Source organism: Manduca sexta, chromosome 10 (genome assembly GCF_014839805.1).
Source record: "Manduca sexta isolate Smith_Timp_Sample1 chromosome 10, JHU_Msex_v1.0, whole genome shotgun sequence".
NCBI lineage: Eukaryota > Metazoa > Arthropoda > Insecta > Lepidoptera > Sphingidae > Manduca > Manduca sexta.
Genome location: NC_051124.1, coordinates 9,458,069 through 9,602,247, shown reverse-complemented (window position 1 = coordinate 9,602,247; position 144,179 = coordinate 9,458,069). Strand labels below are relative to the sequence as shown.

Sequence of the window (144,179 nt, the reverse complement as noted above, 5' to 3'; positions counted from 1 at the left end):
GCTTTTAATAGCTGTCAATATTGACACCATACTAAAGTCAGTTTGAATGGATTGCAGTTCAATCACTTGAACATAGTGAGTGTTCGGAACGTCAGATCTAATGCGCAGTACACATTATATATCGATGCTTAGTTGTATTTATGCGAAGGTCCGCTATTTGATCTGTAATTCTCCCCCTCCCCCCGTGTTATCCGGAATAAAAGTCCCGCTATATATTTTCCCGGGATAGAAAGTAGCCTATGAACTTCCCAAGGTTTCAAACTTTTTCCATACCAAATTTCATCCAAATCCGTTGGGTAGTTTTTGAGTTTATCGCGTTCAGACAGGCAGACAGATGCGACGGGCAACTTTGTTTTGAAATATTTTTTAGAACATTTTAAGAGGAAAAAATTCGGCAAACACGTTTGTTGCGTAAATTTAGCCATTTACGCAGCGCATGCGATAGAAGCTCTCAAACGGAATAAATTTGCAACATTTTTCCATTGATGGTCCGCTCTTTTGTTGATATTTATTATATAGTACAGACGAGTCGTAAGTGATTTTTTTTAAGGTAGAAATTATTATAATTAAAATCGAACCAGAGGCGATGCGGCATCGATTAGGACGAATAAAAGAATCATCAATATTTGGAAATCTAAATTCTTTGCTCATTTTACTTACTATTAAGTCTACATATAAGGTAACGTAACCTTTGAATTCGCCCCAAATTTCAAAATCGTTGCATGATAAAATATAAAATAAAACCTTTGATTAAGTTGCAACATATCACTACATACTATAAAATGAAATAAAAAAGAACTTAGATGGTGTGGGCAATTGGAGAGGATGGATGATAGGAGACTGACAAAGAGGATATATAGACGAATGAGGATGGAAGAGACGGTAGGACTATCTCACCGGACCTACGAATGTCAGATATCTGACATTCTTAGTAAAGGCCAGGTTAAAAGTTCCCTGAACCGGCGAGAATGCCTTAAAAGATTGATGAAGGTGGAGGAATCGAGAGAAGTATGCCAAAATCGTGAAAAATGGCTATGTATAGTCACTGCCTACCCCAATGGGATAGAGGCGTGATAGTATATATGTATATAAAAAAGAACTAACAAAATCGTAATATGTATTTACATCACGATACCAAAAACATAGATGGTGGGTCTTGTTAGGAACCGGGCTTTGTTTAGTCACACTACCTTAGTCCAGACAAAATTAGAATTGAAATGCTTTAAGCATTCACACACCTCACTCTGTTGCATTCTGATCCTACAGACTCGGTAAATAACGGTCTATGAGTGTCAAAGACGAGAAATCTGACGCAGCACGCCCACTCGAATGTTTCTTTTAATCAACTAGCCAATGCCTATTTACCTCGTCACAACAAACCACGATCCTAACACACTGTTCTGCGTCTTCCATATTCCTTTTTCAAACATTTCATTTTATTTACGACTAGCTTCCGCCCGCAGCTTCGCCGGCGTGGATTTCGGACTTCAAAAATGGAGGTGGTGCTCAATTTGTCGGGATGTTTTTTTAATGTATGGTGGTATGCAGGTGGTCCGATTGTCCGGTCAGGGTCTGATGATGGGATCCTGGTGAAATCGAAGGAAGCATATAGCATGATTCAGTATTCACGCGTGATGGCTTATTATTAGCGTATTTCATGTATAACTTTGGTGTTTCTATACCGATTTCTATGATTATTTTTAGGGAATATTTAATAATGTTAACTTTTTAATTAGGGATGACTGAGAGCAGCCCGGATCTTGAATTTTTGAAGGCGGGGCAAAATCTGGATAATGCCGCCCTAACCACCTATATTTTTACTTTTGTCATCATCATCATCATTTCGCGCTCCGCGAAAATAATTTATGTGTGTTATATACTGGTCTAGCTTTTGCCCGCGGCTCCTGCCCGCGTTATAAAGTTTTTCAGGCTAAAGTTTTCCGTTATAAAAGTCACGCTATATATTTTCCCGGAAGCCTGTGTTCTTCCCAGGGTCTCAAACTGTCTCCATACCAAATTTTATCCTAATACGTTGGGTAGTTTTTGAGTTTAACACGTTCAGGCAGACAGATGCAGCGGGGGACTTCGTTTTATAATAAATTTTTGTATAACTTTTTAAGAGGAACAATCCTGTCATACATCGTTGTTGCATAACTTTAACCGTTTACGCAGCGCACGGAACAGAAGCTCTCAAAAATAATATATTTTCCCCGTTTTTGCAACATGTTGAAACTGTTACTGCTCTGCTCCTATTGGTCATAGCGTGATGATATATAGCCTATAAGACTCCAGGAACAAAGGGCTATCCAAAATAAAAATATTTTTTCAGTTCGAACCGATAGTTCCTGAGATTAGCCATTACTGAACCGCTCCTATTGGGCATAGCGTGATGATATATAGCATTCCACAAACAAAGGACTATCCAACACAAAAAGATTTTTTCAGTTCGAACCGGCAGTTCCTGAGATTAGCCATTTCTGCTCCGCTCCTATTGGGTGTAGCGTGATGATATATAGCCTATAGCACTCCACAAACAAAGGGCTATCCAACACAAAAATATTTTTTCAGTTTGAACCAGTAGTTCCTGAGATTAGAGCGTTCAAACAAACAAACAAACAAACTCTTCAGCTTTATATAATAGTATAGAGTATAGATGTCGCAGTAGTCAAAGTTGCGTTAATGATGAGGTGTGTATTCGTCTGCCAAGTTTGAATTTCCCGCCCTCTAAATTCGCCGCCCGGGGCACGGGCCCTGGCTTGCCCCCCCTAGATCCGGGGCTGACAGAGAGTGTTATAAACGTAAGAGTAGACAAATATAATGAGAAAGCTTCGAACTGCTATGCTATCGGGAGCTACACGTGTTATTGTGAGTCAACCATAAAAGATAGACATATGCTGTCGTGGAATATTTTTTATATAATTTTAAGGCGAACATTTCCGTCATACATGATTTCTGTGTAGCTTTAACCATTAAGGTTGCACACGCGGCGGAAGCTTAAAAAATGGAGTAACTTCTCTCGTTTTCCCAACATTTCTCTTCACTGCTCTGCTCCTATTAATTGTAGCGTGATAAACAGTATACTATAACCAGCACAGGAGTATGACAAAGAATTGTACCAAGTTTCGTTAAAATCCGTCGAGTAGTTTTTGTTTCTATAACGGTTATACAGACAGACAGACAGACAAAAATTTTACTAATTGCATTTTTGGCATCAGTATCGATCCCTAATCACCCCCTGATAGTTATTTTGGAAATATATTTCATGTACAGAATTGACCTCTCTACAGATTTATTATAAGTATAGATAGATATAGATGAAAAATGTTAACATCTTATTTTTAGGATAGAATGGTTTATTTGATATACCTAAAGCATATAAGTATAATAAGTATAAAGTATATCTATACATATATAGCGGCGATAGCCTAGCTGGGTGTGGAACGGACTGCTAAGACGAATGTCCGCAGGTTCAAATCCCAAGGGCACACACCTCTGACTTTTCTAAAAAATCATGCGTATATTCTTTGTGAATTTATCGTTCGCTTTAACGGTGAAGGAAAACATCGTGAGGAAACCTGCGCATCTGAGAAGTTTTCTAAAGGAATTACGAAGGTGTGTGAAGTCTACCAATCCGCACTAGGCCAGCGTGGTGGACTAAGGCCTAATCCCTCTCAGTAGTAGAGGAGGCCCGTACTCAGCAGTGGGCAAGTATATAATACAGGGCTGATAATAATTATTATTAATTAATCATGCAGACGTAGATAGGCAAGACATCAGTTCCGTCCTCACCGCCGAGTCTTCTAAAAGTTCCCACGATTCTTCTGATAGTTCCTGCCCGCGTGCCGACGAATACGGTAGTACTGTAGTGAAGTGGTCTATATCATGTCCTGGAGTAATAAATTGGCCAGTTTTGACCCCGGTAATTTAGTTCCGCAGGATATATTTAAATTATAAGTAGATAGCGTCACACACATGGAGCTTTGAATCACTTCAGTGATTTAGCTATATATACAGCAGGACAGGATTTTTATGAGGGCGAAGTCCCAAGAAACTGCTAGTATATATAAAAATTCACATATTTAGACACTATTTTCTGAGAAAAACTTCAAACTGCATTGACCGCCTCGGTTGCGTATTACAGTATGACTGCGGTGCTGGGGCCTCAGCTTCAAAACTCGAGTCGGGCAAAGTGGTATTGGGTGTTTTTACTCAGTATCAGCCCGGAGTCTAAAATTTGTGCCCGATAGGCTCGCCCCCTATCATATCGTGAGATGGCGTCCATATGGCTGAAAGTGTGTGCACTAGTTGCACCTCTGTTTACTCTTTGGTGATAAAAGCCGTGAGTGGCGATTTAAAAAGTCCTGGTACTTTTTCCGTTGGATTTAACAGTATTTATGGGATGTCACACGTGCTCCGTCACTGCCGGGTTGTCTAGCTTTTCCTTTTTCGCTCATTGATATAAAAGTTTTACGCAATGTTAGGCATAAATCTAATCGAGAATTAGTTTTGCTGGTGGTAGGATATATTTTACATCCGCCCAGATAGCGAACAACGTACACAAGGTGTTAAAACCCGTTATAGTTGCCCACGTAAGTGTGTCGCTTTCCGGGATCAGCCTGTGTATATCCAGTTCCAACATGCCGGCATAATTGTATCAACTGTCGACGGGTAATCATCTCATATCTGTCGACACTATATTGGGCCCCACTCCACTTACCATCAGGCGCAGTGTCATCACTATGTCTTGCCCGTATGTATAAAAATAATTAAATTAGTTTAATAGTCTATTCAAAATAACACGAAGACAAAACATTATGTACTCTATGTACGTACTATAAACGCACACATGAAAACGTATAGAATAATGATTTTTTATGTTTACGCGAATGTTAGACATTGAAATAAAACGATTTTACGGATTTTATCGCGGTTTCTATCTAAATATTATAGTTTACTCCCGACGTTTCGAAGACTTTGCAGCCTTCGTGGTCACGGGGCGGACTGAGGTGTTGGTCATCCGAAAAGTCAAAGTTACAATACACACGCACACGCACTAATAAAAGTTGCTATGTCTGATTTTAAAATTGTATTATTGTATGGTATTTTCAATTACCGTATGTGGAAGAGATCCAATAAAATATCTGTCTACTCTCAAGTCTGTTCTCTATGAGAACTGTGTCATATTATAACCAGGATTATGGCTGCCGAAGAAACATAAATAAAAAAATAAGTTTATAAAGTGCATAATACATTCGATACCTTCAGTGGCGGGGCAAGACCTAATTTGATGTGGGCAAAATACATTTTATGAGGGCATCCTATGGAATTCGTTTAGAATTTTTTTTGATACTCAAATTTCTATTCATTACAATTCAAACTCCGTCATTGTAATTCTTTTACATTATTAAGTATACATTAACAAACATTAAACAATTCAAGAAGCATACATTTTCTGTTTTTACCCTTTTTGAACTCGTCAATAACTGTCGTTATCCTGATTAGTTGCTACATTTGCTTCGATAGATAAAACTGCTAAAAATAAAAGTTTTTCCAGACTCATTGTACTCCATATTTTTTTTATTAGTTTTAATTTTGATCCTTTCAGCCGAGGCTGCACTTACTGGTACTGTGAACAAAAATGACAATATAAATATTCCGGAAAAATTCAATAAAATTATTTTCGGCTATGTATTGAAACAGCTGTTTCACATCTTTAATGAAAACGAGTAAATTTGAAACCATTGTTTGTAGCTCTTCATATAATTCATATGGTCGGAAATTATTGCTCTTTGCGTTCATGGGCCGTCGTGGGGGCACTTGAACTGCGAGGCCGTAGGCGCTGGCCTACGCCACCCACGCCTTACGCTTTTTCTATGCCATCCTCGATTATGTCTTGAGTGGAACTTGCCACAGCTAATATTAGAAACACGAAAAGTCCCAGACTTCATGATACCTGACCAAGATTGAAAGTGGTTCGGTTAAATGAGATCGCTTATATAAAATTCTCTGACATATTGTAGATAAATTATTATAGCAAAACGGCCTGCATTGATTGACTGTAGGGATTTAGAATAAATAAGATTTGGTGGCAGTTAGGCTTGCGTTACTCAGTAATACATTGGGTTTGAGGTTCTTTCCAGGGATACAAAGTATATTATAGTAGAAAAGTAATTTAGTTGAGGCGACAACGTCTCACATTATCACGTAGATGCTTGGATGGGAGATGCATGTACGTCAAGTGACTCACGTACCAGATTAGTATATAAGCATGTAAGGATCAACCCAGTAATTAAACACTATTTTACCACTCAAAATAAACAGTATAATACAATATCTTAGATCTTGCCTCGGCGACTGTTTGCCATCGAATGTGTGCGACAGTGTACTCAACTTAAAAAGTAAATTCGTCAGCCACAGTGTTGCCAATATAATAAAATGTTATATCGATATTTAAATCAATGTGATATTAAATATCGATACACATTATAGAAGCATAGAAATCATCAATATTAAACTACAATTAATGTATATATATGAAATACTATAATAAACATATCTTTTATTAGAATTATGCTTCCATAATGCTTATCTACAACCATTTGTGCATGAAATAAATCAGACCAAAAATCATCTCGGGTCTCATTTCATCTTGTCATAAACTTATAGTAAATAGTTTAAATGAATAAGTCTTATATGTTACATAGCTATGTAAGGAGCATTGCTGTGATAATAAGTCTGTTTCTCAGAGCTGACGGTAAGACGGCCTTTGCAGTGCGGAGACAAAAGGGCGCTGTAATTGGCTAATATTGAGATAGAACTCGTTCACATAAACAAAATAAAAAAGAAACTATGAAATTACGGACACTGTGTGTTGGGGCGCAGTGTGCGACTTCACAGTATTGTTTGTGAGTACAAGCATAAGTACTTCCGAAGTTTTCAATAGGTGCCACACGTCCCGTGGACATCTCACGTCCCAGGATGGTGAGCGCAGTGGAATACCAAACAATACTTTCTAATTCAAGGTGTTGGATGGTGTTTCTACTATGTATGGGCAGTCGTATCGCTTACCATCAGGCGAACGGCAAGCTCGTTTCGTCATTCAAAGCAATAAAAAAAATATTCAAAAAATCGTGTTTATAATATTAGTAAGATTTTTAACAATCTGTGCATTGTCTTCCAAGGAATTTGATAACAACGTCTACTGCAGTTGCGTTTGCAGGATTACGACGTGTGTTGCCGGCGCCGCCATTTTGTATTTGAGAGCAATTTGCTGTTGGACCACTGCAGACCACACACATCATCTGGAAAGATATTTTTATGTCACAAATATTGTTTATGTGTTTGCCTGTAAGAGGTACGCAAGCTAGTTGCCAAAAAATACCGCATAATTATTAGTGGAATGACTAACGGGATGTGTGTTTTACAATACTAGTCGAGTCGTGAGTGGTTTTTCGTATACAAAAATTATTTCTCATTGTTGAAATCGAACCAGACAACGAGGAATGGACTATTAGGACTAAAGTCCTAATATCATATATACCTAGTCTTGCCATAAATATTGTAATAAAGAAAAAAGAAAATTGTTAACTGCAAATAACATTTATTACTTTTACAGTGTGTCAGTTTAATACATAAATATAAAACAATTAAAAATATAAAAAGCTTATTCGAAGTGGTCTCCATTGGCTGCAATACAGTCCTTTAAACGATGAGGCCAGTTATCAATAGAAGCACGCACTCTTTCCATGGGAAAATTCTTCACTGCCAATCGTATAGATTGTTTTAGGGACTCAAATTATCATGGCGTTTAGAGCAAGCTGTACTCTCTAAAACTGACCACAAATCATAATCCAGCGGATTAAGATCGGGACTAGACGACGGCCAGTCTTCAGCTCTGATGAAGTCCGAAACGTTCGATTCCAACCAAGACTGCGTGGACCGAGCTTTATGACCCGGCGCCGAGTCTTGCTGGAAGGACCATACTTGGTTATTGAACATGGTGATGTTAAGGGGCTTAACTACCTTCTCAAGAATGGTATCTTGATACACTTGTGCCGATGTTTTGATACCTTTTCACAAAAATATGGCTCAGTCACTCCTTCATAGCTAACACCCCACCAAACCATCACTGAAGTCGGATAATGTCCACGTTGCACTCTGTCGACTAATTGGGAAGCTTCCTTAGAGCTTTGAGCATAAATACGGTCATTTTGTTTGTTAAAATGTTGCTCAATTGTAAAAATTTTCTCATCCGTAAACAAAATTTTTCTGTGACCTCCCTTTGCGTACCGCTTCAGTAGTTGTTTCGATTTTACCACCCTATTCTTCTTTAAATTATCAGTTAAGAAATGGCCAGTGCGTCTCTTATAGGCTGCAAGTCCTAAGTCATCTTTTAAAATACGCGACATGGTTCTAGGTGCTATCTTCATTTCCCGAGATAAAATCTTTTGCTTTCGGACAGGATTTCTTCGAATTCTTTCCCTTACTGCTTTGACCACCTTTTTCGTACGAACACTACGTGGACGGCCAGATCTTTTCTGTCACAAACAGAGGAGGTCTCATTGTACCTATTAATAGCCCGGTACACAAACATTTTACTAATACCAAGTGTATGGAGAGTTTTAAAAATTGCATTTGGCTCCATACCTACTTTGTGTAATGCTATCACAGCGATTCGGTTCTCTTTATCACCCCACACCATTTTAATATCGCAAAATATTTTACAATGTATTGGCGCCAAAATGAGAAAACACAATGAACAATCGTATAAAAATGACAGATTCGAAATTCAAATGTAATATTTTTTTATAATTAAGTGTAACAGTATTTATGGCCAGACTAAGTATATGTGATTAGTCTAAATTATTTGCACATTTTAACTGGTGGTAGGTCTCTCAGATGTAAGAGTCCGCCTGGGTAGGTCCCACCGCAATATTTATTTCTACCGCCAAACAGCAGTGTGTAATCACTGTTGTGTTCTGGTTTAAAGGAAATTGTATCCAGTGTAACTACTGGACATCTCATGTCTTAGGATGGCGAGCGCAGTGAAATACCCAACAATACTTTGTAATTCAAGGTGATGGATGGTGTTTCTACTATTTATGGGGGTTCGTATCGCTTATCATCAGGCAAACGGCAAGTTCGTCTGGTTATTCAAAGCAATAAAAAAAAACGAATCATTCAGTTTATACTAAGGTAATGGAACCCTTGACGGTCCTACTATTTTTAAAATCTTTTCATGAAAAAATATAGAAAGAACCTTTTGAAAATTGCAGGATATCGTTATATATAGAATGTAATAAAAAACAACTAACAAAATCATAGGACGTGTTTGCATTACAATAAAAAAAAATACAATAAACATAGATGGGCCTTGTTAGGGACCGGGTTTTCTTCGGCCACACTACCTTAGTCAAGGCAAAAAAAGAATAGAAGTGTTTAAACGTACCTCACTCATTTGCATTCTTATTCTACATAGATTTGGAAAATAACGGCCAATAAGCGTCAAGGGCATGGAATCCGACGCAGCACGCCCACTCGAATCTATATTAATTTAATCAAATAATTGATATAATGAACCTGAAATGAATGTGTTCGCGGCTAAAAAGTATTAATTAATTACAAAATAATCAATATAGAACGTCTAACGGCTAACTGTACTGTTTTTCAAAATCCCATCTCATAAAGGTCTATATGGGTAGCCCTACAGGTGTATTCCCCCTACCTTATTCCATACCGATGTGATTAACGCATCAAATTTTATACATATGGTGGAGAAACATTTTGCTTAAACAACTTTTCTAAGGTATTCACAAGATATACTTGGGAGTTATTTATTTATTTAATACACTTTGTACAAAAGGTATACAGGCGGACTTAATGCCAAGGGTATACTCCCAGTCAGCCTTAGGGTGATGTAGAGATAGACGGAGGTATAATAAAAAAATGTTATTAACAGTATAAAACAAAAGTACCTAAATGTTAGACATTGAAATAAAACTATATACGGATTTATCGCAGTTTTCATATTATAATTTCCTCTCGACGTGTCGAAGACTACATGCTTTATGGTCAAGGGGCGGACTGAGGTACTGGCATCCGCAAGTCAAGTTACAATATTTACCTCTCTTATACAAAATTTAACAAAATATATATAATATTAAAATGTAAATAGCCGTGATAAATCGCTAAATACTTTTATTTAAATGTGCATAATATTTATAAAATCAAATGGATATATACCTACGTATTTATATAGATATACATAAACAAATACATAATAACAGTAATGAACTAGTTGGAATATGAGTATATATAAAATTTAAGCTATAGTATAGAGTAATTTGACATTGCGTTAATAATAAAACCACATATTTTATAATCTTATTGAAAATAATTCTTTGCAATAAGTAATTCGAACTGTGGATGTAAAAGAAAAAAGTATGAATTTCAAATAAAATAAATATCATAAAAAATAATTTTAATTTTGCACTCACTTAAGCCACTACTACTACTCTAAGAGAATTCGTTGTAGTGATATCATGCTTACAATCAGCAATACTGCCACGCACACGCCATATTCGCACTAAACTACAAAATTATAAAAGAATCCAAAAATAAAAACTAAGATTTTTGTTGAAAATATTCGTTATTCATGCTAACATTTAGACACAATGTTAGCGGAGGTATGAACGAGTATGTGGTTTAATTTCTTTAAGCAATTACAAAATTATCTTGTATAATGAAGAAATACAGACCCGAGCCATCCTTTACTGTCCCCCCAGACGGGTAAAAAGCGAGTATTAAAATTATGAAGGCTCCAAATAACTTCATGATACACGATCGTCTAATGAGATTACCACACCGAAAGTGAACCGAACAACGTTTTAATTGAAAATATGTAAATTAAAACAATTGCTAAGACAACTTACTACATTCGTTTTATGGATCACTATAAAACTAATGTGACAAGTTGTCATTTAATATAAATAATTCGTCAATTTACACAATGCCTTAAGGCTAGAAAGGTCCAGGAAGCTACTAGCGTTTTAGTATTAGCGGTAAAATATGCTAATATAAAAAAAATATAAACACTCATCTTTATGCTCAAGGAGATAGGCAGACGTGAAGGACAATCAATTTTTCTTGTGTTTATCCGACCCATGATGTGATCGGGCCATATTGAACACAAATTTCCTACTCCAGGCTGATAGTGAACAAAAAAACCCAGTATTATTTTTATCGAACCGGGATTCGAATTCGGTACCTCAGAGCGGTGTCGTATCACGAACCCAATACAAAAACGCTACCGGGAGAGTCCACGTAGGACGATTTATCATGTAATGATTGCTTATGTTTACACAAATGTTAGACATTAAAATTAAACTATTTTTCGGATTTTATCATGGTTTTTATATTTTAATTTTCTCCCTACGTTTCGAAGACTTTGCAGCCTTCGTGCAACCAGTCAGTCCCCCCCGTGACCACGAATACTTTGAATACTTTTATTGGCCTACCACTCAAATATTGGTGATATTTTATGCATTATTCTTATTATTATTTATTATTTTATTATTATTAAGGCTGCAAAGTCTTCGAAATGTCGGGAGAAAACTAAAATAATTAAAACCGCGATAAAATCCGAAAAATAGTTTAATTTTAATGATTTATTATGTCTTTTTAAGATAGCTTAATACAGACAGAAACCCGTCCCCGTCATTTATACGCTTAAGAGCGTAACCGTAAGGTTTGGTTAATTAAACAGAGATTGAAATTAAAATAGGCCACCACCGGTCAGTCCAATGTCTGGCAAGAGTGTACCACTAAGTACATCCGTCTTTTTTTTGTCGTCTTAATAGACAAATGGATCCGCCGACCATTGACTGCGATGCCAGAAACACAGCAAAGTTGTTGTCTACTTGGAGGTGAGTACTCTTTTTAGGCCTCGTATAAGGAAAGACAAGTCATAAGATTCGGGGAACACCGATCGATTTAGTATCAAAATTTTATAATAATATAATGTATATGATTATTCAATTTTACGATAAAAGCTAGTCGTCGATTCGTTATTTGATGGATATTTATTTTATGTTCTACACTTAGGAACTATCACGCCCTCACATTTAAAAATGGGATTCCTATGAGCCCTGACTTCGTGATTCGTGATTGGCGGTGGCATGTATTTTATGACACCGAGTGGTGGAGCTCAGCGAGTTTCTGGGAGCACTAAACTGTTATAATTCGCAACGAAATAAATCAAATAGAAAGGTTGGAAATATTAGTTTTCCACCTTCCTCCTTTACAAAGTGGGAGACAAAATATAAAAAAAAATAATAATCACACTTGATACTCCGCTTGCCCTGCTAATATATCCCATTAAAATATTTGGACTTTTTGAGCAGAGCAACATAGAATTTGTGTTCTTTATGTACAAAGTTGATGTTACATTGTCGAAATAACGCAAAAAACCGTCAAGGACTATATAGCTAATATCGTTAGAGAGATGGCGTGTGTGGTACTAACATAAGTGATGTGTATTTGAAGGATTCACTGAACAGACAGCATGGCTGGGTGTGTTATTGGCATGGCGTGTTGAAAATTTGGCGAGAGCGCGGCACTACGCTCACACACATCACGCGGCGTGTCGCGAGGCTGGGTTAAACACACCAAGATATAGATAGTCTATAAATAAATAGGCTCCCAACATACTCATAATATATCCCAAGCATATGTATCCGAAGTAAGATCAAAAAGGCAGGCTGTGTCCGCCAGATGGAAGAGTCTACCTGGCACAGAATGAATGAGTAAATATAAAAAATCAAGGCCGCTAAAAATACCCACAAAAATATTACACACTAAAAATCCCTTCACGCTAATCTTCCTATATATTTGAAAGAAAACTTCTAAGTTGGGGACCCTGCCAAGAAATAAGAACATTGCAATCTAAACGATCCCAATCTCAATTTTAAATCTGATTCCGAGAATTAACCAATAGAAAATACTATGGCATGTGAAAAAGATTTGTTCTGATTCATCTCAATTTTTGAGATTGCTAAAAGCTATTGGGGATCGTTTATTGAAAATGATGACTGGTGGGAACCATTACGACTATCTAAACGTGTCAGTTTTATGTGCCGTTTCGTTTGTTATCATAGTAATTTGAACTCCAAACACACGGTGTGAATCCCCTGCCCAGACTCGCTCACTGTGTGGTCAAGCTTTTCAACCAGCAACCATCAATTTTAATCGTATTTTTATTAGGTATTAAAATAATACGAAGCGGCGATGGCTTAGTTGGGCGTGGAACGGACTGCCGAGACGAATGTCCGCAGGCTCAAATCCTAAGGGCATTACACATTATTAAACATCTCTGCCTTGAAATATCTGCCTTTTTAAAAAATCATGTGTGTATTGTTTGTGAATTATCGCGTGCTTTAACGGTGAAGGAAAACATCGTGAGGAAACCTGCATGCCTGAGAAATTCTCTATAGGAATTCTGAGGGTGTGTGGAGTCCACTAATCAGCATTAGGCCAGCGTGGTGTACTAAGGCCTAATCCCTCTGAGTAATAGAGGAGGCCCGTGCTCAGCACTGGGACAGTATATAATACAGGGCTGATATTATATATATTAAAATAATAAAAGGCGAGATATTATTCATTGACCATAAATTTATTTTTTCTCATTTTGAGGATTACGAGGTAGCAGAAGCAGCAGAAGCAGCAGAAGCCGCACTGCTAGCACTACCAGATCCGCCAGATCCTCCTGACCCACCAGAACTACCACCGCCGCCAGATTTGAAGCAATTACCTGAAGGTCCCTTGCATATCATGCATAAAAACTGAAAAAAAAACACTTATTCGCTTTATAAATTATTACAGGTAAAAAGCGGCGATAGCCTAGTTGGTTGTAGAACGGACTGCCGAGACGAATGTCCGCAGGTTCGAAGCCCAAGGGCACACACCTCTGACTTTTCTAAATATTATATATGTATTCTTTATGAATTATCGCTTGCTTTAACGGTGAAGGAAAACTTAGTGAGGAAACCTGCACACCTGAGAAGTTCTCTATAGGAATTTCGAAGATGTGTGAAGTCTACCAATCCGCACTAGGCCGGCGTGTTGGACTAAGGCCTAATCCCTCTCAGTAGTAGAGGCTTGTGCCCAACAGTGGGATAGTATATAATACAGGGCTAATACTATTGTTATTATTTATATATGTAAAAAAATAGTTTACGCGTTATCATTGCATTTGCCCCCGTAAAACTCATAGACGTTGGATTGTCTTGATTTTTTATAAAACGTTGCATTTTAATAGAAGACTGTTGTTATATACTTTATATTCTGAGGATTCCACGGAAACGGACAATTACGAGCGTTTTATGAGTTTTTGATAAAGGTTGAGCTACAGCGAAACGTGGCCGGGTTGAGCTGTTTAATACTATATAAATGACAAAGTGAATTGTATTTGACCGTAGGATTTACTAAGAAATTGTATAAAATACGCTAAGAGAAGATGTGTAAGAAGAAATCATACCGGGTTGCTGTTGACTGATGATTCATTTTTGCAAATATTTAGTAATGACGCAAATCCTCCTCCACCAGAGTTCCCTCCTTCGCTGCCGCCACTGTTAGCTAGCTCTTTGCCGCCACCACCAATACCTAACCCTCTGGGCTGCACCTTGCTGGGCTTAATCTCTGAAAAGAATCACTATTGTAGTTCCACTAACACTACATTGCGATCGTAGTTTCATATTTTTCTGTGTATCACAGTACAAAAGAAAGGTTGCAAAGTTTGCACTGTCTTGTAACTCTCTTAACTCTGTCAATTATTTTACCATCATCTTTAATTACGCCCTATTTTCCCATATCTTTAAAATATATTTGTCTTTTCTTTTGGAACTATTGACACACATCGAGTTATTGTCGCTATTTGGAACTATTCACTCACATTTAGATTCTATTTATTGTCTTTATATTTGCTATGTTAATATTATTTGCCACTTTAATCTCTTTAATTAATTATTAAATTTTCAAGTCTAGAATTATATGCAAGTAGTACTTACTTCCTTCAGCCTCGCTTCCAGAGGTCGCGTAAAATAACGCTGCCAGTATTAACAAAACGAAAGGTCTAGAGCACTTCATGTTGATACAACCGTGATGATAGCAGTGAATGTTGATTAATGACTCCTGACAGTATTTAAAGGGTAAACTAACGTATAAAATGGAAGTTACAATAAAATGAAATTCGACTTGTTAAGAATATTGTGGATATGCTTTCCAATACTTCTACATTATCATTTATCGTTTTCAATATAGGACATGTGCGGTTCAGTTCTTTATAAAGCTTCATATTTTATATTTGTGGAACCTGTTGTGCCCGTAAGATTGTAGGACAACCGCAGTAGACAACACCATGTAGTAATCAGTATGCACCGTTTTTATTGCTAGTTTTCATGATGAAGGAAAATATCTTGATGAAACCTACATACCTGATAAGTTATTTATAAGAATATTGAGGGTATGTGGAGTCTTCCAATCTGAGGAGGCCCGTGCCCAGCATACAAGGGTGGCATTATTATCTACAATCTGTATGCATTCAGGTTATCTTTTAGATACGTAACGTGCAGAAGAGGGGCACCGCGGGGTTTTAGTTAGTATTGCCGTGCATTGGATTTATTGTTTTCGTGACTCGGCCCGGCGGTCACCTGATATTTTCCAGGCGACTCAGCGCCAACTCACCGGGTCGTAAGGCCGGCCATTCCTACATAACCGTCCAGTCGCTCACCATGAAGACTAGGCGGTAGTAGTAGGTTATTTGCTAAAGCGAGACACTCCATTATATTCTTTCCTAATAATATAAAGGAAATATAAATAAAATGGCGTTCATGAACCCCTTAATTTCTTTTTATTTGTGTTAATATAGGCTGTACAGCTTATCTAAATATATCATAGTTTTAACGACTAGTTGTAAACTTTATAGCTCATATAACCTAGTTGTTACTGGTTAAAAATAGATAATAATTTTTATTAGTAAAACCGTTAAGGTTTTGAGTCAATTCTTCAGATAATAGAAGCAAAAGTGACGCAAAATAATAAAATATATTTACCATTAACTTACTTCGTATAATTTAAGCGCCAATTCTATTTTTTTTTTAGAAAACTTTCAGTTCTTTGGCAAGACATGTATGCTTCATAATTATGCTGACTGCGGTACTTGTATTGCGGTTCAAATGCTGTGCTGTGGTCTCAACTTCAATTCCCAGGTCGGGTGATATTGAGTTTTTCTAATCAGTCTTACCTTGAAGTCTAGAATTTGTGTCCGAAGTAGTAATAGGTGTCTTATAACATCATGGGATACATGTCCTAAAGTGGATGCACTATTCGTGCCTCTGCTTACCTCTTAAGTGATAAAGGCGTGAGTGTGTGTAATTATGTTGATAGGTCTACCGACAACGCCAAAAGATACAGCTTGGTATTCTATAATGAACGAATATGAGCCACTATACATCCTCCCAAGAGTTGCTGTAACGGATTAAAGATAGTCTTAAGAAGAGGCGATAGCCTATTTGGGTGTGGAACGGACTGCCGAGACGAATGTCCGCAGGCTCAAATCCCAAGGGCACATACCTCTGATTTTGCTAAAAATAATTGTGTGTATACTTTGTAAATTATCGATTGTTTTAACGGCGAAGGAAAACATCGTGAGGGAACCTACATACCTGAGAAAATCTCTATAGTAATTAGAGGGTGTGTGAAGTCTATCAATACGCACTACGTTAGCGTGGTGGACAAGGCCTTAATTATTCTCAGTGGGAGAGGAGGTCTGTGCCCACTGCCCAGCAGTAGGATAGTATATAATACAGGGTAGATATTATTATTTATTATAGTCTTGAATCATGCCATGCCATAATAATAACTATGATTTTACGATTATCAACTTATTCAGGAGTAATTATCCTGAACGAGGAACATACATATTATACAACATACATACTTCTGGTTAGTTAGCAAGTCATATTGTTATATGTCATAATAATATCAGCCCTGTATTATATACTTGCCCAATGCTGAGCACGAGCCTCCTCTACTACTGAGAGGGATTAGGCCTTATTCCACCACGCTGGCCTAGTGCGGATTGGTAGACTTCACATACCTTCGAAATTCCTACAGAGAACTTCTCAGATGTGCAGGTTTCCTCACGATGTTTTCCTTCACCGTTAAAGCGAACGATAAATTCACAAAGAATACACACATGATTTTAGAAAAGTCAGAGGTGTGTGCCCTTGGGATTTGAACCTGCGGATATACGTCTCGGCAGTCCGTTCCACACCCAACTAGGTTATCGCCGCTTTTTATATGTCATACCAAACGAATATTTATAAATCGTTAAAAAATTTAGGAACAAGTCTGGTATTACGTTCACCTTGAATTAGGTGAATTTATTTCATCATCTTTCTTTGAAAAAATAGATTATATTACGTAGAAAATAATTTGTTCACTTCAAATAAAAAAAAACACGGAACGTGATTATTATTTATTTAGCTGATGATACAATTGTTTAATATAATGTTAAATGCTATCCTCAAATAAATTACAATTCTATTACATTACCCATAAGTTTCATTTAAATATTCCAATTTCATTTCTTACCATACTAGGAACAGCATTATGATTAGACGCGGCTTCACTGTCTTAAGGATCGCTATCTTAAGCTGCACTGGCCTCGGTTCCACTATTGCCATCTGGACTAACAGTAGTAGTAACTTCACCTTGATTGTCATTAGTTCCAGTTGCATTTCCAGTTGTGCTTGTATCATTATTTGTGGTACTACCGCTAGTTTCTGAATTGCTTTCGGTGGTACTATTGCTTTCATTACTCTCAGTGCTACTATCACTTTCATCAGAATCACTATCATCATCGGAAGTGAATACATCACGAAGCGTGCATAATAACCAGCGGACCTGAAGAAAAAAGCTGGTTATTATTAGATATCGGATTATGTGCATTAACTGGTGGTAGGATATATTTTATATCAGCCCGGATAGCGACCAAGGTGCACGAGGTGTTAAAACCCACCATATTGGCCCGTAAGTATGTCGCGTTCCGGGATCGGCCTGTATTTATCCGGTTTCAACAGGCATAATTGTGTCAAATTGCCCGTCGACACCCAATAAAATGGATGATGTAAATTAAAGCCGAGATGAATGGATGTGTATCGGAATATAGAAGTGATGACTTATTTTATTCACATAGGTCATTTCATTTAAGAAGACGCACTCCACCATTTCTGAGCGTGCGTGTTGCAGGGTATCCCTGGGTAAGGGGACTGATCCAAGTCTCAGCGTCGACGCTATTCATCATAGTGTGCGTGTGCACAGATGCTGCTCACGAACACTGTAAGCGATTAGGGAAAATAGTGGAGCGTGTCTTCGTGGATGAAATTTTCTACACCCTTATTTTTATATCCTTAACAGTAGCGTAGCTTACCATGGAGGGGCCCTATATCTAAATTTAGTTGCGATCTTTTGTACGCCTGCTTAGTTTAATATAAGTATGAGTCAAGAGGGTCCCCAAACCTCGGGGGCCCCGTATCGCTGATACGGCTGATATGGCGGTAGCTACACCCTTGATTCTTAACGGGTTAGATTTTGTCAAGTACATGAACTCACCGGGTCTCCTACTGGCTCGTAAGGATTTTCACACCATTGCTCCAATAAGTCAGTATCGTCGTCGGTGGGGACAGCACGACCAGCGGTACCCTCCCCACTTTTAGCTAAAGCTTTATTAGCTATTAGTTGATTCAATCCAGCTCTGGGCATTATCGTGTCAAAGTCATCTGTAAACAAAACATAACTGTATAGCAATAAGTAATTAATATATATAATATAGCAATATAGCAGTAGGAACAGAGTACCGATTTCCTAAAGCTACTTGGTAACAGAAATGGACATTGCGGAGGTACCTTTAACTTTATATTTTTAAACCCCATAGCTTTAAAAGAAAATACCCTAAGTGTCATAACAATAAAGTCTTTATTTCTACTAGATATATTAAGAGGACTTACTTTCGCCTGTTTCAAGTACTAGACCCTCTACGTTATAGAATAACGTTGCAAATGTAAGAACTACGACGGCTTCCAAGAACTTCATGACGACAAGACGACAGCGAATGTGGATTATTCGAATCTAACAGCTTTTAAATATTAAATCTGATTCAGTGACATGTTGAAGAGAAAGAACATTATGGATATGCCTTGATAAATATATTATTATATCGAAATACTTATCAGGACTTACTATTTTATCATGATTAAAAAAGTTATTTTTAGTGATAGGTTGGCTAAAGAGTATTATTAAGCGGACAAGAACAAAAAATAACAAGCGTTTCTTTTTGTCTTTGAACATTTATTACTCATAATAAATATCGCTTATTGACAAAGTTAATATTGTTATAACATTAGGAATAAATACAAAGAAACATAAAAACGCAAAAAAAAATACAAAAAGAAGTGGGTGTATCTACTATCTATACTTACTATTATATAAAGCTGAAGAGTTTGTTTGTTTGTTTGAACGCGCTAATCTCAGGAACTACCAGTCCGAACTGAAAAATTCTTTTTGCGTTGGATAGCCCTTTGTTTGTGGAGTGCTATAGGCTATATATCATCACGCTATACCCAATAGGAGCGGAGCAGTAATGGCTAATCTCAGAAACTACCGCTCCAAACTAAAAAAATATTTTTGCGTTGGATAGCCCTTTGTTCGTGAAGTGCTATATGCTATATATCATCACGCTATACCCAATAGGAGCGGAGCAGTAATGGCTAATCTCAGGAACTACCGGTTTTAACTGAAAAATTCGTTTTGTGTTGGATAGCCCTTTATTTGTAGAGCGCTATAGACTATATATCATCACGCTATGACCAATAAGAGCGGAGCAGTAATGAAATATGTTGCAAAAACGGGGAAAAATTATTAGTTTTGAGAGCTTCCGTTGCCTGCGCTGCGTAAACGGTTAAAGTTATGCAACAATGATGTATGACGGGATTGTTCCTCTTAAAAGTTCTAAAAAATATATTATAAAACAAAGTCTCCCGCTGCATCTGTCTGCCTGAACGTGTTAAACTCAAAAACTACCCAACGTATTATGATGAAATTTGGTATGGAGACAGTTTGAGACCCTGGGAAGAACATAGGCTCCCGGGAAACTACTACTTTTATAACAGAAAACTTTAGCCTGAAAAACTTTATAACGCGGGCGGAGCCGCGGGCAAAGGCTAGTCTTAAATAAAACTCAGCCAGCGTTGATTTCAGCTGCTCCTGGTCTCTTAGGTGCTGGGCGCGGAACTAAGAAGTTAGTACTAACTGATCCAACATTAATTTAAAGTTCCATAGTTCTAATAACAACGATAAACATTTTTTTTATCATAGAGCTGAACGACGATAGACCAAACGATCGTAATGCCACGAAAACTTTCTTAGAGACCACTGTCGGTACGATCACGAAGAAAGACTTAAGTAATTAACATAATTGGCTTCCGATATTTGTTATAATTGTTATAAAATATGACTAAATCACTCAATTTGGGAAATAATTTTAATTATTATACGTCATGTAAAACCTAAGTTAAAGCAAAACAGGAAAATCTATATAATATTTTAAATTTTAAGTTCGTACAGTTGTAAAATGTAATGTTGTAATACTGTAACACTAGTTTTTAAATGTAATATAAATGTAATGATGTAATACTATAGTATTATTTCAATTCATAGTCATTCCACTATATTTTTTCTCATTAAAATAAACGAAATATAATGAAAACAGTTGTTCGGTCACCTTCAAAATCTCATTTTTTAAATGTACACACCGAATCTATTATGTATTCCATTGAACATATTATGAAAATAATGCCTACTTCTTATTTCCCAAATAGTTTTATAAGATACTTCTCAAGTCTTTTTAAAAACAAAACAGTATTTCTTTAAAAAATCAGGTTTAAAATTATATTGGTCGTTGTTATTTTCAAATGAGCAGTAATTATGGACATTCGTCACACACTTAGTTTATTCATTTAAATTATTATACTATGAACAATTTATTAATAATTATTTTAAAAGAAATTGCTGTTTCAGATTTGTAAACTAAATTATAATTAGTAAGGGGTTCTTGGTACACATTTCTTTTTATTAAAGCTAGGAATGTTTTAGCAGCTGTTTGGAAATTAGATACTCATATTAAAATCAGTATCTTTTTTTAAATACTATTAAATATTTAGTTTTGCTTAAAACAGCAAGTCATATCGCATGCGCTGTGATATTTACGTAATACCATATAACTATGAACTAATTACAATTAGTTCTTGAAAATACATTTGTTCAAATAAAATTGTGTTATATTTACATTTAGAATTGATGAACAAAAATGTTAGTCAGTGTAGAAATATGTTATTTCTACTATCTTAGTGGCGTAGTTGTAATGCGCTCGCTGTTTAAAAATAGCTGTTTTTGTATTATAATTTTCTACCGACGTATCACAGGTTTAGCGGCCTTCGTGGTGGCGTGGGGGACTGAACTGAACCGAACTGAACTTCAAAACGTAGGAAGAAAATTATAATACAAAAACCACGATAAATCGACAATATAATTTTATTTCAATGTTTGACATTCGCGTAAACGTAAGAAATCGATGCGATTATGTTTAGGGTACGAATATTACGTATTTTAATACTAAGTTTATTTTGAGCTTCAATTTGGTTTTAAAACAATCGGAACAACACATAACACATCGGAAATAAAACTTGTTCCATCCCATCGTCAAGAGATGGCGCTACAACGGAACGAGTGATTTATACATTGCGATGTCAAGATTCTCCGGCGAAACATGACGTCTGGAAACATTATTTGTTAGTTGAGGAAGAGAGAAGGGAATTACACCGCAAAGTCTGGTTCTAATATACGCTCTCACTTCGTTTTGGAATTAGCTTCCACTGCGTGGGACTCTTTCCAATGATAACGTCAACAGGGGTTGCGCTTCCACCTGGTGGGACTCAACATTCTGTGTTATCTTCAGTAATATAGTGTTCATCGAAACATTCTGGCGTTTGTTCATGAGGCCCTGCCAACATCACCTCATTCACCAATCCCTTCATCATCTTTTCACCGTTACACTTTTAGTTTCTTTATGACCCGACATATACGAATAACTACATATTATACTAAAATTTTGTGTTCTTCATATAGGACATACACATCACGCCTTTATCCCAGAAGGGATAGGTAGAGGTGTAAATAGGGTATCTGCTTCTGCTCTGTACACAAACAGTTTCTGAGGAGAAAATATCACTGTGTCCGACGCGGGTTTTGAACCATACTTCTCTGAGCAAAAGCTGTACACGTGAAATACATATCTATTTACGCTACTGAAAGGCAGGCAAACAAAAAGAAGACTATCGATATATATTTATTTATTTAAGGACCTCCAACAAAGGATACACGGTATATAATAAAAACAATGTCGTAGCATTTTTACAATTAGCAATGTGACGTGCCGAATCTAGATACTAACTACGTACTAGATTTGGCGTTCCGAACATTCACTGGGTTCAACTGAATTGAACTGCAATCCATTCAAACTGACTTTTAATATGGTCAATATTGATAGCTTGTGGTTGTGACCGGAGTGGCGCTCATGATATAAAAATTAGAGTCTAATTGAAAAACTGGATTTGCATAAAATTTATAGTCAAATAAGTAAAATTATTTGTTGTTCAAGTGAACAAATAGGTTATATAACACTGAAATAATGGTTGCCAATTTAGTTCGGATTTTGAACAAATAGTTTATATGGACGTTGATGTCTATAGAATATACGTCAATGTAGAAGTATATTTGTATCAATAATAATCACAAGGCAAGTAGCCTATTGAAAATCAACATCATCAATACTACGGAAAGACTTCTTAAGTTCGTTCAAACATAGTCTTTAACCCTAAGAATTAGAATTAAATTCAATTTGCATTAAGTATATCCAATAGTTCATTTGACTGCCTCCCCTTTGGAACATCAAAGTGCCAGTTCGTAGCCTAAACAAATTTGATTTTGATCACAGATTAGGGACTTGTGAAGTACAAATTACTTTTCAGATTATAAAAGAGAAGGCAATTTAATATTAAAGAGTTCGCACCTTTGCGACGTTGCGAATTTGTTAAATATAACACGACTAAATATAAAAGTCATACTAAGTATCAATTATAATTTCAAATAAGAGGTAAACAAGTAATAGAAAGAAAGATTTATTTTGGGTCGATTAAAAGTATTTAAATGACATTGAAAAAAATATATCATTAACATACAATAATGAGTTGAATATACTTACTATGCAAATAATAGGAAGGATTCAGCTTCTTATTGTAGTAGCCAGACCAGATGCGCCTCTGCCTACTATTTCGGGGATAAAAGTCGTGACTGTGTATTCAGTTTCACAGTTTAACATTATCACAGATTCACAAGAAAATGATTAATTTCTTTGATTCAATTAGGTCCTAAGTGAGTAATTTTTATTAAAATGATGGTTGGATGTTAGCACTTCTTGCAAGTGGCTGAGTAACAAAAAATCGGTGGTGAAAATTTGAACGCTGGACATAAATCTAATTCACCCGCAATTCTAAAGAAACTTCTGTGAGAAATGGTCTATTATCTCAACTTTTCCTGGTCCATTTTAAATAGGACTTGTCGCGCAAATGTTTTTGATTGAAACTCTGTGTTCTCGCCTCGGTTTTATACCCCTGTCTATATCTTTACACTGAATTTAATTAAGAAGTTGAAGTATAAGACTTGGGCACTCAGGGTGTATAATTATTAGCAATAAAAATTGTTCCAGTGTTGACTCATATATTAAGTTAGATACTAAAATAGTTTAAAAACATAATGATCTCTTATATTTATGCGAATGCTAGACATCGATATAAAACTAGATGTCAGATTTTTTATATTTTAATTTTCTCCCGATGTTAAAATATTTAAATATAAAAAATTGCGATAAAATCCGCAAATTAGTTTCAATGCGATTTAAAAAACGTATTTAATCATATTTACATCGCCCTTTCCAAATAGCCTATAAGTCATAGGATAAAACTTAAACAAATCTTAAAAATAACACAAATTTATTTAGATTTTAAATTAGATTGAAATATTTTAACAGAATCACATTAAGTATTATGACGAGCGCATTTTATATTCACAAACAATAATCTTATTCTATTTGTATTCTAAAACATAACGCAATGCATTTATAATATAAAATAAGATCATCGAAGTTTGTAACATCGGAAACATTAGTGAAGCAAAGTGACTAGGCGCTAGGAACGTCTTGCAGGCTTAGCGCACGAAATTACTTAATGGACCTCTGCTTCCACAATCTACGAGATTTATTACCCAAGTGAGTTTCGGATACAGTGTTCTTTATAGTCATATTATGCATTGCTTGCGGCTCTGTCCGCTTGAAACATTTTTGTCTGGGTTAAAAAGTAGCCCATGTGCTATTCTAGACTGTAATCTGTTAAAATTCATTTTTCAACTAGATGCCATAAAAAAATCTATGATATAGGCTTATAGAGATTTCCAAACAGATCTGATGAAAATAACCAAGAGACAAATTCTTCAATATACTCTTTTTTTAATTTGTTTTTCTTTTCTTGTTATTTATGGTAAAGTATGAACATTGTGTGTAATTTGTTAGTGTTGTGTACTCCTTTAATTATAATGTATATTCTCTTTTAATTAGAATGTGATTTTAGTACTTACTTTATTTTAGAAACTTGCTTTTGCTCGTAGCTTCGTAAGCGTGAAGGAGTTTTCCGGGATCAAAAGTCTCGCTATATGTTTTCCCGGGACAGAAAGCCTATAACCTTTCCAGGGTCTCAAACTATCTCCGTACCAGCTTTCATAAGAATCCGTTCAGTAGATTATGAGAAAATTGATAACATACAGACAGACAGAAAAGAGGACTTTGTTTTATAATATGTATAGATAGATAAGAGATGTGTGTACTGTAGAACCTTATTTAAATAAAATAAAATAAAATTGATTCAGTAGGAGCGACGTTGGAGTGAAATATAAAATGGATAGATGGCACCTTTTTTCGCACTTAGCCCATAATAGGGCCGTTGTGCGTGGTATGCCGGCTATGGGTCTAGCCAGCCCAACTCCTTCCAGAAGCGCCGGATCTTCCTGGTTCCTCCACAGGCTTCTCGGAGTGACCCCGTTGTACCAAGGATTTCAGCCGGTTGTGCAGCTACACCTTCGCATTCCTGGATAACGTGGGAGGCTGTTTCCTTATCCAACAGACATGCCCTGCAAAACGGGGACAAGGTAATATTGTGGAATAAACTTTCCCCAATATAAATGCACGCTGTTAAAATGTTTCTTAATAATGTTTTCGCATAAATATAATACTAAGATTTTGACTTTAAATATCAGAAGTTTACAACATAATTTTAATGCGTTTCTAACCACACTTGTGAGACTCCGCATGTCATTTGATATTATTATTTTGACGGAGTGTTGGTTAAATGATAGTTCCATTATTCCACAGCTAAAAGGATACAATAACTATAGGACAACAAAATACATAAATAGAGCTGGTGGGGTTGTCGCATATGTTAACAACCAGTGGTCGGCACAGGTCACTGAACCTTTGATCGAAGAAGCAAATTGCCTTCAAATTTCTATACGAAACGATATAACCGTACTAGGAATATATCGCTCTCCATCCTTCGTTGACACCTCGCCCTTTCTAAATTCCCTGTCTTGCACTGTTCAAATGATTAAAGACACTAAATGTGTAATTGTGGCTGGTGATATGAATATAAACACCTATTTAGAAAATGACTCGGATATAAATACAAGTGCAAACTATCTGTGTCTACTGGCTGAACTGAACCTTAAACCAATAGTTAATATGCCCACACGTGGTAACGCATGTTTAGATCATATTCATGTTACGTCAAAGTTCGAAACGCAATCAGTTGTGTGTAATACAGATATAACAGATCATGACATTGTTATAGCAGGGGTAGTTACTAAAATAAATAAATATTCCAGTAAACGAAGATTGATATCCAAAATTGATTACGATTCGGTTAATGCTGAATTAAGCCAGGTTAACTGGAACGTGGTCATCAATAAAAGTACAATCGACGAAGCTGTTGCTGAGTTTGAATTTATTATCGCTGATATACTGAGTAAAAACACAGTAAAAACTAGTAAGTCGCTCAAAATTTACCATCGAACCTTGGATGACTCCTGGTCTAATTAGGTGTTCTAAACACAAAGACCTCCTACATTCTAGGGTTCGCAAGAACCCAAAGGATGAGACCATTAAGCTCATTTACACCCGCTACAGAAATTTCTACGGTAACATTATTCGTAAATTAAAACAAAATTATGATACAAATAAACTAGAGGAGAGTAAACATTGTCCAAAACAGCTCTGGGATACCATTAAAAATATTACACATACAAAGATCACTAAACAAGTACCATTGGAGCTCACACAAACAAAAGATTCTGTAATAAAATCTTTAGATTACTGTAACAATTATTTTTCTAGTGTTGGAAAACAATTAGCAAATAATATACTGTCAACTTCTAACGAAACCCAGGACTCACTTGCCCGCAAAGTAGCAATAGACAATACACCCTTACAATCTTTATTTCTTGATCCCACTGACGAAGAAGAGATTAAATCCTTGATAGTAAGTTTGAAACCATCCAGTGCCCCAGGCCTGGATGGTATCTCAAACCGTTTGTTATACTCCATTCAAAACCACATAATTATGCCCTTAACATTTATTTGTAACCTTAGTTTATCACAGGGTATTTTTCCATCTGCCTGGAAAATGGCAGCAGTTACTCCTATCCATAAATCAGGGGACAAGTCTGAACCTAGTAATTATCGTCCAATATCACTTTTAGGGTCTTTTTCTAAAATTTTAGAGAAATTAATGCATAAACGCCTGATTAAATTTCTTGACGAACACAATATACTATCAGAAAGGCAATTTGGTTTTCGAGTAAACAAATCAACGGAAAACGCAGTTGACTTAACGACTAAAATTATTGTAGAACAGTTAGACAAAAAACAAGCTTGTATAGGCGTTTTCCTTGACTTAAGCAAGCTTTTGATACGGTTTGTATTCCTATTTTGTTACGAAAGTTGGAACTCCTAGGTATTAGAGGTATTTGCCTGAATTGGTTTCGTAGCTATTTAATTAATCGGAAACAATGTATTAAAATTAATCAAGATAAAAGCAATCCATGTAGCTTAGAATTCGGCGTTCCACAGGGAAGCATATTAGGTCCTATATTATTTATTTTATACATAAATGACATTAAAACCAATATAAGTAATTCTGATATCATATGTTACGCAGACGATACGGCAGTTATTTTTCATGCAAATACTTGGTCGGAAGTTTTTGATGTAGCCGAAAGAGGAATGAAAAACATTGCCATTTGGCTACAAAACAATTTATTGACACTCAATTTATCAAAAACAACCTATATATGTTTTCACAAAACTAAAGTTTCGGCCCCACCGTCCAACATGAATATTCAAATTCATACCTGTCCTAATTCATTACACTGCACCTGTAAAACTATCAGCAAATCTCACAGTATTAAGTACCTTGGTGTACTTATTGACGAAAAACTGAATTTTAAAGAGCACCTGATCACGTCAGCAAATAGAGTTCGAAAACTCATATACATTTTAAAAACTTACGCACTTCAGCTTCCACTGAACTACTTAAAACTGTTTATTATGCAATCTGTCAATCTGTAATATCGTATTGTATTATAGTTTGGGGTGGTACAGCGGCGTCATATATGATGTTACTAGAGAGAGCACAAAGATCGGTGCTCAAAGTGATCTTTGAAAAGCCTATATTGTATCCAACTACTAGTCTTTATAAAGAAACTCAAGTTCTTTCAGTCCGTAGTCTATTTATCCTGAGAGTTATGCTAAATACGCATCGTACCATCTTAGATTCGCCTAAACATAAAAACATGTTACTCGATCGTATATATAAACTACCCACATCAAAAGTAAACACATCTTTTGCAAGAAGATTCAGTGTCTTTCTTCATCCCCATATTTATAATAAAGTAAACGGTAACGCAAATTGTATAATTAAACATTGTTCAGTCAGAGAAATGAAATTTAAGGTTCAGAAGTGGTTATGTTCCCTCGAATATAACGACATTGAAGCACTACTTAAAGTAGCCCAGTAGCATACTATAACTCATACGCACAACACACATACAATTATACTCATACTAAACAATCATAATACACACACACACACACACACACACACACACGCACACACACATGACACACAGACACTTCAATACGTGTACCCTCATTCAACTACACGTATTATACACCCACACACTCAGACCCAAATTTATAAAACCTTGCATTGATGTTTCGCAATTTACTTTATTTTATTATAATGTGTAACACGGTATGTAAATCGGTCGCCTACGATACAGGCTGTGCCTAGTGTAGGGACCGAGGTATTGTTTTTGTCCTATGATCTCAATTTAATATTATTAGAATGTTACCACCTAAGAGTTATTTGTCTTAGTTCATAAGGAAAATTGTATTTTTGGTAAATTTGATAAATAAATAAATAAATAAAATAAAATTCGCAGTTCAGGTTCATGCAAGTTATTTCGGCGGTTAGTTTGTACCTTGAAGATATTCGCAAGATCTTAGCTTTAGGAGCGAAGTTACTTGTAAAATTGATGTTAAGTATTTAGAATTGTGAAAGGAATATCTAAGCATAAAATATAGTATTATAAAAGACTAGCTTTTGCTCGTGGCTTCGTCCGCGTGAAGGAGTTTTCCGATTTTTTTTTCTGACTTACTTGATGTGTATCGTTATATTATGACCAATTTACCCAAAATCATTATAAATTCTAGCCTATGTGTTATTCTGATGTATAACCAATATTATGTTAATGTTTTTCGTGAAAGAACAAAACATACATACACACATCCATAGATCCATCCACAGAAACTTTCGCATTTATAATATTAGTAGCATCGACTGTTAAACTTATTTAGTGTGTTTTGACTGCAATTATCTCTTGGCTAAATTAATCAGAGCTGTGAACTAGAAAGTTTTTGAATTTTATTCTCAGCTCGGGCCCACTGTGAGATTTTGAAAAATAATTTCCTGGAGGTTAGGGCTCCTAGCGATCTTGACTTTAGACACTCGTAAAATGATCTATGGATATGATGATGCTGATTATGTACAAGCTAAAGGAGAAACATCATGTAAATCTTTGTATACCAGATATAAGTCCGCTGAGTCCTATCACGCTATCACTCAAAGAAAACCAACATAAATTGGTGTGATGACCGATTATGTTTCTTGTGATGAGTGTGATTTTCGGAGAACGAAAAGTCGACTCTAATCCATTAACTTATTCGTTTCTTTAGAAGATAATTGTCTACGTTTCTGAAATTGGCTGGTTAGTCCGAACCTCGCTAGACAGAGAGCATGCCTGGACATGATAATCACATCGCGTGCTTTCCAAAACAGAGAGACAACGCCTCAAACTATCTCCATACCGTTGTCGATCCAACCAACCCTCTTGACACACGATAGTGATGTTGTCTCTCCACAATTTGATAAATAAATATAAACCCCAGTCGAAACATTTGAATAAAAAAAAAAACTATCTCCATACCAAATGTCATCGAAGTCTTTTTAGTTATTATTTAATTTATCGCGTCAGACAGACTGACGTGATGCGGGACATTGTTTCGTTTGATAAGTTTCATAAGACTTAAAATCGAATCTTGTATCAGAGTAACAAGCATAGTAACATCAAGTTATTTGTAATTCGAAGCTTTGGGTGGTGTTGCTATTTACAGCAGTCAGGAGTCCACAGACAACCAATTTTCAAATTACACCATTCACTAAAAAATTACCTTCATACAAAACCTTATATTATATACATGTAGGCTTTGTAATAGATTATGTTGTCAGAGTTGACGACTTCCGCTTTCCGGTTAACAAAACGGCGTCCTTTGTTGAGAGGGTGAAAGGCAAAAAGGGTTGCAAACCTTCGAAGGTTGGGTTTATTATTAGCTGTTCCAAATATTTACTTCTTTTAACGAATACAAAATACGTGGCTAAATATTGATCCTTAAAGGTTTCTTAGCTTGGAACTTACTGGAGCATTGCTGTGATAACAAGTCTGTTTCTCAGTGCTGACGGCATGGCAGTCTTCGCAGTACGTAGACATAGGGCCGTTGTGATTGGCTAATATTGAGACACAACTTTAATCTAGTTGGCTGTGAGATAAACAAAGCTGAGAAATAGACTTCTTATTACAGCAATCACCCGTTATAAGATAAAAAACGTCTATGAATAAGGAGGATCGTTTTTATATCTTAGTACAAGGAAGTGAATAAAGTACATATGTAAATAAATGCATTAAAATAGTAATGTTAATATTATAGCTCTTAGCTGTTTAGAAGCAATCGCTCTTAGCGATAAGACCGGCTATTGTTGCACTAAGTAATAGTTAATTAGTTTATGTTACTGGTGGTTACGTCTCTCATATGTAAGAGTCCGCCTGTGTAGGTACCATCGCAATGTTTATTTTTGCCGCCAAGGAACAGTGTGTAGTCACTGTTGTGTTCATGTTTAAAGAACATTATGGCCAGTGTAACTACTGGACATGATAAGACTCAACATCTCATGTCTCAGGATGGCGAGCGCAGTGACATACCAAACAATACTTTGTAATTAAAGGTATTGGGTGGTGTTTCTACTGTTTATAGGCTGTCGTATCGCTTACCGTCAGTCGAACGGCAAGCTCGTCTCGTCATTAAAAACGATTATAAAAAAATAATGCTTTAAATTATTTTCTTTTAGTTATGTAGTGTTCAATAAAGAATTACCCATCTACATTTTTACATTTCCTTAGAACATTGATTTGAATTGTAGTTGCTAAGACGTCTTTTAGTAAAATAAAAAACAAATGCTAAAATACTTAAAAATATTATGTTCATGTTTATCTTAAAACAAATTTCTCAGCACTGCATTCTAAGCACCAACGATGTAATGCCGGTAACTACACGCATAAGATTTTTCAAAATAATTCCTTATATAACGTAGGTGAGCATTAGCAAGAGGTTTTATGAAAATTCTCGACTCTCAGTGAAATCATAGCACTAACGGCCTAACACTAAGTGGCATAGCACTAAGTGTCTAATTAAATCTGTTGAAAGAAGATTAAACATAAAATAATGTTTGTGGCATAATGTTTTCTGTTTTATTGCCTAAGCCATGTCTACGGCCGTGGTCTTTGTATACTCTATGGTTATGTAATCTGTACCAATTAAAAAATGATTGTATGTTAGGAAATGGTTTCTAAGATCTGTCCGAGTAAAATTTCAAAAATAACCCTTTTAAGGCCTTTGCAGACGGTGTGACTCTTTGCACGTATATTTGAATGTAAAATGACCTGACCAGAAAAATAAAAAACCTGCTTTGATAACACCGCTTTTGCTTTTCATTTTAAAGTTTACGCCAGTACAAGAAATTTATTCCATATTTTATTACAAGATTAGTTAGTTAGGTCAGGTTGGTTTTGACTTCATTGACTTCATTATGAGTTTAATTGCCTTTGATTCGTCAAATTGTAAGTACCAATACCCAACGTCCATACCTGCCCCAATTCCGTCTCATATTGCAAATTTTGCTGAGTGTAAAAGGACAATGAACAAATAGTGGAAATAATTAGAATGCTCCGAAGCCCGCCTTAATTGGGCACCAGTGGTTTAGATTTCACAAGCGACTATGTAAACAGTAGACAATCAGATAGATGAATCAGTTGTATCACCTTGTACACACTTACTTACGCAGACACAGACACTCATTCGGGCTGATACTCAGCAGAGATACTCAATATCACTTTGCCCGACTCGGGGATCGAACCTGAGATCTTAGCACCGCAGTCGTATCGTAATACAACTATGCCATCGAGGCGGTAAATTTGTTGTTACAACTCGTGTTTAGTAAATAATAAGATTTCTCACGGCGCGGCGTTGCGTGGAAAACCTAGAATAAAAATCCGACTTCTCTTTGTAAAAGTAGCCCAAGTTTTAATCGAGGAATCGGTCTATCTTTTCAGGGGCTTCTATGTTTATTTATGACTAGCTTTTGCTCGTGGCACTGCCTATGTGGAGGAGTTTTCCGGGATAAAAGTCCCGCTATATATTTTACTGAGATACAAAGTTATCCATGTCCTTTTAAGGATTAAAAACTATCTTCATACCAAATTTCATCGAAATCTAGGTAGTTTGAGTTTATCGTGTTCAGATAGGTAGCCAGATGCGGCGGGAGACTTTGTTTTACATTATATTTTTTAGAACTTTTTAAGAGGAACAATTCCGTCACGTTTACGCAGCGCACGCAACAGAAACTCTCAAAAGGAATAAATTTTCCCCGTTCTTGCAACATTCTTCATTGATGCTCCGCTCCTATTGGTCATAGCGTCATGTCATATAGCCTATAATCTGCCTCGATAAATGGGCTATCCAACAGTAATAATTTTTCAATTCGAACCAGTATTTGCTGAGATTAATGAGTTTAAACAAACACACTGTTTATCTTTATATAACAGTGGAGTGTCTGGAGCATTCAAAACCGTAGAACCTCGGATTAGAGTTATAGTGAATGAATTAATACGATCGATGTGGGATATTGTTTTTTAAACTATAAATTGCAATGTTTACCCAAAATTTTTTTGTGCACTCCATTTTTTCATTGTTAAAAAAAATATTATAAAAAATTTATGTTTGACCAAATATTTTCACTTTAAACAGTATTTTTTTAATTATATGTTAAATCTTACCTGAGTAGACATATAGGCACATTTTTCAAAGATACCTGTGTATAAAAATAGCAGTAGGGTCTCGAACAGTAGAAAAACGTGGAAGGGAGAGCGGAGCGAAAGCTGCTATGTACAATGGAATTTCTCGGCCAGTTTAATTATAAATGAAACGTACTCTGTTGTGTACATTTAAAAAAATAAGGTAATTAATTACGACTAATGAAAAGAAAAAAAAAATTGTACAAAATCTGTTTATTTAAATATATTACACTGTTGTCTACATCAAATATTTTCTTCTACTTCATCTATCTGTATAATAGGTGAAGTATTGGAACAACTATTTCCGTTGCACTGTAAACATGCTACACTGCAGTATAAACAACTTTTTCTGCATCCACACGGAGCTCCACATCCCTTTTTGCAATTACAAAATAACATTTGCAATAAATTATCCAGAGCAGGTAATTGATTCATTGTTATTGGGATATACATGTTATTGGAATACTTCCATCCCCAATTTTCAATAACTACGTCATTTCCTTGCCATATCTGAATTTGTAGGTACACTCTTTTAAGGTGCTCAAACGCTGCATCAGTTGTTGTGATGACAAAAGAACACTCGTATTTTTGGATGTTGCTTTTATGAAAGAATTAAACCTTAATGTATTTAAATCATGAGTTTTAGACGGAGCGCCATATAAACTCAAAATACATGCTACACCTGCTTGCAATATATTATTGGGGTCTTCATTGATATTTTTAAATACTTTTACTGAGTAGTGAAGTGTAAATTTAATATGACGAAATTTTAAAGGCAGAAATATCCATGATTATTAATTATTTTTACATTTTTCTTTCAACTGCGAGAACTAATCACTAACTAGACGTGAATTTAAATTCTTTACTTGCCAATACTTGTTTAGTTACCCAGATTAAAGCCGAAACAAAATGTATCGCCTTAAATGTTGAACATCAAAGAGTTCTTAGATTATTTTGAGCGGACATTAGGGATATTGTCATATAAAAATATTGCGGTCTTGATATGGTTACTCAATGTACCGTAACTGCAACACAAGTGTAAAATAGTTCATATTTTTTCTACATCATGATTTGCACGTTTTTTAATAACATATTTTCTACAAATATCATATTTTGTATTAATAACTAAGCCCACTTTGATATCTTGTTAGAGATATTTCAAATAAGACAATGACTTATTACTAATTGGTGATAATTTTTGACGCACAAATTTGCACCTTATGTCCGGTCTATAACTACACTGTTCATTGTCTTTGCTGAATACACAGATTATATTTTATTATTTATTCAAGTTAGTTATTAAGATATGGAGACAATAAACTATGCAAAATACAGATTAAGAAAAGTAAGTTAATTTTTTATATTGAAGCGATTCCTTTCTAAGCACTTGTAAGCACTGACAGAAGTCCTTTGACTGCAAACACAAACACACATCACGCATTTATCCTTGAAGGGGCATGCAGAGGCACAACCTGGGTACCCAATTTTCGCCAAGTGTTTTCTGTCCTATTCTATGACAGGGGGCGAGCCTATCGTTATATCGGGCACAAATTCCAGACTCTGGATTGATACTGAGCAGAAAAACACAAATATCACTTTGCCCGACCCGGGATTCGAACCCAGAGCGCTGCCGTACTGCGCATGCAGTACAACTACGCCGAAGCAGTCTACTTCCCTTGACTGCACATTTTTTTCTAATTAATATTTAAAGGGGTTTTTAAATGGATGTCTAACATCTACTTACTGCTCTCTTACGTTAGTCAAGGAACCTTTGAGCAAAACTTCTTTCTAGACTTCAGGTTCAAATATTACGCCTGTTCACATATTAAATCCCTCACGTTAAACAGCTTAGAATAATACGAATTGTATGGACAAATCCCCGTCCCACGTTGATGTATAGCGTCCTAGCGATAAGCGTATTAACTAAGTCCGATATGTTCAATAATTAGCCGTATTAAATATCGTTACAGCGATAGCAATCGATATTAATTGAAATTATTTTGTCGATAATTTATATTTTAAATAATGATGTTTATGAATAATTTCCGTACAATACTGGAATAATAATATGCCCAAAAATATTCATAATGCCAGAGAGACGTAATCTTTAGAAAGGAATCAGTCAATCAAATAATTTGAGACATGAGAAGAAAACCTTCTTGATGACAGCCTACATGAAATGTTACCTGTCGTGTATCGAAGCCAGGATTTTATCTTATACAACACAGCAAAGTGATACTAGCACAACTGATGGTAACCGGATTCATATAGAGTCGACTGACGAGAGATGATTGTCTCTCCTCATGCAGTTATGCCGGCCTGTTTAACACGGATATCCACAGAATGATACTGTACATTTACATGGGCCACTATAGATATATACAGGCTCATCCTGGAACGCGGTACACTTCGTGAACCACGGTGGCGGGTTTTCAAGATCTCGAACTAAATTATTTGCCACTAAGCTACAAGGTTATTTTTATTTTATTTATTAGACATATAACAGGTTATAATCTAGTACACATTGTATACAAAACTGCCTAAAGTTTTTTAATGTAATTACAAGCCAAAAACTTGAATTAATATTAAGTGTTAACGAATAATAAAGGTGACATTATTTTGATTGCAAGCTTCAATGTTACAATAGTTGTAAATATAAATTACATGCGAATAAAATGACGCGATAGAAAATAAATTTAATTCAATGATACTTAATTTTGTCACGTAATAACATCCGTCATATCTCAAGATGAGCGACACCTATATTCCATCTACAAATGACATTTATGTGTAATATTCTTAAATTATGTCACTGTACCATCAAATGATGTAAATAACAGTTAAAGTTAATGCATCTCCTTTTAGCTTTTTTTTAAGGAAATTGACCATAATGGTAAGTTATTGATGTCACCTATAAGTGCTAGAAGAGAAATAATAATTGAAGAAGGAAAGAAATGTAGGGGCTTTTAGGATTTCTTGGTATAGTAAGTGCTATAAAACGTAGATGTAAATAGATAATTTTGTACTCAACAGTACTCTAAACCCTGATATACACAACTTGTAGCTTAAACAGGTGTTCCTAAAAGTTTTTTTCAGACTATAATAGAATGTAGGTAAAAAGTAAAAAGGTTTATGTACATACCTATTCTTGGGAAATCTAGACTCATTAACACAATGCTCATTTAAAAATCTACAAATAAATTTAGTATTCGACTATTCCACCCAAATTCGTATTAAATCCGCAACAAGTTTTGATGCTGGTAGGAAATATTTTATATCCGCCCAGATAGCGACTCGTACACAAGGTGTTAAAATCCGTCATAGTGGCCCATGTAAATGTCGCGTTTAGGGATCAGCCTGTGTATATCCGGTTCCAACTGGCCGGCATAATTGTATCGACTGCCGAGGGGTAATCATCTCTCGTCAGTCGACATTCTATCGGATTCCACTCCACATACCATCAGTGAGGTCACTTTGCTGTGCCTGGACAAAAAAAATTGAAAAGGTAAGGATCACACAGAATTAGATGAAATCAAATATAACTGAAAAAATAATTTCGCTCCAACAATAAATATAGGTACTGTTGAGAATCATATAGTTAGCTACAAAAACAAAACCTTTCAAACTAGTTTGAAATACTATCCCGTGAAAGCATTTTAATCTGTCACAAATGCCTATTCGTATGGGGAGTGGAATAGACAAACTATGTTTGCTCTATTTTATCGGCAAAGACAAAAATAGGTCTTTAACGTTTCATAGCAATGTTTATATTCAATCGCTGTAAATATGTTCTAAGTTATAGGATATTCATTTGATTTCTATGGCAATTTCTAGTTTAGTTTTCGAAACTCTCTTGACAGTTATATTTCGGCTTTTAATCTCTCGACAGTTATATTTCGACTTCTAGCCTATTCACAGTTATATTTCGGCTTCTAATCTCTCGACAGTTATATTTCGACTTCTCATCTCTTCGCGGTTATATTTTGATTTCTCATCTCTTCACACTTATATTTTGGCTTCTAATCTCTTGACAGTTATATTTCGACTTCTAGCCTCTTCACTGTTATATTTCGGCTTCTAATCTCTTGACAGTTATATTTTGATTTCTCATGTCTTCACGGTTATATTTTGGCTTCTAATCTCTTGACAGTTATATTTTGACTTCTCATCTCTTCACGGTTATATTTTGGCTTCTAATCTCTTGACAGTTATATTTCAGCTTTTTATCTCTTGAGAGTTATATTTCGGCTTTTAATCTCTTGACAGTTATATTTCGACTTCTAATCTCTTTGCAGTTATATTACGGTTCGTAATCTATTGACAGTTAACTGGTGTAAATGCTTTCAAAAACATCTAAAGGTCTCATCCCAAGAATGGCTTTTTGCGTGAAAAGAAACGCGGCCAGAATATAGTTATAGATAACGCACTAAAATCCGTCGGTATTTCGCTGGATTAACAAGCACATCCCATTATGTCATTTTGAGTAACTTCATTTTGTATTTTTACATCAATCGTCAATATATCGTTAATTCTTTTCAGCTTAGAATTCCTATATCACCAACGTACCTGGCTGATCTCCGTTTACATTGACCGCCCTGTCCAAAATTCAGCTATGAGAGATTCATTAAAAAAAGAAGAACATTTTAAGTGCGAACATTTTCCTTAATTAAAGATAAACACAGGACACTACGCTCTACGTTTAGTTACAGGTAAGTGGCCCAATTCGTTGTTTGCGATCCGTTGTTTGTATCCCTCGGCCAATCACGGTGAGAGATTTTATTAGTACAGAGCATTAATTATTTACTAGCTTGTACTATGAAAGTTTATTAACTTTGCTAAGGACTGTGTTTACCCGTGTTTTGAAAGTATCAAGATTTCAAGTAATCATGAACGGATATTTTCATTATCACTTACTCCATACTTACCTAGTTATTAATATATACAAATATATCTTCCTTGTGTTATATACAGTCTTGCTAAAGACGGGCCATCTTTACTAAGAGGGTTTCAGAAAGTCCACGACCCTGGTCTAGTGTGAATTGGCAGACTTCACATACCTTGAAATTCTTATTGAGAGCTTTTCAGGTACGCAGGTTTCCACACAATGTGTTCTCCGCCGTAAGTGATAATTCACAAATAATACGCAAATTAAAAAAAAAACCCTTTCAACTAGGTTACACATATTAAAAAAAACACTTCTTACTAGGCTGTGGCCACTATGTGACATACATAGTTTCTGTGGTGGGACGTAAATGACATAAAAAAGAAAATGTTCTTATAACTGTTATATTACTATAAATATAAATTTAATGATCATATTCTTGGTGCGTACTGAAGAAATATTTGTGAAAGCTTGTAATTAACTGCAAATTTTGTTCAAAAATAAAATTATCAATTGGAAAACACATTTTTCTATAAATATGCACGCAGTGAAAAATATTAGTTATTGAGAGCGAACGTCAATTAACACTAGTGTGCCGAACTATGTTAAAGAATACAAATAGAGTAAATATTAACTTTCTGAAAGACCTGAATTTATAATCAAACACAACAAAGAAGACCCTCTAAAAATACGTAAAATGTGTAGTCCTTTAAGCGTATTACTAGGTAAGTAGCATTTTGACCCAAACGTCGTAGCGTCAGGGGACTGCTAGAGAAATATTTTCATCCCCGGTCTCAGTTTGGTTTACCTGCATACCGAAACCATTGTTATAAAATACACTATATGTGCTGTAAATTGCTAAGGAGTTGGATGTCCCGCAGACTACAGGATGCTGCAGCATCAGTTCGAGGATGCCATGTCTTAAAATTACCACTGAAGTAGTATACCCAATTTCAAATCAATTGATCCTATGAAAATGTAATCTGATGATCTTCAAACCCCTAAATAGATGTTAAATTATAGCCAAGAACCATCTTGATCGCATCATCTTTTGCAACAAAAAGAAAAGCTTGTAAATCGATCCATGCGTTTGGGAGCTATAAAACCACAGAAATATACACTCTAAATATAGAACTTCTTTTTTCGTCGTTTAAAAAAGTTTTATTGGGACATAATAATTTAAAAGTAATTATTAAATAAAAAATTTCCAACTTAACTAAAATATGAAAAAAACTGTAATCCATCATAGCTAATTACACAAAACTGAAGGCGCGACGAAGAACCTTGCATCGTTCTCACCCCGTACTATCTTCTCGTACCATGCGCGTCCCCATTCTTTCCCGAGTCCCGAGTCGACTCCAGTCTAAACCGTGAGATTCGCCCGCGTGGCCGCCTGACGCTCTGCAACGCGTAACTTTCGACGATGCGAAATATTCTTTCGGTTTCGCGTTTCGTCAGTTACTAAATGCGTATGCGAATTTAACTTTTGTGTTTGCCAGTGGCAGTGAGACTTTATTGTAAAAATATTTATATTGTTTTTATGAAGTGCTGAAAGTTTGTTAGTTTTGTTTGATGTACGATGCGGATGTCGCGACGGATGCGGCGTGACGGAATATTTTAATTATTCACTGATACAGGTGAGTTTATTTTTTAAATGCGAATTTATTTAGTTCTATATATTAGGGTATTTATTTGTGGAATAATAGTTTCTAGTTTTTATTTAATAATATTAAGTTTAAATTATTTTTTAAGGTAATGTATATTAATATAGGATTTCAATTATTTTATATACAAAAAAATTATATGTTTTTAAGGTTTTATTTGATATTATAAGATAAAGATTTTTATCTTTTAAGTTATTGTCAGTGCAATTGGCAATTATGTTAGGTGGTAAATAAATACAATTGACTTTCAATTTCACCGAATGTCAAAAATAATATAAAAAAGTATCATAATAATTTTTGTTCTACTGACTATTCTACTTCTTTTGTCCCTTTAATTTATAAGTGCCTGGAAATATGGCCTCAACTTGTAAATTAACCTAAATAAAAAAAGAAAATCTGCATTCATCGTACATACACAAATATCTGCGCGATTTTCTCAAAAACGACCTAAAAAATTCGAAAGCATTTTCACTTATATAATTACATACTTTCAATAAGTTTCGTGCTATGCACTTGGCCTATATTTGAATCCGTTGGCATCTGGAACGGGCGAGGTGTAATGCAACAGCATATTTGCAGTACGTTTGATGATTCGCGTTATTATGGTAGATGATTAATGTATAATTCATATTATATAAGGCAGAGGCATCGTCCATAAAAATCCAATCAATCAAATTTGAATATGGAATGAAATATAAATTTGGATATGGTCGGTAAATCGTAAATGTATGGCCACTTATGTTTTTATTATTTTTATACATACTTTGGTGGACAAATAAGGATACTTCAAAAAGATTTATTGACTAATTGAAATAACCGGATTGACCTTGACAACATGAACCGAAAAAATAAAATATATTTATAAAATCTTTTAAGCTTGAAAATAGAAAGTTACGAATCATTAACTCCTTCTAAATGAGATGTTCGCTTTTTGTATGGGCGCCGGTTCTTTATTTCTAACAAATTCCAACCATTCTTAAAAGTTATTGGATATTAAAGTGGCGAAAATGTGGAGTTTAAAATAAAAAAATAATTTTAGACCCCTTTCTATTTATAAGAAAATTAAGAAAAAAATGTCGTGGCGGAATATCTCATAAAAATAACTTAATTGATTCGTCAAAAGGGGTGTAAAAGTTACTACGAAAAATTTTGTTCTATTTTCGACATAAAAAGGGAAAATGAAAATCCAATTTCTTGTGATTAGCTGGATCTTTTTTACGAAAATTCTGCCAATGTCAAGTTTGTGGTTATTTTCACACATTTTTTATTTTAATTTTACCTTCTTAAAGAACATAAACTAGATTTTTAACAAATTTAGTTTTTTGGGGTTACGTTCCAATGCAGCCACATTTAAATTTCGAAAGCGATTATTTTAAACGTAATATTGTTTAATAAAATTTTAAAAATCTTATAATTGGAGGTCTTTAAAATTAAATGGTTAATTTCAATAGGCTCATTTTTAGTTCTATCCAAAACAAAATTTATCTTGGTTAGATTAGCTGTCGAAAAAATGTTTTTGTACATGTCCTTTAAATGTAAAAAGAATATATTTTAATCCAATTACGATTTGAAACCGAGGAGGTTTTACTTTTTCAGCCAGTTAATCAACCGCCATGCCACGAAGGTAAAAGCCATAGATTCTCGTCTGATTGCTGCGATAATGTAGGCGGAATAGGCTGATAAAATATATTAACTTTTAATTACCAACAAAAATTATAGTTTGAATTTTAATTTGTTTAGTCATGAATGTATTAATTATGAATGTTATTTATGAATCTTAAAGTTATTTTTTAGGTTTTTTTATAAATGTCTTAAATAATTAATAATTTAAAATGTTCTAGATAAATACGAACATTTGGTCATGAATTGTGTGTGAAATTTTGTATTAACTGCGCAGTGATATCGTGGGAGATAATGCAATACTTCGCAACTAGCACTGGCAAATAAGTGGTATATAGTGTGTAAGTGACTAAAGAAGCCAAATTAAGATGGATACGTAAGATGGAAAATAATTAGACGCTTAGGTTTTGCTCTTCCCTGAAAAAGTTTTTTTTAGTCACTTACGTAGTATTTGCTATTTCCAGTTACGCGGTAGTTATTCCTGATGATATGCAACTATGGAATTAGTATGTACCAGTAGCTAATTGTTCATACAATCCGATTCCTACCGGCTTCCCTTAAGGTTTATTTTCGTTTGTGTTAGTTGTTACCTTCTGTTAAATTGTATGGCCGACTATTCATGACGTCATTTATGATTTAAGTAATGTTGTCATTTTGAGCACCATATACACCAAAATAAGTTTCTAGGTGATAAGGTCATTTATGATTTAACCAATATTGTAGTCATTTTGTGCAACTACAAAATACGTTGCTAGGTACAGTGACGCTTTTTAATATACCTAATATGTAAAATCACTCACAAAATATATTTGATATAGTAAGAGTAACCACTGGAAAATTTATCTTATTTAATGTCGAACGAAGTTCAAAGGAGACTTTTAAGATGACATAGGTCCACAAAATTTCATTAAGGTCCAAAGCTGTTTGAAGTGTTAGTAGCCTGACGCCTCTGCGACCTTTGTTACGAAAGTAACACGTGTACATTATTTAATCTGACGTCTATAATAACTAGTCTGTACCATATAGTTATACTGTGTAGTGTATATTAATGTTGTTAAAATCTGGGTTCGATACCGATAAATAAAAAAAAATGCACCATTTACGAATGCGAAAACACTTCTAATATCTACGTTAGATACAGGCCTCGCCTAGTTTGGGAAACCATGGTTATTGTATGTACCTATATTTAAGGCGATACCTCAAGGTCCATTTTCATACATTTTGTTTCGGCTTTAATCTGGGTAACTAAACAAGTATTGGCAAGTAAAGAATTTAAATTCACGTCTAGTTAGTGATTAGTTCTCGCAGTTGAAGAAAAATGTAAAAATAATTAATAATCATGGATATTTCTGCCTTTAAAATTTCGTCATATTAAATTTTAAAGGCCGAAATATCCATGATTATTAATTATTTTACGTTTTTCTTCAACTGCGAGAACTAATCACTAACTAGACGTGAATTTAAATTCTTTACTTGCCAATACTTGTTTAGTTACCCAGATTAAAGCCGAAACAAAATGTATGAAAATGGACCTTGAGGTATCGCCTTAATAAAGACTCTAGTGAAAATTAAATTGTGATATGTATGCTAGTAAATCAAATAAAAATATTCTAGAAACCTCTACGCCCGGAATACACTACCATACCATAGGATGAATTTAACATTAGTTATTTAACTATCCCTACCCAACCCTTTGTGGTAAAGGCATTAGATTGTTTTACTTCATAGCTTAATGGCAATAGCTAAGACCGCCTGTAAACAATAACACTTAGAACTTTTAATTACAAGCCCTGTAGCATTAGAGTGCTCTTCATCTGAGACATTAGAGGTTAAGTTATGATGCTTGGTAATTAGTCGGCAGCTCGGCAGAGATATACAATTCTGTACCCTATTCAGACGGATTCTCATTTACAAGAGCTTGAACATTTTCTATTATTTTCATAGTGTGTTCAGAATATGACAAAAACGATACGACTCTGTGTCGTTTTATTGTGATTGGTTGAGAGACTATCACGTGACTGACGCATTGGTCTATTGACCAATCACAAACATCAAAATTAAACGACAACGACTTACGTGTCGCGTTTTTTGGGACATTTTATAGCTGCATTGTCTGCTGCCAGGTTAACTTGTCATCATGTACAGGATATCTAAAGTTAAATTTAGCAGTCCTCAAAGATTTTTACACCAACCTATTGGCGGCCTACATCCAGATATTTCCTGCGATCTTGACCCGAATACGAGTTGAATATTGTCATTTAAAAAAGTAATGTCAACTAAAAACAGATAGCCTTTTCATTCATAATTCAGTAATCTTGCTACTGCGATTCATGTCGTCCATTAGGCAAGCAACTAGCTCGTCTCGTCATACAAAATAAATGTCTATTTTACATACATTTCCTACGATATTTGATGATAAAACAAACCATTTACAAACACAAGGAAATTTTAATGCCAATAAAAAACGCGATGTTGTTCGAAAACTCGTTACTTAAGTTTTATTATGCGTCGGATGTTATAAAGGCCGTTTATATTTAGATAAATAATTTGGAAGATCTGAACGATGTTGATAAAGCGGGGGAACTAACAAAAATAAATAGTTAATAAATATTGTACAAAGAACTGACGATTTACGGATGTTGCAAGAGTATAAGAAAAATAAATAAATAAAGATCAGTTTATTATTTAATTGTCTATACTTACTGAATATATGCTATTCAAAACAGTGCAATGGCGGCACAGTTTCTGACCGGGATTTTGAACTCTAAAAGGAACAACTTTGATAAAACTGATTACGTTGAAGATCAGAGTTGCCAAACGATTTTAATCCGTATACACAGCTTATAAAATATATATAATATGAGCAGTGTATTGCATACTGTCTCTCTTGTGGACACGGACCTCCTCTGCTACTGAAAGGGATTAGACCTAGTCCACCACACTGGCCTAGTTCGGATTGGCAGATTTTACATACCCTCAAAATTCTTTTAGAGAACTTCTCGGGTATGCACATTTCCTCACGATGTTTTCCTTCACCGTTAAAGCAAGCTATAATTCAAATAGTATTAACGTTAATACATCAGTGAGTCAGACGCATTTTTCATTAACAAGATTACTTTCCAGTATTATAATATGTATTAGAATACGATGGGACTGAGATACCACGTTTGGATAAAAGTCCTTAAGTAAAAATAAAACAAAAAAAAAAACGAAAACAAACATAACTTTAGAAAAGTTAGAAGTGTTTGCCTTTAGGTTTTTAACCTGCAGACATTCGTCTCGACAGTCCGAATCTATTCCCAACAAGGCTATCGCTTACGTTATAATCTTAATACATCGACACTCTTCTGCATTAGAGTATTATGTTAAGTAAATTGGTGGGTCTGGGATATAATACTATTGTGAGAGGATTATTGAATACTTGTACAAGTCTGTTTTCATGTTAATCACTTTTTTGTATTCAATTTTTTATAATTTTTTTATGTTTACGCGAATGCTTGAAAATATTTTATAAAATACATTATAATATATTATTAAAATAAAATATTTTTTGCAGATCATATTGCGATTTTTTTAAATTGTAATCTTCTTCCAACGTTACGAAGACTTTGCAGCCTTCATGGTCATGGGGAGAGAGGGACTGAGGTGTCGGTCGTCCGAAAAGTGAAAATAACATTCGCAAAAAATTACACAGTGATCAAAAACGTCGAAAAAGTAAAACCAGGATATTTGGCGAAAATATTATTTATTCATGTACGATTTAAAATTATCAGAGGTCAAAATGAGTAAGTTTTATATATTAACGCAAAGTCAAAATTACCCTTTATATTTCCAAAAAAACCTTTTAAGAACACCAGAACATAATAATCACCAGAATCATAATTAGCGCCCATGACATGCGGAAGCTATTAATAACTGATAACGATTTCCCTAGAAATGAGCTTAGCGTTGTCAAAGAAGCTTATTCAATTAATGAACACGGTTTTGGTAGAGCTTTTCCTGAATTACTTATCGCGTATGACGCAGTTTCAATCCTCTTAATGAAAGATACGCTAAACTGATGTGACGATGGATAAATGAGATAAAAATATTTATTCAATAACTTGTCCAGTTGACCTAGCTAGGAAAAGTAGTTTGTACTAATATAGAGCTGAAGATTTTATTTGAACGCGTGAATCTTAGAACTGGTAAATTGATTTTGAAAATGTTTACACCTATAGAATGATACGTTATTGCTGCGTGCTATAGGCTACATTTTAGACACACACATAAACACACATCACGCATTTATACTCGAAGGGGTATGCAGAATGCTTTTCGCCAAGTGTGTTCCGTCCCATGATGTGATAGGCGAGCCTATCGCTGTATCGGGCACAAATTCCAAACACTGGGATGGTATTAAATAGAAAAACCGGAATATCACTTTGCCTGACCCGGACTTCGAACCCAGGATCTCAGAGCGCTGCCGTATCGCGCATGCAGTACAACTACGCCATCGAGGCAGTCTAATATTTATCCCGGAAAAACTATCACGCACGGTGACGAGCGTAGTCTAATGCCAAGCAGTGGTTTATAATTCAGTCTTTTATGTCCCTTCTATTTACAGGCAGTTGTGACCCTTACTACTAGTTGTATTAAGCAAAATTACTCAAAAAATATACAAAATTTGAATTCCAAGTCTCTAATTTGTTAAAAGCGTCCACCCTAGCAAATTGGTCCTGTTTAAATCTATTTATTGACCCGTATGACATAGGCAGGGATAATTTTCTCTGACGGAATAATCCGCGAGTGCCAAATGTTTTAGACTTACATTTTATCAACGAGATTACCCGATAACTCTTGTTAGCCTTGTGCCTTAGTAAAATTAAAGAATTCAGAATTCGACACGTGTTTTATATATGAAAATATGTTAAAATAATGTTTTGATAATTATTACAAATATTTACCTTTATCCTACATGGTGGTATAAAATTGTCAAAGAGTTTCTTTTGATAATTATTACAAATAGCTATTTCCTTTATCTGTAATGTTATGAAATTGTCAAAGAGTTTCTGATGTATTCTGATACCAAGTTATCTCGTTCAGTCTAGACATTGTGGGTAAATCTAGAAATAAAATAGGATAAATCTAGACTGATGTAACACATACGTATGAGTGAAGGTCGTAGTATTGGTCACTTTTGTTGGAATTTCAATATTAAAGTACAAATAATTAATCTATATTATTCTATATTTATCATATTAGAAACCTTCGTGTTTAATATTTATCTATGTCATTTATGCAGTTTATGGTTGTAGGTTATTGTCACGTAAGCCTTTCAAGTGATTAACGAAAATATAAAATTTAAATATAATTTATTTAGTTTTTGTCTGTAACCTTATTTCCCATAACTTTTTGTGCCAGATTGTCACGACAAATACAAATAGAGACAAAAGTACTAGTCGGCAATAAAGTTGCGTTGATTGGCAAGTGATGGACATTCGTGACATCGGCAAAGGCAACACGCTCGACGAAGCCGAAGCTATACCGCTAGCAGGAATTTACTCTGTATCGAATACGTACATTAAACTATATAGTTAGTTATAGATCACATGGCAGGACCAAATTTTTGCACCAAGTTATTACCAATCACTACATAGTAAAAAACAAAGTCGCTTTCTCTGTCCCTACCTTTGTATGCTTAAATCTTTAAAACTACGCAACGGATTTTAATGCGGTTTTTTTTTAGATAGAGTGATTCAAGAGGAAGGTTTATATGTATAATAACATCCATTAAATAGTGGAGAAATATTGCACCCGTGCGAAGCCGGGGCGGGTCGCTATTGGTAATAAGTCGCTGTCTTATTTGAAATGTCCGTATGACAAGATGTCACAGCGTCCTTAGATTAATACAAAAATAATATATTTACACAAAATATGCTATTATTCGCATTAAAAACGTGCATATCATGATATGGATACATATGATGTGTTTTTCAATAGTTGTTTGACAATATACGCCATAAAACAAAATTTGCCTTGCCGATTATGATTTCCATATATTATATTATAATTATCTTTGATTATCATACATTTTAAGTTTATGGTTTCCATGGTTACGTGATTTATTATTCGAAGTTTAAACGCTCGCGATGTCCAAACAATGTGTTCAAACTGCCGTTAGTACCAAAAACGCTCACGAAGCGTTGTTCCAATTTCCATACAAAAAAATATTTAAATGTCATGACCATATTGCAAAAACCATAATAAATCTGATCTACAACTCTCAGAAGAAAGCCACTCTACTCGAATTACACAAATCCGATTTCTTAACACTTCTAAAAAAGTGGCTATTGACGGCTTCAAAAGATTTAATTTTCACTTTCAGTTCTCAAAGTAGCCTATCCTGTACATTCTAGACATTGCTTTAAATTTTCCACCACTTACGTTTAGACCTAGTTATTACCGGATTTACTGGACAATACGATCCATTAAGAAAGGGTTAAGCTATAATAGATTTGTTGATTCAACTAAGGATGAATTTTAAAACTAATTGCAATGTATTAAATTTTACACAAGTGTATTTATAAACCTCAATTGGTTTAGGTATTGGCTTTACATTAGGACTTACGTGTATTTTTTTATTTACAATTCAGTGTTTGTTGTCTTTAAGAACCAAAATAGTATACTAGACCGATGAGACGTGTGTTGTTCAAGCTGTGTGTAATATTATGACCCGTAATCTGTTTGCAAATATTCTCGTATTTATGAAAACACTTGGCGAAAAGTTGTTGTCCTGATTACACTTCTATGCCTTTGGTATAAAGGCGTCAAGTGTGATGTTAAATATTATAATTTTTGGCCAAATCTATTATTTCTTTATAATACTCTCTTACATACTGCTGTTTGGCGGCATAAAAATACAAAGCATTATAACTAATATCTTCTGCATAAGAAACTTTAAAATACTTATCATCGTCTTAAATGTCTGTACATATTTGAAAATAGAGCCAAAAACATACCAAGCGAAACTATTCAAACACAAAACCTGTTTTAACTTTCATACGAAGCTGAAATAGTACTTATCTTCATTATATATGGAACATTTTGTACTGCCTCCACACTATATTTATAAAAAGATCTACACAAGACACAACAAAGAAATACACAAGTATTTAACTACTATAATACTTTTTCTACCAACTCCAAGTCGTCATAGGTCCGTGCGAGGATTAATTATGAATCAAGTCCTTATATTTCATTTATCTAGTACATTATTCTATATATTTTCTAGCAAACAGCATGAAAAACAAGCCTTTTTGTAGAAACTACATTCAAATTAATTAAGAAATGAGACCGTTATTTATATTTCAAATATTGAAATGTGCAGAAGTAGGCGTGTACTGGAGTTATCGCTTCATTTCTTTTTCGTATGCGTCGTGCGTACTGATGACGTCACTTGCGTGTCTTACGCATAATTTCTCGTTTCATCAAAGGCTTATAAGTCATAAGTTGTTAATTTTTGACCGGATTTTATTCTTTGTGTTAGAATTTATATGACGTAAATCTATACTATTATACATATAAAGCTTATTAGTTTGTTTGTTTGATTGTTTGAACTCGCTAATCTCAGGAATATATGGTAAAAGTAAAGAACAGACATGAGTCAAATACCCTATCTATTTCTACCAAACTCTAGTTCGGAACGTCTATTGTACCTATTGATTTTGTACTTAGTGTAATTATAATATGACTAAGTAATAAGTATTATAAAACCTAAAGCGTTCACGGGCATTCTCCTACAAACATTTATTTAAACGACATCATTACGTTAACGAAACTATAACGCGTAAATTCGTGTTAGGTTTAGAGGAATACAGGGGAGGGGTGTTTACATATAATCTTACTTACATTTAATCGTGTGGCTTACTCGTCTCGTCAGTCGGAAGTTTATAATTGTCTTAACAAAATATTAAAGAGAGCGCTGGTAATATAAGTTTAACCAAGAAACCTGAATCGAAAAGTTTCTATATAACCTATTCCTGAACTTGGGAAACAGACCTTATATATATAAATATAAAGTTGGATATATTGGAAATGAAGCACCTAGTTTTTGCGTTTCCATTTACGCCAAAGAAACTTCGTGTTGGAACGTGAACTTGTGTCGGATGAACCAACTGATATTGCCAGCGAGAATATCCCGAGTTTCTACGTTTGATGTTTTGTTTGGAAGTGTTTTGGGCAATCTAATGTAGACTTGTCTATTTAAGTTTTGGTTTGGAATAATTATAATAATATCAGCTCTTATTATACACTGTCCCATTTGTTGTACACGGGCCTCATCTACCACTGAGAGGGATTGCTTTAGTTTACTACACTAGCCTAGTGCGGATTGGCAGACTTCTAATACCTACAGGCTACAATTATACCTTCTCAGATATGTAAGTTACCTCACGATATTTCCCTCACTGTTAAAGCAAGTGATTATAATTCAAATAATACACACAGAACTACAAAATTCAGAGATGCGTGTACTTGGGTTTTGAACCTGCTAAGCTAACCCAACTAAGCTATCGCCCTTTTTTGTTGTTTTTTGAATACCTTTAGCAATTCAGAATTTAGTAATCATTGTTTATTAGTAAACATGGTCTGATGGGAACCTAAAATAAAAGAAACAAAACAAACACACATAACGCATTTATCCTTGAAGGGGTATGCAGAGGTGCAACCAGGGCACCCACTTTCCGCCAAGTGTGTCCGTTGCCTGACTCGGGATTCGAACCCAGGACCTCAGAGCGCTGCCGCACCGCGCATACAGTACAACTATGCCACCAAGACAGTCGACATAATATAGTTAAGTTTATTGTAAGATTAGTCATTTTAGATTACCAGGTCACTACTATTTTAGAGAGATGTTATATTTTAAAGTTATTTTTAACAAAATACTATTCGTTGGTTGAAAGGTGCGTGAAAATACTTTCCCGCTACAAAGGTCGTTACGGTTTAATTCTATAAATATTTTATGGATATAAATAGTAGTTTTTCGGTTCCTGCGTGGAAAGAGACTAGGGTTTTATTAAAAAATATATTAAAATCGTGAAAGAGAGTAAACACCGGTGAAAGCGTACATATGGAGCGACATGGTTTTACAACCAAGCTTCTTATATAAAGATTAAAAAAATATATATTTATTTATTTATTTAATTAGATCCGCCAGCGATAGTTCACAATAATATTAATATAAACCAAATATGAAACTTAGAACTGTGTGTACCATCATTGTAGGTGGATACAACGTTATTATAATTTGAAAAAAATATAATAATACATAGTAAGTATGTCAAATATTATAGAAATGTAATATCTGACATACTATTGTACCACCACGTTTCCTTTAACAATTGTATCAACCAAACAATAAACGATAGAACTTGCTAGAAACGTTTCCATTGTAGGACTCATTTAACAAAGTTAACACTCCTTGGTAATATGGGGTACAATTTAACTATTGAATAGAAAGTGTCACTCAAATACAATTGAGGACGTTATGAAAGGAGCTTTCCGGCAGGTAGTTCGTTCCCTTCATTAGTAATATGATCGGACCAATGTTCAAATCTAGTCTATCAAATTATTTTAATTGATTCCAAAATAATAGCCACTTTAATTAAAAGTACGCAGAGGTGCTACCAGGGCACCTAGTTTGCGCGATGTATGTTCCGTCCCATGATGTGATAGGGGGTGAGTCTGTGGCGTTATCATCATGAATTCAAGACTCTGTGCTGATGTTGGATAAAAAAACCTAATATCTGTCCAACCCGAAATTCGAACCCGGGATTTTAGAGCGTCAATTAATACAACTACGCCACTGAGGCAGTCATATTTTTTATTGATAATGAAATTGTATTATTTTTATGTAATCTAAAATGAAACTTATTTTATCAATATTTTATTTATTCTTGTTTACGTCATTTATTGTGAACCAAATAGACAAAGTGCTTAGAAACTGCGGGTAGTAGAATATAGTTTATATCCGCCCGGATAGCGACCACCGTACACAAGGCGTTAAAACCCGCCACAGTGACTCACGTAAGTGTGTCGCGTTCCGGAATCAGCCTGAGTATATCCGGTTCCAACAGGCCGGCATAATTGTGTCGACTGCCGAGAGGTAATCATCTCTCGACAGTCGACATTCTGTTGGAGCCCACTTCACTTACCAATAGTGCAGGGTCACTTTAACCTTACACAATAACTAGTTATCTCTTATACCTAAATCATATTACGTATGGAAGAAAATAACAAGAGATCTAATAAATAACACATAATGGCAAGGAGCTAATTTAATGTATTACAAAAGTTATAAGTAATGAAGGTAATTAGTGCCAAAAATTCTTTTTTTTATAATTTTGCGAGAAACTAAGTCTGTTTAATCAAAACTTATTTCTTTAGGTTGGTATTAAGTTTTTGCGGAGATAAAACCCGCTTACGAAGTCTTGCTAAATAGGTCAAGCAGTTACCTTGTTACAATAGGAACGGATAAAAGCTCTTATACCGATTTGTATTGTTCAGATATAACTGGTGGTACAATATATTTTATATCCGTTCCAAAAACGACCACTGTACACAAGGTGTTAAAACCCGCCATAGTTGCCTACGTCAGTGTGTCGCGTTCCGGGATCGGCCTGTGCATATTCGGTGACAACGGGCCGGTATAATTTTGTCGACTGCCAAGAGGTAATCATTTTTCGTCCGTAGACATTCTATTGGTAACCACTCCAGTTACCATCAGGTAGTGGGATCACATTAACATGAACGTAAAAAAAAATATGTAGCTTGCATCAAGCGCTTAACATGTTTATGATACTTGTCATATAATACTAATAACAAGAAACAAACTCACCAGTATAATAAATGTTATAGAATTAAGTCCCACACCGTCTTTGTCTGTCTGAATTAATAAACTACCGAATGGATTTTATTGAAATTTGTTAGTTTATAGATAAAGCTGAAATTTTCTGTGGCTAACCGCTTTGTTACAGATTGAAATTGAATAATTACTTATAAATACATAAAGCTAAGAAAATAGTTTTGGAATCACCAGTTTTCGCTATTTATAATATTTTTTACTATTATTAGTACTAGGTATTGGTCGCGGCTTTGCCCGCGTGAATAGTCTTTCACGCTGCAGGTGTTCCTTAACACTGTAGCGATTCATAGTACAATCTATAATACGATGCCAGCGCCATCTATTTTGAAAATCTGATTAAATTTTTGTTTTTTTTTTCCGATGAGAGCAAATTACGGGAAAAAGTAGCCTATGTGTTAATCCAGGACATAGCCTTACCGCGTGCCAAGTTTCATCGAAATTTTGTTCGCACTCATTCAAACGTACAAATACCCAAACATTTACATAAACAGACGCATTTATAATATTAATAAGATAAAATAATAAGTGAGATTTGATTTATTTTTCCTCTTAAATAGTAGCTTTCTGCAGAGGTTACCACTCAAGGTAAACACTTCAATTTCAGTTAGCCAGGATTAATAATACCATGCATTTATAAGATGACACCGAGCACCGACAGCTTGGTAAGGCCCAGGGGAACCATGCTGTCTTTAACTCAGCAAAATTACAGAGTGGTCTAGTCGCTTTGTATTCCCTCTATTCCTCTGGCGCTGTAGTTGGACAATATTAATCACTTAACATCAAAGTCACCTTGCTAGTTTCTCCCTTGATTCAATGACTATACAATTTTACGCTGTGTTCATTAAGTCAATGTACTCAACCTCAGGTGATATAGATTGTTCGCTGGTCTTCAATTTCGATCAAAAAGGGAAACAGAAGTTAAAGTCTTGGTTATTTCTGATGTCATGATGCAGGGTGATGTTGCCAGTGTGACTGAGCAGAGGTAGTGATTGGTGCAATTATTAAGCATTATAAGACTTAACATCCCATCTCAATATTTCCAGAGCAAAGCAGTGGTCATTTTAAAATCTGGATAGCTGCTGTTTATGACCAGTCGCAGCAGCTATCACCAGCACAGAGCAGTTTATTATTACCATAGTTTAGTTTAGAGAAACAAATATAATTTGTTTCTCGTCATCTGCCCTCCACATCCTTCCGTCAAAATTCGGCGAAACTAAAGAAACAGCAATAACATCGAAGGCATAAAAATTTTTATTGCTTCATTTCTATTTATCAACAGCCGGATGTATGTCTCCGCTTTCATTCGGTTTGATTTTCTCTTCCAACCAAGTTTGATTTATTACTTTTTCGTGTTTCAATAGGTTTCAATTCTGTCGTTCGAATATTGCAGTTACATTTTTGTGTGACATAGTTTTTAAGGCTTGACTATTAGTAATTACTGCATTAAATTGCAATGTAACTTTAACTCGTATAGTTTTAGTATTATCAATATTTATATTTTATTCTAGTTCACAGGCTCTGTAACCTAAAGACCGTTGCCTCAGACACAAAAATGCGCCATTTTGTTTTGGATACCGATTGTTGTTTAGTAGGTCTCTTGTAAATAAATTGTAAATGCTATTGTATTTATCATTAACTTTAAATACTATATAACATAGATTCTAAAATTTTACGTATTTCTGTCTATTTCCATAGCCACTGTGATTACTAGGTATTATGAGACTGAATACCGGATATCTCGCGGTAACGAGCGGCGCGTAGTGCTAGATACTCGGTCAGAATACGAAGTCCTCATTACCTAAGATATTAAAAATGGTAATATCGTTATTATATTTGAAAAGTCTGGAAATATTATGGCCTACCATGACTATTGATAAGTGTAAAAAATATGGATCTACGAATGCAATATTACATGCAAAATTCGTACACTTAATCTCTTCTTTAGGATCCAATTTGGATTATGGACTATGGATGCGACTGAGAGCGAACAACCCGACTTTACACATTGGTTTCAAAGGATTCGTACAAACCATGCTAAAATTGCAACTGTAAAATACAAAAAAGTATTTTTTTATGCTTGTTATTTTTTTGATAATGTAATTAACAACATACACACATATCACGATTTTATCACCGAAGGGGTATGCAGGGGCGCAACCAGTGCACCCACTTTTCGCCAAGTGTGTGTTCCCATTACGTAATAGGGAACGAGAATATCACTATGTCGGGTACAAATACCAGATTCCGAGCTGATACTGAGCAGAAAAACCCAAATATCACTTTTCCCCACTCGAACCCGGGACCTCAGAGCGCTGCCGTACCGCATGAAGTAAAACTACGCCACCGAAGCAGTTAACAAGGACTATGGATAAACTACGCAATAATAATTGATTCATAAGAGAAAATTCAAATTGAGCCGAACGACAAAGGTTTGATTCGGAATAAAAGAAAAATTAAAGATAAAAAAGCGGCGGCCAATATCCTCTAGCTAAATATGAGTGTATTTTTCCTCCGACCTCATTTGTAGGACGGGTTGAATGAGCTGTAAAAGACAAAGTAACCATACAGTGGACCGTAAGTGGTTAACCATAAATCAAATATATTGTTACAGATTTTATGAGCAATGTAAGATAAAATCTATGTATTGGCTGTTATTTTTAACAACTTGAATCTTTTAGGTCAATATTTTATGTTAGAGCAAAATTGTTTTTTCAAGAAATGGCTACGACAAATATTTTATGTAAACAATTTTGACTAAAATCTATTTAATATTTAAACGGCAATATTTTTTTTAAATTTTCAGAGAGTAAATCTCTACAAATGCGATATTAACGATTCGATCTTTAACTTCCTCAATGCGTTTTTGTTTTTTGGGAAAGCAGGCATGATATTTTGCGAATTTATTAAGGTCGAAATACAACTTAAATTTTTTTTACCAATTTTGAACGCTATGCCGCGCTGCACTCTATCAAAATCGCGTATTTAGCACTATTGTATTACATTTTGTAGGTAATTTTAATAAGGTACTGATCAATATGACTCAATAATTAACGTCGCTGGGTATGAAGCATAGTGGAGTATTATGCAGTGCTCTTTAATATTCCAATAATACCTACTCATAGAACCACAGAACTTATAAATTATTTTGTAATATCGATTCAGACCGTTTCATATTGAAAAATGAGGTAACTAACATTTTTGCCTCAAATTTAACGAACATAGACTATAAATTACCATAAATCATAGATAACCATACACGTCATGACGTATATTATCATCATTTTACCGAAAATATTGGTTTCCAAAGCACGTAACGTAATCATGTTACGATATTGCCAATATCCGTAACACATGTTTCATGATTGTTACGTCTGGTAATGAGTCATAATATTGGTGTGTTTTTGTATTAAAAATTGCGTTTTACGTTCGATGATAATAGGTTTTAAATTATAAACCACATAGATAATTTCAGTCTTGAGATATAGAAATAGTGTTTATTCAATCATTTTCAAAACATATACATACGTCAAATCAAAGAAAAAGAGTGTTCTGCATGGACACAATCAGTCATACTCATAAAATTTTCGCAAAGCTATGCTTATTTAAAACAAATTTACTCGATCAGCTGTAAGTCAAAACCCGCCATCTTGGTTTTAAGGTTTAAACTAGGAACCGGTAATGTTTTTGACAGTTATTTAAGTAATTTTTAACCACTTTTTAACGCTAAAACAAGTTTGTAAGTAAGACTGAATATGTAAAAGAATCAGTTCAGTTAGAAACTTTACTAGACAACATTTTAATGCTTCAATTCTTTGTCGTAATTCTATATTAAGGCTGGCAACAAAAAATATTCGCAATTGTTGCAATTCGCATTCATTTTTCAAAACTTTCTTTGATCATTAGATCATTCTTTACAATACCTATTGTGTCTGTCAGTCGGAGTAAATGGTCGCTTGAAATCTATCATCTCTTTGAATCCCATTTGGTAATTACAGAGGGATATACATATATATAATATTCTAAATCTAACAACCCACAGAGGAGATTAAAGTGATTCATATCTTTATGTTTAACTGTTCTTAGAGAGTTATTCGAAATTGTATTCTAAAGTAAAAATAGTAAGGTATTTATATAATTATCTCAATGTTTTGCTCTTAGACTGAATTTGTAAGCGCGCAGCGTAGCCCAGACTTTTTAACTGTCAAACTATTATCGACATTGTCTTCATTTAAATAATATTCAAAATCCTAAAATATATTTTCAAAAAGAGTCAATCGGTAATCCTTCTGAACACGCAATATGAGACAAAAAATGTATGTTGAAATCAACATATTTTTGTTATTTTATCGCGGTTTTTGACCGACTTAAAAAAGAGGAGGTTATCAATTTGTCGTGTATTTTTGTAAGTTTATTACTTGAGAACTCGGACCTTCATGAAACGATTTGGAAAATATTTTTTATTCAAAAGATTGCTCCCATAGAACTTTTTTCAAGATCGCTTCAGTAGTTTGGTTTTAAAACTAAAAATACTAGAATAATTATGTCGTTCAAGAAAACGAAATCGTCAATTTTGCTTTCTTGTGACGTTTTTAGTTGTGTTTTAGCGTTGAGTTTCGATGAGTCTACATCTATATATAGCATCACACCTTTTCCCCCTTTTAGGGGTAGGTTACTCCTCAGCGCGATAGTCGTATCGTGAGCATAACACAACTACGATAGTAATTTTTTACTAACATAAAAAAGAAAAAAATAAACCACGTGCAAAAACCGCTAAAAAACAAAAAATAATTTCACATAACCAATATATACGGGATATCAATTATTTACCCTAAATTCATCCTAAAAGAATATAGCCCCGAAATAAACAAATGATAATATTAATTTTCGCTTACAATGTTAACAGAGCATCGATGTTATATATTATCTCATATAATATTTATCGAAGGTAAAATATACAGAGCTGTTAGCAAACATCTTAAGAGGAGAGTCTGGTGTTTCAAAGAGTGTTTGTATCTAGTCTTAATTATGTTTGAAGGGCGTCTAATAAATGCTCTTTTGATAAATATTCGTGGTGTTTTTGTAATATTAGCTCTGTATTAAATAGTGTCCCGCAGGGTGCTCACTTTTGTAACGGGCAAGGTTAAGATTTTTGACGTCATAAACATTGGAAATTATTTTCAAACAATTCTCAGGTATACTTAACGTGACCAGACGTCCCGTTTTGGACGGGACCGTCCCGTTTTGGACGGGACCGTCCCGTTTTTCCGTAATCCGTCCCGGTGTCCCCGCAAAAAGCTCAGGGACACAAAATTGTCCCGTTTTTCGAAACCGTGCAAAAATTTAAGAGCCAACCGGGCTGCTACTTCACTACAACGCCTACGAATCTTTTCTCTAATGAATAAAATGTGGACATCTCAAAAAACTCAGGTACAGATTCCAGTTCTGAAAACGATGTTGATAACTAAAGTCAATATATTAAAAAAAACAGCTGTAATAAAACAAATTTGTTCTTCAGACAAATATAAATAAAACTTAACATTAGTATATTACATAATATTTTAAATTTATAATTATCTAATAATATAATATTATAAATTCAAAAGTTTGTAAAAAGGTTTGGATGTTATTTATGTTTGTCAGACGTTTGTATGTTTGTCAGAAGTAAACGCAGAAACAGCTGAACGGATTTGTATAAAATTTTGTATTTAGATCAGGTTTTGTTCTTAATTTTATCTTTATAGTTCGGGAAAACGCGATTTTCTCGAATAATTTTTATCATTGTTTTTTTTTATACTTGACGTAAATAAACCGATGTCTCGTTTTGAGACGAAAAATAAATGGTCACGTTAGGTATACTTTACTTTATTCTCCACCTTTAAATCCAGTGATTAATAATGAATATAATTTATTATAACTTTTAACAGAAAAGATTAGAGGAGTGTCCTAGAGGCTTCTGGTTCATGTGGGCTAATTAAATAAATATACATAATAATTATAACAAGGGGTTGTTAAATGGTCGAAAATCGACGTTGAATTCAATATATTTATAGTCATCGCTAAAATGTGTGTACTACGGACTAGATTAGGCGTTCCGAACATTCACTGTATTCAACTAAATTGAACTGCAATCCATTCAAACTGACTTTAGTGTGGTCCATATTGACAGCTTGTGGTTATGTACGGAGTGGCGCTCATGATATAAGAACTCGAGTCTAAGTGTTAACCGGGATTTGAATAAAAAGTATCAGTCAAATAAGTAAAATTATTTGTTGTTCAAGTGTATATAAACGTTATAGTCTTATATTTAGAATATACTGCACTTATGGTGCAGCCAATTGTTTATTGTTATGTATTTAAAATGTTCGTGCTGTGACAGCCTGTAATTGAAACAGCGCTGCAGAAATTACTTACCGAATTGTTAAAAAAAACTATGTAAGGTGTATGTTTTGTTGGCTGTTCAAATAAATAAATAAATAACAGTGAAGTTTTGGTTGCCATTTTAGTTCAGATTTTGAACAAATAGTTTATATGGACGTTCGCGTTTATATAATATACGTCAATTTTTTTTTTTAATCTTTATTTGAAGAGCTTGGCCGTTCTTTCGCGACTGTGTCGCTCCGTACGTCTACTTTTACCCGTGCCTACTAAATTTTGATGAAATCAAAATATTTTTTTAATAAAGCCTTAGCCTCTTCTGATACAGGAACCGACAAAAAGCTATTTATGCTGCCCACATTAAAGCTCAAAGTATGGGGCCCACTCCGCACACACTCCGACCAAACATGAAGTACGTCATCTCTTACTTGACAGTCAGAGCAGTTTGGGGAGTTTGACACCTGCATAAGATGCTTAAACATATTTGTCGGAATATGCCCAAAGCGGAGCCTCATTACTGCCACTAGCTCTTGTCTGCTCAAAGCACAATCAGTAATCCTTGGAGATTGTAACGGCTCAGGTTGAATCGTGCGGTACCATATGCCTTTTTCTTGGGAGCGTTTATCAAAAAACTCATTCCACATTTGAATACAGTGACGCTTTACTTGTGTTAACAATTCCGTGTAATGTGGTGCAGGATTTAAAAATATACCCTCCGTCGTCGCTTCTTTAGCTAATATATCTGCGGTGTCATTACCACAGAGACGTATATGAGCAGGAACCCATTGTAGCTTAATCGTCTTAGGGCTCAACGAAATAATTTGGTTTAAAATCTTATAGGCTAAAGAAGTGCCACGAATGGTAGTCGTACACAGAGTCAAATGTTGTAAAGACCTTTTTGAGTCGGTGATGATTACAATATTATTATATAAGATTGACTCTGCGTAAGAACAAGCGTCAAAAATAGCTACGAGCTCGGCTGACGTAACAGAAATATCCGAATGAATTTTAAAACGTACCCTAGAATTTGTTTGTGGGTCAAAGAAAGACGCACCAATATTCGCCTGAAATTTAAACCCATCTGTAAAAATCTTATAATAATTGGGATATCTCTCGTCAATATACTGAAGGCAAGTTTGTTTTAAATATTCTGTGTTGTACTGACTATATTTGTACGTCCATGTTTATAGGTAACACATATTATGCATACACTTTATTTTTCTTTACTCCTCTGAATGAACTTTATTTATGCTATAACAATCCACGGAGTGCGCAATGTGTTTTAAAAAGTGTACATCATTTTTCTTTACATATTAAAACATAGAAATTTTTGCCTTTTCGTTGGTTCCGCTTTTAATGTACTCAGTGCGTTCGCGTTAGCTGAGATTCATCTATATGAAAATGAATTATGTCACTGTATCAAAGGATTTAATTCCTCAAAATATATTCTTAACGCATACAAACAAAATTAAAAAAAAAAATGAACAAATGACAACATATGACAAGACACAAAACATATGACATAAATATGATTGAGAATGAACAAAAAGGCATAAATCATAGTATAATTGAACAATTGTGTTGGAAACTAAACAATAATCTAAATCGAATACATGCTCGAGAAATGCCAGACACCAACGAATTTCAAACACCTTTATATAATGTTTGATCCAAAGTTGGACATTGTTGGGCCACCTGTTTTCTAACAATGTTACTACAGTTGGCTCCATAATTATGCAGTAACACAAATATTTACTATCGAATGTAAAAAGAGACAATGTGGGCGTAATTGATTCATCGTGTTATCTAAAACAATTGATGGGATATTAATAACCTCAAGTGCGCTTATATTGTTACCACGAGTCGGCGAGGAATTCTGGTGCCATTCTAATTCATCAAACATTCAACCGCATCAATTATGTTAACTATAGCTAGATTCGTTTGTGTTCTATTTGCAAATTTAACACTATTTTTTTAAGTAAAACTTAGAATAAATTAATTAATAGAATCTTTGATTTGAAACTCGATGTAACGAAAATACACACACAAACACACATCACGCATTTATTTCCGAAGAGGTATGCAGAGGCTCAACCATGGCATCCGAAACGAAACGAAAATGCGTCACGATATTTGAAAAAGGAACGGCGTTCAAACAAGCCTGCATTCTACGTTTTGCATCCTTTTATTCTTTTGTTATTATGTGTTTGAGCCTGCGTATTACAAAGCTCTAATATAAAACCATCGTATTGAATTATTAGTGCATTTATATTTATGTGAATATTTTAATCTCACTAATCAGTAAATTTTGTAAGTATGTTTTAGTATCCTGCAAAAATAATAAACATTACATTTATCTTAATATTTCTGATACTCTATATCCATTTCAATCTCTCGTTGGCTATTTTTTAGCAGTTTCACTTCTGCCGTTTGCGAAATGCATACACTTTTTTATGTCAAAGTGATTACTTACTAAAGTATACTAAATATACTGGCTAAGACTCGATGCATTTCTCAACAATCATCAGTATTTTGTCGGCCTCTCTTGCTCGTACAACCTTTGATTTAAAAAAGAAACATAATGTCGGATTTCATTATTCTACTAACAGGTCTCTAGTGGTGTACGGAATATCGTATTCCTGCGCACATATAAGCTCATTGGAACATTTTTGACTTAGTTCTGTATTATACTTCATGATTTATAAGTCGCCAGTGATACTTGTATAAAATTGGACTTCGGCGAAATGTTCTATGTACATTTGAATAATTTCCTATATTCTAGCGATGTGAATTGTTCTCTAAGGAAGACAAAGTGTAGTTGGAATATATACTTATTTTATAAGAAAGTTTCAGTTTTATCAGAGATTCTTTACTATAACTTTCTTTGGTTGATTTTGTAGGATTTTTACTACTATTTTTGTCTTTGCTTCACAATTATACGTGAGTAATAATGATAGGTAATGTAGTATTAATACCACAGGAAAAAATAAATCGCTTGTTAATAATATTAAATTCAATTATGCAATCGTAAGTGTTACGGCGGTATTAATCACAAATGTTAAATTCAAATACAATGTTCAGTTACAATATATAATCCGGTATTTAAAGTATTAATGAGCGAACATAATCATAATATTCTCACGCCTGTAACTTTGTTGGTGTAGGCAGAGGTGCAATCTAGGGCACCCGCTTTTCGCCTTTGTGTACCATCGGCTATATAAGATACAAAGTAGTTTTATGTGAAAGTTATTTAAGTGCATTGGGCAAAATATCACTTTGAAATGTCTTGCACAAAGAAAAATATTTGTGGTAAATTTTATTCCAGGGAGCAATTTTATTAGAGCCCACTCCATTTACCATCAGGTGCAGTAGCCACTTTGTCTTGCCCTTGTATAAAAAAAATCACGCACGTCCGACCTCAACCGTAGCAAACACTCTACTTCCCGTATTTTTCTTAAAATAATACAAACGTCAAATTATATTACTTATCTCTTTTATTCCTTTCGTTCTTCGACTTATTCAATATCGTTTCCTTAACTCGTGAATTTTAGTTATATAATATTAAAACATATTCATGTTATAATTAAGAACGTAAATTAATTTGATCGGAAATGTATTGGCTGGTATATGATAACTATTGAATGTTATAAAATAATTGTATTGTTCCTAATGTAGCGGCACAATTAATATATACCGCCATCTCGTCAAAATCACCGGAACTGCAAGATGATCGATGCATTGACACTGTGGTGATAACGTACCGCAATCATCGCTAGATGGCGATAGACGATACTGCATTGCGATACCAGAATTTGCGCGACGCGCAGCATATATATCACCTCCGAACAGAAACTGGAGGTGCCGCGGTCGGTCAGGCGCAACATCTGCCTGACTGGAAATCTTTCCTTTCCATAGAGGAACGCAAACATCTGTTCCTCTGCAGCGGTGTCTACCTTTATGCCGCTAAACTAATATCCTCAATTATGTACTAATAATTATTATTATACCAACTACAAATATATTTCCATTTTGATTTCCTTTACTTACGTGTTTTGTGTCACGTACACTTACTTGTGTTTTGGAAATTATAACGATATTAAAGTAGCGTGTTTACTTCCCATAAGTAATATTGTATAGAAAATTTTAATTAAAAACTTAACTCTATAATAAAAACATACCAAAATTATAAAACTAACAAATAGTTGGCCCGTTACAACAAGGTCGTATGTTAAATTTATTTAAGTTGGAAAATGGTATTAAAAAATTTCATGTTAAAAATTAGAAAAGACGATAATCCATGGTTTCTTCTTTCCTCATCTTACGTGATTGTTGAAATTTGAATTGAAAAAATCATAGTATCTTGTTATATCACTGACTACAAATATACTTTCACAAATACATCAAACAACCCACCGATACGACCTGAGGATACGACTGTCAATAACCAACTGCTTCGGTTTGTCAAACGCTGAATGTTTTTATAGCAGAAGGTGTCACAAATACCCACACAAGCATATTTTTATCCTTTTTTTTGTTTTCGCGGAGAAAGTGCCATATCAGTGCGACTGAGCGGATATGTTGGTGTCACCGTGCCTTACGACCTGGCGTTGAGCCGCCCGGATTTGATCTTGACCTTCGGGTGACCACCGGACCGAGTCCCTAACCTATATACAACGCGCGGCATACCAACTAAAACTCCGTGGTGACCCTCTTCGGCGCATTAGGGACGACTGTGGGCTTCTTCTGACGGAAATATCTAAGTTTTTGTTCGCAGTCGTCCCTGCGCGGTGCCGCCTGTTGCGGCCCGTCTCCTATGGGGGAGGGGGGGGGGGTTCAGAAGCCCCCGCGTAACCGAAGGACGCTCTCGGCATCAACGGCAGCATGAGGCCTACCTTCCAAACAATATTTTTATTCTAACAATATAATATAATTCAATTTGTGCAGACAATACTAAATAGAATCTTATAATAGTGAACCAGCAAAAATATTTTGATAGTCTGAAACATCGTGTTAAAATCGTCGCGGTTGGTGATGTATTGTCAGTGATGTTTAAACTCGTGCGCATGCTACTAGAGTATATCTTGTAAATCACGAAGTTCTTGTGATATTCGTAAGCCTCGATCTAGATTTAGCGAAAACTTAATCATGACTACATATATTTCTTCGATAAAAAATCATATAGTGCTACAGAAGTTTTGTTTAATGGATATCGATATTTAATTTAACTAATATAAAAGCGAAAGTTTGTGAAAATGTTTGGTTGTTTGATAAACGTAAAGTCAGAAACAGCTGAAGGGATTTGGATGAAATTTGGCACACAGATAGACTGTTTCCCGGATTAACACATAAGCTACTTTTATTCCGGTAATCTGCTAATTGCTCCTTTAGGAAATTGTGGAATTTTGTAATCAGATTCTTGAAATAGGTGCCGCTGGTGTCGCGAGATGACGCTTTGGATTGCTAGAATGTGTTAGTAGTTTTTGTAGCCAATGGCTTTTCGCGGACGAAGCCGCGAGCAGCACCTAGTTCTACATAATTATTATACGGTCACTATGTGTTTTAAAAGTTATTTTTTAACTTACTGAAACTAGATAAGGTTGAAATCTCAATATACGGTTTTATAGATATTTTTGATACATATATATTTTTAGTCCTAGCATGACTTCATGCTATAAAGTTGCTGTATAAAATGGTACACGCAGGAGTCAAAGTTGCAAATTGTAGTTAAAAGCAGTTGAAAATTAACTTTACCATCTAATTTAGCCGGGGCTTTTACCAACTTTGCGAGTATATCTAGAACATTTCGAATTTGACGAAACGTTACATCGTTTTCTTTTTAAATCATGAGACAATAACATTACTCTGCAAAATTTATTTCATACTAGGTTGTGCTCACGGTTCTTCCCGTGTTAAACCTTTCTCATCATAAATGTACTATTTACCTTTTCAGGATAAAGAGTATAATATGTTAATCTAAGATATAGTCATTCTGTGTGTCAAAATTCATCTGGATCTATTCAACAGTATCGATGCCAAACTTTATCCGAATCTGTTCAGAAATGTCGTTAACCTACTTCTAAAACGCATCATTGTAAAATATTCTCCAACTTCCCCACTTAGGTATAAACGTACTGAGACTAAAGACGGTATTATCTCCTAAGCTGGCGAATTAGCTTGACTTTAGTAACCTAATTTATAAACAACTGCAACACATCGGGCACAAGCAAAAAATTTACGAACAGAATCCGAGTGAAAAATAAACTGTGTTAAATAAAGCAGGGCTTTGTTGATTCGATGAATTTGTAGATTTATGAGGTAATCTTGTTTGCGGACGCGATATCTTGATATATAACAGTATTTTTCAGACTTACAATTGGTATGGATGAATTCGATTTTATATAAATCCGAGATGGTTCGGTAGGTTTCAAGGATAAAGTAATCAATTTAAAATAAAATATAGGGATAGACTTGGCTATTGTGGAAAGATTTATTAGAATCGGTTCAGTAGTTACAGAAATGATCTCTGCAAAGTAAATCGGAAACTTTGTCTGTTTATACTCAATAATAGATATAGATGAGGAATGAAGTCATCCAATATGTGGACAGATCTTATGTTAAAAATAAAGCACGAAATAGATCAACACTATTCTCTTTGTTGAGTTGAATAGTATATTTGGAAAAATTGATGATTCGTCTAAGAGTATTTTTTTAAAGCATTATGATTTTTGTTCCTACATTAGCAGAGTCGTACATTGCATATTTCTTTGCATCTCGACTGCCTCGGTGGCGTAGTTGTAATTTTACATGGTAGGTACAAGTACGACTCCCGCTCTGAGGTCCTGAGATCGAATCCTGGGTCGGGCCAAAATAATTGTGACTGGGTTTTTCCATCTTAAAAAATTACTCAGTCGCAGCTCGGAGTCAGGAAGTTGGCGGTGTTATACCCCCGTGCCTCGGAAAGCACATGAAGCCGTTGGTCCTGCGCCTGATCTCTCACCGGTAATGTCGGATTGCCGTCTCACCGAACTATGAAAGTGAAGAAACAGAGATTGGCCGCCGCGGCCGAAATTCGGCTAGGAGGGGATTATTTCTCTGCATGTATATTACCTAAATGTTACTCGTGGAAATGGTATAAAAGCCTTTTAGCTACGAAGGTCATTAAATTATTTTAACAGTCCATATATCCATCTGTACGAAGCTGTATCTAAAAATCAGATTTAAAATTCAAATATTTTCCACGGGTCATTTGCTCCGGGCTATAAATTGCCGGGCTAAAAGCAGCCTACAATATGTTAATCTCGAACGTGGTCTATCAAAGTTTTACCCTAACTCTTCGGCGAATAATATGTTTACTTTTGACAAACATCTAAACACGTTTTCAACCATTTAGTTTAATAACAGTAAGATAACATTATGACGTATGAGAGTAGAATAAATTGAATTAAAAACTTATTTTAAAACAGTCGGTCTATTATTTAAAATGTTCAAGAATCTACAGCAAATAACGAAAAAGATCTTAAGAAGCTATAAAGAACTCTAGCATCTGAAAGCGACATCGATCATAAAAGCGAATGAAGACAAGAAAACGGACTAGTGAAATTAACAGCTGGAAAAATGAGACGGTAGCTAGTTCACTGTACTTGAAGAACAATAAACCGTAGACAACAATCTGACAAACACTCAGCAGTGAAATACTGCCTGCTTCAGAAATAATAACCCGAGCGAGATGCGGAAAGGCGGCAGACTTTTAAAACATTTTTTCATTCGTTACTCCCGACTTGCAGAGATTAATGTATAATAAAAAAATAGAATGACGATGTTTTTGGATTTCTTAGTGAACGATCATTTACAATTTCATCAATTTGGATCAAGAAGAGTAGAGTTCAATTTAATGGTAAATATACCTTGGTTCATTATGCTACTGCAAATGATTGGTATTCAGGTTGAAGGAAATCTTGCGGGTGTCATTTTCATTAATCAATTGTCCATCTAATGACCTAAAGTAAGTACTACAAAGACAATAAAAGAGTCGAGTCTGATAATTTTTCTAACATGCAAAAACAGCTAAACTTATTTAGATACAGAATTCACTACTATCATCAGCGAGTTTTCAAGTATAAATGTTACAAAACCATAAAATAACCTCTTTAAGGTCCAAATACCGCATATAAAACTACACGTGGACGAAGTCGCTGACCTAGCACACGAAAAAATATTTACAAGACAGGCGACATGATCACAAGGAATTTCATTAACTATTTAATCAGACTACGTTTCTAGACAATGCTCTAATGGTCTATTTTTTTTTGTTTCTGACGCAATCTTTGCCTCAAGTTCATTGGCGTTCAATAGCGTCCCTGAACTTCTAGTTTTATTTCGGTATCCATTAGAACATTTATTCCGAATTGTATTAAAACAAATGTGTTTGCCAATTCATAATAGCTCGCTTATTTCGAATAAATTATTTTTGGAATACTAAAATAAATTTTAAACGTAGGCGGACCAATTAATCTTTGCAACTTTGTGGTCGTAAATAGCTGTCAAAGTATAATTTTCCATCGGTTTTATTGTTACAGTTCTTCGAAAATCAACCTTATTATTTATTAATAGAATCTTAGTTCAAATAATAATTAAAATGTAAGTCGCTTAATTGGCAATTTACTTCGTCGGCTTTGATTCAGCGCGTTCTTTCATGATTTGGTTACGCAAATCGTCGCTGGCTATGACACTTCAAAACTAAATTACAGAATGGTTACCAAATAAGTATTAACTAATTAATTCGCAACAGTATTATAACATCCTAAAGATGTCTATGATAATTTTGCAAATGTTCTAAATACTAAATTAGTTACAATTAGGACAGCGTATAAAGATTCATATTTATTTGTGTAAATTTAGATTCCCGTCACGTTCGACTTGATCAGCGATGCAATGCGTAGTTATTGTGATAATGTCAACAACACTCATAGATGATGTTTTTAATAACTTAACCAATTAACTACAACTTCTTTTGTAACTTATTCTTGTCAGACAGCCTCGGTGGCGTAGTTGTACTGCATGCGCGGTAAAACAGTGCTGTGAGGTCGTGGGTTCGAATCCTGGGTCGGGAAAAGTCATATTTGGGTTTTTCTGCTCAGTATCATCCCGGAGTCTGGAATGTGTCTCCTAAATGGCGGTAGATTCGTCCCCTATCACATCATGGGACGGAACACACTTGGCGAAAAGTGGGTGCCTTGGTTGCGCCTCTGCATACCCCTTCGGGGATAAATGCGTGATGTTGTGTGGGTGTGTTGTCATACTGTCTTCACTTGTATTATTTTTTAGGAAGTATATTATAATATATAATCTGTGGACAACGTTGTGTTGCGTATTTGTATCTTTAGAAATAACTTATACTCAATTATTTTGAATTTTCAATGTATAACTGTTTGTTCTTTAAACATAAAAAAATAGTCTTACAAATATTATAAATGTGGAAAGTTTGTTTGGATGTTTGTTAGAAGTAATCCCGGAAACTTCTGAACGGATATTGAAATTCTGCATACAAACAAACCATGTTCAGTATTGACATATTATTATTAAGTATGCCGTGGGAGAATACATTAGGTCTTTCGACTGGACAAAGGCGCGATCGATATGAACGTACAATGCATAACAATGATATATTATAAAATATCTTTTTACAAATCTTTATGGACATTATAAACGAAAACACAGGATGCTTAAATAACAAAGCTATTTTGTAGACTATTTTTGATTTTTATACAATTTATGGCCCAATTTGTTTTATTTCTTAATGTTGCTTTGAGGAATTTATTGTGAGAAAATATCCAAACCGTTTTTTCAGCGCGGAAAATCATTCCTCAGATATCTATTAGAAATATAACTCTATAAATCAAAGATTTATAGGCCCCGATTACAATAATCAATTTTGGGTTGATACTAACAGAAATAATAAGTATTTTTTTTTTTATTAAATCCGGAAGAAATGGTCAATAGACTGTCCTTCATTCACTTCTCTAATTATATTGTTCTAGTTTTCGAAAACAGATCAAAATATAAAATTATTTATTATACTAGCTTATGCCACCGGCTCAGTCTTCGTATAAATCAGTTTCCCGGATAAAAAGAACAGTAGATCTTAGGATAACGCGTTCAAATAAAAATAACTCTTCAGCTCTTTATAAGATCTTAAGAAGCTATAAAGAACTCTAGCAGTTACATATTGCACGGGCATTAGTGTAGCAAGATAAATACAGAGAAACCGTTTATTACGTATTTAGCTCAATTACAATATTTTTAAGCGGGATAACGCGGCAGCCGTATGTGACACTCGCATTGATCGTGGCAGACAACTAACATCGGTAGATTTAAAAAAAATATATAAAAACTAATTGACCCGACAGAGGTTGTCGTGTCTTAACAATGAATTTGCAGCGCGCATTCTGTCAATCGCTGACAGATATTACAACAAATTGACAGTTATATAAAATTTATATTTTTGTTAAGTTTTCTTAAATTTTCTAACGTTCCGCTCAACTATGAAAAATCGCAGAATATACATAGGGGTGATTGGAATACCCCAAAGGTGCTCTATCTGTGGACCTCCGCTTGACACTACTTTCTGGGACACCCTGTATAACGAAACAGTTTTATTGGATGAAGTTAATGTGTAATGAAGTTTGTTATCATTAAGAACTCTTGTTAGGTGGTTTCTCGAGTTACCACACGATACTGATTGCCGTATTGACTAAACATTTGAAAGTTTAACTTCGATATTGATTAGGAATTGAGATTCCCTAATACATTTTGCTATCATAACATATAAACTAGAATATAGTTATATGTATATATATAATTGGTATTTATACAATTAATTTAAAAGCCATAAGTAGTTCGTATAATTATGTCGACTGCAGAGGGTATTCATCGCTCGTTGGTTGACATTTTATTGGATCCCAGCACAGTGGCAGAGGGTGACATTTTTGCGAAAGGAAACCCGACACAACATATACTGATATGCATTAATGCTTTTTGCAAATCGTTCCAATGATAATATTTTATTACATAAGTTACGAAAGGGAATCTGGCAGGAATCGGGTTATACGGACCCTTCACCACCACACTTACCATCAGATGCAGTGGAGTAAATAAGTCCCTTTACATTGCCCCATTGCAAAGACCCCATTAGATATCATTCATAGAATAACAGTAATGGATATCTAGTTAGCCATTAGCCTGCTAGTGAAGGAGTCACGTGCCCAGCAACGTGAGAGTTTAAACATTGCTCATAAATTAACCATACTACTAATATTTGTATATTCGTGCATGGCGGATAAGTATATACGAATGTAAAATCTGTTGCGGAAATTACATAAAATTAATCATAAATCGCGCAAATATGGAATATTGGAATCGAAGGTCGCGTCATTAAAAACGCCATCAAAGCGAGCCGGGATTTTATTTTTACGGCATGAAAGTACTTTAGTGTTACGATTTCAATATTTCGTTTCGAGTGTGAGTGACGCTGACTTCGATACCAATGCTTTTATGCTAATGGTGTTATTATAGTGCGCAATATAATTCAGATGTTTATGTGTCTGTTTGTTTCAAATAGAACTAAGGTAGGATGGTCTACTTCATTTTGAAGTCGTGATTGAAATAATATAAAAAAAAATACCTTTGACTTATATGTACCTAATAGCACTAAATATTATAAAATTTAATAGTAAAAGGAAGTAACAAAAATCTATGTTTTTATTACAACAAAAAGCGGGTGGGCCATGTTAGGGACCGGGCTATCTTCGAACACACTACCTTCTTTTATGCAGTGGAAATATAGATGGTGGGCCATGTTAGAAACTGGGCTATGTTCGAACACACTACCTTATTATATGCAGTGGTAACATAAATGGTGGGCCATGTTACGAACCGGGCTATGTTTGAACACACTACTTTATTATTTGTTGACGCAGTGGCTGCTTTTTCGATTAACATACAACACCATAGAGATAAGGTTTCAATGTTTGAAACTGGAGAAATAAATTGTTGAACAGTCAGAATTACTATGGAAACATCTAAATTTATTTAACAGGCAGTCGATTCCGATACAGGAGTACCTACTGTGAGAATATAATGGATATTATGTTGGAAAATTTTAACATTATAAAATAACATCGTTCCCTGATATGTAATAGACTTATGCCTCATTCCAAGACTAAAGCTGAAGCCAATAACAAATAACAGTGAAGATAACACGACAACCACAATCCTAAAGGAACAAAGTACTCACGTCAAAAATCGTTGAATATTTATTAGTAAATTGATTAAATGAAAATGAATATTGTCATATCTCTACACTATGAAATTTATCGTAAATATTTTGCCATTATAAAATGTTCACCTCACAACAATTTAGGCATCATATTATATGTGAAATTGAATGCACATCACCTACATATAAAAAAGTATTGCGTACGCGGTAAGACACCGCTCTGAGGTCCCAGGCTCTAAGCCTGGGTCGGGCAAAGTAATATTGGGTTATTCACCTCTAAAGCCCGGAGTCTGGGCCTTATGCTTCATATGGCAATAGGCTCGCCCCTATCATATAATAGGACGGCGTATACAGGCGAAAAATGTGTACCCTGACGTCTACCCTTTGGGAGATAAAAGCGTAATGTGCGTATAGTGACCAGTTGATTGGTGTAGAAATTAATTAAAAGAACTATCAATTAATAAATTATTCATTAATTTAGTAGTTGCATTAAACTGTTGATTAAAAAAATTACCATGAAAAAAAATTATTGACCACTCTGTGTTTCCATTTTGTGTTCTGTCTGACGCAAACAGCATCTGCGCGACGCCTAAGATCGACAGTCGTTTATAAAGATTTATTGAGTTATGTAAAGTGAAGCGAATTACTCGCAAAGATTTCATGTTTATGGGCTAAGAAGTATGTTGATAGATGTTTCATACTATAAGAATAAATCTCACTTACTTTTCGATCATTAAATCTTTACGAGCGAGTGACGAATGGCAGAGAAAACACTAGGACGATGTTTACTGAGTTCTTTACAATTCGTGAGATTGGTACTTGGATTACAAAGAATTTTTGGTAATAATAAATTGATCAGTCATTCTCTATTTTGTATTGGAAGATGTTACCAGAGCTGCAAAGTAAAATAGCATCACATGAAATTCATAATATATGCAGTTTATTAATAAAAGTGACAAATAATGAATCGTGACAACAATTATAAAAAGAACATTTTAAAAGAAAACTAAAAATAAACCTACTTGCTAAATAAGTAATAAAATATATTATACAAAGAATACTACAAACAGAAGAATGATAAGCGAGAAAAAAAAATTAAAACTTGCAAACTTTCGTGGATGGAAGATGTCATTGACATTCAATTTTTGTATACTTAGTTTACTATTACGCAAATAAAACTTTGTCGTATTCAAATTGACATTAGATTTTTTTTTATTGCTTTGAATGACGAGATGAGCTTGTCGTTCACCCGATGGTAAGTGATACGGCCGCCCATAAACAGTAGAAACACTATCCAATACCTTGAATGACAAATTACTATTTGGTATTCCACTGCGCTCGCCATCCAGAGACATGAGATGTTAAGTTCCAGTAGTGACACTAGCTACAATGTTCTTCAAACTGGAACACTACAGTGAGTACACACCGCTGCTTGGCGGCAGAAACAGACATTGCGGTGGCACCTACCCAGGCGGTCTCTCGTATATAAGAGATTTACCATCAATAATAAGAATAGGAATATAGCATCAAATGTTTGAAATTAATCATGACTATGCTAATATTTGTATTACTACAATCTCAGTCTTACGCAAACACGAGACTAAGTCAACATTCATATAATAAACCGTTTAAGATTTTCCAAATACATAAAAACGACGCAAGCATTAGATTATATAAACAAGTAAACCTCGAAATGTTTTATTTTCAACTAAGGTCAGGGGGCCCTAAAAAAAAATAAAATACTTTATGTATCACGCAGGCGAACAAAGTTGCACTTACGATACGTCAAAACAAAGCATAAGAATAATTATTATTATTTCTAAACAACTATTATTATTCCCTATTCCGTCTATATGGGAGAATCCGTCTTCTTTCAATTAAGGGCCATCTATTTGCAGAACAGGTTCGATAGCTGTATCGGTAGAATTAAAAATCCCCTATTTAAGGGCCGTTATAGTATTACATAACGCAATTTATAAAGACTTTTGACCTCCCCCCCCCCCTCCATGTGACGCGCCGTAACGTTTTCCAGTACGCCCCCGCACCCCTCCAAAAGTTACGTAACTCCAAATTTACATATTTTAAACTTTACTTTTCTAATAGTCAGCCTTATTTTATACAAAATACCGGAAAGTCGATAAAATACCTTTGTTATTTTTTTAAATTAAAAAAAGAAAGTTACTTAACGCTTTGTACGAAAGCCCTCTCCCGTCCCTGTTACACATCGTAACGTTTTACAAGAACCCCACTCCCACCCAAATTGCGTTACGTAATACTTGAACGGCTCCTTACTTATATGGTTATCAAAGTTGACTTTCGATCAGAATGTCCGTAACAGCAAAAAGACGGATATGTCCAGGTAGACGGAATAAGGCCCTCTGACCTTATTCACAAAGATTTCCTTCTTATTATATGTAAGACTTGACTTAAATTTTAATTGTAATGTAACAGCTGCTCTGAAATTTACGTGTTCATGGCAAGATTGGAAATTCCTTTAAACCACGTACAGCGAGTTTCTCACGTATTTAGCGCTTTGTTGGGGATGCTGCGAAGTTCAGAATCCAATGTCATATTAAATCGAGAACATTCTCCAGATGTCTTAATAGCGGAGTACGTCACGATAGAATTTAATAGATAATGACGTCATCAAATATGTCAAATATTATATTTATTTTGCAAGACCATTTGAAATATTCTATTTTTAAATTATGCATGTAGGACAACTATCTGATGCGCAATGGACAATTTTGCGAAAATTTAGAACTTATTTCTGAGTATTTGGGTTCTAAAGCCTATAAATTCTTGACCTTTACGAATCGTCTGCTGTACTGTATCTAATAAATAATTCCTACATGTCTATCTACGTATTCTTGTATTGAGTTATTCGTCTATATAGTCACAAATGATTGCAGATATTTTTTGAGCACCCATGTAAATTCTAAAAAGTCGCCACATTTATCATTCAGATGACACAAATTAGGTAAACTGGTGCTAAAATAACGAGGAGAAACTGCAATAGGACATGTATCCGGTACGAAGGGAGCTCTAATACGCTAGGGGCAAGCTTCAATTGTTAGGTTCAACGAGGCGAGCACGAATCTCTTCGGTGGCTCATCTCGTTATTTAGAATTCGTATTCATATTGTGAATTACATTTTCAACGTTTCCAGTTTGGAATAATCTTCGAAATGTTCCAGGAATTGGAATTCTCATAATTGATCAAAATAGTTAAATGTAGTGATAATTATTATAACCGTTAATTTTTTTTGACTGCCTCGGTGGCGTAGTTGTATTGCATGTCCGGTACAATAGCGCTCTGAGGTCCTGGGTTCGAATCCCGGGTCGGGCAAAGTGATATTTGGGTTTTTCTGCTCAGTATCAGCCCGGGGTCTGGAATTTGTACCCGATGTGGCGTTAGGCTCGCCCCCTATCACATCATGGGACGGAACATACTTGGCGAAAAGTGGGTGCCCTAGTTGCGCCTCTGCATACCCCTTCGGGGATAAAATGCGTGATGTTATGTATGTTAATTTTTTTTTAAAGAGTAAATAGAGTGAGGTCCGATATATCCATTATCGGTTGCTTTACGGTGAAGCAAAACATCGTGAGGAAACCTGCATACCTAAGAAGTTCTCTATAGGAATTACGAGGGTGAAGTCTACCAATTCACACTAGGCCAGCGTGGTGGACTAAGGCCTAATCCATCTCAGTAGTAGAGGAGGCCCGTGCCCAACAGTAAGACAGTAAATAATACAGAGTTGATATTATTATTAATACATAATACATAACATCACGCATTTATCCCCGAAGGGGTATGCAGAGGCGCAACTAGGGCACCCACTTTTCGCCAAGTATGTTCCGTCCTATGATGTGATAGGGGGCGAGCCTATCGCCATATCGGGCACAAATTCCAGACTCCGGGCTGATACTGAGCGGAAAAACCCAAATATCACTTTGCCCGACCCGGGATTCGAACCCAGGACCTCAGTGCGCTATTGTACCGGGCATGCAATACAACTACGCCACCGAGGCAATTATTATTAATAAGGTTTATAAAATGTTATCTCTCTAGCTTCGTAGTGCGACAAGTACCTAATGCAGCGAGAAATTGACTCACTTATCTAAAGGCCTTAGGATTCAATAAGGAAGCTGTATATAAAGTGTATTGATTGTAAATGCACGACAAACTTTACAGCTTGATTGAACAGAAGCCTCTGAACGGTAAATACTTTTTTACATCAATGGATGTGTTATACAAAACTTTGTTTACGAGTTTCGTTCCAAATGTTTTGTAGATCTTTCTGAAAATTTCGTCTTGCGTAATGAACGAACGTTCAATATTTTTTATGTTACAAAGTTTTACTCTTGATTTGATTGTATAGGTTATGTAAATTGTTACGTTTAGATACCGTATTTTTATTTGTTTGGCAATTCATAACGGCCATCCTTCATTTACTTGGCTGTTTTCATTTTTATACTACCGTTGCTGAATTTATATTTAAAATGCATGAAAAGTTTTATAAATAATATTCGTCCCCACACGTCTAAATTACACTAGAAATAATTACTATCTGTAGACCAAATATAATGGAGACTGCGTCTCATGACGATCGCTTCAATTATTCTATAGTTAGGTTCGTACCAACTGACCCGAAAATGCCAATAGGAACAAGCAATTCGATACATTATATTCAGTGCTTTAGTTAAAATGGTCATTAATTTAAGCATCAAACTTGATGAGATGTTATGGGCCTTATTAATAACACAATCTCACATTTGAGTAAACTCTCAAAAGTTTAATATATTAAACAATTTAATAAACCAAGCTTAAGCTGCTATTTAAGAGCTTGTTCTTAGCTGACTTGATGTTGTTTAATAAAAAAACAAAGTTTTCAAAACCCGTCACATATTGTGACTTAAGATAGTATTTGAGTTGACGTTAATATGGGTTAATTATATAGCGATTATCTTAAGATGCTGAATTTAATGTGATGGTTTCTTAGTTGATATCGCACTTCAGAGTGAAACTAAGTTGTATCTATTACGGCCCCTAAAGTATAAATTGTAAAATAATACTGTTATACGAAAATGATCCTACTCACAAACTAGTAAAGATAAAAGTAATCATATTTAAGTATAACTTCCAAGTATTATAAAGAAAATATTTTATTATATAGCATTGTCAAAACTATAAAATAACGTCTTTGTTACATAACAATACAGATCATTTTCCAATTTCACTACTTAAATAATACCTACTTTTGATGCTCATTTCTGCCAACTCGGTCCATGCGTTCATTAAACGTCGGATAAGTACTTATAGTAAGCGCTCCTAGATTCCAAGAATTTTGTGTAATATTGTGGGGAAATTCCAATGGTGATAGTTTAAGGTATGCGGAGTTAAACTTCAGCGGTTACTTTGACAAGTTTAATTAGAAGCTATTGTCATTCCATGAATGCCATCCAGAGGCTGCGTATTGAAGTATTATGCTTGGATTGAAAGGACATTGTTCGTGACTGCTCGTGCGATTTTTGATCAATACACAAGGTGGTGACGTCAATATCACATTAATTACACATGTTTGGGGCTGGTGATCAGGTATAATAATTTAATAAAATATCACACATGCTAGTGGTAGGATATATTTTGCATCCGCCCGTGTTAAAACCCGTAATTGAGGTCTACGTGAATGTGTGAGTAGTATTTAATTTCTCTTTCCTGAGAAAAAGGGGTCCTGATAGTTGGACACCAAAATAATTCAATAAGGATTTTTTGTTTACGCGAATGTTAGACATTAAAATTAAACTATTTTTCGGATTTTATCGCGGTTTTAATATTTTAGTTTTCTCCCGACGTTTTGAAAACTTTTCAGCCTTCATGGGAGAAAACTAAAATATTAAAACCGCGATAAAATCCGAAAAATAGTTTAATTTTAATTTAATCCAATAAGGGTTCTTTTACGACGATAGCCTAGTTGGGTGTGGAACGGATTGGCAAGACGAATGTCCGCAGGTTCAAATCCCAAGTTCACACACTTCTGACTTTTCTAAAATCATGTGTGTATTCTTTGTGAATTTATCGTTCGCTTTAACGGTGAAGAAAAACATCGTGAGGAAACCTGCACATCTGAGAAGTTCTCTATAGGAATTTCGAAGGTGTGTAAAGTCTACCAATCCGCACTAGGCCAGCGTGATGGACTAAGGCCAAATCCCGCTCAGTAGTAGAGGAGGCCCGTGCTCAGCAGTGGGCAAGTGTATAATACAGGGCTGATATTATTATTAAGGGATTTTTTAAGGATAAGGAACCCTAAAATGAACATTATACAGAGAGTTTCCATTTCTCTACGTAGGTATGTGTTTCACGGTTTCGTAGTCTTGAATGGGTTTTTAGTATAGTAGCTAATCTTGATTGAGCTAGTTCCGTACCTATCCCTAATTTTAGCGTAATAAAATTGTGTTTATTTAATCAATAGTGTTTATTTAAGCATTTACTCGCAGCTTCGCCCGCGTTATATATTTTTCGGGATAAAATTCCCGCTTTATATTTTCCCGGGATAGAAAGTAGCCTATAACCTTTCCAGGGTCTTAAACTATCTCCATTACAAATTTCATAAAAATCCCTTCAGTAGATTTTGAGAAAATCGATAACATACAGACAGAAAAGAGAACTTTATTGTATAATAATATACAGATTAACATCGTTATACTAAATAAATTTGCCAATTTTTGTAGAGTAAGGCGTCTGAGCGGCGCCTGAGAAATATAAGAAATCTATGTGATGACGTGGTGACAAATATATGGGCCGTTACTTATTGAGATTGACAAATAAAATGTATCTCTGGCACGTATACCATGTTTTTAGTAATAACATAAATTGCAATAAGGAAATATTTTTGTCGCGGTATCACGAACAATTTTGAATCTACGCTTGGCAAGTAAAATTCAAAACATTGAGAGCTATTTCTGCGTAGATCGGACTGTCAAGTACTAATATTTTTTTTTTTTATAATATTAAAAGGAAAGTAGTTTGAATTGTTGGTTCTGAGTGCGACGCGTCATTTACCTACTAATCTACAGAGGAGAGAATAAATCTACAATTTTAGTTCCCATTGTTGAGTGTTGACACAGCATTATAGTGCAATTTTATTATACTGGTGCTGGGTAAACGTGTTAGTGTGCTATAATAGCTTTACATTACTAATTTAGATAAAACAAATATAAAACCCTCGGTATGGAAATATTACGAGGAGTGAAATGCAATGTACAGTCAGCCACAAAAGTTTTTGAAGAAATTAAAAACTTCCAAACGATTCTACACATAAAATTAAATCGAAATATTCATTTTCCTTCATTTAAAATAGATTAAATACACATATTTATTTGACTGAAGAAAAAACGTTTGTTGAAACAGACACTAAAGTTTAAAGGCCATTTAAAATTTGAAATTTGTTTAGCTACCTTTGTGCCTGACTTTAGCGTACCATTTACCTACCTTACATTTTTAACCGACTTCAAAAAAAGGAGGAGGTTATCAATTCGACGTGAATTTTTTTTTGTCAATCAAAATGTTTCTGACATAAAATATTTTACCCTTGAGACATTGTCTTACATAAAAAGACATCACGGAAATTGACCTCTAACTGTAATACATACATGAGTGTAGAGTAATCAGTGTAAATATATAAAAAATAAACATACGATTTAAGAATCTTCTTTTTTGGAAGTCCGTCAAAAGCAAGAACCTAAATAAAAGCTTTTCAACATCATTTGAAACAAATGTAACCGTTATTACAATTCTATATTTGAAAAGTTAATTAAAACTCCACAAAATGTTTGCCATGCCTGTTTTTTCTTTTAAAATGAAATGAACGAATCGTTTAATCAAAATGACTTTTTGTTTTTATTATTTATTTGTATAACATTGCGAAGATTAGCTTTATTAAAATATAAATGGATGCGACATTTAATTTTCAAGTTCATGATGTCATTACTCCTATAAACTCTGTAACACTGTTTGTACATCCTATGGTATATGCCTTATAACTTTTTTATTTTATTTATTTTGGTCAACAAACAGTCATATACATCAACAAGTAAAATTTGCTTATACTTTTACAACTCGCAGACTTTGAGCGTCAGCATTTACTTTAAAAAAACTATTACAAATAAAAGGATCACTTTTTGAGTCACACATTATCTTTGAATGGTATCTTTAGTAATTAAAATAACAATTTAAAATTTGACAACAAAACTTAATAAATAGATTTTAAGTGTGTAGAGCAAGCATCATAATTGACTGAGAAAGAAATCTCTTAATTTTGTAATTTTTTTACTTAATGTCTCCTAAGCTGTAGCTTAATAGTAGAGGAAAATAAGTATACCAATGCGCATAGTATATATATTATGCAATATACTATATATTTTGGGTTATAATTATGTTAAAACAACTTTCACCAAGTTTGTATACAATGCGTACCCCCTTTTGTGCGTAATAAATAAAATAAAAATACCCATAAAACAAACGAAACAAGTGTTCCGCACATCCATATTTTGTCATTGAGATGTCATGCGAAAGGGATCACTTGTTAAAACCAGCAGAATAAAAAGTGCTTGTATTTTTCATCATAGTGAATGAAAACGTTCCAATTGCTGCAGTTTTGAGTTTTCAGATTGCCTGTGCTAAATATGATTGAAATCTACTGCACCTTATAGGGGAAGCAGGGAGAATATCATTCACTTAAGGAAAAGCTTATATATTTTTGAAATTATTATCGTTACTTGATGATTGGGAAAAAAAACATCGGCGTGAGCACCGGCAAAGACACGCACTTCCCTTTCTCTTCGTTCGAGCGGATTGTCGAACATGTCACAGCCTTGAATACCTATTAAGTCTCCGACACCTAACCCCGCGTGTCATGCGTCTGCGCACTGCGATTGTCAAATTACAGATATGAGCATGGCCAACCCAGTGAGCGCTATTACCCCTATGTCCTCTACTCTCAAACGTGATCAAAATCGACTGAGTTTGGGGAAGGCCTTAAGATGTGGGGTAAGAAACACTACACGAATATCTAAGTTGTTTCATTGTGATTGGTCGAGAGATCACCGCGTGCGTCACATGATAGTCCCTCGACCAATCACAAGCAAGCGACAGACATTCGTGTCAAGTTTTTGCCATATTTTAGGCTGACTGGACGCTAAGAAATAGAGAGTCAAAGCCATGACACAGGCCTAATAATGAATATAATTCATGAATTTCAATATAGAAAATAGAATGTATGGAATATTATTCAAAGGTAAAGAGGTAACACATAACGCTTGAGTATTCAAGCGGCCGCATTACGTAGTACTTGAATAGGCCAAATCGATGCTTGAATGCCGAATTCAAGGCTGGGCTTTAAGTGTATTTATATAGGTTTTGCTTTTGTTCCAAACAAAATGCGGTACACTGGTAGAGTAACTTCATATTCATAATTAAAAAAAATATATATTTCCAATTCCTTTTATTCCTTTTGAGAATTTGATTAATTTCGTTGTGGATTAAGACTCATTAGTGCTTCCCAAGAGTCTCTGAACTTCACCACTCGGTGTCGTAATGCGTGCCACCGCCGATCCTTGCTTACAGGAGTTTGTGATGGGTGTGAAGGCGGGATAGTGTTGATACATAGCTATAACTACTATTACCAAATACTATAATTATTAAATCTAAATATAACATATTATGGTGTCGGGAAGTCGCTCTACCTATTGCTCTTTTCAACCGGTCTCAAATCATCAAAACCTAAAACAATTAAATATTTGTAAAGTAAGCTGCTTATAGAAATTAATTAGAAGATTTTACTGGTGAGTAACTATGATGTGAGAGGGATACATACTGCTGCTTGGCGGCAGAAATAGACATTGCATTGTACCTACCCAGGCGGATTCTCACATATGAGAGATCTATAACCAGTAAAAAATAATGATATAACTATAACGAAAATAACCACTAACTGTAAAATACATTTTAATAAGTCATATAACTTCATACGAGGGCCAAATAAAAAGTAAGTTTTCTTTAATATAGCGGCTAGAAGTTCGCATGGTGTACCGTTAAAGTTTTTTTAATTTTGGCAACAGTCTGTTACCCTTAGCACTTTTGGGTTCAACACATTTTGTAACACGATCTTGGACGAAAGTTGTGGTAGCTAAATATATCGCGGGCTTCAGATCGTAGGGGTGTATATTAACAAAACTGGTAATAATAATTTTTTATTTTATACCCGCTTATTTTGTGAATTATCACTTGCTTAAATAGTGAAGGAAAACATCATCATGAAACCTGCATACCTAAGAAATTTTCTATAGGAATTTTTCAGGGTATCTGAAGTTACGTACTAGGCCGGCGTGGTGGACCGAGACCTAATTACTCTCAGTAGTTGAAGAGGCCCGTGCCCAGCAGTGGGACTGTATATAATACAGGGCTGATATTTTTATTATTTTATTCCCGATGTTTTGAAGATTTTGTAGCCTTTACGGGTCGGACTGAGATATTGATCGCCCGAAAACTCTAAATTGCAATATGTACAATGTCTTTTGGGTTCTTTAAAACAATTACACCATTGTTTTAAAGAACCCAAAAGACCTGCTGCCGGTCTAAGACACTGTAAACTCGTTCTGCGTAGATCTGTCAACAGCTAATTAAAAAAACATAATTGTAACATGTAGGTATGTATGGTAACTTTGACTTTTCGAACAACCAACACCTCAGTTCGCCCCGTGACCACCATGTAAGCTGCAAAGTCTTCGAAACATCGAGAGAAAATTAAAATGTAAAAAAAACAAAATCCGAAAATATTGCTGATTTATAGGTCTCTCACGTAGTATCTAAGTACAGTTCCAGAATGCCAAGACTTTCTTTTCTGATATCTACCATAATCACATATTAACAAACAATGAATGATGTGAGCACAAATTCAAATTTAATTTCACCGTCAAATTGTCCCATGTGATATTAACTCGGTCGAATGAAAATGATCAGCATGACGCATCAAATCTGTTAAATCCTCCATGAAATTCATAGTTGGCTCTATAGGAAATTAGTCCATTAACCAGCGACGCGCTGAGTTTCAACGCGGCATCCTTAATTTCCTTCAAGCAGAGTTTGATACTTCGCATTGGTGTACCAAATGGTTTATGGTGAACATTTTTCATTCATAGATCTTTGGTTGTGTTATGCTCGTGCGTAGCGCTAGTAATTATAACATTTAGGGCCTGTTTTATAATGTTTATGTAAATGTATTCGTCTAGTTAACATATAAGACAGTCTGAAATAGTTTACAATAACTTGTTTAATAATTTTGGAAACAATAAAGCAATCAAACCCAAAATACATCACAAACGGGATTTTAATGTCACAATTAACGATATATACTTTTTTATATCGGAGCCCACAGTCAACTCCGAGGGAATCTGCGAATCGGATACTGGAATCCCCTGCCTTGGTGACTGCAGGATCCTGCAGGAATGTTGGGAGGGGATAGCTGGAAAGAAAGAATGTGGGGGAAGGATAAGGAAAGTCTTAGGATAGGAGGAGGGGAGGAGGCCAGGAAATGGCCTTCATAGGCTTTAATATAAATAGGCATTGACGTATATTCTATAGACACGAACGTACATATAAACTATTTGTTCAACATTTGAACTAAAATGGCAACCAAGACGTCACTGTTATAACTTATTTATTCACTTGAACAACAAATAATTTTACTTATTTGACTAATATTTTTTATTTAGATCCAGGTTTGCACTTAGACCCGCGTTTTTATATTATGATCGCCACTCCGTACACAACCACAAGCATAAATATGGACACCATACGAAAATTAGTTTGAATGGATGACAGTTCAATTCAGTTGAACACAGTGAATGATCGGAACGCCAAATCTAATACGTAGTACATATATATCGATGTGAATAGGCAATTATGAGGTATATGTTGTAGAATGTAACCTTTGTTGTGACCAATATTCTTTTTAATGTGTTCTATTTTTGTAAATATTTAAATATTGTTGTTTGCCTAGTTACATATTTTACTCTGAAATAAACACTCGTGTCAATAACACATCTTTTTACTTAATTTTATAAATAACTCAGAACATATATACCAATTACTTACAACAGTATAACACTTAACTATGTGCCTCGGGCCGCGACACATATCTCCCCATGCATGGGCGTGCATTCGGTGTGGAGACTGGAGACCAAACGCACAAGAATTGCCTGAGAGGGAAATATCAGATAATACCTTTCGTTACATTACAAAACAATGTCTAGGCTACGTCCGGTTTAATTTATGAAAGTCGAGACAGTCTGTGTCAGGTTGAACTATTTAGAACAGAGGATATTAGCCTTTGTGGTTTTATTGTCAATATGATTAATAATGGACTAAGGATTCAATGCTGTCAATGCTGAATCATTACGAAGCAATGTTTTGTAGAATGACTCAGATTTGTATTGAAATTTTACTAGATTTGCTCGTGACTTCGCTTGCGTTAGAGTTTTTCAGGATTAAAATCCCGCTATATATTTTTCCGGGATGAAAAGTAGCCTATGTCCTTCCCAGGGTTTGAAACTGTCTCTATGCCAATCTTCGAAATCTGTGCGATCGTTTCTGAACTGATCGCATCCAGAGAGACGCGACAGGAGATTTTGTTTTATAATGAGTAAGCATACATGTTAAAAACAATCTACTTACTCCGCCAACATTAAGTAGACAGAAACTAAAATAGCTATTGTCATATAATTATAAAGGAAACAAATCATTTCATTTACAAACATATCCACAACAAACAAAGTTCATTTTCAAGTGTAGACATAGAATACGTTTGAAGTCATTGGTTTTCCTCAAAAAATATTATTGTAATTTAATTATTACAGTTGTCATTTAGTGTCAGTTTATTGTGAAGGTAGTGTTCAAAGTTGTAAAGAATGGGAGAACAATTATTCTATTTTTCACGACCTAAAAACTCTAGCTTAGGTAAGTGCTTACTGCAAATATTCGTACCTAAATTTTAAGACTATTATTTTCTCGCTACCTATTACAAGAGTGTATGATATATTTGATGTGCAGATTGAATTATATATATCACACGATTCTTTTATAATTCTCTATAATCACGAAAATAAATCTTGAATGGTAAATAAATAATTTTAAATTTTTATCTACGTGAATTTTTTTTTTGCAATATAAGTAGAAATTAAAAATTGTTACTTGTAATGGTGAGCTAGCGAATCCGAACTTCAAATTTTCTCGAAACTAATTATTCTTATATGATATAGTATAAATATGTTACTTAATTCCATTATTCTTAATTATAACATGGTCATGTATGATATGAATTAACTCTTTTGATTTCGAACCATACTGACATTAGTTTTAAAGCCCATTATCGCGAAGTCGTGAAATACTATGTTAAATCAAAATTAAATATCATAATCTATACTAATATACAGAGTCATTTTGACATTGCGTTACTAAATGAAACCAAATTCTATCTACCTGGAAATAACATTTTACAATAAATTACTTGAGTTATTGAAAAAAAAAGTCATTATAATTTTACGCGCCCTAATGCCACTAAACTGCTCCAAGAGAATTCGTCGTTTAAACATTATACTTTCAGTCAGAAATACACTCACGCACACACCAAATTCGCATTAAACTACAAAATCAACAAACTAAAACCAGGATTTTTGTTGAAAATATTCGTTATTAATGGATGATTTTTGGCATGTCAGGAAACGTGAAGACGAGTATGTGGTTTTATTTAGTAACTCAATATCAGACCCTGTATAAAGCTGAAGAGTTTGTTCTTTGAGCGCACTAATTTAAAGAACTACTAAACCGATTTTGATTTACGCGTAACGGAATCTCTCAAGAATAATAAATTATCCAAGTCTTTGCAACATTTTTCATTGATACTTCGCTCCTTCTAATAAGATGTTATATAGTCTATAGGATTCCTCGATAAAGGGGCTATCCAACACTAAAATATATTTTCAATTCAAACTAGTAGTTCCTAAGATTAGTGCGGTCAAAAAACCCTTCAGCTTTATAATATAATATAGATTATGTTGATTTATACAACTTTTGATCATTCCATGATGTTATATAGCCTATAGCCTTCCTCGATAAAGGGGCCATCCAACACTTAAATATTTTTCAATTCAAACCAGTAGTTCCTCAGATTAGTGCGGTCAAACAAACCCTTCAGCTTTATAATACAATATGGATTATGTTGATTTATACAACCACTCAGGGTTGTTATTTTATTAATATGTTTAGTTATATTATTAGATATCGTTTAATTTTCAGTCTGCGTTTTATGGGGATAATAGTTGACTAATATGTGGTAAATTTATTTACGACTTCATTGAATTGATGCGACGTCGTATGCGTTTAGGTAAATAGCATTACATCATCGCTGTAATAATATTAAATAAGGAATATTTAATATTGTGTGATAATGTTCAGGAAAGGGAAAAACACGTAAACAATTAATACATTCTCGAAAATAAATATTATATTCAGACTTGTTAAATAAATATAAAACGTGTGGAAAGGGGGTATATTTATTTTTTCAGCCCCGATTGCGCGAACCGTTATTACCTGAATATAAAATCCATATTCAACCTCTTTCGATTAAAAGTTGCAAAATAAACAGCTGTACTCAATTTAAAGGAATAATTGAATGGTCAAATGGTAGCCAAAGTTACTCAAAATTAGTTACATAACATTTTTTTATCATTTATGTATCAATATTATAATATTAATTTCCAGAACCCTGTGTCTGTGAGAAGTGTGATGGTGTCAGAATAGCTGTTTACGGAGTCGTTCTCCTATCACTCACCATCATCTTGATGTTCATAGCTATATGCTGCCTGTGCTACATCATATACAGAATGAGAAATACGAGATACAAAGAAATTTCAAAAGACAATGTACCAATAAGCAATGATTATGTTCGACAATCGTCGAATGAAAATGCCGAACCGACGTCAATGAAAATAATAAATTTCGACAGCCCTTTCAAGTCGACCGACACGTTACCGATCGTCGCACCTGACGTAAAAGACAAACCAAAGCCGGAACCAAAACCAATGATAAAACCTGACAGGCCAGAGTATCCGAAGCCAGCTAACGGAGTAAAACTTCACATGCAACCTGTCATCACACCAGATCAGATGAACAAAGTCTGCGTTGAAGTATTGAAAAAAATGAAACGCAATCAGTCCACAAGTCTGACGCATCTGAACGAATTGATGAAACACAATGAGGAGCATCCTGATAAATCCGAATTTGAAGCTGATTGCGAATATGACGTGCTACCGAAACAGCCAGAAATAGGCGACGATGTGTACGATTGCCCACCGATGAGTAACAATCATGATGACGATGACAGACAAGATTATTACGACAACGTGCCCATTCGTGAAGAGACGTATGCCAACGTTAAGTTCATCCACGGAATCCATTCTAACCATACTGCGTTATAGAGTTAGAAATTGGTCTATTGAAATTAGTGTTTCAAAGAATACAGTCAAGTTGCATGATGCAATGATTACAGAAGTTCTTGTCTTGGACGAAATCGATGAAGGGTGACTTTTAATCACACTTGTTTATAATTTATATAGTAAGGTTTGTATCATAAGTAAATAGGTCACTGTACGGACTATTACTATTGGGGGAATAGTAAAAGGAATGGTTGGTATATGCTGAGCTTAAGTAAGCATAATAATTGAGAAGAGGAAAAATGTATGAATCTTCATGAATCATCTTCATGAATCTTTATTAATGTCATTGATCGTATAAAACATCAGCGAAGATATCATCATGGCGAATTTCTGTAAGATATTGGCAACATCCCAGGCGAGCTGGGAAATTCATTTTGTAGGCAAAATTGAGTAGCACGGCTTACAAAGCTGGCTAGATTGGTATAGCTTTAAATATTATTATTCAAATATATTATTAGAGATGTTTATTATAGTGAGGCTAAAAGAAACTGACATTTCAGAAGTATTTTTATATGTGAACAGCAAAGTGAACCTCACTGCAACTGGTGAGGTGGATGTGGAGTACACTCCAATAGAATGTAGACTAACGAAAGTTGATTACTGTTTGGCTATCGACAAAATTAGTGACAAATAGGAGTGACGCTATAATGTAATATTAATGCTTCTACATTTAACCCGTGCACTGTCAGTTTAGTATCACACCCTTGCCGTTATCCCTAAGGAGTAAGTAGAGGCACAACTGGTGCATCCATTTTCCGCCGCTTGTATTTCGTCCCATGATAAGGGGCGAACCTATCACTATATCGGATGCGAATTCGAAATTACGATCTAATACTGAGTAGATACCTGATAATTATGCCGTCTGATAATTATGCCGTCCTGTTGGAATCGAATATACCCAAGCTGACCCCGGAACGCGACACTTACGTGGGCCACTATGGCGGGTTTTAACACCTTGTGTACCAAATATGGATCTAATTCTTTTGCATTAATCTACCTTTATTTTAAATCCTATATCTATCTTGCTTACATAAGCTTAAGTCGTGAAGAAATACCTTCGTTTATTAACATTTTATGCAAACCTATTGGGATGAAAATGACTTAAAAACAGGATAAAATTGATTTCAGGTAATTTCTATCAATCTTCTTTAGTTAATCTTCTAATAATGTTGGTTTCTTTTTAACAGTAAATGGCATTCAACTGTAAAATTCTTTAGTTATTAAGTTTCATTGTAAATAATATTGTATTATAGTTAAATAAAAGTAAAATAGATATTATGTAGACAATAAACTCACCTATAAATAAACTTTAGTAATATTATGACGCCAGGTTTTGGCATTTTCTTCACGTCAAAATAATTTATTGGCATAGTCTATCCTTAATTAAAAACGTGTAATATTATATTGAAGTGTTAAAGTCTGACCTGGAAAATAAAAAACCTCGCTATGTTGCGGTGAATAGAACTTATTTATTCAAAAACAAAAATCAAAAGTGACGCGCTCAGCCCGGTTTTCCATTATCTTGGTCAAACTATACAATATATACTATAATACATGTCAATACATTAACGATACGTTATGAGAATAAATTTTATAATAAAAGTCTGCCTTTATTTTTATATCAACAGAATATTTATATTTTATATCTACAGAAAAAGAGTGATGTGTGTGTTGTGAAAAAGAATGATTTAAAAACAATATTTTTTTTTATCTAAATTCACCGAAAGCAATATACATACTTACCAATTAATTTATATTTCATTTTTTCGTTTTAATCATTTCTTATGTTTTCGTTTTAACTATAAGGTATTAGATACTTAAAGGCTATAATAAAAATCATATTATTTGCGCCACAGTCCTCAACGTGCTATCAAAGTACGATGTGAGAACATTTTGCCAGCCCATAACAAAAAACTATCACGGAAGGAGAACACAGCGGTTTGATGTGTCAGCTATAATATGGCTTGTGAAACTTGTTGAACAATATATTGAATTAGTTTTGGCGAACTTTCGAGAAGGGCGGTGAAGCGTATTGAACTGTTAACGTCAACGAGGTTTGTAAGCGTTAATCAATGATTTACCTAATAAAGAGGTACGCCGAATCTAAAGTCTTGAAATTGTTCCAATTATTATAGATTCATACACTATACGTAAATTAACAATACCAGCTGTATTTTTATTCATATTAGTTTTATATGCCATCTCTATATATCATGTCACGCGTCATATTCAGTCTTACTTATAAACTTGTTTTAGCGTTAAGAGGGGATTAAGAATGGCTTAAATAGCTGTTAAAAACATCACCGGTTTCCTAGTTTAAACCTTATTAAGAGGCAAGATGGTTTTGACTTGCAGCTAATCGAGTTAATTTGTGTTTTAACTAAGCATAGCTTTGCAAATTTTTATAAGTATGACTAATTGTGTCTACGCGGAACACTCTTTTCCTTTGATTTGGTAGTGAAATACGTATATTTTTTTGAAAATGATTGAAGTGAACACTATTTCTATTTCTATGACACTGTGGCCGATGACCATTATGACTTTAATACCTAAATTTAAAAAGTGTCTGGTTGGGCGCAATGCATAACTACGCAATGATTTATCAAACTTTGGGTGGTGTTGCTAATTGGTAATTGTTCGTTTGCCATCAGACGAGCTTCTTGCTCGTTTCGCAAATTAATTTGCATAAAACACGTTACGGTATTCTGTTAAGTTATTTAGTTAAAACAAAATTTAGAGAAGGAACATCGACGTCCAGACGTTTACCTATTTGACAGAGATTATGTAAATGATTTTTTTATTTAAATTCTTAGTCAAATAGGCTTTAATTATAATTAATATAAGGAATTATTTTATATGTGCTGCATCAACATTATCAACAGCTTTTGGAAGTTCACTGCTGAACATAGGTCTACTTTAAATGCTTCCAGACCTTGTTTAATCTTTTTGACGCAGTCTGCATCCGAGTTCCTGCGACCGAAAGACCGACCGACCGACCGACCTTTTATATCTACACAAAATGTTTCTTTCATAAAATATACAAAATGATCACATAAGTATATTTTAATTTAATATAGGCAATGTTGTGTATTATATTCTTGTTTGTCTCTTCGTTAAGGAAAAATATTTATAGATGTTTATTATAGTAAATAATTATGGCATTGTTTTGTATACGAATAGTTTATTCGAGTACAAACTAACATACCGCAGCAGTCTTTTTCCTTTTAATGAACAGACGAATGTATTATATCTACATTTCCCCAGTTAATTATTTCACGTGTAAAATAAGGCCCGTAAATATCTAAAATTTTGTAAGCGTGGTTAGTATTTATGGGCAATTATGTTGTTTACCAAGCGAACGGAATTGCTATAAATCAACACAAAACAGTTATTTTAGAATGTGGCATAAACACGATACGAACTTCCGCATCGTTAGATTGTGATTGGTCGAGAGACTCCACGTGACCTACGCATTAGTCTCTCGGCCAATCACAATTAAACGATACGGATTGTCGTGTTTGTTTTACCATATTCTAGGAGGGCAGTTTTTGCACTTTCCACTATGGCTAAAATAGATAGGAGTAGTACCGGCTTCGTGGGTCACTTAAAAACACGGTAAAAGGAGGTGTCGCGATAAAAAATTCTTGAATAAAAATCGTGCTTGTAAACAAATCGGTAAACGCGAATTAGCATATGCGAAATGTCCATAAACGTTGACTAGAAAATATAATTTCGCAATGAGCAAGAATCGTCGCCTTGGAAATTGGAAAGTTTACGCGGCGAAAAATAGTGTCGTGACATTTGATTTTAACCTTTGCTCTGCTCTTCATGACATGAACGCTACAAAATGTCATCTACAAAAATGCTCGAGCAAACAGTGATATTTTATTTAATAAACAGGTATTCGCCCTTAGATCGCGCAATCTGAAGATTCGAAATTGTTCCAACGAAAACGTTTATATACTACGTGTAATTGATAAATACTAATTGTCTTTTTGTACAATCCCAAAAGTAGCTGAGCAAATTTTAAATTGCTTTTAATCATTTTCTCCTTTAAAATTTTCTGCACTAAATTTAACATTAAAGATTTTACTTTATTTTACACACAGAAAAAAAAGAAGATTTCGATTGAATTTAAAGTGTAGAACCGTTTCGAAGTTTTGGAATTGTTCATCCAATTTTGTGGCTGACTGTACGTACAGGAAGAAATATTATACGTCATCTTTATCACATTACACGACGATTTCAAGAATGTGTATATGTGCATACGAATTAATTTTTTCGTTTGATTTGTTAGGGATGACACATCTATGCTTTTTAAATATATGTGTAAATAATAATTGGATCACAATATTATGGCTATTTTTCTCTAAATTACCAAAAAACATTATAAATTAATATTGTTCTGTTCATTTCCTTGCGTTAAATCAATTGAAAAATTAAGGTAGAATAATACCATGAATCATTGAATAAAATGTTTATTATTTCCTTATGAGGGTAATCTGAACATATTTCATGCCCGAGTACAAACAATTCTACATTAGCAATAGCTTGTAGTGTGTCCATTTGTCCGTCACGAGATAAAAAGTATATTACAGCCAGGGATATTTATATGGTACAACAATAGTTTTTATTTAAGTACACTTATAGGTATGTAGAATCAGGACAAATATGCAGTCGGAATTTTTATTTATTATATGTAAATAATAAAGCTATGATATATTTTTTTTTCTTAAATCCTGCATAAAAGTATGGATACAATACATAGTAATAATTATATATAGATCACGCGTCAGATTCATTCAACACAACAATGACGTCGGCAGCTTTCACATAATGAATCTGGTGAGTAACAAGAATGCACGTACGATCTGGCGTTCATCAATTAATAATACATAATAATAATATCAGCCTTGTATTATATACTGTCCCACCGCTGAGCATGGGCCTCCTCTACTACTAAGAGGGATTAGGCCTTAGTCCACCACGCTGGCCTAGTGCAAATTGGTAGACTTCACACACCTTCGAAATTCCTACAGAGAACTTCTTAGATGTACAGGTTTCCTCACGATGTTTTCCTTTGCTATTTCACGGTAGACTGAGTAACCATCACAAGCGCAAAATTTTTGTATGACAATCTTCTCAATGTCCGCTCTGTATAATCTTAGAACTCTTTGGTTTATATTGACGTTCGTGTCTATAAAATATACGTCAATGATTAATACTAAATGTGCGTAAGAATCAATTATTTAACAGAATGACAAAAGGACATAAAAATAATAATTAGCTACGTAAACGGAATAGAGTCCTCTAACTTACATATTTTTTGTTTATTGGTAAATTTTATTTGTAATCGAATAAGTTTCCGGCGATGTCGCCATTTATAAGACAAAACGGAGTAACTCGAACACTGGATGTAATTTTAACTTGAAAAATGTCCCTAATCTGTCTTCACCCTTGTTATTGTCGCGCGCTTGATAAATATGCGGTCCACAAACATACATCATTGATCTATTTTGAGCAGTCTTGTATAAAAATAAGGACTATATTTGTGTATTCTATTTCTATCGCCAAGCTGCAGTGCGCATACACTATTCAGTTTGAAGGACATTGTAAGCAATGACGTTTAACAAATAGACGCGTCATAGATGAACAATATTGTACATAAAAACAGCGCACTATTGACTATATAGTCACATACCTGTACAGCCCTAGCAGCTCGCATTGAATCGGCCCGAGCGTCGTCCGGCGCGGCGTGGCCATCTAGTTTATTGGTCTCTGATCGCCATGACAGTCAAAAAATGCATTTATTACTTAGTTAAAAATAAGTTAAATAGTGTATACTTATTACTAACGTATGAAATGAAACGTTATTTTCATTCTCAGTTACAGTATAATTTGTACATCGTCTAAAAACACAGGAAAGCATTTTATTTATAAAAATACAAAAAGTTCGTAAGCCGACTAGCCGCGACAGTGGTTAGAGGTTGACTAAGTGAATGTCGGACAATTTCCTTGCTTTCGTTTTACCAATATTGAGCTCGGACAACGTATCTATGTAATAAAAACATCCTAGATTGTAAGCATCTTTATCTCTGAGCATTATGAGGCATAACATGTACTAATTATTGTATCTAGTTATATTATTGTATTTTGTAATTACACATAAACTTCTTCCCTAATCCGCACAATCCTATCGTCTTCCCTCCCTGCCCCTTCTCCCATGTACCGCTGTTATTGTTAAGCTGGGGAATCTAGTATCCCATTGGCAGGATTCCCCTGGTATTGACAACAAGGAAACATACAAAAAAAAAGGTGAGTGAGGATGACGAGTGGAATGTAGTGCCTCATAGTATTTTGTAATTCGTTCTGTATGGTGTTGCTGCTGTTTATAGGTCGTATCGCTTATGAGACGGGCGGCATGCTCGTCTCGTCATCTAACTAAAATAATAAAAAGGATTGTTTTTTTAGAACTACGAGAGTAGACTAGTTGACAGTGGCGAAGCGTCCATACAATCCGATTCTTAACGGCTTCCCTTTTAGGTTTATTTTCGTTCGTTTTAGTTTTGGTTTTCTGTTAAATTGACCGCGTTATGTTAACCAGGGGATTTTTTATTGCATCGGTTTACCTTGTGAAAAATATTACCTTTTCCACTGCCAGTTAACATACATGATGGTAAGTCGTTACCGGCCATAAATATCAAGTATCGACACTACGATGATGCGGGTATTATCCCTTCTACCATATGCGAGTTCACTGACTATTCAGATACAATTAACAATCGGCCTGTCATCAATCATTTCACTATGAATATAAATTATAAACTGACCAACAGTAAAATGACTTGTTTATTTTGCACGCGATATTTTTAACGAATGGATGCGAAGCGCCGTTTATTTTAGCTCGTTTTTATAATTTTTCTGCACTGTTATGTTTTCATGACATGCTTGTGGGTTGGGTTTCTATGCTTGAAAATAATAAATGTAAATGATATTTTTGGTTAAGTTATTAATTATTTTAGGAATAAAGATTTATTCACTGAAATAAAACTTTTTACGTAATTTATCGCGGTTTTATATATTATAATATTGGTCCCGGCTTTTCAAAGACTTTGTACTGTTTGTGGTCACGGCGTGGACTGAGGTCTTGTTCATCCGAAAAGTCAAAGTTACAATATCTACTTACATTTTAAAATTAAGTATATATTTTTAATTTAGTTGTTGACGGTCTGATCTACGCCGAATGAGCTGACATTATCTTGAAGTCTGGCAGCAGGTCTGTTGGGTTCCGATTTAATTAAATGAGGAACTGGATCCTAGGCCTGTGCAAGCTTCTAATGTATATAAATTATATATTCTCTATTAAAATTTAGATGCTTTTTATTTAATAATAATAGTCTCGCAAATCGTCCCAGGGAGGAATCAGTTCTTATTCGCCGCAACGGATTATACAGCTGGACACAATATAATAATATTATTAAATTATGTATTATTTAATCGAACAACTTGCGTCAGTAATGTATCGCATCATTACAATACGCGCATGAGTTAGGGAAAATTGAATTAAATTATTTCGCACTTCATAATATTGTTACTAGAGTACATTATGTTCAGCGAACTTCAGTAAACATATTCTCAATTATTAAATTACTACACCATGGGATTTTAGAATATATGTTGTAATTTGAAACAAGTATAAAAATGCTTTTTAGCGGTAAGACTGCCTATTCGGGCACGTTTTTATCCTATTAATCCTATTTATATTATAAATGCGAAAGTTTGTGAGGATGGGTGTATGTATATTTCTGTGACTCGAAAAAACTACTAAACGAATTTGGATGAAACTTTACAGTAATATTGGTTACACATCAGAAAAACAACAACAACATAGACTACAATTTATAATGATTTTGTATAATTTATTCATAATATAACGATACATATCAAGTCGGGAAAAAAATATCTCGGAAAACTCCCTCACGCAGGTGAAGCCGCGAGCAAAAACTAGTTACATAATAATTGTATTAATTTTATAGTATATATGCAATAAAGCATTTTCATTTATTCATTCTTAAATATTTTAAATATTACATAAGGTGCTTGGCAGTTCTTACGCATCGACCTCAATGATATTAAAAAGGCAAAGATATGTCTAACAAATAAAAAGAAAAATGTATTCCGCACGCACGTATATACATATTTTGACACACGTCTCACTAAAACATGAAGTATTTCGCTAAACGACAGTTAGTATTCATTATTTACGCGTAGTGTAGCAAACGTCTCGAAATTGTCCCAATATTTCTCATGGAATATCTACGTCTTTATTACATAAAAAAACATTCTTAGATCTACAATAAATTACTAAGTTCTGACAAACGTAAAAAAATCGCACATTTACTTGGACGACACACTTATTCCAGTTAAAGCGGTTTAAAAACCAAACTACTGAAACCATGTTAAAAATATATCTATGGGACCTATCTGGAAGTACATTCTTTCAAATAAAAAAAATATTGGCCAAATCAGTTAATAAATGAGTGAATTTCGAGGTAACAAACATAAAACAATTCGAAATTTTGTTTTCTTGGACGACGCACTGTTTCCAATTATTCCGATTTAAAAATAAAACTACTGAAACGATTTTAAAAGTATATTCTTTCAAATAAAAAGGAATTTTCCAAATCGTTTAATAAATGACAAAGTTCTGACGTAACAAATAAAAAAAAAAAACAAAAGACACGTCGAATTGTAGACCGCTTCCTTTTTTTGAAGTTGTTTCCAAATCTGTTAATAAATTACTGAGTTTTGAGGCAACAAACAATAAAAACAAAGGCCGCATCGAATCGAGAACTTCCTTGTTTTTAAGTCGGTTAAAAATCAGCAAGTCAATCGCATTATAAGGCGTTTTAGACTCCATGCTGATTTGACTCTGCTCGCCTAGACCACACACAACACAATCCAATTATGGAAATTGCGTTTCCAACTTAACTCTCAGCTTTATTAAAGATGCGACAAAATATACAGGGAAGGGTTATTCACATTTTTTGTCCACAATTAGTGACATCTCATTGTCAACGCAGTCTTTTGTTTTACTCGGTTTTTGTTTACCGTTCTAATAAACGAGGACTTTTATTGTTACACTAGGTGCAAAACTTGCAATAAAGTAAGGTTAATTTATATTAAGGCGATACCTCAAGGTCCATTTTCATACATTTTGTTTCACCTTTAATCTGGGTAACTAAACAAGTATTGGCAAGTAAAGAATTTAAATTCACGTCTAGTTAGTGATTAGTTCTCGCAGTTGAAAGAAAAACGTAAAAATAATTAATAATCATGGATATTTCTGCCTTTAAAATTTAATATGACGAAATTTTGGAAAGTCCTTGATCCGAAATCTCTTATATAGGATGAATACTACGGACTTCTAATGTTCTTAAAGGACTTGTTATATTTCTTAATGCCTAAATCCAGTCCTTATCTTTTTTCTTCGTATTTTTTTATTATTCCGCAGTGAAACTCACTGTTATGGATGCCATTCTTGGACCTGAGAAGCGAAAGAATGGTTATGTCGGACTCACCGACTTTCCGACCGAGATGTCATCTAAATGCTTATATATCCAAACGCCCAATTCAGTTCCTGGTGATAAGATATTTCTATCCCGGATAGCGATGACCGTACAGGGTGTTAAAACCCGCCAAAGTGGCAAACGTGTAACGTTCCGGATCAGCCTGTGTATATCCGGCTCCAACAGGCCGGCATAATTGTATCGATTGTCGTGGGGTAATCATCTCTCGTCAGTCGACATTTGATTAGACCCGACTCCACTTACCACCAGGTGTAGCGGAGTCACTATGCCGCATCCGTATAAAAAAAAAAACGCAATAAGTGCACCTTTTAAAGCATGATGAAAATCGAGTAAAATTAATAAAAAAGGTTTGTAAAGATGTTTGGAATCTTTGATAATAGAAAAAACATTAAGTTTTATACATATTTTGAATCAACACATCTTTTTCCGTTTTTAGAAACTACTCGGTTTTTAGTTTAAAATTTTCAAGAAACAAAATGTCGCTCAACTCATATAGGCTGCCAACCGTCTATATTACCTCACAATATGTAACTAAAAGCATATTATGAGGAACTACTGTTCTATATTCAATATTATTACGTTTTGTTTACGATGCTTCGGACAAAACAATAAATATTATTGAAGTCATACCGACTTAATCATAAGGAAATCCCAATTCTCTAACTAGTAAATAACAGACATAATAAAATTGATTTTATAATTAATTACAAAAGTCTCAATTTATTCATTAGGTATACGTCTATACTTAACGGCTGAACCGATTTGGCTGAAAATTGATGGGGAAGTAGCTTAGAACTAGGAGAAGGAAATTGGATACTTTTTACTATTACATAAAGCTGAAGAGTTTGTTTGTTTGAACGCGCTAATCTTAGGAACTAATGGTTCGAACTGATTAATTCTTTTAGTGTTGGTTAGCCCACTTATCGAGGAAGGCTATAGGCTATATATCATTACGCTATGATCAAAAGGGGCGGAGCAGTAATGAAAACTGGTTGTAAAAACCGGGAAATTTATAAATTTTGAGAGATTATATTGCGTTTACTGCGTAAACGGGTAAAGTTATGCAATAATTATGTACGATGAAATTATTCCTCTTAGAAAAATAAAAAAATGCGTTATAAAACTCACCCCAGCCATATATGGAGATTGTTGACCCTGAAAAGGTTATAGGTAACTTCTTTCGGAAAACTCCTTCACGCAGGCGAAACTGCGAGCAAAAGCTAGTGTTCTTAATAAAAATACTGTTAAGCGGTAAAACAGCAAAATTATATGAAACTTATTTATTTTAATGTATAAAGATGTCATTGGCTGTTGCTCTTGTCTCAACCCGCCTAAAACTTCATTCAAAGTTATAGCTTAGGGATAATGCACCATTTCATTAATAAAAGCAATTTCTGAATCAGTTCAGTTTTCCTTTCTTCAAAACTTTTTAACTCCCTAATGCACATTTATTATTGCAAATTTGCTTGTGGTAAAATATATGCATCCACTGGGATAGCACCGTATACAAGGTTGAAACCCGCCATAGTTGCTAGGTTTTTTTTTTTTTTGTGTTTCTACTTCTTATTTGTGTTTCGATATTTGGGTTCTTTAGTTGTATCTAGAGGGTGAGGTGGGGCGAGTAGGGTCCGCTATTGGTAGTTGCTAGGTTCGTTGTTGCGTTCCAGGATCAACAAGAGCGTATACGTTTCCAACAGGCCGGCATAGCGAATGCCGAGGGGTAACCATCTCTCGGCAGTCGATATTCTATTTGATACCCACTCCACTTACTATCAGGTACAGTGGGGTCACTTTGCCGTGGTTGTAACAAAAAGACAATTTAGGCACTAAATCAGTATAATAATAATAATAATATCAGCCCTGTATTATATACTTGCCCACTGCTGAGCACGGGCCTCCTCTACTACTGAGAGGGATTAGGCCTTAGTCCACCACGCTGGCCTAGTGCGGATTGGTGGACTTCACACACCTTCGAAATTCCTAATAGAACTTCTCACATGTGCAGGTTTCCTCACGATGTTTTCCTTCACCGTTAAAGCAAGCGATAATTCACATAGAATACAAACATATTTTTTTAGAAAAGTTAGAGATGTGTGCCCTTGGGATTTGAACCTGCGGACATTCGTCTCGGCAGTCCGTTACACAACTAACTAGGCTATCGCCGCTTCATGAATCAGTATAAACGGTTTCATTTCCATCGTCATAATTGCGTTAACAGGCAAGGGATAAACATCTCTCGTCCCTCAAAATCTGAATCCCAATTTCCACTTCATTTAAGATCAGGTGCAGATGGGTCAGTTAAGCCGTGAACAATTAAGAAAAAAGTTACTGGCGATGACGAGAGCACAAAAGTACAAAATTCACTCACGATCTTTACAAAGTACGAAACATACTGAAGTACGAAGTGTACAAAAAGTCGTTGGTGTGAGTGGACACTTCATTACGCTCTGAATACGTGCCGGTTGCAGTTTTTCCCTCGCCTCGGTACTCATTGTCGTTTCTACCTACGCATGAAAGCATGCGACTCAGAGCGAACAACCTGACTACACGTTGGTTTCAAAGGATTCGTACAAACCATGCTAGAATTGCAACTGCGAAATACAAAAAAAGTATTTTATGCTTGTGGCTTTCTTTGTAATGTAATTAAAGTCTCGCTCTTAATATTGTCCTAAAATATTTAGACCTTTAAGAGCTCACATTGTGTTAACAATAAGTGTTATTATGTTTACACATGGTTAATCAAAATATATTTTTATTGTAATTAAATATGTACTCGTAGTATAAAAAGTAATGAAAAGACGAACAGACCTCCAATGCTAGATTACGCATCGTTATCAGAAAAAAAAGGGTGCTAACATTTATAGCCCTGTAATACAATATCTAAGCACTAAAACTAAACCTAAAAACGTTGCCGAGGTATACAAAAATGCTTAAACAAAATTTTAAGCAACAAACAATTCGCGAATTTTCCTTGGAGTTAGGTTTTTCGATAAAACTTTGTCCGGGAACGGTCATCTCGTCATATTAACGATCGTAAAGTTCTTATCTGCCAACTGAATCTAAATTGGCACTTAGTGTCGCTATACCATCGGTAGATTAACGATCGATAATGTATCAAGCCTACCAGAGGTGTAACAGCGATTAATGATAATGAAGGAACTTCACTCGCATCAATAATTTGAATCCAAATCAGACACCGATCATCAACAATGTAAATTATGCTATCAGCCTTTCGTTTTTCAATACTCGAGCACTAAAAAGCGACTATTAACAAACTTCTTTTGTTCAATCGTTCATTAAACGTACGGCGGACAATTTTTCTTTCAGTAGCACATTTTTTGTAATAAAAAATAAAAAATCTTCCACAACACGACGTAGTTGGACGGAATACTATTGTTTCAAACTTTATATTGGAGGAATAGAGGTATTTTTTTTTTTTAACATTCTGAAAGATTCATTTTGTTCGATAAAAAATGGTATTCAGGAGAATTTGATGCTTGATTATATCTCAATCATTGTATATTTTTAGATAAAAAACTTTTTATTAAACTTCGTAGACTTCCAAATGCTAATAATGTAATGACACTTAAAACATATAGACCAGCTAAGTGAATAGTAGGTAGATACATACATACCTCTATTAACTATGACTATGGTAAGATATGAATAAGATAAACACTGCCTACAGCATTCCCTTCGAAAAGATGATAATTATTATGAAGTCAAAGGAAATATGAAAAGCAATACTGTTTAAAATTTTACTAATTTCAAAAAATATAGGAATATTCGGTTATTGGAGTTCACAATTTACCTTTTAATTATAATTTTGTTGACTAACAATCACGCCAATATCACCAAGTTCTCGAACCTAACGCCATCAAACATAAGGTTAAACTACCACAGAAAGAAGCCGTAGGATATTATGATCTAAAAATATTTTCTAGGTATAAAATATGCGGACATTTTAATCTAATCATAATTATTCAAACAGGCCATTATGGGTTCGGATAAATGCGTCAAGAGGCGAGAGATAATTGTCTCTCATCAGTCGCTACTCTATTTGGTCTCTTCGCTTACCATTAGTAGGTCACACACATTGCTATGATCGTCTAAAAATTAATATATTGGGTCTTTTCGTTCTATTCTAGATTTAGTTAAAAGATTGCAAGAAAATAAACTCACCATCTCAATTAAAACTCCTCGTTTTACCATTTGCAGTCACTTATCAGACTGTAATTTTGCAGAACATCAAAAGGATATTCAACATTTCATTACTTAGCGTCGAGCCAACGAACTTATAATATCGCCATTAAGATCTAGACTAGAAAGACTAGATAGCTTTGGTGTGAAGTTAATATTGCATTGTAAGACGGATGATCATTTCAATATAATTGAATACATTTATTCAAATAATGTAATATATTTCATATGCTAATAAAGTTGAAATTTGATGTTTCTGAATTTCGATAAACTGTTATCTATCATGTTCTACTTTAAAGGGAATTGTCTTCAATATCTTTTCTTCCCAATGTATCACGAGATGGTAAATAGCAATTTTCATGCAGTAACCGTTCAGAATTTCGCTTCAAGATTTTTCTATCAATTTTATTACTTAACAGAAGGAGCATTACCAAGACCGTCCAGTGTTTACTAACCACACTTTTCTCCACTCTTCCTAGACACGTTTTCCATCCTATAAGTATACAAGGCTTAGGTTGAAGTTCGTGCAAACACGCTTCAAACAGGCCGGTAGAAAGATTACACTGGTCCCATTTATAAAACAAAGCTTTATAGTTCGAATGGTCGTGACACAGTCTGTATTCGCAAAGTTGTGTGGAGCTAGACAATAGGTTATCTGCTTTTTTTCTGCTGCATTGTTGATTGGTTGATCTAAATGTTGATTCGTTTTTTATGTTTATAAGACTTCTGAATTCGACGGTTTGATGGACTAGAATATTTTAATCGCTTTAAATTAATGCCTGCATATGATTGATTATTATGAATAATTCCTATTTTAATGACGAATGAACCGTAAAGTAACGCTTTCATGTTACATTTTGTGAAGATTAAGGATTACGGACGATTTAGGACTTTAGGTTATTGACGGGTTTTCACGTTCTAAACCTTTTACAGGTTATTTGTTAGTTTTAAATTACTTCTGACTTCAAATTTATTTTATTGTTTACCGTTTTATCTTTATTACCATCTTTGCGTGATGTATTGTCAATATCTGCCATTTCGTTGTTCCATTCCGTTCATAGCAGAAATGTGTTTACAAAACAAAAAGCAATAAACCTTGAAATAAGGTATGAAATATTGTGTTCCGTAGATAACATAGTTTTGGCATTATCTGAAACGGGAAAGAATTACAACCAGTGCATTTATCCTCCGCGGAACTTATTTCCAAGATTGAAAGTCACCAACCTTGGGCAGGAGATAACCATCCAAAGAGAAAGTGATATCCTCACCATATTTAGGCACTTAGACTAGACTTTTAATTGATCCCATCGTTTTCATCTAGATGATCATAATATATGACGAAGACAGAAGAATTTTCATAAAGGAAACGATTTAAATAAGTGAATAAACAAATGAGAGTCAGAAAACTTTTGTCATTTTTAAGGGTAGACAAAGGTTTTAGATCACAAATATTTCGCCGGGTATTTCTCATGTAATAGGCCGCGAGGACACCTAATAATTTAAAACATGAGGTACTGCGTCAATCAATGTGACAAAACGTTACGATTTACTTTCATTTAATAAGTCTATTTACGATATTTTGTTGAATGACGTTTTGTGATCTAAAAACAGCATTATAAATAAATTCATTTGTCTGAACACATTAACAATCGCTTTTCTTTAAAGAGCTCTTATTTATATCAGCAATGGTTGCTTAAAATTACACTTTAACAGTTAAGATTTTACCTGCAAAAGCTATTATCAAACTGGCTATTGGAGATATAATTTTATTATTCAAATAAGATTTCATTGCTTTACGGTTTGGTTTATGGTCGGTCGTAATTTTTGAAGCTATAATGTTCAAATTATATCCATTATTATGTACTCGTTTTACATTATTTACGTCATTTCCCGCAATTTATGAACGCTGCCTTTAATATTTTATTGATATTTTGTCACGTCATCGCGTATTGTAGTACGTACCAACCACCAAGACTCAGTACGTTTATGCCGTAACACAGTATCCAAGCACTCAAATTTTTAATACTAGTAATTTAATTTCAAGGTCGTCTCCTCTGTACTTAATGTTAAAAGATAAACATATTCTAATATTAAAGAATATAAAGCAATGCATAAATTACTTTGTAATAAGTTGGAGATTTATTATTAATAGTGGGCAGCCATAGTAGTTCAGGCGAGCAAATTGCTCATCATTTCAGCCGGGAATCGTTCATCGGACATAGGCCTCCCCCATTCAGCGCCATAGGGACCGGTTCTCATCCATAGGACTCCGGCGACTCTCACCAAGTCGTCGGTCCATCTCGTAGGGGGCCTGTCTACGCTGCGTCTTCCGGTTCGAGGTCGCCACTCCAGAACTTTTCCGCCGTTTTTTTTTTTATATAAAAATTCCGCACTAAACTCTCGTCAGAGTGCGATGATATCTGTCAGTCATATAAAATGACAGGGTCCCAGAGAGACCTTGCACTGCTGCGGGGCTGTAATTACAAGGTCATTAATGACAGGGTGACACTTGCGTATTGAAATTCCAAACCAGGAAATGTACTTGATTTTGAAACACGATTTAACATAGATTTCGACATGGGAGTAAAGCACTCTTCAACATAGAATTTGGTAGTTAAAATTGTTGCTATAGGAATGTGCCGATATGTGAAATGTTTACTTCTTAAATTAGTATTTCTTACAATAAATATTTTACCAAATAATGTATTGTAATAGAATAATTGAATTAAGACGAAGAGAAAGAAAAGAAAGCAGACGAGTCAGAAAAAATCGTAAAAATATTTCGCAAAATCTATTTCGTTACGGTCATTTATTTTGATAAATACCCAAAGAAAAGCTATTGTAACACTTCATTACTAATACATTAATCTAAATCTACATTAGAAATAAGACAATTGCACCTTCACCTCTCAGAGGTCGCCATGATCCCTAGACCAAGCATTTCTATTCTTAGAATTTCTGTTTGAAGCCATTATTAATTCTTTAAGAGACTTGAATTTCTTACGTATGCGAAGTCAACATCAATACATTAGCATAGTAGATAAAAGAGTTAAACTTTCTTATTAATATAGGATGACCCAATTGTCCATATCAGGCTATTTATCAAATTGTCTATATCATATAGGACTTGTAATATTTCTATCCTACTCATCATGCAGTCCTTTCGATATTAATAGTACAGGTATCTACATATCTAGCGAAGGGCCTAAATCGACAATACAGGACAAAGGGTAGATGAAAATCCACTCTATATGAATATTCATAATACTGGAAAGCGTTTAGGCGTCTGTAGTGAGTGGCACCTACGTATTGCCATCTCCAGTGTATAACACACGCCTTTATTAAATCGAAGAGGTCAACGTGATCTGGTCACCTTACGATATGTTTACAGCACTTTTTTTAAATCTTTTTCTTCGGAATAAAATGGATATCGGGTAAAATATTGACCAATATTCGTAATGTTTAAATTGTGATTCCTTTTTGTCCAGACATGGAAAAGACACTGTAAGTACTGAATTTATTGACGAGTACAATGGAGTTGAGATATAACATGGAATAGCGGTTATCAGAATTATACCGGCCAATCTTATTGAGCTTCAAATAACACTGAAACGAGCCCTGAGTGAACTATATACTGCCCTACCCTAGGGACAAACATTGCGTAATCAGCAATTGTAAAGCATTTCACATACAATTCTTAAAGCTAACCATAAGCTTCATATCTGCGCTCGGCAGCCGTCTGATGTTTTCGACACATCCACTCGTCCGTAACAATGGGGCTGATGTAAATAGTCATTGTCTGCCACCGACCGCTCGTGACAATGTGCGTAATATTTATATTTCTGACGTTACCGACATTGCGGATAATGCGTGGCTGACGTAGTGACGGTATTAGATGTTTTTTTATTCTAATTATGTCGTAATATAGGAGTGCTTGTACATATTAAAACAGTCGAGTTGGTAGGGTAATTGACTTAATTTCGAAAAATTAAGACTAGGTTAAAAAACCTAAGAAAAATTTCGTAATTCTAAATATGTATAAAACTTAAATCGCTTACCAGCTGTTTTCAATGTGAGATCGCATTGTCACTCTTCAATCTGATTCCGAGAATAAACCATACAAAATTTATATGTCAAACAAAACTTTGTTCTGATAGGTCCATTTTTCTTTATTTTTTCTTCGATCGACGAGACGAGCTTGCTGTCCGTTTGATCGTTAGCGATACGACCGCCAATAAACAATAGAAACACCATCTAACATCTTGAATTTCAAAGTATTGTTTGGTATTCCACACTGCTCGTCATCCTGAGACAAGGTAATTTTGCACACCGGTACCTATCCCGGTAGAATGTATAGCAACGTTTATATATTTAAAAACCACCTGTATCTTAAGTACCTACATTCTGCAATAAATTTCTATTTCTATTCCATGAGATGTTAAGTCTTATTATGTCCAGTAGTTACACTGGCTACAATGTCCTTCAAACCAGAACACAACAGTGACTACACAGTGCTGGTGGGCGGCAGAAATAGGCATTGCGGTGGTACCTACCCAGGCTTAGGTAAATAGATAGATCGAAAAAAGAGATAATTCATTGAAAATGGCAGTTAATCAAGTCTGTCAACCATCAACCATAATTAACTGATTCCTCTTGTCACCTGTCATGACTCCCTAATGCTCACGAACAAGTAACATCTAGAACTTCGGCCTGCACATGACACTTCACTGCGCTCGTCATCTTCAGCCATCACTATTAATTACTCTGCTATTCGCGAGCTAAAATCTTTTTCAAACGTACCATGCCGTCTCATATGAGTTGGTAAATGTAAATACACATCAACAATGTATATTCATAAATCCTTTGCTATTTCGAATATTAAATTTGCACGTTGATTGGTTATAATCAGTGACCTATGTACACAATTGCCCTTATTCTATTTGAATATCCAAGGAAATTAACAAAGAACTTATGGTCTTCCTGTATTCGAAATTCGAGCGTCGAATATATTTGTAACAATTATATATAAATTACTAGCGACCCGCCCCGGCTTCGCACGGGTGCAATGCTGACTATTTAATGGATGTTATTATTATAAATATAAACCTTCCCCTTGAATCACTCTATCTATTAAAAAAAAAACCGCATCAAAATCCGTTGCGTAGTTTTAAAGATTTAAGCATATATAGGGACAGAGAAAGCGACTTTGTTTTATACTATGTAGTGATATTTTTCGACACCCCTCTATATCTACCGCTGAAAAGCCAATTGACTTAAACGACATTTAATACGAAAATTTTTAAGTAGGTTAAAAAAATCACAGAAAAAGGGCTGATATTAAATATGTATGAAATTAGTGGCGCCATAAATTGTCGCTTAAGTTAATTAGCTTTTCAGCCGTCGATTAATCTTTAATTACAAAAGTTACAAAATTTGGTTTTACCATATTAATATAGATTTACTGTCGCCTTTTAATTTATGTAAACGCTATTGTTAGTTTGAAAGTAAAACTATTAAGCAAGTGGGTGCAGTTAAATTGCTTTTGTTTTAGCTGATAGAGTTATACTTGGAAAGAAACAAGTTTACCGCGACATTTTCTGGCTTATTGGATTGTGGTTAAGCGTCCGTGTTTCACTAATGACCGGAATTTCCATAGAAATTCAAATTATTTTTCGTAATAAATACAGCTGAAGACGTAATACTTATTCGTGCACCAGAAATATTAAGTATTCTAACTATTATTGATGAGAAACCGACGTATCACTGTCAACACGTGAAAAATCTAATTTTGGTATTTATTATTATTATCTGGTAGTCGATATTAGATTTGGAGTACCTAAGCCATAATTTTGAATGAACTGTGCTGTCGCTCTAATGAAGAATTCCTGAAAGAGACAAGTATAAATAACATGTAATCAAGTTGTTTGTTGTTACATTCTATTGTGCCTACGGCTCCGTCCGCATTTGATTTTCCGGGATAAATATTGTTCGGGATAAAAAGCCTATAAGCACTCAGGAATAATGTAGTTTCTATTAAAAAAAATCAAAATTCGTTTAGAAGTTACTGAGACTAGCGCGTTCTAACATACAACCTTTATATATTAGTATTGTTAGTTATTAACAATATCGTGGATTATACATTTTTGTTTGCTCTTCCATAATTTGATTAATGATTGCTTCACGTTCATGCATGCGCTCAAATTTTATTTAAAGCTCAGTAAAACGTTTAGTTTGAAACGCTTGTAAAATGTAAAAAAGACGTTTTTTGGCAGACATGCAAAGGCTTCCAAATATATTAAATATGCAAACGTAAGTCAAATAAGATTTTCGTTTTTCGGAGCTGTCAGGAATTTACATATGCTCGGATTCCTGCTTTACTATGCTACTTACTTGCTTATAAGCTTACAGCCTTTGCCTTTTTTAGATTTCTTAGTTCGACAAACTAATACTGGTTGTTGTGTCGTTTTTAATTAAAGTACTGGAAACTGATAACCAAAATGGAGATTTTAGATGTTCCACATTTGCCATAACTGTTTACATAATCTTCTCCGTGATATAACACATGATTCTATTGAATATTCATTGAATATCTTTATAATTTAGTATATAATTATTTAGTATATAATCGTTATTCATTGATTTCATATTTTTAGTACTTTATAATTTTTATTTTCTACCTTCTATTATTATGTTTTAGATTTTAATTCAATATGTTGTTAGTGGTAAATGCTGTGTTCACCTATTAGTAGCACACATATCAGATGCTGGAGCTTATTGCTTTTTTAATATTGATTGATGTAATATGTAGTGCTGTTGATATACCTTATTACAAATAAAAATATAAATAATTATATATATTACAAATCGGCCCTGTATTATTCACTGTCATACTGCTGGACACGGGCCTCCTCTACTACTGGGAGGGATTAGGTCTTAGTCTATCACGCTGGCCTAGTGTGGATTGGCAGACTTCATATACCCTTAGTATTCTTATACAGAACTTCATCACAATGTTTGCTGTAACCGTTAAAGCAAGCTATAATTCAGAACGTATACACACATAACTTTAGAAGAGTAAGAGGTGCGCGCCCTTGGGTTTTAAACTTGCGGACAACCGTCTCCGCAGGCCGTTCCACTCCCAACTAGGCTATCGCTGCTAAAATATCATTATTAAAATAAATTTCTGAACGGAATATAAAAAAATTTGTCTTCCTTACGCGAACATTAAGCGCCGTGCTCCTTCTTCACTGTCGTGTCTTCAATTAATAATTTTGAATATTTCAATAAAACGAACGCTTGTTTTATTTCTTACTTCCCGTACCACTGACATTTTATAGGCATATCAATATAAAATGTTTTGTAGCATATTTTTTGCGATAGTGTTATTATTGTATATGAGCAGTCGTTTGCGATGAGGCGAGTAAAATACTCGTCTCAATCAGATGTAATTTTGATCCCTTACTAATATACGGCTATGGCGGCCACTATCCACTGAGGTCAATCAAGTACGCAGTAGATATTATAGTGCACACATGTTTGCGCAATACACAGATGCAGACTCTATTCCTTCACTCTCATAGTCTGGTCAATACAACATGATCGGAGAGAGATCAGGTGCAAGACCAACAGCTTTACATGCTTATCTTCCAGATGTAATAATGCTATATCTATATGCATATTTTGTGATAATCCTTTTTTCATTTAAATTTCTCTCACGTCTACCATCATAATTTACCTAGTCACAATTCATTTAGTTGATTGCTGTCGAAGTGCCGGCCCATTGCCTGACAATGCCGTATTATTCTGGTATCGGCAGTGTTATGTTAATTTCTATGGATATTTTCTACTAAGCATCCTAGGCAATTTACTTATTGATTCAAGACTGTTATAGGACATATTATGTCCCATAATAGTCTTGAATATTATTTTATACCTAGAAAGTGGTAGATATTTGTCGACAGCACGGAAGGATGGCTTTACAAGACTGCTGACACAGAAACACGATATGAAGTTGATTGTTGCGGACCATAGGTCCATAAGGAAAATTAGATATTTGGAACTCCTGATTAATATAACCTCGCACCTTTCTTTGACCCTTATGTATTTGCTTTTAGTCCGGCGCATCCATGTTTTTTTGGCATTGTAAATTTAATAGCGGTTATTATTACTCCACTCATCCGTTTGCTGAAAGTTATTGGGTAAAATAATCGATTCGATGGTCGCAAATAGCTATTCAGTCAAGTATTAAGTACGTAATATCAGCAATGGTAAACCTCACAGAAACAAATCTCTAGAAATATATTGCACTCCACGTTTCACTGCGGTAGCTTGTAAATCGACTAAAGGACAATGGTATAAATTGAACAACGCTATTCTATCGAATGTAGTAGAAATTTCCTGATTGCGAGCTTCAAGATTGTCTTTTCTTATAGACAGTAAGTCAGTGCAAAATTGTTTCCGAGAAACCTTTTCTCCTTTATTTGACTATGACCAGATTAGTTATTTGATATCGAAGTTAGTGTCTATCGATCACCATATATATGACTATATTACGCGCTGGATGCAAACTGCTGTCGACAGGTCCGCCTGGAAATCTTTAAGGGAGGTCTATGTTCAGCAGTGGACTTTATGTGGCTGATGATGATGATGATTATGACATTTATGTGTTCAAATCCCAAGGGCACACACCTCTGACTTTTCTAAAATCATATGTGTATTCTTTGTGAATTCATCGTTCGCTTTAACGGTGAAGGGAAACATCGTGAGGAAACCTGCACATCTGAGAAGTTCTCTATAGGAATTTCGAAGGTGTGTGAAGTCTACCAATTCGCAATAGGCCAGCGTGGTGGATTAAGGCCTAATCTCTCTCAGTAGAAGAGGAGGCCCGTGCTCAGCAGTGGGCAAGTATATAATACAGGGCTGATATTATTATTATTATTTATATCATGTAAAATGTTTTTTTCTGCCTCGGTGGCATAGTTGTATTACGGTACTACTATGATCCCCAGGTCGAGCATCGATATTGGGTTTTTCTACTCAGTATCAACCTGGAGTTTGATATTTCTGCCCGATATGGCGACAAGCTCGTTCTCTATCACATCATGGGACGAAATACACACGTCAGAAAGTTGGTGCACCAGTAGCGACTCCGCTTACCCTTTCTGTGATTAAAGGCGTGAGTATGTGTGTATGCTGTTTTATGTACAATTAAATGTTTTAATTAAAAGTTAACATTTCAGCAAAATGGCTGCGCTTAGCGGACTAAATACGTCGTAATGCCACCTTATTTATGATATTACGTGACCTGTTTTCGTCTGGAGCTCATAACTACGTACATTTGTTCCTTTGTAACAGAGCAGCTGAGCTACAAATCTTATCTTTGGATTGGTAGAAAAGAAAGGTTTTACCTGAAGATGAAAGCAGAGAATATACTGTTAAACAAATTTATTCCTTATGAAGAGGTAATAAAAGATGAAATGTTATGTGAGACGCGAAATCAAAATTTTTTGAGCTCGATTTGCAAGTCGAATATAATTGACATGCTTCAGAGCTTACTGGAGATCCGCGGCAATATTTTGTTAATGAGGTGTCAATATTTTGTTTCAACCCAATTACTGATGTTGATGGTAGCTTCAATTATGCTCAAATAAATAGTGGATTAATTGGCAAGAATTTCAAATTACTCGACTAAACACGGGTTGATTAACGGATAACTTACTACCATGATCCATTTAGATATTTAAAAGAACTTGAAGGCTTTGAAACTATAATAAAATAATGCCAAGTTAACCTATTTAATAACAAAGATTTCCCTCCCGCGATATTAATTAACCTCACTCAAAGATACGACGTGTTAAGACATAATTTAATTCAAAGTTCCCGAGTTGTGGCAACACCACACTTTCCACGTGATATCACCCCTCACTCCAAGTTCTGTTGACCTAGAAAGCGTGGAGTTTGTTCACAATATGTTTGCACCAGTCGTAATGGATTTTCACTGTAGTGTTTATGGAGGTTAAGTTTTTAAAATATAATTCCGAAATGCTTTTTTATGTTAAATGTTCTATCTGCCTTTCGTCATATTGTGATTCGATTTCTCTTATCCATCTCATGGTTGTCTGTAAGAGATTGCCTTCTGTGATAAAACCTCCATTTGGTTTTTTTTCTCTTTTCTTGTTTTATGATTTTTATCTCGGGTGTACAATAAAGTGTAATAAATTGCAAAAAGCCATAATATTTGGCTTTTTGCAACACTGTATTTTAATTCAAATCGAACGTAGTAATATTAAAAATGCGAATGATTGTTGAAAGTGAAGAAGAAACCGTTGATATGGATGAAATTTGGCACAGGGATAGACCATGCCTTGGATTAACATAATATAATCTGCTTTTTATTCAGGTAGTTTGTTTCCGTAAGAAATATTTGGATTTTAAATATAATTTTCTAAGCGCGGTGGCGTCGAACCGGTGGAGGTGTGAAATACCAGTGTTTTAGGCTTTTTCGTAGCATGAAAGTCTTTTCACAAGGATGAGGCCGCGAGCAACACCTAGTAGGTAAAACACAAAAAGATTTTTATAACTATTACTTTGATGTTACCTGTTTTGAATATTATGCTATACGAATTAAGTTTTACTTTAGTTTGATTTGGTATACGAACAAAATGTTCCACATCCAACAGTTCGTCTGCAAATAGACCAAGAAGTTTGTTTGGATGAGTAGTTTATGTTACATAGAGTAAATTAGCTTGAATATAGTGTTTAACTTGCAATGCAGTTGATTACACGTTATGACGGTATTACCGGCATTTCTAGTAAGCGATCGCAATCGATTTTTTAAGCTATCTCAAAAATTTATTAATCAGAACAAAGCTTTTTTGACATGCTTACTAATGAATTATTTTAATTGGTTCATTCTCGGAATAAATTGAATATTAAGAATTAAATTGAATATTGAATTGAATATTAAGAATAGAATCGTGTAGTTAGTTAGTCAGGTGACTGGCATGCGAGTTACACCTTATATTTTTTGGTTTTGATATCATTTGTCTCCCTCTAGCTACTATAAGGTGAGGAAGCTATAAGGGAACGTGCCGCATTTACTTGCACGGTATTAACGATTTTAAAAGGATAATCTCTATTCTACACGTAATATATATTTTTATATGTATTGTATAGTAGAACTTTGCTGGTGGTAGGATATCTTTTAAATCTGCCCGATAGCTACCAACGTACACAGGGTGTTAAAGCCCGCCATAGTGACCCATGTAAGGGTGTCATGGGTCGGGATTAGCCTGTGTATATCCGATTCCAACAGGGCGGCATAACTGTGTCGACTATCGAGTAATAATAATATTCTACTGGATCCCACTCCACTTACCATCAAGTACAGTGGGGCTACTTTACCGGCACGTATAAAAAAAATTTGTGAGATTATTTCGTATGTCGCCATGTAAGACAATTAGGCAACTTTGGCACCATATGTACGGCAGCAATAAGTAACTTGCCTCGTAGCACCAAATGCAAGCAATGCCATTTAATAAGAGGAGCTTTTCACAATCGGTGTACCAGTTCTTTCTAAACAACTTGTACTTCTATGAGTCTCACTTCCACGTTCCAGAACTACGTTTTGGCTATGTCACCTGATTTTGTCATGAAAAACTACACACTGGGACTTTAATACAAGTCCTGCACATAGATGAAGCCGCGAGCAACACCGAATCTCGTAATAAAATTAAGTTAATCTTTAGCATACGTTAATTATTTGTAGCTCGGACGGTAAATTTCATGTTGACTGAAGAAATTAATACTTTCATTGCATATTGTAACGAGCATTCGCCTGATTTTAATAACCTCTTTCATATAGGAAGTAGTGGCGAAGGGTGAAATGTGCTACACGTGAACCCGACACAACTTATAGGTATTAATAATATGCATAAAGTTTGCAAATCGTTCAATGATAATTAGATTTAATATCAATACGAAAGGGTAGCTGGTAGGAATCGGGATATATAGAGCCTTCGCCATTGATAGAAAGCATGTATTACAATAATGATAAATATAATTCCAAACATAATTTGGCCAAACATTGTATACGTGGTAATATATTTTTTTCCCCTTGTAAGAATCGGGTTCTTAACAGTAAATTACAATCTAGTCTATAAGACTAATAAACGATACAATTCTAATGAAATTTTCTAGGTTATTAAATTTACTACAACTAAGAATAATGTACTAGGCACTTTTTAAAGTCTGGTAACAAAAAGAACAGTTTGTTCGTGTGTATAACGTGGTAATATCTGAAGATAAATGTATGCAGATTGTCCATCGTTGTGAACCAACTAGCCCGATTTTAAAAATGTGAATAAATGTAATTTATCATAAGTAATACATGATAACCTCAAATAATAGACATAAAACATATTTGACGCGGCATTTACTACATTGGTTATCGTGAGATTTTAGTGCAAGAAATTCGTTCCACATTTTATATTGGCGAGATGTTTTATTTTCCTAGTCAAGCTACCAACTGATAAAAGTCTAACAGTAACATGTTACAGAAATAAAGCCATCAATAATATCACGGCTTTGCGTCGTTGTTATGACACCATAAAGTTCTTCAGCATTATCCTCGTGCTGAGCCCTCTTATTTTGCTGTCAGTGCCTCGATTACTATATAAAATGTTCTTTTATAACGATGCTGAAATGTCAAGCACTTTATAGTAAATTTGTGTCGTATTTAAAAAAGGAAATATAAAAAAAACAATATTCTTTATTTGAATGCATTGTGATAGCTAAAAACATTATCATTTTTTTACATTTACCTAATAATATAAGTCCTGAATTGTATATTGTCCCACTAGTTTTAGTTATTTTGTTATTTGTTTGAATTTTATTGTGTTATTGTTGTCTTAATATTGTTAAATTTAGAGTTAGATTATATTGTTAGATGTAAGTGTTTTGGCCAAGTGCTGTAAACTTTCACTAATTTTTTAAATAAATACTGCTGGGCACGGGCTGCTTCCACTTTATTCTTATAAGTCCACCACGCTGGATAAGTGGGGATTGGCAGACTTCACATACTCCCAAAATACTTATAGAGAATTTTTCAAGTATGCAGGTGTCCTCAAGATTTTTTAACTCAAGCAATAATTCTCGAAGAATACGCACATCACTTTCAGAAAAGTGAGACGTGAATGCCCTTGGGTATTGAACCTGCGGACATTCGTCTCGGCAGTCCGTTCCACTCACAACTAGGCTATCGCCGCTTTTATATCGCCTGTGACGCACAAATATGTACTTATGCTTTAAAATCATTACTAAACTATTTGTACAGGAAATATAATTGCTAATTGTATTCTATTGTCATTGTTCTATTATACATATTGTTATTTAAAACATAATTTCATTATACGGGAAAATTATATATCCCGATTTAATAGACCACATGTTACAATATGGTAATATTTCTCTCATAAATATTTTTTTAATTTAAATAAAAATCATAATTTTCCAATATATTTGGTAGTATGATAACAATAAAAGTGGACTTAATGATGATAGTACTTATGTATAACTTTTCACAAACATACGAATTGCTGGCTTCCTATTACAAGGTTATTTTTTATTCATGTTGAAATTTTAAATTTTTTTTATTTGTAAAAATTATGTAAGACAACAATTCACGATTCCCTCTTTATTTATCTTTGGGAATTATTATTTTTTTTCCAAAAATAACATATAATCATGTGATATATAATTTAATTTGTGCAAAAATGTAACATAAGACCTCTTAATAATGAGCCAGCGAAATATCAAACCGTCTATACCATTGACGTCTATAAAAGAAGAATAAAATAATTAAACCTCTTTGAAACTATACAGGCAGTTTGTGTCTTTAAAAAAAAAACAGTGTTCCACGTTCAAATAATTCGAAATATAAATGTAAAACTCCTGTATTGTGGTGGACGTGAAACACGCCGACGCTTTGGCGCATAGATAGGTTTGCGTAGAATTTAAACTAACCCCGCATTCGCAATTCGAATGTAAATTTTCAATAACGTCCAAACTAAAAGTAGCGGGATGCGCTTAGAATTTCTATCTACGAGTGATTTGGAATTCTAAATTGTTGAAGTGTTGACCTGCCAGCTGTTGGAATAGAAGATTTTCTCCTACATATTGCTAAGAAATAAAGTGAGATATCAATAGCGTAAACCGTGGCTTAGGAAAATATTTCTCGTGGTACGATATATTTTATATCCGCCCGAATAGCGACCAACATATAAGGTGTTAAAATCTGGCATAATGGTCCAGGTCAGTGTTTCGTGTTTCAGGATCAGCCAGTGTATATCCCGTTGCAACAGGCTGGCATAATTGTGTCGACTGATGCGGGTTAATCATCCCTCGTAGTCGACATTCTATTGGACCTTCCTCCACCTCTTTTTTTTTTTTTTTTTTTTTTTGGTTTCGCGGAGAAAGTGCCTTATTACTACCGCCCAGCCTTCGTGGGGGGCGACTGAGCGGTTATGCTGGGGTAACCGTGCCTTAGGGCCCGGCGTTGAGCCGCCCGGATTTGATGGTGACCTTCGGGCGACCGCCGGACCGAGTCCCTAACCCTATATACAACTTAACCTATGCACGGCCTACCAGCTAAAACTCCGCGGTGGCCCTCTTCGGCGCATTAGGGACGACTGCGGGCTTCCTCTGACGTTGGAGTGTCTAGTCTGCGACCGCAGCCGCCCCTGCGCGGGGCCGCCTTGCGGCCCGTCTCCTATGGGGGGGGGGGGGGGGCTCAAAAGCCCCCGCGCACCGAAGGACGCCCCCGGCGTCTACGGCAATGTAAGGCCAACAGCACACTGCCGTCCATCCCGGGGGTCAACCGAAAGATGTGCACTAGGGCGGACAGCCCCCTGCTGCCCGCCGACGACCCCCTTCGTGGCCCCTATTAGTCGCCTCTTACGACAGGCAGGGGATACCGTGGTGGAATTCTCCAAACACCCCCATTCCACAGGGCGGGTTCCTCCACCTACCATCAGGTGCAGTCGCATTTCGGTTGTTAATATTTTTATATGTCACTTTACTCTATTTTTCTACAGTAGTCATAATAATATATTTGTTCCTGTTTAATTAAAACATGTCTTAATATTATTTTCGTATAACGTATCTGTAAAATTACTAGTCTTATTTTTTCGTGCTCAAAAATATCCGATTTGGTGAATCATTCACTCACACTCTGTGAAACTGTCGACTCATAAAAGTTATTTGACTGCGCTCAGTCGAAAAATGTTTTAAGAAAAATAAAATTGTAAAGTTGTCAATTTGCTATCAAGAATAAGTACTAACATTATTGTAAATTAATTTTTGTGGAAATTTTGAAATCATTGAGTAAACGGTTAACAAAATCTAATGCAACACCATGCTTTATAAAAGTACATGAAACATTTTATTAACTGCATTAACAAATATATTAAAGATGAATGCGTTCTCTATAATTTAAAGTGTATTTATTATAACACTTATAATAATTGAATTTTAATTAATTCCTCTTAAAATGGAATCAACTTTAACTTTGTGCTTGCGTTAAGATATTTAGTTATTTTAATTGTTAACTATTGTATCATACACTTTGATTATTATAATTATTTCCATGGTTCGGTCAATTGGATTATAATTTAATAACAGTTTATTTACATAGTAGTAGTATTATTATCGTAGTCACGTTATCAAAAATATATACATCCCTATATTATATCATATAAAGGAATAAAAAATTGTGTCCTCACCCATATTGTACATATATATGTACTGGTGGTAGGTGTCTCATATGTGAGAGTCTGCCTGGGTAGGTACCACCGCAATGTGTATTTCTGCTGGCAAGCAACAGGGTGTAGTAACTGTTTTGTTCCTGTTTGAAGAATATTGTAGCCAGTGTAACCGCTCGGACAGCAACAACCGTACACAAGATTTAAAACCCGTCATAGTGGTCCACGTAAGTGTGTCGCGTTCAGGGATCAGCCTGTGTATATCCGGTTCCAATACATCACGCATTCATCCCCCCTAGGGGTATGCGGAAGCGCAACCAGGGCACCCACTTTTGCGCCAAGTATGTTCCGTCCCATGATATGATAGGGGGAGAGCCTATCGCCATATGGTCCACAAATTCCAGACTCCGGGCTGATACTAAGCAGAAGAATCCAAATATCACTTTGCCCGACCCGGGATTCGAACACAGGATCTCAGAGCGCTATCATATCGCGTATTGAGTACAATTACGCCATCGAGGCAGTCCAGTCCAGTCTGAGGCATTCCGATCATTTCTCGTCAATCGACACTCTATTCTACCCCACTTCACTTAGCATCAGATACAGTGGGGTCACTATGCCCCATATAAAAAAGTGAGGTGATAGCCATTGTTTTGGGGACTAAAGGTTGACAGAAAGAGAGCTGGTAGGGTAACTTCAGATCTGATTGGGGATATTTATTACCATCTATATCCAAATATTGAAAACCAAGTTATACTACGGTCCCAGAGAGATTTATTGTAGATATTATAAGTATAGATGATATCGCTAGAAACGTGTTGGTGCCTCATTCCTCGATGAAATTAGTTTACCAAACAAACATCTTCAAGTTAAAGTCTCTGATAATTTATTATTTACAGGAAAGAAAGTAAATTGCTTTTGTTATCTCCGCTGCAGTGGAAATGTTTGAGCACTTGATGGATTCAATATGCTACTTCGAAACTTTAGTTTAATCTGATTTGAATATTATAAGATTTTTATGGAAGTAAATGGATTGTTTTATCGTTTTGACATCAACGTAGGATTAATTTTTTAGAGGTTAATACAATGAATGTTTCAGTTTTAAAGCAATGTTTTAGCTAATAAGTAAATCGATGACCTCTAAGTAAACCATCGTGTATGAAAAAATAGCAATATTCCCTTTTTATCGATTTGTTATCTAGAACCGTTTACGACCAAATACATTAAAAAAGGTAGAAAATGATTTTAATGAAGTTTTTTCGTTTATTAACTTTTGAATTGAATGGGTTTAATAGTAAATAGTACGTACCTAGAGAACGAAACGCTAAAAACTGAATTTCGCTATTATTCCAGATACGACAGTTTACTTAGGAACCATCAAAATAATAGATTTATTCAACGTAGAAAGAATTTTCGAGGTCGTTTCTCTAGGCCCTTAACATAGAAATATACCTACTACATACACACAGAATACGGGACATCACGTAATGATACGTAGAATAAGACTATCTTATTGAACAGAAAACCTAGAAGTAAGATGATATATTGTATGAAACGCTATTTTGACGAGATCCAGAATATGTTCATGAGGCTTGTAACACCAGAACATTATCATTAAACAGCATGTGGCGTATGTAGATAAATAAATCGAGATCATGGCCATTTCATATAGACCGTATGTTAAACGAAATCGCCAGCTGTTGCCATTAGTTGACATTTTATGAGAGGGGGTGAAATTTTATTATTAAATATAGTTGAACACAGATTCGCTAAAGTATCAACACACATTTAACCACCGAAGAGATAGGCATACAACCAGTGTATCCACTTTTCACATTATATAACGTCCTATGATGTGATATTTGACCAGCCTATAACTTTATTAACAAAGTATATTTTATTTGTTCCAGTACAAGAATGCATTCCGAACCAAACGATACTCTGTCGTACATCGATAACTCCACCGACGGAGAGTACACTCCCTATGAAGACCGCCTGGAGACGTACCTGGTTCCTGTACTTTTCGCCATCATCTTCATAGTAGGAGTCCTGGGTAATGGGACTCTCGTCATTGTTTATGTCAGGCACCGGGGCATGAGGAATGCTCCTAACACGTGAGTATTGAATCACTTCAAATTATTTAAAATCAAATTCAGTAAATATAATTTGGACTAATCTTTGACAACAATATGACAGATCTTTATATGTGGCTCTTTCACATAGTAAACACATACCCCCTTATTCATAAACGTTTTTTATCTAAGGACGAAGTAAAGCTGTGATAACAAGCTTGTTTCTCAGTGCCCAACGGCACTGAGAAATAGACATAGGGCCGTTGTGATTGGTTATTATTGTTGTATCTCAATATTAGCCAATCACAACGGCCCTATGTCTACGCACTGCGAAGACTGCCATGCCGTCAGCACTGAGAAACAGACTTGTTATCACAGCTTTACTCGGTCGTTAGATAAAAAACGTTTATGAATAAGGGGGATAGACAATAAAGTATCTACAATAGAAACATATAATATAATATAATATGGTTTTTAGCTCCATCAGTCTAAACGCAGCCTTTGATTCTATAAGAAAGTTGATTTAAATACGAGTAACTCGAGTAAATGACTAGTCGGGCAATATAACGTCTTGTCTCCCATAAATAACACCAGCATTACCTACAACTTAGATTTTTTATACGTGTACGATATAGTGACCCCATTGTACCTGATGGTAAGTAAAGAGGTCCAATAGAATGTCTACTGACGAGAGATGATTACTTCTCGGCAGTCGACACATTTGTTGCCGGCCTATTGGAACCTGATATACACAGACTGATCCCGGAACCCGAGGCACTTACGTGGGCCACTATACTGGTGGCAACACCTTGTGTAACGTGGTTGTTATCCGGGCATATAAAATGTATCTCACTGCCACCAAAACACTGAATCACAAAGCACCGTGTGATGTTGCATGTCGCTCATCGCCTTTTATTTCAAATTCTCTAATATCCAGTAATGTCACTGATTTCAAATATCTTCTATTAATTAGTCGATTTATACTGAGAGTAATGGTATCTAGTCACGAATCCCATGTTCTAGTTCGAAGGACTTTTATGGCATATATTTTGAAATGCCATACAAAACTGATAAAATAAAGGCGCTCTTTACAATCATACGAGTGACGCAAACATCCTACCAATCAGTTGCAATGCAAAAAATAGTATTAAAAACAGTCTTGAAACTAACAACGAACCCCAGAATGACAATACTATTCTGCTGTCCCCCCTCGTTGAAACTTTAATTGCAAACAAAATAATCCGCATAACAATGAAATTGATCGAGAAAATCGACGAGTATTTTAGATACCCGTCACGTAGGGATGACTACGCTATTTCATGAGTACAATGCCGTAGGTTGAACAAAAGCTGAATATAATCTATACTAATATTATAAAGCTGAAGTTTGTTTGAAAGCTTTAATCTCAGGAACTACCACACCGATTTAGAATTTTCTTTCACTGATGAGAAACTACATTATTCCTGAGCATTATAGGCTTTTTATCTCGGGAAAAAAATGTCCCGGAAAGACCTTTAACGCAGGAGAAGTTGCAGGCAAAGATAGCTTATTTATGATAGACAAACGAGCAGATGGGTCACCTATTGTTAAGTGAGTAGTGCCTTGAACAAAAGGAATCGTTGTTACAAATATAGCATGTCGACTGTAATCGTCTCAGCAACCTTCCCATCAGATTTTTATATAACAGTGGAGAAACCACGATGGAGCTCATAATTTTATAGACAAGTTACGAATCTATTTGTATTTATAGATAAATAAAGCACTATAGATTGGATATTCTAAACTACTTGATTTCATAGTTTAGTCAAAAACAAACAACAATAATGAAAACAAATATCTTCCGGCTTTCAAATCATTACTTTGTAAGATATTCCAATCATGGAATAACAAATTACACCAAACACAATAAACGTAATTGGGTACATATTTGTTGACATTTATGTACGTGTATAGTGAATATACCATATTATAGTATTCAATCTATTCGGTGTTTGTCTTCGACGTCGTGCCGAGGTGTTATTAGGAACCGATTGTCGAAGCAAATATTTGTGTTTTCGTCTCGAACCTGGAAGTAATTAAAAATATTCTGTCCAAGATAGATTCTCCATAACAATTTTTCGGAAACCGAAGATAATTCAGAATAGAGTGGTATTATTTTTATAAAGAAATCCTCAATTTTCTATGGCATTTTACCATACTTTTACTTGAAACAAATGTAATATTAAAATATTATAGCCCCAATCTATAGAATCCAAATTGTAAGATGTGGTTGTCTACTTGAAGACCACAGAATTTAGCTAATGTTGTATGCGTCTTTTTTTTGCTTGTTTTACTATACATCATCTACTGGTAAACCGAAACAAGAAATTAATAGAATCTCTGATCTCTTAATCAATCTCCAGGTACATCTTCTCCCTCGCACTGGCAGATCTCCTAGTGATCCTAATATGCGTGCCATTCGTATCAATAATATACACATTGGAATCATGGCCGTGGGGAGAGCTAATCTGCCGCATATCCGAGGCAGCGAAGGACGTCAGCATCGGAGTATCAGTATTTACACTAACAGCACTCTCGGCGGAACGATACTGCGCCATCGTAAACCCATTTAGGAAGCTGCAGGTGAGCTGATTGATTTATTGCATTTAAAGGGTTTAAGCGGTTTACGTGATTAATGAATGACTGGCGTTTGTGATGGATCGGTTTTGGTTTGTTTTGTTAACACGTGAGTTATTGATTTGGTAAGTCAATGTTATTTTGTTTGGGAACAACCAGCAAAGTTGTGAGGTAGATTTAGATTTGAGATTAATTGAGTTTAGATTTATGTTGAGTTCTGGATGCTGATTGTTATTGTTTAGATCGAACTGCACTATGAAGGAAAGAAATAGGGATTAGGAAGGGAAAATATGTTTGAGCTTCAGACAGTTTTGTTTGAGATAATGGTTTATTAATTTTCGAACTGTCACATAATATTTTATAATACGCTAAGATTTAAACTAGAAATTCTCTTTCCTTTCTCAGTCACCTTGATTCGACGTGCCAATGAAATCAATTATAAATACTTCAGCCGTGAGCCGATTATGTCAACGCTCATTCATACACGCATTTCTTTTAATTATTGTTAATTAATCCAGCCACCACTTCAGTCAGAATTTCTAAAATATCAACATAATCTGTAAACAATATTGACTTAAATTGTGATTAGATATTTAAGTTCAAATTTGAAAGCAGCATAAAACATAGGTAACCTGATGTTTGTTGAGCTTAGCACTTCGAGGTATGGATTGGCAATTATTGGCATCATAGTATGAAGACAATTAGATTCCATTTTAATATTTAGATCTTGAATACGTTTTACGTAATTGTTTTTTTCTTTAAGTCCATAATGCTTTGTAATAAATTATCCAGACACAAGTATTAAATAAGCTATAATACTCATCTGGGAATATTATTTACAAGAACCCATTTATTTAAAGTTTTATTCCAAAAGTAGTTACAAATGTATTTAATATATTCGCTGTAATTTTAAACTACTCTACGAGTTCCTCAGGGATTATTAAATACACTCACAACAATTATCTCGTAAAGTTTGCTGAAGGGTTATATTATGCTGTTATACATTATTTTTCGTTATGACACTTATGTCACTAGCAATAGTGTACAAAATTCATATCTTTTTGTATAATAAACGACAATTATATAGTTACTTTACATACACATACACACGTTATCACGCATTTATCCCCGAAGGGGTATGCAAAGGCACAACCAGGGCAACCACTTTTCGCCAGCAAATATAGTCATTTTGTCATTGCGTTACTAAATGAAACCACATACTCGTCTTCACCTTTGCTAACATTGTGCCAAAAATCATCCAATAATAACTAATATTTTCACGAAAAATCCTGGTTTTAGTGTTCTGATTTTTTGATCATTTTGTAGTTTAATACGAATATGGCGTGTGCGTAGGTGTATTTCTCACTGAAAGTATGATGTTGCCGCTGCAACGAATTCTCTTAGAGTAGCAGTAGTGTCTTTAGGGCGCATAAAGTTAAAATTACTTTTTATTAATATTTACTTTGTTCGAAACTTACACTTTTATATTTTACATCTACGGCTCAAGTAACTTCTTGCTAAGTGTTATTTCCTAGTAGAAAAGTATGTAGTTTCATTTAGTAACGTGATGTAAAAATGTCCCTGTATATTTAATAGTTACTTTTTATTTTTGATATAAATCATATTGAATCATACCAAACCTGTAACATATGAGAGGGTTAACACCTTGAAATAATATTTGAGCATCGTAATAGTTTTAAGGACGTTTCTTATAATACATATCTATACTATTATATAAAGCTGAAGAGTTTGTTTGTTTTTTTGAACGCGCTAATCTCAGGAACTACCAGTCCAAACTGAAAAATTCTTTTTGCGTTTCATAGCCCTTTGTTCGTGGAGTGCTATAGGCTATATATCATCACGCTATACCCAATAGGAGCGGAGCAGTAATGGCTAATCTCAGGAACTACCGGTCCAAACTGAAAAATTATTTTTGCGTTGGATAGCCCTTTGTTTGTGGAGTGCTCTAAGTTATATATAATCACGCTATGACCAATAGGAGCGGAGCAGTAATGAAACATGTTGCAAAAACGGGGACAATTTATTAGTTTTGAGAGCTTCCGTTGCGTGCGCTGCGTAAACGGTTAAAGTTATGCAACAATGATATATAACGGGATTGTTCCTCTTAAAAGTTCTGAAAAATATATTATAAAACAAAGTCCCCTGCTGCATCTGTCTGCCTGAACGTCTTAAACTCAAAAACTACCCAACGTATTAAGATGAAATTTGGTATGGAGACAGTTTGAGACCCTGGGAAGAACATAGGCTCCCGGGAAACTACTACTTTTATAAGGGAAAACTTTAGCCAGAAAAACTTTATAACGCGGGCGGAGCCGCGGGCAAAAGCTAGTCCTAATATATTTTGACAATTAAAATTCTTTTTTTGTAAAGTTTGATTTTTAAATATGTTGGATTAAGGTTTTTAATCCTAGGAGTTTTTAAATTAGCAGCATTATAATAATAAAAATCAATGAATTAACAGCATTATTTGTTTCAGCTGCGTAAGTTGCCGTTAGTTTGCGCCACTCTAATATGGGGGGCAGCCCTGATTTTCGCCACTCCTGCCGCCGTGTTCTCAAGCACTGTCTCCCATCCGTTGCCAAACAACATGACTGTGGTGTACTGCACTCCCTATCCACCTGAATGGAAATACTATCCTAAGTACGAAAATCTACCTAACGCAAGTAGAATAGAATCGTAATTCCATCGAAGCAGAACCCCTGATAAAACTATTGTAGCAATTGCACGCGGCTTGTAAACTTACGAACGATTAATGATCGCCTGTAAATGTTTGTGTTTATTTAGTTTAATTGGTTAGTTTATTGTGTCGAGTATTGTGCTGGCAATTATATAAATTAAAAACATTGAAATATAAGAGCTCAATCAATTTGTTTCTCTTGTTAAATTAGCTGTACTGGTAGAATTATTTTATGAACAAATTTTTCATTACAGTTGGCGACAAAAGTATCTTAATTTAAAATTTCAAATCGCATAATGATTTTTATGTTTACGCGAATGTTACATTAAAATTAAACTATTTTTCGGATTTTATCGCGGTTTTAATATTCTAGTTTTCTCCCGTTGTTTCGAAGACTTTGCAGCCTTCGTGGTCACGGGGAGGACTGAGGTGTTGTTCATCCACAAAGTCAAAGTTACAATATCTACCTACATTTTACAAATATACAACATTTTATTAATATAAACTTCAAAAGGATTAGATACAAAAAAAAACAATAATTGAAGTCAATATGTAGTAGTATTTTATATTTAAGGTATATATATTATAGAATCCACTGTATTCAATATTTCGATACGCAATGAACCCAATGTAGATTGAAAGTAAATTCATTTAGGTATTAATGACGTAGGCAATTAAATAGCTCTTGACGAGTCGATAAAAAAATAGAAAAAAGCAAATCAACTATTGATAGTATCAATACACTGGCAATTGCTTTACCGTTGCAGTTATATATGCTACCTTTATACAGGGTGTACTTTAATTCACCGTTTTCTGGAAACATGTGAATACAGTCAATGATATATAAAAAAACTACTATGCTAAATAGGAAAAAAGAAAAATAACATGAAGAAAATTTCGCATTATAGAAAAAGGCTGACTTCGCTGATTTTTGTTTTTTTTTTTTTAATTTTGCTCTCTAAATACTATAGAATTTTTTTGTATCATCATGGTGGATGTTTTAGGAAAAAAATCCATCATGTATATAAATTATGTATGTAAATTAATATTAGTGTATGTTTTATCAAAGAAAATTTCTCAATGAATATAAAAATTCATACAAAATAAAATTTGAAAAATTTTCGAATAAAACCAAAGATTTTTTTTCTTTGTGATTAAAGTTCCTCCATACTTCTAGTCTAGTGAATTATGCCGCAACTTTATAAAGTAGTGTATAACTTACAAATTGCCTTTGTTATTTCTTTAACTTCTGATTGATCGTTGTTAGTGTTGGTATGACTGATCACTAAGTAATATACAAACGTATGCTATACTTCAAAAGAAATTCGCGAAGAGGTAATTGGAGGAATGCTGGTCCATAAATATGAATGTTTTGTATACATATATACATCTATGTTTTACATCATAGATGTAAAACACTGTGAAAAAAAGTAGACACAAATCCTGTTTATTGCAATTATGATGAAAAATCCTTGTGTTTCTTTTCAATTCAAGTAGACTAATACGCACGTTGATCAAATATCAGTAACGTAATAAAATAAACTATTATCAATGCTTTTGAACATCATAATATCCGAATCAAGGAAATTAAAAATTACTCATACAACCGTCGTCATGAAATAAAAAATTAATTAGTATCATCTAAAGTAAAATAAGGGTTACTATAATACAATTCATAATTTAAGGAAAGGTAAAAGCATCAGCTAAAATTGTGAATAAACTAATTTTACTAATACCATATTAGCCGTAAAATCGTAGAATTGCAAAGGACTTACTAATACCCTGACTTTTTTCTAGTCTATTAATGCCGCACATTATTTCAGGTGGATGACAGTAGCAAAAGCGGTAATATACTACGGTCTACCGCTGTTGGTGATAGCTATTTTCTATTCGCTGATGGCCCAGAGACTGCTGGCTAGCACTAGAGAGATGCCGGGGGCTTTACATGGAGGGCAAGGAGAGGCGCAGGCGAAGGCTCGTAAATCTGTCGCGTGTATGGTACTGGTCTTCGTTATAGGTGAGTTTATATATTTCAAATTCTTAAGGGATGATACTCTCCCACTCTCACCTATCACTAGAACTCTTGTAATTTAAGAGTAGCAGTGGCACGTATTTTATGACACCGAGCGGTGAAGCTCGGCGAGTCTTAGGGAATACTAATCCGTCTTTATATGTACATTATATCAAGCATCTATCCCATAAGGGTAGACCCAGTGCCAGAGACTACAGATTTCTACTTTGCACGATTCTAGTATACTTCTCTAGCTTCCTCCACCTTCATAAATCTTTTCATGCATTCCCACCGGTTCAGGGTACTTTTGACCTGGCTTTTACTAAGAATGTCAGATATTTGATATTCAAAGGTTCAGTGCGATCGACCCCTACCGGCTCTTCCATCCACATTCGCGTTACATATCCTCTTTGTCAGTCTCCTATCATCCATCTTCTTCAAATGCCCAAACCACCTCAGCATACCCTCCTCAATTTTGGTTACTACATAGTTCATGCAACGAAATTAATCAAATAAAAAAAAAAATATTGAGGAGTTAGAAATAATAACTGTACACTTCCTTCCATAGCGAAGTTTAAAGGTGATAACATGAATTCCCTTCAAGTAAAGCGTGAAGTAGCAATTAGCAAGCTTAATTGTCCCAACTGTCAAGGGATACTTTCACCTTTTACCACTTGAAAATTTCCTTGGGCTTCACTTAACACCAGGTACAGTGAACTCACCTTGTTGGGAAGCGGGCTACGTACCAAATAACGGTAACTCGCCCCCTCCATCACCTAATTAGTGAAAAACTGTCGAACATAAAATTTTCTTGGTTGTGAAACATGTATTGACATTGTAAATCAATAAATATATAAAGAAGTCAGCTTGTTGAGCCCCCAATAGAAAGGATGATATTTCAAATTGATGTTAATATGTTTCTGTAGATGCTTTCTGTGAGAAAATAATTCATTGTCAAGTCGGGGCATTCATGCTGCGGACAAAACTGTCTACATCCTGTAGAGAGACTACAGGGTTGCTAATTTTATTTTGTACAAATAAATGTGGAGATAAAACTTTGGTGTAGATATCTATCCAGACAGACTATATGAGACCACGACTTAGTATAAAGTATCAAACAAAAATGTAAAGTAAGTTTGCCAACTTTATATTACTGTAGGTAAGTGTGGGAGAAGGCACAGAAAAAAGAATGATAACGAGGTCATTCTAATATTGTAGAAACACCTACATAATAATTACATATGTTTTACGAAAACTAAAAGGATTAAGTGCAAACTTTTGTATAGAAGTTAAAATGTACGCGGTGAAGGTTAATATTGCCGTTGTCTTTGTCCTTAGTTAAGTCCAAGATGGATTACCCACGGCCTTGTAAATCCATTCATCAAGTATTAATAAGCAGCCATAATCATGACATGAGTTAAGCGTTGTAACATTATTGATAATTTGTTTTATGGCTGATTTATCAATTATCAGATAAAATTTATTCACATGATATTTTTGTCTTAGGATTATTTTTTTAATTATATTCTTCGTGCTACATAAAATACATAACAAATAAAAAATTGCACTTCTGAAAAATTGTAGCCAATTCAACTACTAGACATAATAAGACTTAACATCTCATGTCTCAGGATGGCGTGCGCATTGGAATGCCAAACAATACTTTGTAATTCTAGGTGTTGGATGGTGTTTCTACTGTTTATGGGCGGTCGTATCGCTTACCATCAGGCGAACAGCAAGCTCGTTTCATCATTCAAAGCAATAAAAAAAAGTACTTTCCTATCATACAGGCAGGTTTTTATTAGATTTATTGAAGGGTAAAGGTTTTCTAACCATTAATAAAACCAGCCATTTATGAACTTGAAATAGTGTTTACTCTGCAAAATTTGGACTGTCTTCAAATAACCTTTTTGTAACAATAAATTAACAGTTCAAAGAAAAATTTAGGTATTCAAATTTTTAAGAGACTGTTTTGAATATTTAACAGTTTTGTTATAATAATTTCATGCAAATCTTTTTGCAGTAGAGTTAAAGTAATTTAATCAGAATTTAATCCTGTGAATCCATTAGTCGCCAGCGCAAATAAATATTTTATAAAAATATATTTTGGCATATATTTTTGACATCATCCTAATGCAGTCAGGCGTGTTTGAATTTCTAATTCAAGCCATTTTTAATCTCCATTTCAATCAAATACGAATATAATGAAAAGATTTATACATCGGAACCCTCTCGAATACAATTAGATGTTCGTAAATGTTAGTAGTATTGAAGTAGTGGTAGTGGTGGATACCAACCACCGTACACAGTCTTAAACCCTCCAATGGTCGTTCCGGGATCAGCCTGTGTATATTTGGTTTCAAATATGACCACAGTAAAAAAAAACATGTCCACATAGAGTGTCGACTGACGGGGGATAATCATGTCTCGTCAGCCAACATTCTATCTAAATGCCAGTTTATCTTCCCATTCCGCTTACCATCAGGTGCAGTAGAATCACATTGTCGTGTCAATATAAAAAAAAAAACATTATTAATCAGCAAAATTTAACTGAACTCACATTAAGATAGAAAAAACAGAAACAATACTACAAAATGAACTATTGAAAGCGACCATCGATCTATCATGCTTTTTACTTGACAATACAAAAGGTTTTTATTTATTTTATGTAAATTGTAGACGACAAACAATCATATTGTGTTTTCCTGAACCGCCTTGAAATATACAGACATTTTATTTCTCTTCATTGTTATACAATAACACAGAAATTCATTAAAATTATATCAGCCCAGATTTATATACAAAAAAGCGGCGATATTCTAGTTGGGTGTAGAACGGACTGCCGAGACGAATGTCCGCAGGTTCAAATCCCAGGGCACTCACCTCTGACTTTTCTAAAATCATGTGTGTATTCTTTATGAATTTATCGTTCGCTTTAACGGTGAAGGAAAACATCGTGAGGAAACCTGCACTTCTGAGAAGTTCTCTGTAGGAATTTCGAAGGTGTGTGAAGTCTACCAATCCGCACTAGGCCAGCGTGGTGGACTAAGGCCTAATCCCTCTCAGTAGTAAAGGAGGCCCGTGCTCAGCAATGGGCAAGTATACAGGGCTGATATTATTATTATTAGATGTATGTACTATCCCATTGTTGGGAAGGAGCTCCTCTACTACTAAGAGGTTTGATTTCAACTCGCTAATCCAGTGCAGTTTGTCCTACTTTAGACGGATATTAATCTGTTGACAACAATTCTACATTACATTTCAAAGTCAAAACACATCAAAATTGCCATTAACTTTCTAAATGAGACCAAATTATAACATTAATTTGAGACGTTTGATCTTAATTACGAGTCTCGCAAATTCTCGAATTAACATACGTCAACCGAGGTGGAATTTGAAGTTGTTTCCAGTTTCCCTCTGTTTGTTACGGATTACCTAATCTTTAAACACTCACTGAATTATCATATGGAAAGGAGGTTTAATCTTGTGTTCAGAATTTGTAAGGTTTGTTTCTCGAACTAGATTTTTATTTTACCAGTTTGTGGAGAGCATGTCCAAGAAACTCGCATGGAAAAATAATAACAATCTAAAAATATATTTTATATATTATGGATATATTCATGTATCCGTGAGATGCGTGATTTGGTACATTTATTAGGTTATGTCTTGAATTGTTAGAGGACTAATCTATCTTTAATCACTATATACAAATTAAATTGTCCGATCTGAAGACGAACTCAATATCTCGCTTTAATGCTCATTATAGAAAGCTTACAAAAACCAACCCTTCCCATCTTAATACGTATAAAAAACAATGAACTGCCCGACTCGCCTTTAAAAGGTCAGCCAATGTAGATGGCAATAAATAGAACGATTCCGTCTGTCAATACCACTTACTGGTCTATTGAAACAAACCGCAAGCAATGCTCTGACCATTGTCTAATTAGAACACTGATTGTTCTATCTATGTGGCTGTATTATAGCTACATACTATAGAAAGACTCGGCTATAGAAGCCAGTTATAGGCTAGCTGGGAGTGAAACGGATTGCCGATACGAATGTGTATATTCTTTGTGGATTATCGCTTGCTTGGTGAAGGAAACATCGTGAGAAAACCTGCATATCTGGGAAATTCTCTACAGAAATTTTGAGAGTATGTGAAGTCTACCAATCCGCACTAGGCCACCGTGGTGGACTAAGACCTTATCCCTCTCAGTGGTAGACGAGGCCCGTGCCCAGCAGTAGGACAGTATATAATATAGGGCTGATATTATTATTATACTAGATTGTAACTCCTAGATTATTATAGGTTACTTTTTATCTCGGATCTGTTCACGGTGTTGTTTTATGATGAGTTTATAGACAGTGGGCGTTTACCTAGGAGAACCAATTGCGCATCTTATTAAATATTCTTAACAAACATGTTGGAAAAGATGTAATTTCATATTGAGGTTAGAAGCCTTTATTCTACTGGTCTAAGCGCAATGCGACATCACATAAAATGTATAAGATATTGATAATATGCGGGCACATACTATTTTATTTATTTGTCTTGTTGTTTCCAAACATTTCCATTATTTCCATTTGGGTTGAGGAATATATTCGTAATTTTAATATGATGTCCAATTTTAAGGGATTAGCACTTTACTCTTTATTTAAATTTCTGATTAATTTATGATATTCAATTATAGATTTACTTAAAGCAATTTTATTGAAGTTTGAATCGTTTATTAAGTAAATTTTTTATTTGACAAGATCAACGATTAACAAAATGAGCAATTAAAAGATGTTTTCGAATACAAACGTAATAATTTTAAATTTACTTTCATTAAAATAAGTTCGGAATTGCTGTGAAGTTTTAAATCAATTCACAATCTTCAGATATTCAACATTCAAAATTCTATTTTATTAAATCGTGAATGAGTCTACTTTTTATTGCTTTAAATGACAAGACTTGCCCTTCGCCTGATGGTACGATCGCCGATACGACCGCTCATAAACAGTAGATACATAATCCAACACCTTCAATTACAAATTATTGGTTGGTATTCCACTGCGCTCGCCATCCTGAGACATGAGATGTTAAGTTTTATTATGCCCAGTAGTTACACTGGCTGCAATGTCATTCAAACCGGAACACAACAGTGACTACAGACTGCTACTTCGCGGCAAATATAGACATTGCGGTTATACCTACCCAGGCGGACTCTCACATATGAGAGACCTACCACCAGTAGCTATGTTACGTTTCATAGTCAATGAGACTGCCACAGATTATAAAATACTACTAATAATACATAAACTCAATTGCAATAAAATATGAATTTGACATTTATTATTTCTTTACAGTTTTCTTCATTTGCTTCTTGCCGTACCATGCATTTGAAATATGGTTTCATTTGTCGCCGACCGCGCAAGCTGACTACAATGATTGGACTAACGCCCTCAGAATAATCGGCTTCTGTTTAAGGTACGGTGTGATGTCATTAAAACTGATTTATAAAATAATGGAAGAAAAGTAAAAGAAAGACCGGTGTACTTTTAAAAGATTTCGCCAGCGCCAAATTGATTTTACGGATTTCATGCTTCGATTCCTTTTGAATAATTCAATTATACCGACGAATTGAATTGTTAACTCCTTATTCCTTTGATTTTCATTTATTTTTCGATCATTTTAGATTTTGCTTATTTGGTAATCTATATTACACGGTTGAATTTTGATAGCTCTAAATGCCTTCTAATTATTAAAATCTTTCTTTACTGTTTTCTACGAAGTTTACTTCGACACAAAATTATTTTATGTTCTGCTTATTTCGCGTCTACGTCTGAAATAATAACCAAGCTCATTTGAACAAGACCTTTCTTCACATTGCGAAGTAAGTGAAATAGATAGAGGGCCTTTTGCGAATTTCTCAGTAAGATACCTTCAGAAAATGTCTCATATCGGGAAAATATCGTCTGAAAATAGTGATATAGGCTATATAGGTACAATACCAGAAAATGTACTAAAACGCAGGCTTATAACCATCCTGAGGGACGGACCCTTGCTCTTTTACCAATATTTACTGACCCTTTTAGGGACATCGTATGGACAAGGTTTTTTGCTGTTTTCTGCGTCACCTCTGTCGTAGAATCGTGTTTATAAAGGGGCTAATTATGATTATATCGGCAATGGATAGAACTTTATTATAAAGGCTTGGAGTTACTATAAAATAAATAAATGTTTTACATATAATATTTAGTTTAAATACCAGAACATTACAATGCAACAAACATAACAGGTAAAATCAAAAATAATATGTTTATGTAAAAACTATTTTAGTTTATGTCGGCATTCAGTCTGGTTTTATTTACGTATTAGTTGTTATGCTAGATTAATTTGATTTAATGGCGACTTGTATAATGTAACTGTATTACTATGTTGAAATAAAACTATTGATCGGATTTTATTGCGGGTTTTCTGTAACAATTAAAACGCCGGCAGAAAATTATAATATAAATAATCGCGTTAAATCCGAAAATAGTGTTATTCCAATGTCTTACATTCGCGTAAACATACCTAAAAACATTATAAATTACTATGTATTTATAATATATATTCACAAAATGTTTTGAACTTTATCTCTAATAGCGCAAGACATAAATATAAACAAAAAAAATAACCTTTTTGATCTAAGAAATATTTTATATGTTAGAAATAAATCTGCAATATCGATGTGTCGTAACAATTTGCCACACCTGAGCCTGGTCGAGTAAGTAAATGACTTCAATGAAGGTTAATCTTCTACCAGACCCTTTCAGGTAAGGATCTAAAGATACAAAAGACCCTGCTAGCCAATCAGAGCCGATACATGAAATATCGTCGGACCCAGAACAATTTATATTCATAAAAATGTCGTTGAGAACTGATTCAGTGAATTCGCAAAAACTCTTGGGAGTTACGAAATTGCAGGCGTGGACCATTTTGTTTTACAATTATCACTTTTCTGAAGGTAGTGTTAAAGTATTATTTTGATTGTGTTACGTAATTTAATGGTGTTTATGCAGACTAAAATATAGCAATAGTGAATTTATATGTGTTAGGTAAAGCGACCTCACTGTACACCCCATACACTGCACTTAACGGTAAGTGAAGTGGAGTCCAATAGAATGTCTACTCACGACGATGATAATCCCTCGACAGTCGACATAATTATGCCGGCCTGTTGAAATTGGATACACACATATAATTGATAAGTGGTATAAAATACGATACAATAGAATGCATAGAGACGTAAAAGAATTTCAGAATAATATAAGGTCATTATTCAACTCAGCCCCAGTATTCAAGATAAAAAGTTTCCAACGAGAAATAAAGTCGAGCGAATATGACCTCGCTAATGACTAAACGAACGGAAATCAACCAACCATAATTTACCGGAAGACATAAAGGCTACATAATAGACGACCGGATGACTTTGAATGGTGGAATTGTATTAGCATATAAATGCAGAATTGCATGCATCTCAATAAAGGCATAATACTCAATTACTTATAAATAAGAACTCAATTTATTACTTGAATGATAAAATTCATAGTATATTTAAAAAGAAACTTTAAGAATATACAAAATAGAAATGAATTTCGTTCGTTCGCTGCGTCACTAATCAGTGGTATAATTATGAATATAAAGAAAATCCCCTTGCGTGTTGCACTAGATTGTAAGGCTATTAATGCTTTGTGGAAAATAACGTAAAACACCTTCTTTGAAATATCTATTTTCTAAATCAATAGCAATCAAAATGTCATTACTAATAGTATTGTTCTATTAAGAAATCCTAGTTAGTTATTTTCTTGTCATTGACAAATGATCATAATTCTAAGTATTATTAAAATTCCTAGTTTCCAAGTTTGGATGATGAATTACCTTTTCTGTTCAATATAATAAATCTTCGATATCATAAATATTGTGAATTATATTTTTGATCTCTATTTTGTAATGTAAAAGTGGATTATTTGCAAGTTATTTATTTAAGTAATCTAAGTTTTCTAATCTTGGAAAGACTTTCTCAAACTTGTAATTAGGGTGGATTCATCTATACTCTATAACTTCATGCTGGTCTAAGTGGGTGATTTGTTACATTTGTCCCATTAAATGGGTGAGGATTTTCGTTTTTACGTAATGTAGACGTTAATTACAAGTGGGAAACATTTATCAACCTTTGGAATGGAGCAGTCTCATAATTAATTAGTGTAATTTGAATTATTATTGTTATTGTTCTACAGAGTATACATTTGTACTAATTAATGCGATCAACATTTTAATTATAAGCACGCTCCAGACATTTGAAGCTTTGACGAAATTTATATTAATAAACATAAATTGTGTAAAAATACCTTTAAATATTTTAGATATGGAAGATTTAAATTTACCAATCAAAGAATCACTTTGCTAACATAATCAACTTTATTTTCTACCTTAATTATTTGAAACATTTAGTATTTTCAAACAATTTTGGCTGTATCTTGTACGTACTAAAGTTTATTGCTTATCTACACTCATTGGTTGTCATTAACTTAAGAATCTTATTCTTCTTTGAGTACCGTAAATACTTCTTATTTATTTTTATTCATAAGGCGATAATTTTCATCTTTAGATTCTATATTAAAAAGCTAGAATTCTTGTTTGTTTATACACGTTATAACTATTGCTCTCGCTCAGAAAATTATTTTACTAATGTAGGCTTAGCAGCCTCGAGATAGTATAGCTACTATCTCGAAGTGATACCGGCTATTTTTTTCCGAGAAATGATTGTTTTTTTTTAATATGCGAACGGCAAAGCGACTCCACTGCACCTGATGGTAGTGGAGTGGGGTTCAATAGAATGTCGACTGACGGGAGATGTCCTCTCGGCAGTCGACATAATTATGCCGGCCTGTTGAAACCAGATGAAGTACATAGGCTGATCTAAATATGCGCGGGCAAAACAGTAAATAGACTCTAATTAGTAATTAGTTTTATTAATGATTTCTTATGTTTACGCGAATGTTAGACATTAAAATAAAACTATTTACGGATTTTGTCGCCTTTTTAATATTATAACTTTCGCCCGACACTTCCAACCGCCCTGTGACCACGAAGGCTGCAGTCTTCAAAACGTCGGGAGAAAATTACAATATAATAAAACCTGATAAAATCCTAAAAATAATTTGAATATAATAGTTTTATTATATCATCTATTCCCCTTTTAGCTTCTTAAACTCCTGCGTCAACCCCGTTGCCCTGTATTGTGTGAGTGGCGTCTTCAGGCAGCATTTCAACCGGTACCTGTGCTGCCGAAGGGGCAGCCTCCACCCTGGCGGTGGCAGCTCTCGACTATCCAGGACTGCCATCTGCGAGACGTCGTTCAGAAGCACCCATCGACACCGCTGTAACAGGTAAGGTCAAAGCGCCCTGTATTAAATCCAGTAAAAATAATTGGAGAAATTGAAGTAACTATGTCAAAAACAAGCGACGATAGCCTAGTTGGGTGTGGAACGGACTGCCAAGACGTATGTCCGCAGGTTCAAATCCCAAGGGACACACCTTTGCCTTTTCTATGATTATGTGTGTATTCTTTGTGAATTATCTCTTGCTTTAACGGTGAAGGAAAATATCGTGAGGAAACCTGCATACCTGAGAAATTCTCTATAGCAATTTTGAAGGTGTGTGAAGTCTACCAATCCGCACTAGGCCAGCGCGGTGGATTAAGGCCTAATCCCTCTCAGTAACAGAGGACGGCCATGCCCAACAGTATGAGAGTATATAATACAGGGCTGATATTATTTTATTATTATTATGTCTATGGGGTTTATATAAATACATGATATAAAGGCAAATTGTTGTTGATTATGTGGAATAAGAAATTACTGGATTTATAGCACTGAAAAATTCTGAAACTGATCATCGAGTATATACAGGGTCATTTTGGCATTGCGTTACTATATAAATCCACATACTTATTTTCTTGAAAATAACACTTTATAAAAGTTACTCGAACGGTATATGTAAAATAAAAAGTGTTAGTTTCCAACAGAATAAATATCATTAAAAAGTAATTTCAATTTTACGCGCCCTAATACCACTATTACTATCCTAAGAGAATTCGTCGCGGCAGCAACATCAAACTTTCATTCAGAAATACATTCAGCCGCACACCATATTCGCAGTAAACTACAAAATGATAAAAAAATCTGGAAATGTGGACCGAATGTTTTGTGAAAATATTCTTTATTCATGGAAGATTTTTGGCACTATGCTAGATGAGGTAAAGACGAGGATGTGGTTTCATTTAGTAACACAATGTCAAAATGTATATGAACTATACAATTACGAACTTTAGAAATTCTATAAATGAGAATCACTTTTACATGGTCATCGACTGAATTTATTACTTTAATAAGGCATGAATATTGCGTATGGCAGAAAGTGACACGCCAAATGCTACCTAATCGAAAATGGAGTAACGCTGTAAAATATTCTAAGCGTTATAAATTTAATAATATACCATTTTCAATAAAATGTAATTTCAAAAACCCTATCCTCCATTCTTACCACTGCATTGTTAAGTATTCTGTATTAAGTATTCTGTTCGTACGTCGTATAAACCTGATAAAAAACACGAATAAAGCGGTTCACTCAATATTTAGTACATCATTCCCTTGATTAGTTCGTTCGCAGCGGCGTTGAAAATCAAACGTTTCAACCACACGAGACATTAGACCGATAACAAAGTGCTTGGTCTGAAGATTAATTCTGGGCTTTCTACACGATTTCTGTCGAAGTTAGGTGAGCTAATCAGAGCTAAAGCCCAAAAAAATTACACCAGTATCATCAAAATACTTACGTAAGAACTAAGCTTTAGAGTTTTGCTCAATTTGAAACAAGATTTAAGCTGTGTACTAAATGCCAATTGTAATATTTTGCGGCTCATTGGCATACATCTAACCACATTAAATCTTCTTATTTGATAAAGAAAGTGATAAAAATTTGTATAAAAGATTTAATACATAATTTTATGAAAGCATGATATAGCTCCTCCTTCGTGGTCCCTCCTGTGACCACGCAGGCTGCAATCTTCGAAAAATCCGGAGAAAACGAAAATATTAAAACCGCGATAAAATCCGAAAAATTGTTTAATTTTAATGTCTAACATTCCCGTAAACATTTGAAATAAATATAGCTTTCGTCTGCGACTTCGTTCGCGTGAAAAAGTGTTTCTTGGATAAAAAGAAACCCATAACATTCAGGAGTAATGTAGCTTCCAATTAGTGCAAAATTTTCAAAATTGGTTTACTAGTTTCCGAGACTAAAGCGTTCATCAAACAAACTCTTCAGCTTTATAATTATTGGTTTATAAAAATAAAAGTCTGTCCAGTAATTCATAATATTAGAGCGTTCAAACAAACTCTTATATAAGATTAACGACATGACTTAAGTAATGTAACGTCTTCAGCAGTAATTGTTCTATCAACTTTTTCAGGAATCCGACAGAAAGCGTGGTAATATCCAACTACGACTACGGAAGTACTAAAAAGAAGAGCAACATCATATCTCGGAACAGCACTGATGGTGTCACCATCATGACCATTAGGGACACTAACGACTTCCTCACCGGAGACCTCGACGAAAAATGCGTCAACAGATAGGCGATTGGATTTTAGATGCTGTGTAAAAGACATGATGAGAGGAACTATCAGGTCTGCTCAAAATTGAGGAAAAAGAGACTTTAAGACTTAATCTTAAAGGCCTAATGTTTATTGAAGACTATTTGTGAAATAATTAAATTATGAAAGAGAAAATATTTTGCTTATTTTTTATGTATAATTTGAAAATTCTTTTGTTATTGACCGAGTCCTGATAGTTCTCTATAATCCTGATTAGCTATTATAATAATATTAATGTAAATAAAAGATATATGAAAAAAAAATATTATTATTCATCTTGTAAATATTTTTTGTTATCTAAATGTACTCGCAAAGTATGTATTTGTTATGACGAATCTAATGAAATACGCCTAAACATTTCTGTGTCAACCTAATTGTCAAGACCAAAATCAATATTGTAAACAAAATATTATTCAAAAATAAATAAGTTTTAAAAAATACTTTTTTCAAAAAACATCTTATATAAAAAAATATATTATTTTTCTAGAATTAAAACATTCTATTTTTAAATGTATAAAAATACTTTTAGTTACTACTTTGATTCCTAATTAAAGACGATTATAGAAATATAGAATTTTATATTTAAGGTGGTAGCTCAAGGTCCATTTTCATACATTTTGTTTCGGCTTTAATCTGGGTAACTAAACAAGTATTGGCAAGTAAAGAATTTAAATTCACGTCTAGTTAGTGATTAGTTCTCGCAGTTGAAGAAAAACGTAAAAATAATTAATAATCATGGATATTTCGGCCTTTAAAATTTAATATGACGAAATTTTAAAGGCAGAAATATCCATGATTATTAATTATTTTCAACTGCGAGAACTAATCACTAACGTATATTGTAGGTTAAATTGTAAAATAAAAATTATATGTAAATACATTATCAATCAGCTTTTTGTATTAAAATAAAGCTATGTTTAATTATAAGGTTTATGTAATGTACCTTTAAATTAGATAATAATTATTATATTTAAAGAGCAGCTATCTTTTTTTTTAACTTTTGATCCAATGTTTGTATATTTGACTGGAATGGTTTCTGTTTATGTAATTTGTGTCAAACCATGCGATGTCACAGGATTCATTAAAATTAAATTGACGTCTCAAATGTGTTTTATTTTAGATCATGAAACAGGTTCAGTAGGGTAAACATTTTTGAACAAATTTAACCTTCAAAACACTATTTACTTTAAATTAAATTGAATAATTTTCAACTTCAGCACAAATAAACACTTTGAAGTTCATCTTACTGAAGAAAATAACATTGATATACAAAAGTACAGGTGATAACAAATTTGAAAGTTTAGCTTTTGTACTCGACTGTACCCCCATTCAGAAATATGAAATTTTAATAAAGTGACCCGCGAGGCAGACAATTCAACTTTACACGAGGTAACATTTTTAAAAAGGTTTTGTTTGCACAAAAGATGTTTGCACAACGCTTGCATTAGATATGAGAGGGAACAATGATGTTTATTTCTAAAGAGGTAGATATGAAATACAGAAAGATAAATAAATGGGAAATCACAAATTATTGTCTTTTCTAATTTTAAACGATATGAAAAATATCATATTGCCTCGATGGCGTAGTTGTATTGCACGTCCGGTACAATAGCGCTTTGAGGTCCTGGGTTCGAATCCCGGGTCGGGCAAAGTGATATTTGGGTTTTTCTGCTCAGTATCAGCCCGGAGTCTGGAATTTGTGCCCGATATGGCGATAGGCTCGCCCCCTATCACATCACGGGACGGAACATACTTGGCGAAAAGTGGGTGCCCTAGTTGCGCCTCTGCATACCCCTTCGAGGATAAAATGCGTGATGTTATGTATGTATGTATGAAAAATTGCATCAAAAATTTTTGCAAGGCAAAATGACCCCAATGTACCTGATGGTAAATGTTGACTGAGGAGAAATGATTACCCCTCGGCAGTCGACACAATGATGGCCTTTTGGAACCGGATATACACGGGCTAATCCCGGACCGCGACACACTTACGTGGGCTACTATGGTGGGCTTTAATTCTTTGTGTATGGCGGTAGGTATTCGGGCGGATATAAAATATATACTACCACCAGCAAATCACGAATAAAAATTAACATAGGACACTAATAGAGAGCTAGCGAAATGCTCGCTAACTTCTTTGTTCGCGCTAGATTGACTACGCCACCACGTTCACATGCCATGCCCAAAGGCAGAATTTGTAAGTATGCGTACCAAAAACTTTTATCGGTTAATTTGTTAGAGCATGACAACAAAAAATTGAGGGAACGAAACATGATAAAATATACGATCTCCTGTAATGTTCGCTCTTTAAAGATAGCTCGGTAATTCATTGCATAAAGCTTTACGCAATGATAGATAAATCTCATACAATATCTTAGAACTAACTTTGAAGATAAGGTCGTTCGTCAAAGATTTTGGCTGAATAAGAGCGATACTTAACTATGTTGTGTTATTGTACAAGAATTTTCATGTTTGATGGAATTACAAAGATTCAATTATATAATTGCTTTCAGCTTTCATTACAAACGACGTGTGTAAAAACGTTCAACTGTATAGTTAGTTATAGGTATGACATCAGGAACAAATTTGTGCCCAAAAGTTATTACCAACTAGCTCTTCCCCGCGACTCTGCCCGCGTGATAAAGTTTTCTGTTATAAAAATCCCGTTATATATTTTCCCGGGATCGAAACTAACCGTTTAAGCAACGGAAGCTCTCGATAATAATACATTTTCTCCGTTTTTGAACAATTTTCATTACTGCTCCGGTTCTATTGGTCATAGCGTGATGATATATAGCCTATAGCCTTCCACGAACAAAGAGCTATGCAACACTAAAATAATTTTTCAGTTCGAACCAGCAGTTCTTGAGATTGTCGCGTTTAAACAAACAAACAAACTCTTCAGCTTTAGATAATAGTAAAGAAGTAAAGATTGGTAATAAGTCAATGTGTTATTTGAAATGTCCGTATGACAAGACGTTACAGCGTCCTTAGATATCAATACAAAAATAACATATTTCCAGAAAATAAGCTAATACGCCCCTTAAAAACGTGCAAATCACGTTATGGAAAAAATATTAAGTATTTTACATTAGTGTTTTGCTATTTCACGGTAGATCGAGTAACCGTCGCATGAGCGCTAATTTTTTGTATGACAATTCTCCAAATGTCCGTTCTATATCATCTTAGAACTCTTTGGATGTAGGTAAAATATAGCGATCGATTCAGTTTCTGGCAACGTAATTAAGGCAAATTACACCGCGTTTACACAAGCGATAAAAACGCGGCGCTTAGAAAACAATTATATTGATAAGTATGTAGCTTTTCAACTGAACGACTTCTTAACCACACATTCCCAAACACTTTTAGAATATTTAGGAATAGCACATACATTCCTAAATCACTGTTTACATATTATATTTTAACCTGATAACTGGTATTATGATGTCCGAATTTAGCATGGGTTGAAAATCCACCATCCTCATAATCTCGGGAAGATGAAAAGTTCCCCGGGGATAAACACGGTAACAAAGCCGCGGATTACATACATTAGCTGTTGCTATCATATTTCTCCCTTCTTGGGCGGGCACGTAACCCACATAGATATCTTTTATAATATAATAATGCCAGGCCTCTTTATTTTGTATTCTGGAAATTTCGACCCTCAGAACAAGCTCCGTGGACAGCCTGAGATCAAGATGGATAATGAGGAATTAAAGACTATTGTAGAAGCGGATCCATCACAAATCACTTCAAAGTTACCTCCAGGCGTCGGTGTGAGTAATAAAATTGTTTTAATCCACTTAAAGCAAATCAGGAAAGTAAAAAAACTTCAAACCAGTAAATAAACGTCGAATGCTGCGTTACATTATTCAACCAGCACCGACATTCCGTACTATTCTTTAGACCTATTTCATCACGCTGGCTTAATTCGGATTGGCAGACTTCAGATAGGTATCATACTCATCAAGAATTGTAATGAAACATTTACAGAATACCAGTAAATGGGTCGCATTTAAAATTGGCATCATTTGATTTTTGTTATTAAAAAAATAATACATCCAATTGTAAGTTACAAAAATCCTATTCTTTTAACAATGCAGTCCTTCAACAGTAACCAATTTTTAATTCCATATTTATATAATTATCTAACGGCTTCTTATGGTTCTAAGCTAAAATACCTAGACTTTTACGTTAATTTAATTCCGAAGCCGATGAAGGTTAGCTTCGAATTTTAAGGCGTGAATCGGATGCCACCTGTCTCCCTAAAGGAAGGCAGGCAATTAGCAATCAAGCGAGTTTCCGGGCGATAAAAACAAAATACAACGCAAGAAGTGGATTAAGTGTAATGAACGTTACTTTTGCAACGGAAAACACACTTTTCCCAAATTTAAAGGCGCTTAGCATAAGGTTTTTATTTATAATTTCATGCAAAATTAATTTGAATTTAAATTTCAATCGTTATTTAAAATGAGATTGCGTAATGTGATTATGATGAAGTTCTACCATACTGACATCCTAACATTTTGTGTCTACCCTAAATGTATTTAAATTGAACACCTCAAGATAAGCATCATTCACACTTATAAGCTTTTTGATTTTGTTGTTCCTACGAAATTTGATACTGGATTCAAAGATTTAACATTTTTAAGGCCTGGCAGTTCATAACAGACATAAAAGAAAAGGTTGACGTCACCAAATAAGTAATATCACATTAATTATGCTTCATTGTCGTAGTCATTTAGTTGAATAGCCACATCAAATGTGTAGTTAATGATACACCCACGTACAAACATTCAGCAGCTAAATATGGTCTCAGTACAACGGAAATGACATTGACGATTTTGCGTCGCATGAATGAACACAGAATTTCATGCAAAAAGCACTTTCTGAATTTCATCACAAAGGTACATGAGCCAATAATTTCGTCTCAAAGAAATTTGAGAAGAATTCCATTGGTCCAGTCTGCCTTATGAAGGTACGAAGAGTCAAGAATTCATAATGCATAGCATGAAGGAAGTAAATGAACAAATTGGTAACTGGTAAGTGCTGATTATCCTTTGTCACCCACAATACTAAAGTATTCATTGTAATGTGTGAGAAATATGTTAAGGAAAACCTATTTTAATTGGTATTTGTAAACAATAGCTGATAACGGCCCTTTATGTTAAACATAATATGTTCTTCAAAGTCTGTTTGGCAAATAAATATATTTCATTTCAAGTTAACGTAACGTTGAAAGACGCCATCAGATCAATTAACGAGTATGGAACTGAGATTTTTTTTTTCATTAATTTGAATGGCGAACGAGGTTACTGTTCGCCTGATGGTAGGCGATACGATCGCCCATAAACATTTAGAAACACCATCTAACACCGTGAAATACAAAGTATGTTTGGTATTCCACTGCGCTCGCCGTCCTGAGACACGAGGAGATCTACCACCAGTGGGATTTTAAACATATACATTTTATTGTTAACTAGTTTTGGCTATTGACTTTGCCCGCGAGGATGTTGTTCCAGGAAATAAGTCCCGCTTTATTGTTTCCGGTGTAAAAGGGATTCTATATTTTAAGTTACACCTCTAACAATACATCGGTGAAAACTTCATTCATTTATATAGTATAAGTATTTTTTGGGTGATGCCTGTACAAACATATAGTCAAAAATCCAAAAAAATGTTGTTTTGGGTTCTATTGCTCTAATAAGTACCTTCTTTATTAGTCTTCCAGTGGCAAAAGGTGTAAATTTTCGAAGGGAACCCGATAAAACATATAGGAACTAATATGCATAAAGTAGGTCTTCAAATGGTTCTCATGATAAGATAAGATTTTATAAATATTCTATATAAAGGGAAGCCGGAAGGAATCGATTTATACGAATCCTTCGCCACTGTTTTCTTCAATATCTTTAATGTACAGAGTACAGATATAGACCTGTTACAATTATTATTTCTGTTATCATAACATTTAATAACGATTACATTAAAAACCACATGCCATTTTACGCCACATTTCAAACAAATTCGATACCGTGAAATTGAGTTATTTCTATACCAATTATCAAAACTCATATTTATGTTTATTTGTGGAATTCATAACTGGATATGAGCCCAAGTAACCTCGGATAATTTAGGTTTCGTGTTGCCTGATATTTGGGATTTGAGGACGTTCTGAACGGGTTGCTGGGTAGGTTGGTTTGGAATGTATTTCCCGAACTGAGACTCGTAAAATATTATGCAAGGACATTCATGACTTTTATCCTCGAAGGTAGGCAGATTTGCAACTAGTGCATGCACTTTTCGCTGTTTTCCGTCCTATGATATGATATGATGCCTTTCGTATCGTATTATATTATCGCCTGTGACTTACAATAATAATCATGATCACCTAAAGGATCTCCACTGAAAACGCCTCCAAATCTCCTGATTGACATATCAGAAGTGGTTTACACATATGCACGGCCTACCAGCTAAAACTCCGCGGTGAAGCGGTTTACACCTAGCCAGAATAATAGTCATCTATAGTAGTTACTTTTCCTTAATGATATCGTACATTAAAGCTGAATATAGCATAATTATTTACCATACATACCCTTTAACTCTTATTCAAAACCCTTAATAATGAAGTATTTATTCTGTTATACGAAACTTCCAACTAATGAACGCTCAAAAAATCATATTACATAACCCATATAAATTAAACTGCTGTTATTTCTATACACTAACAAGAGCAGAGCGCGTGAAATAGGCTCCACAAGTAATTATGCTCCTCATATGTTGCATAGTAATTAATCTAATTAAACTGCTTTACCTTCATTGCTCACTCACATGGTAAACTAGGAGTTTTGTGAACCTAGGTATTTGTGCTAATTAGATCTAATAATATTGTGTTAACAATATATATCAGTAACACTTTATTTTTTATAACAATAACTATCAGTCTTACTTATAAATTTGTTGTAGCGTTAAGAGGTGATTAAGAATTGCTTAAAGAGATGTCAAAAACATCACCAAATTCTTAGTTTAAACCTTATTTAGAGGCAAGATGGCGGGTTTTGACTTACAGCTGATCGAGTAAATTCGTATTTTAACTAAGCACAGCTTTGCAACATTTTTATAACACAGATTATGTTTAGAACGTGGCAAAAAACACAACACGATCCCGTATCGTTTATTGGGATTGGTTGAGAGATTAACACGTGACCGACGCATTGGCCTCTCGATCAATCACAAACGTCAAAATTAAACGACATCGACTTACGAGTTGCGTGTTTTGAGACATTCTCAGAGGACAGTTTTGAATCACACACATCCATTGCTCA

The 144,179-nt window shown here is 34.6% G+C and overlaps 4 protein-coding genes across 5 annotated transcripts; 2 read left to right on the top strand and 2 right to left on the bottom strand.

The window, feature by feature from the left end:
* Window positions 1–13,661: 13,661 nt before the first annotated feature.
* Window positions 13,662–15,153, bottom strand: LOC115446714 (loricrin). The gene is made up of 3 exons (XM_030173490.1): window positions 15,063–15,153; window positions 14,534–14,694; window positions 13,662–13,838 (listed from the first exon to the last, which is right to left on the bottom strand). The coding sequence occupies exons 1-3, from the start codon at window positions 15,139–15,141 to the stop codon at window positions 13,692–13,694; spliced, it is 387 nt and encodes a 128-aa protein (XP_030029350.1). The 5' UTR covers window positions 15,142–15,153; the 3' UTR covers window positions 13,662–13,691.
* A 2,432-nt stretch (window positions 15,154–17,585) lies between these two features.
* On the bottom strand, window positions 17,586–18,831 carry LOC115446699 (dentin sialophosphoprotein). Its single transcript, XM_030173474.2, has 2 exons — window positions 18,670–18,831; window positions 17,586–17,961 (listed from the first exon to the last, which is right to left on the bottom strand). The coding sequence occupies exons 1-2, from the start codon at window positions 18,817–18,819 to the stop codon at window positions 17,707–17,709; spliced, it is 405 nt and encodes a 134-aa protein (XP_030029334.2). The 5' UTR covers window positions 18,820–18,831; the 3' UTR covers window positions 17,586–17,706.
* Window positions 18,832–39,190: 20,359 nt separating this feature from the next.
* Window positions 39,191–137,438, top strand: LOC115442708 (neuropeptide CCHamide-2 receptor). Of its 2 annotated transcripts, none has more exons than XM_037437151.1 (8): window positions 39,191–39,477; window positions 117,686–117,889; window positions 120,250–120,469; window positions 122,961–123,124; window positions 124,985–125,178; window positions 130,522–130,642; window positions 134,404–134,589; window positions 136,674–137,438. In XM_037437151.1, the coding sequence occupies exons 2-8, from the start codon at window positions 117,693–117,695 to the stop codon at window positions 136,837–136,839; spliced, it is 1,248 nt and encodes a 415-aa protein (XP_037293048.1). In that variant the 5' UTR covers window positions 39,191–39,477; window positions 117,686–117,692; the 3' UTR covers window positions 136,840–137,438. The 2 variants fall into 2 exon arrangements, with proteins under 2 accessions (XP_037293048.1, XP_037293049.1); XM_037437152.1 differs by having other exon boundaries at window positions 136,685–136,840.
* On the top strand, window positions 83,561–87,832 carry LOC115454272. Its single transcript, XM_037437153.1, has 2 exons — window positions 83,561–83,690; window positions 85,494–87,832. The coding sequence occupies exons 1-2, from the start codon at window positions 83,642–83,644 to the stop codon at window positions 86,207–86,209; spliced, it is 765 nt and encodes a 254-aa protein (XP_037293050.1). The 5' UTR covers window positions 83,561–83,641; the 3' UTR covers window positions 86,210–87,832.
* Window positions 137,439–144,179: the final 6,741 nt, after the last annotated feature.

What these genes read in the sequence shown, in the direction of transcription:
- LOC115446714 (XM_030173490.1), bottom strand. Translation starts at nt 15,141, where the DNA reads ATGAAGTGCTCTAGACCTTTCGTTTTGTTAATACTGGCAGCGTTATTT. An exon ending in TGGAAGCGAGGCTGAAGGAA is followed by an intron (nt 14,695 to 15,062) that starts GTAAGTACTACT and finishes GATTCTTTTCAG; the next exon opens with AGATTAAGCCCAGCAAGGTG. An exon ending in CATCAGTCAACAGCAACCCG is followed by an intron (nt 13,839 to 14,533) that starts GTATGATTTCTT and finishes TTTTTTTTTCAG; the next exon opens with TTTTTATGCATGATATGCAA.
- LOC115446699 (XM_030173474.2), bottom strand. Translation starts at nt 18,819, where the DNA reads ATGCCCAGAGCTGGATTGAATCAACTAATAGCTAATAAAGCTTTAGCT. An exon ending in ACGAGCCAGTAGGAGACCCG is followed by an intron (nt 17,962 to 18,669) that starts GTGAGTTCATGT and finishes TTTTTTCTTCAG; the next exon opens with GTCCGCTGGTTATTATGCAC.
- LOC115454272 (XM_037437153.1), top strand. Translation starts at nt 83,642, where the DNA reads ATGGGAGAACAATTATTCTATTTTTCACGACCTAAAAACTCTAGCTTA. An exon ending in ACCTAAAAACTCTAGCTTAG is followed by an intron (nt 83,691 to 85,493) that starts GTAAGTGCTTAC and finishes ATTAATTTCCAG; the next exon opens with AACCCTGTGTCTGTGAGAAG.
- LOC115442708 (XM_037437151.1), top strand. Translation starts at nt 117,693, where the DNA reads ATGCATTCCGAACCAAACGATACTCTGTCGTACATCGATAACTCCACC. An exon ending in ACCCATTTAGGAAGCTGCAG is followed by an intron (nt 120,470 to 122,960) that starts GTGAGCTGATTG and finishes TATTTGTTTCAG; the next exon opens with CTGCGTAAGTTGCCGTTAGT. An exon ending in GAATGGAAATACTATCCTAA is followed by an intron (nt 123,125 to 124,984) that starts GTACGAAAATCT and finishes ACATTATTTCAG; the next exon opens with GTGGATGACAGTAGCAAAAG.